Source organism: Delphinus delphis, chromosome 9 (assembly GCF_949987515.2).
Source record: "Delphinus delphis chromosome 9, mDelDel1.2, whole genome shotgun sequence".
NCBI classification, from domain to species: domain Eukaryota; kingdom Metazoa; phylum Chordata; class Mammalia; order Artiodactyla; family Delphinidae; genus Delphinus; species Delphinus delphis.
In genome coordinates this window covers 65,800,684-65,938,987 of record NC_082691.1, presented here as the reverse complement: position 1 = coordinate 65,938,987, position 138,304 = coordinate 65,800,684, and the positions used below count along the sequence as shown (strand labels likewise).

Here is a 138,304-nt window from a genome sequence, read left to right as displayed (position 1 = left end):
ACCTGATGGCCAGAGCATCAGGCAAGGTCACTGATAAATAAGTGAGCCCGGCTGGCACATTGGCCAGGGAGCCAATGACCCTGGGGCTGACCACAGGGGCCCTCAGCAAAGTGACCCAACAAGGGCCACTCTGTGCTGTGGGCCCCGCCTACTGCCCTATTTGCTCAGAAGTTCTGCTGCTTTGAGGCCCTGGCACTGGGTCACCAGGGAGGAATCCAGTCACTCTGGCCAGCACTAAAAACAGAGTTCAGGGCCTGACACACTCAGGACCAAGATCAAAGGTCTTATTCTAGCTGTGAGAGGACTTCGCTGTCTGGCTCCTGCTGATTTTTTGGACTCAGTTTTCCACGGCTCTGTGTCACAGAACTTCACTCCAGAAAGACCATTTTCTCCTAACTTTCCTATGTCCCCATAATGCACTTTCCTCCTCCTGCACGCTTTCCAAACTTTCCTTTCCCACTCTCTGCTCCAAATATACCCTTTCTTTATTTCAAGTCTGTGGATGATGCTGATGAAACATGATAATGTTGATGCAAACTGCTCTAAACTTAGGTGTAATCACAATAATAACAGCTACAATTTATGTAGCAGTTAGTGTGTGTTCTTTAAATACACTGAATCCCACTTAATCTTTACAGCTCTTCTGTGGGCAAGTACCAGTGTTCTTCCTTACAGATAACGTATTGAAGACTCAATGAGGTGAGTTCATTGTTTACTTGGGCATGGCAACTTATAGGCAGTGTCCCAGGGGAGGCATCACATGGCCCAGGAAAGCCCACGACTTTTGTCTGATTTCACCCCAGGACTGGAGTCTCAGCACACTGAGTGGCCCTGGGCTCAGCCAGGCCCCTATGGCCTGCTCAAGGCTTGGCAGAGAGGAAGAGTGATTCAAGAGTATGGACCCAACTTGAGCAGCTGCATTGAAAAGATCGCTAGAAATAGTTTCTTTACATACACACTAATTCCTGAAATCCTTTTCTTAGAGGATGTGGCATTTTTCTTGGGAGATGGTATTTATGAAAGAGTATATGACTACACATTGTTTGTTTACTTTGGTCTTCATACGTAGGAGTTGACCAAATTCAGGCATCATCACCTTCACAGGTACTCTGGATAGAGGATGAGTGAATTTAGTTCACACATGTATGCCACACTCCTTATAACAATTCATGCATTAAATATGTGTGAATTGAGCCATATTTTAAAATGTGCCTATTAAGTCTGATAGTTAAGGGAATTCTGCTGTGAATTAGTTTTAAAGTAAGGACCTTTTTAAAGTAATTAGTCCCTAAGTTTTTTTGGTAACAACTTTATTGAGATATAATTCACTTAACTTGCAATTCGTGCATTTAAAATGTAATTTCATGCAATATATGGTCTTTTGCAACTGACTTCTTTCATTTAGCATAATGCTTTCAAGTTCATCCATTGTTATAGCATGTAGCAGACGTCTTTCCTTTTTATAACAAATAATGTTCCATTGCATGGCTACATAACATTTTGTTGTCCATCACTTGATGGACATTTGGGTTCTTTCCAACTTTGGCTACTATGAATAATACTGCTATGAACATTCGTGGTCAAGTTTTTTGTGTGAACATATGTTTTCAATTCTCTTGGGTATATACCTAGGAGTGAAATTGCTGGGTCAAATGGTAGCTCTATGTTTAACTTTTGGAGGAATTGCCAGACTATTTTCCAAACTGGATGCACCATTTTACATTCCCACCAACAGTGTGTGAGGGTTTTGCTTTTTCCACATCCTCACCAGCACTCGTTATTATCTGGCTTTTTATTAATAGCCATCCTACTGGGTATGAATTGGTATCTGGTTGTGGTTTTGATTGGCATTTCCCTGACAGCTAGTGATGTTGAGCATCTTTTCCTGTGCTTATGTATTTATATATTTTATGTGGACATGTCTATTAAGATCCTTTGCCCATTTTTTAATTGGCTTATTTGCCTTTTTATAATTAAGTTGTAAGACATGGGGAATATAGCCAATATTTTGTAATAACTGTAAATGGAAAGTAACCTTTAAAAATTGTATTAAAAAATTTAAAAATAATTAAGTTGTAAGAGTTCTTTACATAGTTTAGATACAAGTCCCTTATCGGATATATGATTTGCAAATAGTTTCTTCCATTCTGTGAGGTATCTTTTTACTTCTGGATGGTATCCTTTTAAGCACAAAAGTTTTAATCTTGATGAACTCTAACTTATTTTTTCTTTTGTTATTCATACTTTTGGTGTAAGAAACCATTGCCAAATCCAAGGTCATAAAGATCTGTCCCTATGTTTCCTTCTAAGACTTTTCTAGGGACTTCCCTGGTGGCACAATGGTTAAGAATCCACCTGCCATTGCAGGGGACACTGGTTCGAGCCCTGGTCCAGGAAGATCCCACATGCCACAGAGCAACTAAGCCAGTGCACCACAACTACTGAGCCTGCCCTCTAGAGCCTGTGAGACACAACTACTGAAGTCCACACACCTAGAGCCCATAGTCCACAACAATAGAAGCCACTGCAGGGAGAAGCCCGTGCACCGCAAGGAAGAGTAGCCCCCCATTCGCCGCAGCTAGAGAAAGCCCGCATGCGGCAATGAAGACCCAACGCAGCCAAAAATAAATAAATACAAAGAGTTTTAAAATTTTAGTTCTTACATTTAGGTCGTTGATCCATTTGAGTTAATTATAGGTCCAAGTTCATTCTTTTGCATGTGGATATCAATTTGTTGAAAAGTCTATTCTTTCCTCATTGAACTGTTTCCTCACTCTTGTAATTCAATTGACTGTACTGTGAGAGTTTATTTCTGGATTCTCAGTTCTATTTCATTGCTCTATATGGCAATCCTTATGCAAGTACACTCGCTCTCTCTCTTCTCGTTACCAAGTTCCTTTATTATTTCCAAAGGACACTTGATGTTAGCTGGGAACAGAAATCGCCCTGGCTGAGCCGTTCAAGGAGCTTAGAAAGCATCTTTTTCCATTTGGTCAGTAATGTCACCAGCAAGGCCTCTTTCACGTTACCTGTTGCAGTGCCTCCGACCTGGGATTCCTGTCGCAGAGATCAAGCCGGACTGAACCCTTCAATTGTGCGGGAGGAGAGCGGAGAAGCCCGGCGACCTAACAGAACCGCTGGAGGGCGCCCCATCTCGCGCTCCGCGCTTCCTGGTGTCCTTCCTCCCGGGTGGAAATAAGGGTCGCGGGGGCCGCCCGGATTTCTTCGGCTTTTGCAAATGTCCAAGTACTCCAAACCCCTAGTTTTCCCGGTACTCTTTACCATAGGCGAGGGTCCCCGAGACTGTGCTTGGGCAGGACCTTAGAACCTCGGCGTCAGGAGGCAGGAAGGCGCAGCCCCCATGAGCAGCCGGCAGGGGAAAAGCCGCGGTCCCCACTGCGGGACCGCCCCCACGCCTCCCCAGACCCCAGATCACCCGGTGGTTTGCGGGGCCGAAGCTCTCCCGCTGCGCCTGCGACACACTGGGCCCCAGCAATTGCGAAGTTTGTGATCCTGGGGCGATCTCTTCTGGCTCACGAGGTCTGAAAAGCAGGCCAATTAGCTGTGGGATGGAAAACAGTTTTTTCTGCCAAAGAGAGTTATTTCCAGTAGATTCTTACGTGGCCTGTTTGTGCTTCTGCTCTTCTCTCTATTCAGCTGGCCTTCTGCCACAGAGGCATTGGCTAAGCAGTATTTGAACGGATGTGACATTAACATTTCCCCATGTCCATAAGAATGGTTCAAAAGTAGCATTTTTATCCGTGAAAAATATTACATTGTCTGATTGTATGGTAACTGACGTTTAACCATGTCCTCCAGAAAGAGACTGGGACCTCTGTGGGGCACCGGCGCTCGGTTCCTAACAGACCTCCCTGGATGAAGCTGTGTGTCACCGGCATTGGTGTACTGTCACCAGCACTACAGTCACGCCCCATCTCCCCAACTGGGACAATGCACAGGCAACTCCCATCACTTCAGGGTCAGTGGCCAGGTGTGGCCTGGCCCTCAGTTCGGGTTCTTCTGTAAAATCCACGAAGCCTGACAGGCTTTGGGCTACAGAAAAAGACAGTTTTCCCAATGGGGTGTGTTAAGATTCTACACTTTAAGTGGACCAGTTTATTTTTAATGTCAATCCTGAAAGAAATTAAATGGGAAGTTCCTGTTAGACACGGGCTGTTTACAGTGTTTGTGGGAACCTAAGAAATTGCTGGGTGAGCCCACATGAATCGACCCAGGTGCCAGGGTCTGGGTGAGTCAACACTGGACACTCAACATGAACAGAAGGGCAGACACAGGCCTGGAAAGCGCCCTGTGTGCCCAGCAGATTCCCTGAAGCCTCATGGCATTGCCTGTAGGCTTGATGGAGTCTGTGGCAGGACCTCCACGGTTCATGCCCATTGTTTTTGCCTGTCCCCCACCTCACTGGATGGCCCCTGTAGAGCTGCCCTAGTCACCCTCCCAGCCTCAGGACCCGTGCATCACTTGCCAGAGCAGGTAGCCCCCTCTTGACATCTTTTCTTTACCTATAGATTCCCTCTGAGCCCACACTCACCTCCCTTACCAGTGTGAGAGAGCTCTTTGAACGCATGACACATGTGGTGCCACTGTGTGTTCACATGTATTTTAGATAATAGGAATGGTAGTGGGCTTTAGACCCTGTTCTGTTTCTTAACCTTTCTTCCTCAGCCCTGTGTTGTTGCTGTGTATGTATGGTTTGTCGTTCCTCGGGTCTCTATCAGTCTGATGTCAAGAAAACCAAAACCACTAGATGAAAAACACACTTCAGCAGTTTTGTATGGTGCTGACTTGCTGAGATTCCAAGACCCAAACAAATGTTATCCATGTTATCTTTGCATTTCACTCACGAGGAATTATTCTCCTCGAGATGCACATAATGTCAGATTTTCTTCCCTCTGATTTATTATGAACCACCCACTAAAGATTGGGAGGTATTTAAAATCAGTTTCCTCCTTTGGGTCCCACAAAGACTCTGGGTGGGGGTAGGGGTCACACAGCCCCAGAGAGGTCCCCCAGGTGTCCAGACCAGGGTGGCTCCCCACTCTGGGCAGTGCTGGGCCTCACCCCATAGCACACACGCACTGGCCTCCTGCCTCCATCTGGAAGGACCCTGCCAAGGAGGGGGCCTCCAGGGCAACCCCATGCCCTCCCTGCTGGGCCTGCCCAGGGCCCTCCACACGGGCCCACCACGTCCTGCAGCCATCTCTCCCTCACAGGTCTGCGCAAGGCTTCTTCTTCCCGGCCCCTCAGAGAGAGAGGGCAGGCTCAGGCCACTGTCTGCTTTTCACACCTCCAAAACACAACACATGCATTCTGCCCCTTTGTGCCATGACAGGGCATCAGCCTTAAAACCACAAAGGTTTTCTGGATGTAAGGAGGGGTCTTAAGAATCTTGAGATCTTAAGGATACCAAATTCTGGTTCTCTTCCTGGAAGAAGAAACATAGCTTTCGTTTTTTTCCTAATTAGTCATAAGTCGACTCTGCTCCCACCCCACAAGGATGAACAGAATTACTTAAACAAAACATCCACAAAACTAAACAACCAAAAATTCTCAACCTCTCACCCAGCATCCTGCTACGCTGATATTTACCGAGCACTTGCTGTGCTCTAGATGCTCTGCTAGGCACTTGATAGAAGCGAGCTCATTTTATCTTCACAACGATGCTGCAAGGAAGAGATAACACTCTCTGTGCTCCAAATGAGGAATGTGAGACTTAAAGAAAAAGTTGGGGAACTTCCTCAGCATCGAGTAGTAGAGCCAGGACTGGCACCTACCTGATTCTTGTGGTTGAGATTTGTGTAGATATTCTGGGTTGAATGGATTTTATAACCCAATGCCTTTCATCAATATAAAACTGCATACCATCTGCTAAGCCTTCCTTTGTCTAACGGTAAGGACAACTTGCTGGATTACATAGTGGATTCTGCCTGCCCCTCCCAGGGCTCTGCCAAAGCTCCAGAAATTCATTCTGTTATGTCTTTTGCTGCCCTGGTCACTGCCTTCCTGGGATGAGCAGGGCCAGGCTCTTTCAGAAAAGGTTGACAAGAAGTTCAGCCACAAGGAAATTGGTCTCCTACTTCTTCTCCCTCCCCTCACTTTCAGGGGGGATTGTTTATGTTCAGTGACAGAACCAGACAGCAAAGGGAAGGCCCTGGAATTGGACATCCAACAGCAGGTACCACAAATCACCCCTCCACAACATCCCCAAGAGAGACTCCAGTTGCTGTGAGGTCTCCACTGGCCAGGTTTGACTTTGACTTTGTGGGTTTTCACTTCTTTTGAGGCCAAACTAGTCTTTCACTCTGCCAGCCCACCCGTAGCCCCTTGGCTGTGTCAACTTGAGGAAGCAGGAAGCATCACTCATCTGCTGCATGTTTCTAACTATGGAAAATTAATTCCAAAGGATGGACTCATGAATCCAATTGTAAAGGTGCTACACTGGCACATTTCTTCACTGTAGCAATACCCATGACTATGGGCCAACTGCCTTAAACATGGGGAAATCACTTGCCATCAATTGCTCCTTTTAGTATAAGAATTCCTTAAGCTGTAGGTGAGGAAGAGATCATCCCAGTCAGACAGATGGAGAAACTGAGGCAAAGAGAGGATGAAGGGCTTGTTTCTCATCAGAGAGCTGGAGAGCAGAACCTGTCTCATGCTTTTTCCCTCAGACCAAGTTTTTCCACCTGATGCTATAAGGGCCCACACCAAGTTCATGGCCCTCAAAATGCCTTTTATTTCTTAAAATCCAAAAACATGAATATAGCCCCAGGAACTTAGTGCCACTACAGCTGCTGAGGCCAGGAAAGGTTACTCAGTGGAAGGAGCCTGATGCTGGGCCAGTGCTGCCCCCTGGTGCCCACTGGGAGTTGTGTTCCCAGCTCTCCCAAAGGGGGATTCTGGCACACACTTGCTCCCCGCTTCATCTTCTCCAGAGAAGAGGGATGAGGACAGACCGGCTTCCACCCACACATCCATTCCTATAACTAGACCACCTGCCAGGCAAGGTCAGCAGGCTTTTCAAGTGGCCAAAATAACCCTGTGAGGGCCCACAGTGTGCTGTCACAACCCCAGGAGAAGCACATGAGTGTGTATCAAACCCCTTTTCCAGAGAGGTCCCCCATCCACTGAGAACATGGTAAGGTCACTGGGGACTCCTCGGCCAGGCTGATACTCAGGAGAGGTCAGTGTCTCCCCCTTCCCAGCCACCAGAGAGCTGATGCCCTATTGTCCTTGACCACTGCCCAAAATGGGCACCACTGGGGTGATCATCCTCCCCTGACCCTAACTTCTCCCTGACCCAGTCCCATTACTCCTAAGCATTTCCACTGGACACTCAGGCTGCCCTACACCATATTGCAAAGAGAGCAAACTCCCCTGGTATAGGCTGAAGGTTCCTTCCACCTCCTTTCGTTCCAACTCCTGCTCTCCCAGCTCTTCTCAGATCTGGCCTCCTTGTGATGTTCAGGCCCCCATGAGAGTGAGCAAGAAGCAAGGAGGAGAAGAGCCACCGCCAGGCAGGCTGGGCAGGGCCAGGTCAAAATGTACGGAGGCTGTAAACCCTTAAAGACTAGCACCCCGCCGCCCATCCATCCAATTCAAAATGAAAACCAATGTAAAATTGTAAACAGTGCCAAAAAAATCCAGGATTCTGACAAAATCTTGGTTTCCCATGGAAAATAATTTGATGTCTCTTTAAAAAAATATCAACCTGCAAACTTTTCTCCTCCCCAGTTTTTGGAGACATAAGCGGAAGTTTGATGTGCCTGTTGGGCAATGCACACAGGGTTGGGGAGGGAGGGAGGTGAGGTAGAGTGTGGAGTCTCTAGTAAGAACAGGAGTGGGTGGAGACAGTGATGGGATGGGGAGAGGGAACTTGAGATTTCAGAGGGGCAGGGCATGAGGAGGGGGCTGCTGGAGAGGGGAAGGTCTCTGGAGATGAGGTGGCCATGGTAGCCCCAGCCATGGGGCCTCAGGAGTAGAGAGGAGCCTTGGGAGGCCACCAAGGCCTCCTGCCCATTATGCTAATCTGGGCTTTGAACTGGCTGCACTGGGTTCTAGAACAGTCATTGTCACTCTCTGTCTTGGGGAAACTTGGGGCCAGTATGCTAAAGCCCAGACCAGGTCCAGGCCAACGTCAGAACCCACTGGAAAGCAAAGGGAGAAGAATGAAGCAGTGATGACTCACCAACTGCTGCTCCCAGGGAAATGCGATGGTGTGGAAGGCACTTGACCATGGCTGCTGGATGCTTAGAGACAAGCTGTCCATAGTGATCTCGCATGGTTTGCAATCAGCTCAAATCCAATCCCTTCCATTTACATGACTTCAGACTCCAGTTAAGTTACTTGACTGCTCCTGCCTCAGAGAGGTAGAATGGTATGTAGAGAGGCAAACTCAATGTTTTCTTTTCTCTCTTTCTTAACTATTTTTTAAATTATGGAAAATATATATAACATTAAAATTTCATTTTAACCATTTTTAAGTGTACAATTCAGTGACATTAATTACACTGACAGTATGCAGCCATCACCACCATTTTCAAAAATATTCAACACTCCAAAGCAAAACTCTGTACCCATTAAGCAACAACTCCCCATTTCCCCTCCCGAAGGGCCCGGTAATATCTGGTCTACTTTCTGTCCCTATAATTTTCCTATTCTAGATATTTCACATAAGTGGAATCATACATTTGTCCTTTTGTGTTTGGTGTCTTTTTTCACGTAGCATGTTCACCCATGTTGTAGCCTGCGTCAGAATTTCCTTTTTATGGCTGATGAATATAGTCCACTGTATGTATACACCACATTCTGTTTATCCTTTCATCTGTCCATGGACACTTGGGTTGATTCCACCTTTTGGCTATTGTGAATAATGCTGCTATGAACACAGATGTGCAAATACCCGCTCTAGTCCTTGCTTTTACTTCTTTTGGGTATATGCCCAGAAGAGGTATTTCTGGGTCATATGGTTATTCTATGTTTAACATTTTGAGGAAACTTTAAACTGTTAATGTTTTCTTTATGTTTGGTTGTAATGTTGTTTCAAGAGTCTAAGTTACTTTTTTTTTTCTAAGTTACCTTTGTAACATTCTTAAAACTCTTCCCTCAATAAATTAATAAACGGTCTTGAAGTGTTTCTGAAACAAAATAAAAGCCAACAGTTGAGTGGAATTCAGGGTTGGCGGGTGCTCTGGGAGCCCCCTGGAAAGCCACCTCCTGGCGCAGGGTTGCAGGGTGCGTGAAGATGCTGCCACCTTCTGTCCCAACAGCCACCGTCCGCCGCTGACACTCGAATGGCGGCCCGTGGGAGTAAGGCAGGGTCTGTATCCACAGATCCTAGCCCCCACTTGACCCCAAGAGATGGGAGGCCGGAGAGGGAACTGGCTGGACAGGCGCGGGGCAGCCTCGAGAGCTACTTGCATGGGGAGCAAGGCCCTGCGCGGGCTTCTAGCACCGGTGGGGCCAGGCTGAGGCCACTACCTTCCACTGCCTTAATCTTCGAAGCCCCCTTGGGGTGGCAGTGCATTTCTGTCTCACCGAGGAAAGCGGAAGTCTTGGTGTGCGAGAGAGGACACCTGGCTGTCCCGTGCTCAGAGGTCAGATGGAGAGAATGAAAATGAATGAACGAATGGATGGTAGAGAGAGAAGTGACACCTAGGCTCAGGTGTCAACCTGGCCACTGATCCCATCCAATCAACTCACAGGGTTTATTGGTGATGAAGAGGTCCAGGCCCAGGGATGCTGAGTTGATTCCCTTTAAATTTATTTGAAGGAATATGCAAGCACAACAGCCAGAACTGGGAGCTTTGGGCCATAATGCAAAGTGCAGTGTACATAAATATGAACACACAAATATATAGTTGAAGATAAGAACACTCAAGCAGGTCGATGTAGCAAGGGACTGAGGCCTCCTGACATCAACTTGTCAGTGATCTGACAGGATCTATAAATGTTAAGTCTTATTAAAAGCTCATTAAATTTCATCAAGTTTTGATTATTCTATTATATGAGAATTTCCTTTTTTCTAGGAAATACACACCTAAGTATTTAATATAAAGGGCATCGGGCTTCAAAAGACTCAAAAATGGTTCAGAAAAAAGTACTTTTTGCCAAAATTGAAAATCAGAAGGAAAAAAGTTCATTAAAAACCTATAAATGGGGGGACTTCCCTGGTGTTCCAGTGGTTTAAGAATCCACTGTCCAATGCAAGGGATGCGGCTTTGATCCCTGGTCAGGGAATTAAGATCCCACATCCTGTGGGGCAACTAAGCCCACGCGCTGCAACTACCAAGCCCGTGCGCCCCAACCAAGACCTGAGGCAGCCAAAAATAAATATATTTTAAAAAAAATCTATAAATGGGGAGGAGGTATTTGACAATCTGTTGTGGGTACCAACAGGAAGCCAGCCCTGTGAGGGGGGAAGTGCTGAGATGTGGGCTTTGGGTGCACCCATGACCCATGGAATAGGGGCCAGTGTAAACCCTGGCCCAGGGTGGGCAGCAAGGAGGGAGGGAGAGAGGTGCAGTCTCATGGGGGCCAAGGTTCGGGGTCTGCCTGGGTGTGGGGAAGAAGGCTGTAGGCCAGGTGGAGCTCCACAACAGCCAACCCAGGCAAAGCCCGAGCTGGAATGTGGGGTGTGCATGGGGTGAACTGGTTCAAATGCCCAGGTTGGCTGCAGAATTGGTACTTCATTTACCCATAATCCCTAGGGGGAGACAAGTTTGCAGGGGAGAAGTGGTACTGTTTGGCTCACAGTTTTTACTTCTGTGACCACGGCTTTGCCACCCACCCTACTGGGCCTGTTGTAGTTCTTCACTGTGATTTTTCAAACTTTCGGGCAGGGGAAGAACTCTTGCTCTCTTCTCTGGTTGAAACTGTAAAGATGGAAGCCTGGAGTTAATTAAGGCCGTGGGTTGGGCCTGTAGGGACATCTGATCTGAGTGGGGAGGAGGCAGTGGATAAAATATTCTGCGTGATGCCTCCCAAAAACCTTGACAGAGGTTTATGAACCTAAAAGGCACAGACTTGCTGACTTTGTTGATGTTGACACATAAGCCTATAGAAACTCGCATATTTGGGCAAGAAGATGTGTACAGAAATGTTCACTGCAGCGTTATTTGTAAAAATGTTTATTAAACAAAATACTTAAATAATTTTGTTTATTAAACAGAAATTTGAAAAACTATTTATTAAACAAAAAGATAAAATGTTGTAGCAGTGGCCTCCTGGCACTCCAGCTTTTGTACAGCTGCCTCCCACATTGAACAGGGCTGAGCTGCATCAGCAATAAATAGCATATTGAAGAAAGGACACTGTGTGACTTCCAAAGCTAGGTCATAAAAGACATTGTGGCTTAAACCTTGATCTCTCTTGGATCACTTGTTCTGGGAGAAAACCAGTCACCATGTCAGAAGGACAATCAAGAAGCCCTATAGAGAGGTCCATGTAGTAAGGGACTGAGGGCTCCTGACATCAACTCGCCAGTGATCCGACAGAGTCATCTTGTAAGCAGGCCCTCCAGCCAACATCTTTAATGCCATCCCCTAGTCAGAACCACCCGGCTAATTCCTGACCTGCAAAAACTAAGAAAACAAATGTTATTATTGCAGTTTACATGTTATCATTACTAAGGTTAGAGGGCAGCTGTTGCTTTGCATACAGCAATGGATAACTAATACAAATATTATATAATTTTACAGTTAAATTTTAGTCTTTTTTTTTTTGCTTCTTTTTTTATTGGAGTATAGTTGATTTACAATGTTGTTAGTTTCAGGAGTACAGCTAAGTGATTCAGCTTTATATATATATATTTTTTTTCAGATTCTTTTCCATTATAGGTTATTACAAGATATTGAATATGGTTCCCTGGGCTATACAGTAGGTCCATGTCGTTTATCTATTTTATATACAGTAGTGTATCTGTTAATCACAAAGTCCTAATTTATCCATCCCCCTCCTTTCCCCTCTGGTAACCGTAAGTTTGTTTTCTATGTCTGTGAGTCTGTTTGTTTCATAAATAAATTCATTTGTATCATTTTTTTAGATTCCAAATGTGATATCGTATATTTGTCTTTCTGACTTACTTCACTTAGTATGATAATCTCCAGGTCCATCCATGTTGCTGCAAATGGCATTATTTCATTCTTTTTTATGGCTGAGTACTATTGCATTCAATATATATACCACATCTTTATCCATTCTAGTCTGCTTGTTATTAATGAGGGATTAAAATGGCCATGTCATAAAATTCTACAGATCTTTCACTGAGAATCTATGTGAATTCTGTATTCGGCACATAGCAGGTACTCAACAAACACTTGTTGCTTTGCTTTTCGATGATTTTGTTCCCTTGCCTCAATTTCCAAGTGAGCTTTCTCTCCTTTGATAAATAGGAATTCTTCCCAGTTTGAATACTGTCAAAATGTTCACATTTGGTAGGATGAGTTCCTCAGTCCTCATAGTACAAGTTGGAGAGAAAGCCCATGTCCTCTTTGGGACATGGGTTATACTTGGGTCAATCCCAACTGAATGAAGAGTTCACAGAAGTGAGCTTGTCTCAGTGGCCTCTTCTCCATCTTCCAAGCATGACTACGAGGGATGAGGCCTAATTAAGCACTAATGAAGTAGAGGTTTGGGAGAGAAAATGCCAACTTGAGTTCCTTATACCTTTACCCAGCAACCCGAAGGTCTAAGGAAGATTTAATTTTGGTGTCTGAGTGAAAGAACTGTGTTCCTAAAATGTTAATTACAACACTGCTTTTTTTTTGGTTTGAAACGTAAACCACACTAAGCCATAGATTTGTATAATCAAGAGATTTATCCCTAGGGAAAAAATTGACAGCTATCCCAACTCCCAACCAGACAAAACATATATTCCTTTACTTCTGAAAAGCAAGGGGAAAAAGCTCACATTAACTCTGGGGTCTGTGCCACGGCACCTATCACTTCACCCACCATTTGCCAAGTTGCTTAAATTACTAGCTTACCCCAAACACAGGGAACTTTTCTGGGCTTGGAGCATACATTTAAATATGAAAGAGCCCAGTGAAATTCAAAGACAACAGAATTAAATGAGGGGGGAAAAAGTTGTAAGCCCCTGCTAGACCTAGTTCAGTACCGCACACTTGGATGAGAAGCAGACTCCTACTCGTGGGGCTTCTGTGGTCTGCTGTTTCCTTGTAAGTAGCCAGGGTGAAACACTGTTCCTTGCAACACACCTGTAAGCTAGGAAGCTAAGGACTCACTTTGAAGAAGATAACCAAAAATAGACACTTGTTGGCAGCGTCTTACCATCTCCGCCAATTAGCCTCCCACCTTATGCCAAGTCCTCACAGATCTCTATTCTCAGAAGTGTCAACAACTACTTCTTCTCCCTATCCCAAAGGATTTCAGAAAGCCTGAATGGCATTATGTTTCAGCAGGTCCACAAACACTGCATCTGGGTGGCCAGTGGGGTTTCAGGCTACCCTTTGAGAGCCTGGCACAGAACAAGGTCTCCTTTCACTTGACCCTCCTTTGCTAATACAATGCTGTTTGGCTGGGTCCAGCACTCCATGGAGCAAATGTTCAGGCCAAGAATAGTCTTCATTCTTCCTGTGAAGCTTTGAAAGTCTTCTAAAGAGCACAGGAAATTGTCAGTCCCTATTTTCTGCTGAAAACGGCTGACACTAAACTCTGAACATTCTATGGATTAATCCCAAATCATGGGAACCAAGTTTTCTGGAAAAGCAGCAATGTTTTCATAGATGAGATACTGATAAACCATCTCAGCATTACTTCCAAAGAAGTTCAAGTTTTATAATTCCCATTACTAGCATTGCAGAAAACCTGCTCTTAACCAGAATTACCTTATTTCCATAATGTACCCTACTGTTGAAACATACCTCATTTAGTAACTCCAAAAGGCTGTGTACAAAGAAGCAGGTCTGGACACTTACCATGGCACCATGCACACTTACCTAAAAGTGGGAAAAGACAATACTTTTGTCATGGCCCTGGCATCACCACATCCATCAACATTCTGGGAGAGGAGGGAGGTGTTGAACTGTTTTTGTTTTTGTGTTAATTGAATTTTCTTAAAATTCAAGGATAATCTCTCAAGGTCCAGACACCTTCACGTGTGCAGTCACAATGTAATCTTCACTCTGAACCAGCAAGGGAGATATGGGCCCTACTTTATGGCTTAAGAAACAAATATTCAGAAAGGAAAGGTAACATAGTTTATACAGAGATGGGATCTGAACCTAGATGATTAGCGTGTCCAGTGTTTTCTAGCACACACCAGGGGGTCATATGGCATAAGACTGAAGCACACAGGTCCTGGTGTTGCCAAGACCAGTTCAAACTCCAGCTCTGCCAGTTACCACCCGTCTATTGGGTAAGTCACTAACCATCTCCAAAGCTGTTTCCACATCTGTAAAAGGATGACACTGGTATCTATTAAGGATTAAATGAAGATAATGCACATAAACCATTTAGCTCACTGTCTGGGGTAGGGTAAATATCCTAAATGAAGGACATGAACTTTTGTTTTCACTTGCAAGCTATTTATTAGAAAGGATTTCAATTTACTGGAGTGGCAGACAATAATCTTTCCTTCTACATCAAGTAGGATACCACAGCAGTACTCACTAGGACTTCCTTGGGGATTAAACAATAACTGAATATTAATCATCTACATACTACCTACAACCATACTAAATCAAGGGCTTCCAAAGTAGAGTGTACTAAATAATTCACTGGGACTTGGGAAGAGTGCTAAACTTTTTTTCCATTTTTAAAATTTTGTTTCATAATATTCACATTAACATAGTGCTACATGTATATGATTTACTATACAATTATAATCAGATACATGCTCAAAAATATTTTCGTAAGGAAACAGGATCAGGTTTGGAAACAGTGATCTAGATGACGTGCTAAGTCAACACTTTGCTCTTGTTGCGTTATCAGACAACCTTCTTTCCTTCTTATTTTTCCTCACCTACTATACCCTGACTTCCACATTCCTAGGTCTTTCTCCAAGAGAATAAAAGGCACAAAAGGTGCAGGTTGTACTGTGACACTAAGCTAATGAGTCTGAAAAGCAGGAGTTTCTATCTCCTCAGCTTTCAAAATTACAACCTGAGCTACACAGAAATAAGCCGTATGTCCAATTTATTATCAACTTCCCCAGTTACTGGTGAACTTGATAAAATCAATTAGATCTTATTTCCAGTAGGTGGCAGTAAAACTCTGCCATGTGGTGCCCAAGATGTTCACTGGCATTAGTGCATACTTGGTCAGTCTCACTTAATTAAAAAGGTGGCATAGTGGTTAATGAGTGACTTCAATTATATAATGCCACTGACAATGGAGACTAGGTATTGCCCGTTTTGCTGTTTACAAGCTAGCCTTTCCTTATGCCTTCCTGAATGTTATATGTATTGTGAATAATCACCTAACAGTTGTCAAAAATCCACAGGCCATATAACAAAAAAGCCCTCAATATGCTTGAAAAGCTTGGAGTCAACCATCAAAAGACCCAGTCAAGTTGTATGGGTCCTATATCAGATTCAGATAAAACCTTAGGCATGACATGGATAAAGACTATTGAAAGTTTTCACTAGGCAAGTAGAATAAAGGTGACTTTTATAAAGTTATCACAATGTACAGAATTTTTAAATGGCATCTATGAGAACCTTTTTCAGCAGTACTTACCAGTTAGGCAGGTGGTCAATATAAACTTCGTCATTTTGCAGTCTCCAAACTCAGTAGGTTATTCTTAACTTCCTAAAACCAAACTTTTCTGGTTAGGGGTGTTAACCCAATCTCTCTTAACATAAGAACCAAACCAAACAAAAAAACCCCTGCACGTTTACTTACAGTTATTCCTGAATATCTGATTCTGGTCTTGAAATAAAAGCCAATTTTTTTTTTTTTAAGCCATTTGTAGGGCTTCCCTGGTGGCACAGTGGTTAAGAATCCGCCTGCAAATGCAGGGGATACGGGTTCAAGCCCTGGTCCGGGAAGATCCCACAACTACTGAGCCTGCGCTCTAGAGCCTGGGAGCCACAACTACTGAAGCCCGCACGCCTACAGCCAGTACTCCACAACAAGAGAAGTCACCGCAATGAGAAGCCCGCGCACGGCAACGAAGAGGAGCCGCCACTTGCCACAACTAGAGAAAGCCCGCACACAGCAGCAAAGACCCAACACAGCCAAAAAAAAAGGCATTTGCACTATAGTATATTCTCCAGTAGAGGAAAGCATTTTAGGATTAACAAAAGTTTTCCAAGACTATCTTTAACTAGTAATGGTCATCAAATAAGGGTAAGTATTTACTGCAGTATTCTTTTTTTTTTTTTTTTGCGGTACGCGGGCTTCTCACTGTTGTGGCCTTTCCTGTTGCGGAGCACAGGTTCCGGATGCGCAGGCTCAGCGGCCATGGCTCACGGGCCCAGCTGCTCCACGGCATGTGGGATCTTCCCGGACCGGGGCATAAACCTGCGTCTCCTGCATCGGCAGGCGGACTCTCAACCACTGTGCCACCAGGGAAGCCCTACTGCAGTATTCTTAATATCACGTTTTTAATGCCCTATAAGATCTGCTTTAAAAATAGCACTCCAGGGCTTCCCTGGTGGCGCAGTGGTTGAGAATCTGCCTGCTAATGCAGGGGACATGGGTTCGAGCCCTGGTCTGGGCGGATCCCACATGCCGCAGAGTAACTAGGCCCGTGAGCCACAACTACTGAGCCAGCGCTCCGCAACAAGAGAGGCCACGATAGTCGGAGGCCTGCGCACCGGGATGAAGAGTGGCCCCCGCTTGCCACAACTAGAGAAAGCCCTCGCACAGAAACGAAGACACAACACAGCAAAAATAAATTAATTAAAAAAAAAAAAGCACTCCAGGGTGAACTTATATGTAAAGTCAAGATTCTGTAAGGTGAATAATCTTCCTAATATGCTTTACACTTTATATCTATATATCTTTGAAAAGCAACAAGATCTTTCAAGCATACTGATTTGTTTAAACCCACCAGCCTCTGATGTAAACAAAAATATTGGCTAATCAGAAATATCAGTTACTTCCTTCTGCTTGGATCACTAATTTTAAAAAGTAACAGATATGATGAAACTTTTTAAGGTAACAAACTGTGTTGCATTAATTATACTTAAAATATCATAAAGCATTTTGTTAAAATCTATATCATTTGACCTTATAGTGAAAAGAAATTATACCACCCTCCTTCCAGTTAAAAAATTTCAGTCCAAGTACTTGTGAGTTCACCTGGGGAGTTGAAATTCATTCTCAGAGAAATAACGTGTTAATAGGAGACAGAAACGAGTAGAGAGATACTATACCCCATTAGTTAGTTAGTTAGAAAATCAGGGCGTATGCATTCTAAATGAAACAAACATACAAGAGAAAAGATAAGAGTTACAATCATGGAGGAGGCAAATTGAAGCTGAAAAGCTTCTTTCCAAACACACTGTACACTCTTGTATATCAACTGTAGAATATTTAAGACCCCACGCTCAGTTACATCACAACATTGTTTATTATGTGAATTTTTTACAATACAAACAAAAAAATACAGAAATGCAATATATGAATACAGCTAAATGCAGAATGGTGACTTTTTTTTCTTTTCAATAGGCCATGATTCCCATTTCTAGTAAAATAAAGAGACTGCACATAGGTAGAAATAGGTTGGTTGTTAGCTTCACAATTTTGCCTAGAAATGATCTATAAATGCATTTTTTCCCCCTGCTACTTACCATAAAGTGTAAAAGGGAATTAAAGTTTCCTTGTTGGTTCCTACCATATGAAAGATGCTATATTCTATTTTAGCAGGGCCAATATACGGAAAATACCTAAATTAAATGTTATTACAAAAATGAAGCAGTAATGAGATTCTGGCTAAAGAGGGCACTAAATGAGAATAATATATATTTAAAGAATCCAAAACAAACAAAAAAAGAGGTTGTTATAAAAAAGCTCTAGGTGCGTTGTATGCATATAGGTTTTTTTTTCCATGTGTATTTTTAAACAATGGAAGTGTCAAAAAATAGGGTCAACTGTGTTAGACTAAATTACATTATTGTATATGTTGCACTGAATGGAACCTTTGTATTATAATTATCATAAAGAAGCATAGTTTGCATCATATTATGGCAATTTATCCTCAATGAAAACCTTCCAGAGTTCTTTTATTTTGGAATATCCTGTAAACAATCAAACTACCAGAACATGATTGTACAACAGTAAAATGTTTTCTTGCATTAAATTGAAGACATCTGTTTAATAAAAAAAGAAAACATAGGAAAGGTACTTAGAGCTGTTAGTTTCTAAGTACACAACACCCTAGACAATTAAAGGCATCTTAATCTCCGTCAAGAACAAAAAATAATAATAATAATTTTTGTCATGCTGTTAAATCCATCATTAAGGATAAAACCGGTGCAAATTGGTCAAACGGATCCAACAAACACTGATGTCCAAGCTGGCATGTTGGCAACTAATATGTAACTGGTGGTCAAAAGAGGGTTTAAAAGATCTTCCCTTTCTTCTTGTTCTTTTCCAAGGTTCTAAATGATTAAAGGAAAATAATCAAAATGAGTGACCACTTTATAAACATAGATAACATATGGTAGCAATAGCTAAACCAACTACAACTGTGTTGGATTTTCAAACACTACAATTTCATTTAAAAATTAGATTTAAAGTTAACAGTAAGGACAATACTAGTCTACAATATTATTTTCTTGGACAAATATTTGACAAAATTCCAAGACAAACAGTAAAAAACATGACAAAAACCCATTTTTAATATACAAGCACAATTTTTCCTAAATGAAACAGTGCAAATCAAAAAAGATCAACTGACATCAACCAGGGTATCCTTTTCTCCTACTGTCATTTGCATTCTGAAATGCTTCGCTTTTACAAATATATTTTCTTCTTCCTTGGGGAAAAAGTTAATAGAAGGATAGTGTTGAAAATCTTGAAAATGTTTAGCAGTGAGCGTAAAGTGTAGAATCCTTATAGGGATATAACTTTTCAGTTTTAAATGGGACTAATGAGGAAAAGAAGAAAACCAAAGTACAAATACTACTGATTTTTGTGTAAATTAAGAGTAACTAATTAGCTGCATTAGGAATTAGATATCCAAAATTTTATCTTAATGAAATAATTCAACACAATTAAGACATACCTCTAAATGTATAAAAGATCTTTGTAGCAGTGTTCTCTATGTTTGCCAAAAATTAAATACAACTATTATGTCCAACATTTGATGGGAAAAGGTGAGCAACTGATTATGGTGAATCAACTGAAGAGAATGTTATGAAGCCACTAAATTATGAAGATTGTTAAGTCATGGAAAATGTTTACAGTGAAAAAAATACTGTTATGACAGACTGCATCCATCTATATAAAAGATTCATCCATGAAAATTATCTGTGCTTGGGATTTATGATAATGGATGATGTCTTTTTAAATGTTATTTTAATGTTTTTCAAATAAATAGGAAAATAATTCTTTAAAATATTAATACACACATTTCTTGGGAATCTGATATTAGATACCTTGAAGAGTTCTGTTGCTCTAAAATACGTTGTTGGGCTTCCCAATTTGCTTTCTCATCTTCAAACTGACGACGTTTTTCCTCTAATTCTTTGTGCTGTGCTTCCAAATTCTTTTTCATTTGCTCATGGCGCCGTTGGAGCTAATTCAGAGCACAATATATAAAATAAAACTGTTTGAGAAATCACGAGCAGAAGTACATTTCATCCAGGCATCCTAATGAGCATTCAGTTCTTATGCTATAAATTCAAAGTATCACCTGGTTTTAGCACTGTCTAAAATTTTAGCACTAAAATTCCTCTGCCTATAGGACTTACCACCCAAAAGGCCAGTGATCAAAGAGAATAATCTTGGTAAACAGGGAAAAAAAGAGTACAATAAGCTACAGTGTGTAGCACTTTATAATGGGCATACCCTATCTTATCATCTCATTTTTCCTTACTCACAAAACATGTAGGAAGCTGGGCAGGGAAGACACCACTGCTCCCACTTCATGGATGACCAAACAGTTGCAGAGTTTATGTCACTTGCCCAAAGTCATTAGCCAAAAAGTGGCAGAACCAGGATTTGAACCTGTCTTGTAATTCCAAGTTCAGAAAGCTGAGACAAGTGAAATGAAAGCAAATAGATGAGGATCTAAGAGTTACAAGATCACGGGATAAGGTCCCCGATTCTTAAAAAGCAGTGTTTCTCATATATCAGTCTTCGTACAAATCACCTGAATGCTTGCTAAAAATATATAATCCTGGGGGCTTCCCTGGTGGTGCAGTGGTTGAGAGTCCGCCTGCCGATGCAGGGGACACGGGTTCGTGCCCCGGTCCAGGAAGATCCACATGCCGCGGAGCGGCTGAGCCCGTGAGCCATGGCCACTGAGCCTGCACATCCGGAGCCTGCGCTCCGCGATGGGAGAGGCCAGAACACTGAGAGGCCCGCGTACCGCAAAAAAAAAAAAATCCAGAAGCCGAGTCTTTATAAATTGGATTATTTAAAAAAAAAAAAGAATTAATGCTATAAAGAATGCTGGCTGAAAGGTGGAGAACACTCATGCAAAGTAACTGCAGAAACAAAGAGCTTATCTAATAGTTCATTAAATAATTCATTTAGGTGCTAGTTAATCCATTTCTGAGGAAAACAGTCATAGAAAAAAAAACTACAACGAATAACTAAGAACTACTAATATTAAAAACTTTCAGATGTCCAGGAACTATGTTTTATTAAAGACTGTATTACACCAATGAATTATCATCTTGAATTTGGATTGTAATTTCGCATACAACTTGTTTTCTTAATTACTTTGTAAACCCACAAAAAGTGACTTCATATTCATTCCCATTCCAAATTATTTCATGCAGTTCTTACAAAACAAAACCATCTAAAATATATTTAAGCAAACATGAATCAAATTTGAGGTAACATCTTCCTGATGACAGCAAACAAGTTACTAAGAAAATGTCAGAAAATAGGAACACAGGAAAATGCCTTTGGTTATTTAAAAAAAAAAATGCAAGGGAATTATATACACACAATTCAGAATAGTCACCTCTGAGAAGGAGAGAGAGGGATACAATAGGGGAGAGACACAAAGGGGCCTCAAATGAACTGATGATGCCTTATTTTTTTAAGCTGGACCACAGGTTCACCAGTGTTCATCATTCTTTACCTGTATATTTCTGTCACATATACATATCTTTGTGTTAACTGCATGTAGGTTAAAAGTACAGGTCACAATCCCTCACTTCCTAGAAACCCTTGGGGTTAGATGTGTTTCACAGTTCAGAATTTTTCAGATTTCAGAAAGCCAATACTACTTAGAAAGGTCTATATACTCTATTTACAAAACAACTCCTGGGCTGTCTAAGGTAGCACCTATAACCAAACACATTACTATTTTTTGCAGTGAAGTATATAAATATTCACATCAAGTGGGATAAAACTATTAGTTCTATGTCTGGTTTTGCAGTTTTCTGAAATTGTGGATACATGATTGTGGACTTGTCTAGTGATTAAGAACAAAGTTAAGTGTATTCAAATAATGGCTTACAGCTATGCAGCACAGACCAAGTTAATTTATCTTTCCTCTCATGTAAAAAAGGGAAATGGACAATAATATCCATCTTGAAGGGCTGTGGTATGAATTAAATGACATAATCCATGGAAGATGCTTAATACTGTGCCTGATACACTGTGCTGCTGGATATTAGCAACTGTGCCCCGAACAAATATTTCTAGCACTTGAGAAAAACAGTATTAAACAAGGTTAAATAGGTTTCTTCACCTATATATTTACATACTTATATGGCTTACTGAATTAGGAGAAACTTGGTCGAGATCTCTTTACAGGTCCTTTTAATGTTAATAAAGATTCTATCCTTCAAAGAGCAGTTAAGTTTCGCAAAACTCTGTTTTCACCATTCACAGTAATCGTAAAAACTCTCAAAGGGTTCTATAACTACAGTTTTATAATTGTTTGTTTATAACATTTACTCTTAGGAGCAGGCCCTAAAATAGGTCTATACCAAATGTAAATTCAACTCCTTTTAGATTTTCATCATAATCTAAGTGTGAAGATAATGCAGACTCTTGATTACTCCTGTTTTTATTCACCTTCTGATACGGATTTTCCAGATTATTTATTAATTAGTGAAGGGGTAGAGACTTAGATGGATAGGTTTAATAAAAAGCTAATTAATAAAAAAGACTAAACTTAATCTCCTAAATGTCGTCTTAATAACAGATGCCAGGGATGCTAGTTCTGCAGTGCTTGGTAGTCTTAGACCAGGAGGAGCTATTCTGTATCCCCACTGAATTAAGCATATGATAAATACAACAACAGCGAAAGTTTTTTTTCATAAGAGATTACATGAAAAGCCCAGTGATTTAAGAGAAATCTAATGTGGAATAAAAACATTTCCTCAAAATTACTAAATACTTTACTCCATGCATTCCTTCTACTCAATGGATCAGAGTATTTTTGGTTATGTATTTAGTCAGAGAAGGTTTATGTATTTTATGCAGTAATTCATTACAAAAGCAAAGAGACCAACTGTAAGGATCTAACAGACTAGATCGGAGTCTCCTTTTAATATATTTAAACACAAATATTATTATATTAGTGGAGTCACATATAAACACAGGGATCTCACTGAATTTTATCATTAAAAGTAATTTGAGAAGTATTTCATATTAATGTCATCCCATATATTTAAAAGTAATTTTCAGCACAATGATAATAAATCTGTGCTGAGAAATTATACTGAAATTGTTGACTTATTTTGTGTTTACCTAGAGTTTCTTCTACTGCTCTTGGACATCAAGCCAACTACTTACTGTATAGATGCTTGTGTTAGTGTGGTTTTTTTCCTCCATCTTTTCTTATCACTTATTGAAGGATATGTCTTCATGATCTTTTTGATTAATAGAAACTAAATATATGCCTCAACATCTAGAGAGATTCCAAGGTAGTATATCAGCTTGCTGGAATGCTTTGTCACTACCCTACCTGATTTTTGTTAACAGTCGGAATTACGTTGACACTATATTACAAATAAGGCCCACCTCATTTATAAAAATCACATTTCTTCATTTTTTCCTCTGTCTGTAATTTACCCTGGCATGCCTATAGTTTAACTAAGGTTCTTTCTTTTTCATTCGTATGCAAATAAGCCTGGTCTATTATTATTACCCTTACACTAGTTTTTATTCTTACATCCACCTAAAACTCTGATCTTTACTTTTCTTATATTGACTAGATGGAATGGCTTATAATTTCATTTCTTATAACTTGTTAATTATAGCTAATAAAATTTATTGTAAATATTCTACTATGTCTTCCTACCAAGTATACTTGTATTCAAATACATATTAAAATATATATTATTGTAAACATAGTGCTTGCTTTTATTTTTCCATTTTATTGTTAGCATATTTGAAAAAATCTAGAGAAAGGTTATCTATGAATTTTATTAAAGGTATTTTTTAAAGGACTATTGTGCCTATAAAAGGTGAAAATATTAGGTTGATTACCTCAGCTTCAGAGTCCTTCAGTTTTTGAACTTTTTCTTTGACCTTCATCTCAAACACCTGCTCCATCTCCATCTCCATCTTCTTCATCTTAGCTACATGCTCCCTTCTTTCTTCTTCCATTTGTGCAAGAGGGCTCCTGTGAACATTAAAGATAATCATTAAATGTCTAAAACTGAAAAGTGTAATACAAAACTCTGAAACAGTGATGAAAACAAATGAGCCGCTGTGTGCCATTACTAAATTCTCTGCTGTTTTTTGAAAACAAGTTTCAAAATAATTTTTCAATTATTCTGACACCACCTTAAATGACATGGAACACAGATTTGAAGTTTTATATATGAACATGTTAAAAATTCTTTAGAAACTTTTAAAATTTATAAATATTTACAATTTAGAACTTCCTTCCATGAAGTTTCATAGCTAACTTGAAAATCTCTAGTGAATAATTATGAAAATAGATCTACCAAAGGCAACTATAAGCAGAACGTTTCTCTAAACCTAATGCATATCAAATCTAAAGATAACACATAAAATAAACTGTAGAAGGAAAATGGAAAGGACACATTCCTTAAATACATTCTTAGAAAGGAAAACTAGAAGAAAATTACTTAATTTTGTATTTTAAACAAAATTTTAATGTGAAAAAAGGTACTGAGTTAATGAAGTCAATACATGTAGAATATTTTTAGTTCTATAATTTTCCAAGTGTTATAATCTCTCCTTTTAGACGACTACTGACATCACAATAATTCAAACCTATTTTGGTTACTGAATTGATATGCTAGAAAAAACTACCAGGCAATACCTAGAACACTCTTCGTTTAGGCAAGCAGAGTATTTCTAGGCCACTTAATGTAATTTTAATGCTCTTGAAAAATTCATTCCACCTATGTCAAATATTTTAGTGTCTTAAGTTTTAAAGATGGTCAGTGATCACACACACATGAGAGAGAGAGAGAGAGAGAGAGAAGAAGCAAATGAATATCTTGACATTTCTGAAATGCCAAACAATAGACACAAGCACAGTTAAATAAAAGTAGTTCACTCTATTGACATTAAACTCCACAGGCTCAAATCTCTGCACAATTTTGTTCAAAATTTTCATGCTGAAAAATACTACAAATGAGCTTTATGTGAAGGCTAGTATATTTACAGACACAAGAGAATAACCAAGTATCAGTAACCCATTACAGCCCCAGGGAGGAAACAAAAGTGGGCTCTGTGGCTTTCACGATCTCTAAAAACAATTCAATACACTGGGACAACTTAAAAGAGGCAGGCCCTTTTCTGACTTTATTGATAAAACATGTTTATTTTGCCTCCACAAAAACTGGCTTTGACCATTTAATTGTACATATTAAATTGGTGAACTTTATCTCAATAAAGTGGTTAAAAAGTTAAATCATGGCTTAAAAACAAACAAAGTCAGGCTTTGTATTTCATCTACAACTTCAAGGCTAGTCACTTTAATCCTGATTTGACACACTTGATTATGGTGACTTCTCTCCTTACAAGGCTGAGTATTTTGACCATTACAACACTATTCTACCCTCTCAAGGAGGAGGACAAGAGAGCAAGATGGAAAATATTAAACGAGCAACAGGACAGAAAGAACACTGGCTACTGATTTTTCTTAGCAAAAAGGAAGGACAAAGATGTGATGTACTGTTGTGACCAAAAGGATTTGGTTTTCCAGTTAGTGTAAGTTAGAACAAAATGTTACTTAACTAAAGGATATTCCTTCACCAAAAGAAAACTTACAAACCTTCAGTATGTCTTAACAATTAAACAATTAATCAGAAGTTCTGAAAATGAAAATAAACCAAACATTAACTTAGAAGAAGAATCAACATTCAAAAAGTGAGGTAAACTGAAATAAATTTTAAAGCATAAATATCATTATTTCATTAAAAGCCGATAAGGCCCTTCATATTAATATATTTCTCATCTTTATGGCAGGTGTTTTTAATATAGGGGCCTCAGATCTCTTGGGCAGAGTGTCAATGAATGCCCTGAAATGACATACCAAATAAATGTGTGTTTGTGTTGTGTATTCATGCAAGCATTTTTCCAGTGAGACGGTTCAAAGCTTTTGCTTGATTTCTGTAAAACTCACTTCTGCCACTCCCCAAAACATTTTTAGGCTCTAGAAAAAAAAATACTCATAACGATTTTTTAATTGGCAGTCTTAAACAACTGAAACTGTATGTTTAAGCAACTTAGATTATCCAACAATACTGCTGCAATTTGAAAACAAATATATTGTAAAAAATTATAAAAAACTAGAATTTAAAAAAAAAATTAGAATTCACACAGAATTGAGATTTTAAATATATACTCTTACTTATAATAACCTATCTATAAAATGCTCATTTAATTTCATCCTTGGGAGGAATAAGGCAATCCATATAAATGTAAAGAATTTGCAGTATAATTTGCACATGAAAAGGCTACCACCTTACCAAGAGTAAACACTGGCATCTAGATTATTATTTAAATAACTCTTGGGGGAAAATAGAAGACTGCAGAGAAACATGCTATGATGTTTTGAAATTTGCTTTTAAATTCAAAATTTAAATATTAAAAATCTTCACATACTAAAACTGCTTATGTCTTCGGAAAAACAACCACTTACATGCCTTCAACTGTGTCATATCTAAAAGAACAAAAAATACAGAGACTTAGCACACTTAAAGTAAATGACACTAAAAGCAGCAACTAAAGGCAAATCCACAGATTTCACAATAAAAGTATGTGCCCTAAAACAAAAGTTTATGGCCAAATTTGTTGAAGCTAGTTAATTTCTTTTCCAAATTCTGTTAGTAATCCCTATACCAAATCATTATAAAAATAAATAGGCTGTGCGATTATCTTCTGACAGCCTGCTCAAATTTCTAAACTTATTTAAATATGTATACTTTCAAAGAAATTAGCAATATTTCACATTTGAGATACTTTAAGCTTTTCAGCCTTGTAAAACTACTTGACCCCTTAACCAAATGAAGTGATATTACAGTATTATAAGAAAATGGTTACACGTATCTAAAATGAATTTTTGGAAACCTCTCACCAGTCAAAATGATGTTTCAAATCTAATTTTTAAAATAATTAGCACCCCAATTCTAGTCATTTTTATTAAAGTGATATTTAGAAAACTGTAACACAAAATTGTGCTTATAATGTAGAAAATGCAGGAAAAAGGATCACTTTTTAAAAGATTAATTTTATTAATTTTTTATACAGCAGTTTCTTATTAGTTATCTATTTTATACATATTAGTGTATATATGTCAATCCCAACCTCCCAATTTATCCAACCACCACCACCAGCCCGCCACTTTCCCCCTCTGGTGTCCGTATGTTTCTTCTCTGCATCTGTGTCTCTATTTCTGCCCTGCAAACCGGTTCATCTGTACCATTTTTCTAGGTTCCACACATATGCGTTAATATACGGTATTTGTTTTTCTCTTTCTGACTTATTTCACTCTGTATCACAGTCTCTAGATCCATCCACGTCTCAACAAATGACCCAATTTCATTCCTTTTTATGGCTGAGTAATATTCCATTGTATATTTATTTGTACCACATCTTCTTTATCCATTGGTCTGTCAATGGGAATTTAGGTTGTTTCCACGACCTGCCTACTGTAAATTGTGCTGCAATGAACTGGGGTGCATGTGTCTTTTTGAATTATGGTTTTCTCTGGGTATATGCCCAGTAGTGGGATTGCTGGGTCATATGGTAACTTTATTTTTAGTTTTTTAAGGAACCTCCATACTGTTCTCCATAGTGGCTGTATCAATTTACATTCCCAACAACAGTGCAAGAGGGTTCCCTTTTCTCCACACCCTCTCCAGCATTTGTTGTTTGTAGATTTTCTGATGATGCCCATTCTAATTGGTGTGAGGTGATACCTCACTGTAGTTTTGATTTGCATTTCTCTAATAATTAGTGATGTTGAGCAGCTTTTCATGTGCTTCTTGGACATCTGTATGTCTTCTTTGGAGAAATGTCTATTTAGGTCTTCTGCCCATTTTTGGATTGGGTTGTTTTTTTTATATTGAGCTGCATGAGCTGTTTATATATTTTGGAGATTAATCCTTTGTCCGTTGATTCGTTTGCAAATATTTTCTCCCATTCTGAGGGTTGTCTTTTTGTCTTGTTTGTAGTTTCCTTTGCTTTGCAAAAACTTTATTAGGTCTCATTTATTTTTGTTTTTATTTGCATTAATCTAGGAGGTGGATCAAAAAAGATCTTGCTGTGATTTATGTCAAAGAGTGTTCTTCCTATGTTTTCCTCTAAGAGATTTATAGTGTCCCGTCTTACCTTTAGGTCTCAAATCCATTTTATTATTGTGTATGGTGTTAGGGAGTGTTCTCATTTCATTCTTTTACATGTAGCTGTCCAGTTTTCCCAGCACCACTTATTGAAGAGACTGTCTTTTCTCCATTGTATATCCTTGCCTCCTTTGTCATAGATTAGTTGACCATAGGTGTGTGGGTTTATCTCTGGGCTTTCTATCTTGTTCCAATGATCTGTATTTCTGTTTTTGTGCCAGCACCATATTGTCTTGATTACTGTAGCTTTGTAGTATAGTCTGAAGTCAGGGAGTCTCATTCCTCCAGCTCTGTTTTTTTCCCTCAAGATTGCTTTGGCTATTCGGGATCTTTTGTGTCTCCATACAAATTTTAAGATTTTTTGTTCTAGGTCTGTAAAAAATGCCATTGGTAATTTGATAGGGATTGCACTGAATCTGTAGATTTCTTTGGGTAGTATAGTCATCTTCACAATATTGATTCTTCCAATCTAAGAACATGGTATATCTCTCCATCTGTTTGTATCATCTTTGATCTCTTTCATCAGTGTTTTATAGTTTTCTGAGTACAGGTCTTTTACCTCCTTTTGTAGGTTTATTCCTAGGTATTTTATTCTTTTTGTTGCAATGGTGAATGGGATTGTTTCCTTAATTTCTCTTTCTGATCTTTTGTTGTTAGTGTATAGGAATGCCAGAGATTTCTGTGTGTTAATTTTGTATCCTGCAACTTTACCAAATTCATTGATTAGCTCTAGTAGTTTTCTGGTGGCATCTTTACGATTCTCTATGTATAGTATCATGTCATCTGCAAACAGTGACAGTTTTACTTCTTCTTTTCCAATTTGTATTCCTTTTATTTCTTTTTCTTCTCTGATTTCCGTGGCTAGGACTTCCAAAACTACGTTGAATAACAGTGGCGAGAATGGACATCCTTGTCTTATTCCTGATCTTAGAGAAAATGCTTTCAGTTTTTTACTATTGAGAATGATGTTTGCTGTGGGTTTGTCGTATATGGCCTTTATTATGTTGAGGTAGGTTCCCTTTCTGCCCACTTTCTGGAGAGTTTTTATCATAAATGGGTGTTGAATTTTGTCAAAGGCTTTTTCTGCCTCTATTGAGATGATCATATGGCTTTTCTTCTTCAATTTGTTAATATGGTGTATCACACTGATTGATTTGTGTATATTGAAGAATCCTTGCATCCCTGGGATAAATCCCACTTGATCATGGTGTATGATCCTGGAAAAAGGATCACTTTTTGTCATCACATTTCAAATGAAAGTTTTTTTATTAGGTGACTAGAAACACCATTTAAATTATATCATTACCTGCCTGCTTTTTAATGAAAACTCTTCTTCACACACGTAGATAAGCTAAAGTTTATAAACTTAAACTTGTCAGAGAAATTTAAAGCAACTCAGTCAAAAAAAATGAAAAGACCTGGTAAAAAAAAATTTTTAAAAAGGCTACAATATAAACTGAACAGCACATTAAACCCCCAAAGATACAACTTAGCTCCTTTTAGGGATCTATTCAAGGGGTGACAGTTCCTGAAAGCCACCAGATGACTTACCCTTTTCATGTGACCAACAACAGAATCACAGCAAGGACCACACTTAAGGCTGACCCAGTAAGGCCCTACTGTGGCTGTCTTACATGACCCACATTTTGAGTGTAATGGAAAGACAACCACATTTCATTTAAATTATGTGTGGTCTTTTCTGAAGAACTCATTAAGCAAATACATTTACATATTTTTGCTTCAGTGGTGTGGTAGGTCACTATGCATACACACATGTAGCAATTTTCATACAAAATTTTCCAAAGGAATTTCACTTAAAATAAGAATTTCAAAGAGCAACAAAAATTTCCAAACATTCTGGGAAACAACAGTTACCAGCATTTTATTTTGCCAAGTGAGAGTGTTAAAAATAAATGTAAATAAAACAACACTATCATTATATTTTCATGAAAGGACACATGAACAAGAGTAAAAGATATAACTGAATAAATTATTTTTTTCTGGAAAAACTTGGGACAAAATTCAGAAAATTGTCTTTATATCTCTTTAGATCAATGAAAACTTTGTCATGTACCAAAAGAGTTCTGAGGATTAGCCTTTAGAAACCTGTATTTTCAGTCATTTATAGGAATTCAGTTATCCAGAGTTTTCCCAAGACTACAGATGGAGAAGGCTGTAGAAAACAAAAATAAAATTAACATATGGGAAAGAGGTAACGCCAACCTGACCACCTCAATAAAGCAGAACAGATATAGAAATAAAGTGAGTCACACAAGTTTTCTGGCTTCTCAGGGCACATACAAGTTATGTTTACACTACACTGTAGTCTATTAGATGTGCAGCAGCATTATGTCTTAGAAAACAATGTATATACCTTAATTGAAAAATATGTTATTGCTGAAGAATGCTAACCGTTATCTGAGCCTTTAGTGAGTCGTAGGAGGAACATCAAAGATCACTGATTACAGATGAACATAACAAATATAATAATAATAAAGTTTAAAACAGCAGTCCCCAACCTTTTCGGCACCAGGGACCGGTTTTGTGGAAGACAATTTTTCCACAGACTTGGTGGGGGGCGGGGGGGTTGTTCAGGTGGTAATGCAAGCAATGGGGAGCGATGGGGAGCAGCAGATGAAGCTTCGCTTGCTCGCCACTCACCTCCTGCTGTGCGGCCTGGTTCCTAACAGGCCATGGACCGATACCAGTCTGCGGCCCGGGGGTTGGGGAACCCTGGTTTAAAACACTGTGAGAATTATCAACGTTAACACAGAGACATGAAGAAAGCAAATGCCGGTGGGAAAATGGCAAAGACAGATTTGCTTGATGCAGTGTGCCACAAACCTTCAATTTGTAAAAAACACATTATCTGCGAAGTGTAATAAAGCAAAGTGCAATAAAACAAGGTATGCCTGTAAAAGATGTAAGGAAGACCATGAAGGAAGAAGCAAGTAAAACTTTAAAAAAGCATGTTGAACAAAAAAGGATACCTCTCCCCTTATGGGGGATTACTTTAAGAGATCTGCAATCTTGACATGGTTAATTCTCCACTTTCCTTTACAACCTTGTTGAATCTCTTTTAATTTGGAACCTGACCTCCCTTTCTGTTACTTCTAACCATCCTCCAGCCTCCGGACAGGGGTGGGCAAGATATACTCTCCCTGAGGAAAACAGATGACTTGATATTTTCTTTGCCAGACCCAAGTGATACCTGAACAGCTGCTAAGAATAGAGCTCACTTTTCCAGACTCCAGCCTTGAGACAAACCAGTATTTGATGAGACAAGCTCAGCTATGTTTCAGATTTTAACCATATAATCAAAATCTTGGGTTTTGTCCCCAGCTTTACTGAGATATAATTGACATATAATATTGTCTCAGTTTAAGGTATACAATGTGATGTCGAGGACCACTAACATAAACAGAAAGGCACATTTTGAAACATATAAACCAAATACCAAATATTTTTATTTTTAACCCATGGTTCAGTACACTCTACAGTCCATCCAAAACTGGCTCCGAAAATTAAATATAAGAAAATTAATCTACTCTATGCTTAACATTAAAAAAAATAACTTATATTCTAAAACCAAGCGTAATTAGCACTCTGTGGAGCGTACACTGCCAGACAAAGGTTAATGTAACTATAAATTTTAAATAGATGTATATCTGTATGTGTATGTATATGTCTATATATTGTATAAGAACAATTAAAAAACACAGGTCCATCAGCAATCAGATGAATAAATGACCTTATTCGCAAGTTTCTTTCTCAAATTCCCTGCAGATACTGTTTAGAGACCATACGAAGTAATAAAGTGATAAAATGACCACTTTTTTTTTTTTAAAGGACCAAAGTTCAGTGGTCTTCAAACTGAGGTCTCTATTTATATGAAGAGACTTACTTGAGTCTGTGCAGTTTTAAGAGAATCAATTTCCAGATCCTCAACTTCCATACAAAGTTTTGCCTAAAGTGATCTGCCTGAAAATTTCCAAGTTAACAGATAGTCCATTTCTCACATTACAGAAGAAAGACCTACTCCTTCTTACCTATCCCTTACTAAGGTACACTGTACCTGAAGGTATGAAAACCTCCAGGTGACAAGAGAGAAGTCTCTTTCAATGATTAATCAAACACTATAACATAAACCTGTAAGAGTGTATCTCCAAGTATTAAACATGTTTCTATTAAGGGCATGGTGTGGTGTTAGGTGTTAGAAACATGGTATTTGGGTCCCTGTCAGGATGCTCTGAATTAAGATATATAGCAATGGGAGGTGGCTGGAGAACTGGCAATTTCTCTTTAATGACTCTACCTTTTCCACTCTGAGCTCCCTGAAACCTCAATCTCTCCATACCACCATTATCAAAGGATGCATTGCTAGGGAGAAAAAAGTCCCATGGGAGCAATACAAATAGAACATCAATAAGAAGCCCAGACTCACATTTGCTTACTTTACATATTTAAGTATTAGCCATTCTTTTCAGTTATCTGTGGATGGGTTCATAGCTATAAAGAAAGGCACCTTACATTGGCTAAAGCACCATAAATTGCTGGTACTGATTTTTTTTTCCCCAAAAATTCAACTGGAATGAACAGCTAACATTTTCAAGACAATACTAGATACAATCAAAGGATAAAAATTCCAAGTGACTTCTTTCAGATTCAGTATGTATCATTCAATAAAGTAGTAAAAACCTAATTTAACAAATCATATATCAATACCTGTTCTAATTCCAACCATTCCCCAGTTGGTTCAATCTTCAAAAATATTTATTTTTCTATTACTTAAAGGAAAATTAAATAATATACTAACTCCTGGGGCAATCTGCTTTTTAGCAGTACAAACTTTTTTATTATTTTCATAGGCAAAGTTTAGACATGATTCATCTCATTAAGAAATACATTTCCAATAGAATCCTACTTTTCATGTTTTCACCTGGATTATAGTTTAACTCAAGTAATCCACACTAGAATTCTGTATATGCAGAAGAATTTTTAACACTATTTTTCTCTGAATTACCTTACCTGCATCCAACAGTAAAAAATATCCCAATAGCACTATTTTAAAAGTCTTAAATTCAAACTATGGAAAAAAAATCCTTATTTCTAGCACATTAACAAATGTTTAAAAGAAAAAATCGAACATTAAGTGCATACACTTAATGTATGCATATAATGAAAGATATGTACTGACAATACATTTCGCTTTAACATATTACAAAACTACCAGTGGCTTTAATTGTGTATGTTTTTCTTTTAAACAGTTAAAAAGTCCATAAACTAGTGAAATGCATTTAAAATGGATTCAATTTTATGAACAATATTCACTATGATGGATCTTTATATTTCTGTGCTAAATAAGAGTTGTTTGTTTGATACAAATTCTGCTAAAAAGAAATAGATTAAAAACGTTGCCTTTTTTCATGCACTGAACCTTACCTCAAGTAGAATCTTGTATTTTAAATATTAAAAAACATCAATTTTTAAAATAGCAGTAGTAAATTCCTAGAAGTCAGTGTTTTGCAAAGCATGCGTTCGTTACTAATCACCTATATCGAAACCATCAAGGGTTAAAAAAAAAGGACGGGGGTGGTGGATTCCCTGGCGGTCCAGTGGTTAGGACTCCACACTTCCACTGCAGGGGCCATGGGTTCGATCCCTGGCTGGGGAACTAAGATCCCACGTGCTGTGCGGCACAGCCAAAAAAACCCCCTCAAAAACAAAAAATCATCTAGGGTGCTCATTAAAAATACAAACTCTCAGGCCCATCCCACATGTTTTGAATCAGAATCTCTTGATAATGACTGAGTCTAGAAATTTAACTTTTTACCAATTACTCTGGGACTTCCCTGGTGGCACAGTGGTTAAGAATCTGCCTGCCAGTGCAGGGGACTCAGGTTCAAGCCCTAGTTCGGGAAGATCTCACATGCCGCGGAGCAACTAAGCCCGTGCACCACAACTACTCAGCCTGCGCTCTACAGCCCGTGCGCCACAACTACTGAGCCTGCGCTCTAGAGCCCGTGCACCACAACTACTGAGCCTGCGCTCTAGAGCCCGTGCACCACAGCTACTGAGCCTGCACTAGAGAGCCCATGCTCCGCAATGAGAAGCCCACCCACTGCAACGAAGAGCAGCCCCCACTCTCTGCAACTAGAGAAAGTCAGAGTGCAGCAACGAAGACCCAACGCAGCCAAAAATAAATTAATTAAAATTTTAAAGTAAAAGCAATTGCTCTCCGGAGATCTCTAAAGCCAAAAATCTAGAAACTGATCAATAAATTTCCTCAAATAAGCAGGTTAATAATAGTGTAAGAAGAAATTCAAAATTAAGAAAGAGATTAGGGGCTACAACCCAAACATCATGAAGAAAATAAACACAGAGTTAGGTCCAAGATCAGTTTTAAAAGAGAACTGCTTGTGACTCTGCCAATGATTATTAACGCTTTGTGCACTTTCTTACGGAATTTAGGGCCACTGCGGAGACATAACTAAAAAAGCAAAAAGGAACATTTTTCTCTTCCATTATAAGGAATGCTGACCACTATAACACAGTATTGCTACTTTGAGAACTTGCTTCCCTTATTATTTATTATGCAGATGATCCTTCAGGATTATCCTCTAATAATATCAATACATAACACCTGGCTAAAAATGTACATACATTGTTAAAATGGTTTTCATAATACTTACGGTCTTCAACAACCCCAAATAAAGGAAAAACAGACATGGTTACCATGGTTAACAGACATGGTTACCAAGTTTATACCAGCTAACTCACCAGCCTCCTCACACATCTCTTTTCCCTACACCATCATAAAACCACATCTTGAAGATACTAGCTCAGGTGGGTGAAGCTATACACTCAGGAGTCACTCACACCACTCTACCAACCAACAGAAGAAATCCAAACTCCAGCTAATTTACTCCCTGGAAATACACAATAGCAATAGAAAAGGTAACCAAGACTACAATAATTAAATGTTCCTTTTGTTTGGTCCTGTCCCTTATTTCTATATAATCTTCTAGTAAACACTCTGCTTCCAAAATGGTTTATTTTAAAAAGACATAATAAAAGGTAGAAGCTCTATGTTTATTCTCTTTAAAGAGACTATGGGATGTTTATCTTAAAGAGTAAAATGGGTTTAAGGGTTACTTGGTAGAAACTGTTCTCTTCCCTTAAAAAAAAAAAAATGCTGAAGGAGTTATTTGATTTCTAGTTGGGGATCTATTAAATGTGTTACATAGGTTATTAAGATGATGGCAAAGACCAGAAGAGAATGCATGGCTCTTTCACTTAAGGAACAAGGTTATAAAACTACACTTCCTCCAACAAACAAAGCTTGACAATATAAATTTGACTGTTGTACCTAAAGAACTTTATCCCAATTTTCTATTGAGTAGCCAAGAGGAATTTGATGAAACAATATGATTATTTACTACATAAATAATACCTTTTCTGGAGGAAACAATGTATACTTACTTAGTAAGCTGCCCTTTATTCTTGTTATTATCAACTCCATTATAAGTCACAGCTGCCAGTTTTCTGCTCCGGTAGTTCTCATAGTGTACATTATTAGTGACATCTTTCAAGTCCTGCATGTGTGTTCTGTCATAAAAAATGACACATCAAGAGTTTGCTTCTATTAAGAAAGCTTTGGTGTAAATTCAAAATTTTAGTAAAACAAAAATTTCAGACTTAAAATGAGCAAAAGACTATTCTTAAGGGAGATGGCATCCATCTGTCTTCATTCACATGTAAGGCAGAGTAAGACACAATGAGCTAACTTGACACCAATGGAAAATTAGGTTCCAGATGAAAGTTTAGGAGCATAAATCCTCTCAGTTACTAAAGAATGACATTTCTAGAGAAGAGTATTTACCTTTTTAGTATATATTTTATTTTACTAGAGAAGGAAAAGTAGATTAGCTCCTACTAAAGTTCACAAAGCAAAAGAAATTGCTTTCCTTTTAGCAATATTATTAATATTTGAGTTTTTATTCAGGTAATACATAGGGACACTTTAGATCACATATCAAGTTGGATGCAAACTGGGGAATTTTAATTTTGAGTAAATTTCTGTTTATTCAAATTGTCCATTAAATGTGGTATTTTGGTTAAATGAATGTCTGCTCATAGCCTATCTATCATACATAAAATCAATCCATAGGAGACAACTATACAATACATGAGACAATTTCATCATTCCTTAATGTTTCAAGATGCTAAAAGACTCCCTGAGCTGCTCTACGGTATCCTTTACCAATGCAGCAGTGTTTTTGGATATACGTGGTGTGGGAGTATTCTGTATCATTTGATCTTCCCTTTTCTCATCATCCATTCCTGCAGCTGCAATCCCCCATCTTTCATCTCCACCACTTTACCAAAATCCCCTTATGGGAGACAAACATAAAGGTGTTACTCTGTATTTATTCTTCCTGATATCCAGGAAACAGTTACTACTACTTTCCCTTTTGTAAACAGAATGTGATGTTCAATTACTCTGATTCACCTAGTATTGGACATTTCCATGCAGTTTTCTGATAGTTTAACTCCTCCTATTTCTAAGACTGTGTTTTCCACAAGCCTCATCTCCCTTTATACTCTGTCCCTTGATGAATATATCCTCTCTATGGCCACTAGAGTTACACCTAAAGCCTTCTGTACTTCAGTCAAGTCAGACAGTTCCTTACTCCTAGCATATCCAATGACTGGGACTGAATAGTTCATGTTAATTTGTCACTGACTCTCAAACTTCAGAATTCTACTGCTTTGGGAGCTCTCTTTGCAGTCTCGAAGTCAAACCACTCTAACCCAGGACAACTTTCTCCTTGGCGGTCAGTCATTTTTTTGGTACCAATATATGTTATAGGTGACACCACATAACGTTTTCAACTATACTGTAAACTCCCTTTTACAAAAAACATGCCATCACCTTCTGTACTCTTGCCACAGATAGCACATAATGGGCCCTTTAAAAAGAACTGATTTGAAGCTGAGTTATAATAAACACTGTTGACTTTCTAAAATTACTGTTATCAGTTTCTCTAAGCAGAGAATAATGACTGTGCCAATATGAAACAATCTTCTTGTAATTTTTAAATATTATCTCATCAATGAATCACTGAAAAATAACTAAAGGACCTGAGATAAAGTATTTTAGTAGCTGAAATATAAGATGTATAAAATAAAAATAAGGTGGACTTATTAACTAGTTGTTAAACTATTTTTGTTAATGTCATCAACATTTTAGATAGTGAAATATTCTTCCCTTTTACTAAAATAGCTTTCTTTATGATTACCTGGTTCTGGTATTTTTCAGGATATAGAAATCTCTATTTCCACTTACTTAAATATTTTACTTTATCCTTTTAAAAATCAACCCGTTCCTCCACTCTGAAAATAATTAGTAATATAGTTTTCTCCACAGTTTCCGGAATTTATTCATCTTTTCCATTTCTTATTGCTGATAACAAAGCACTCTCTTCCCTCCTTTTGTTTTCCTTCTCTATTTGATTTCTGCACTGTCCACTGCCACACCCTGAAACTTATTTTTATCAAGTTTTCCTCTTTCCATTGTCTTCCTTGGTTTGCCTGCAACAGCTAGTTCTCTTAATTAGTAAAGTGACACAGCTTTGAACTTGAATGTTTCTTAGAAGCAACCACTACTCCTAAATTTAACCTGCAGGATTTCAATTACTTGGAACTTACAGACATATGGAACACTGGCATTGATATTTCCTTCATGTATTTATTAAATATCCACTAGGTGCCTTTATCAAAGACATGAGTTACATAATATATACATCGTTCTCATCTCTCCTCCGAACTTAAAAGGAAAAGCAATAAAGTAAAATATTCCTAAGCTTACCATTTTCAAAGCATACTTATCAAGGATGTTTTACACGTCTCAAAGACTATAAATGAAAAATTGTGTTAAGAAGCCAAATGAACATCTAGCATAAGTGAACATTTATGCCTTAGGAAAGAAAAACAAGTGTCCTAAAACAAATTTAACAAATAAATGAATTTTTTATTAAGCAAATTTGCCTAATCATCTACCTCAAGGAGCTGAAGCCAATATCTTCATCCTACTTGTTTAAAATGTTAAGTAGGACCACTCCCAATCCCACAAATAAACATTTAATGACTGTATTTATCCTAATCCATCTTAAGGCATCTATTTCCATGAATCTCTTCCTATCTGACCCACTCCATGATAACATACCACTTACCACTTACCCTGAGTTTCTTTAATACATCTAAGCAACCTCATCACAGAACACATCTACTTATATATTACATAATTTTAGAATTTTTTATATTTTCATACATATGTATGATTGTCCTGTTGCTTTCCTGTACTAAATCTTCCTGCAGGAATGGTCCTTCCTGCTTATAATGCTTCCATACTAGTGAGTCCCACTCACCAGATGTCACTGTGTACCTTCAAATGTTCAAAGTCTAGCTTCTGACTCAGTAACTAGCCTTCTTGTCTATAGTATTTTAGGTATATAGGCAATTATTGATTGCATATTTAAAAAACACATAAGATGGGCTTCCCTGGTGGTGCAGTGGGTGAGGGTCCGCCTGCCGATGCAGGGGACATGGGTTTGTGCCCCGGTCCGGGAGGATCCCACATGCCACAGAGCGGCTGGGCCCGTGAGCCATGGCCGCTGAGCCTGCACATCCGGAGTCTGTGCTCCGCAGCGGGAGAGACCACAACAGTGAGAGGCCCGCAAAAAAAAAACCAAAAAACAAAACAAAACAAAAAACACATAAGACAAATTTATAGAATATCATTGTGTCAGGCACTAGGCAAGTAGCATAGATTTAAAATTGAGGAAAAGAATAAAATCAGAGGGAATGTACTGGCAATTAATACTTATGAAACATTCCTTACATATATAATATTATAAGAGATTATTAGTTCTTCTGAAGTCACATCTTAAAAATGAAAGTGAAAGGAAAGAGTTCGTAACAGAACCTGAAGTGTTGTATTCTCAAAATCAAGAGATGACCACCCTTTCATATGCATTTGCTCTTCTCCCACTGTGTGAGGCATGGCAACCCCAATGGCTGAATTAACTCCGTCATCCACTTTCTACCAAAACACCCCGTCATGAGGTCTTTTGAGAAAAACCAATTACATGGCAATCTCTTTGATTTCAAAATTCACTTTCATCTCTTGTATATTTCTTGAGGTAGCAGTTTGACTCATATTTTCCCCCACTTTTAAGAACGATCTTATTCTTGTTCCATGATTTCCAATTATCATCAATATGCATGTTACTACTTCAACATAGCTCAAGAGATTCCTGTGTTTTGGGAAAGTGAATAGTATGAAAATGAAGAGACACCAACTTAAGATGACCATCTAAAACTGGAGGTTGAAGAGAATAGTACATAGTGAGGGTCTGGAGAAGCAAGCAAGATGAGAGAGGAGAGAAGTAGCAAAAGGGTATGAAATGGCATGAGAAAGGAATTTACCTCAGCATGAAAACACTGAGGTTCATTGTGATCCCCTTTCTGTTCCTTGCCCACTAATGTCTCTGGTTCTTTTCAACTTTTTCTTCAGGATTTCCCTCTCTGCTACTGATTTTCCAATTCAGGTCCTGGTCCTCTAATCAGAAAAACCTCAACGTCCTGTTCTCACATGCTTTCCTTCTCTTTCATCAGGTGCACAAGGTACAATTTAGGAGTAATGTTTTCCCTCCTGGGAGGAAGATCAGTTTTGTTCACAGTGTTCCAGTAACAAAAACACTCCACTCACCAGCTACCAAGCTATGTATTTTTAAATACTCAAAGTCAAGTTTTTGACCCAAAACTTAGCCCTCCCTTCCACAGTTTCCACATTAAAGAAGAGCAAAAGCCTTTTCCTTTCCACTTTCCATACCTCTTTCAGTATTAAACCTTAACACAAAGTATAATGATCAAGAGACCCATTTTCCTATATATCCCTAGCCACACAGCCTATTTTGTATTTTTGCTCTTGACTTCAAAACCTTGGCAAAATAACCCAAGTTGTCTCTATGCAGTGCTTACTGCAGTGCTTACTGCGGTGCTTACTTCAGGGCTAGAACGAAGATACCACTTTAAATTAGCTAAATTTATACAAGACAAAAAGTTAAATCTGTCTAACTCTAATTTTATTTAGGGGAAGAAAAAATTTATGTTACTTTCATCATTACTCACACTTACCTTATCAACATATTTCTTAGAATTGTAAAATCACAATGTTCACCATTTTCAACTATAAAAAAAAAATAGATCACATACATTATTTCCACTAAACCCAGTCTTTTCAGAGGAAACTGGGTGTTAACAACGAGAGAATATGCAAAATAGCTTAGATCAATTTTTCATTAAGATTTAACGCTGTAACATAGTACTTAATTTAAGGGCACATCAGACGACTGTGCTATATTACTTTATTGTAGTTTAATCCTCAATGATAAAATATAAACCTAACAAATGAGCTCTCCAAAAGCAAACAATTTTGACATTTTGAAAGAGGACATCATATATTTCTCTTTATTGGTTGGAAATACATTTATTCCATAATAAAATGCATTTTAAAAATTCAGTGTTGGGGGTGAGCAGGGGATCACTTTAGAAAAACTTCCCTGAGGTAACTAAAATGAAAACTTGAGCCAAGAACATTAAGGTTCTTTATTTTTTAAAAACGTATCACTAAAAGAACACTCTTTGGTGGGGGAGGTACCTAAAACTAAAGATACAAAGCAATTTCTTCTGTGCGTATTTCTAAGGGCTGTACTAGTTCTAAAGCCTCAGCTCAGCAACTGAAGGTTACATGGCGATGACAGAGCTGGGAATGAGCACAGTATCACTGGTCGGGAAAGTCACTGATAACAACTAACTTGGAAAATATTCTAAAAATTACAGAATTTTTCAAAGTAATACCAACAAAGAGAACAATCATCACTCAAATCTTGATTCCAAGTTACTATAATACAGAAGATTAAATATTAGTAAAACCAGTATAATAAACACAAATTTGGGGAAACATGTCTATTGCCAAGAAGGCCTTGTTGAGAATTGATGCTATAACTAAGATTTTATTGTTGTTTAACACTCCTTAAAAAATTAGTAGAGGATCTCTTAATAATGAAATCTTTTTGCTCTAAAGATGTGATGCCAAAAAAGGTGACTTCTGCCCTGAGGAAAAGAAACTGTGAATGTTTTAATTGAGCTTCTGACAGTTCTCATTCTTGAGGGTCCCAGACCCATCTGAGACTCAGATAAAAGTGACAGGCCTTTTCCAAAACTCTTCTCAATTTCAGAAGGTTTATTAGATCCCTTGGAAGCAATCTTTGGTCCCCACGTAAAGAACTCCTGCATTGTAAGAGTTTTCAAACAAAAAAACAGGAATAGACTTAATGGTGAGGCAGAGGTGGCAGGGTGGGTACTGACAAGTGCCTTCTAAAGTACTACACCGTTAAGATTTAACACGTACTTGCCTGACTTAGTAGGACACAAGGTCTGAGAAACTTGAGGAAATGAGACTCAGTGAAACTGAATTCAGAACTATCTTTGAAAATCTAGACTGTATCAATGCAGTATGCATATCATACTACTTACTATAAATACAAATATTTTTAATCACATTTGTGAGATCTTATAGAAAGCCATTCACTGAAGAAAACCTTACCTTCAGCAACACCCCAAGGATACTGCCTTCCTCTGACCCTTTTGCCATTAACTTCAATGATAGTATTACTACCTACCACAGCAAGAGGTAAACGGTCCTATAAAACAAAGTACTCTTGTTCAAATATATCTCTGTAGTCCTCACAAATTCAATAATAAAGAAGTTACATTACTCAACAGATAAGCAAAAACAATTATTACCCCGACAGTTTCTGCATTCATTTTTATAGGCCATTCAATTACTATTTAGTAAAATGCCATTATATGGTATTGTCACCAATGTAAACAATAAATAAAATATTTTCACTGAAAATTTAAGAATACTAAGGCATATGCTGATCAAATTATTTGTTAAAACATCATTCCAAAAAGAAGCTGCCCCATATTGGAAAAATTAAAAAGGATAAAAAATATATTAGCAGTTAGAGGAAAAAAATGAGGCTTGTGGCTAGCTTGCCTACCTGATCACAAACCAACCCTAACAGCCCTGGAGGCAGAGAATGCCATTAGTCAGTACATCATTTTTAGGTCCAGGGTACTTAGGAAACCACTATAATTTAAAAATACAGAAAATTATGTCGGTATAGATTTTTGGTTGATTCTTATGAAAGGACAAAAGAAAACATATTTTTGGTCTTAAAACAAAGATTAAGCATAACAGTGCTTAAGAACAAATCCTTTCCCTTCTTATTACGCCCCCCTTTTCTTTCCCATTACCTGTTTTTAGGGGGAAAATTATAAAATATCAAATCAGTTAACTGAAAACCACATGAAGACAAGAATTACATTATTCATCTCTCTATTCCATATAATGCTTTATGATACATAATAGCCAAACAACAAAGTTAATCATAAAGTTGAATTCAATACTGAATAACCTCTCTATTTAGTTTGTAAGTCAACTGTTTAAAAACACTGATATTTTTGGTCTTTCCAGCAGCTATTACAGTATATTTAAGTCCCTAAAACATTTTAGTATATGTATGGGAATGAACCTACCTTTATCTTTTTAACAAGCTTATTTTCTTCTTCATCATCTGTCTCTGGGAATTCATATATTTTAATTTTATGTTCTTGGATTTCTTTCATTATCTAAAATGAAAGAGGAAGTCAGCAAAAGAGCATCACACATAATTTTAGTACAGTAGCCTTATTTTTATTATACTCTTCTTAAACTCCTGAGTCCTCAGTTCCAGTTCCTTTACTGTTTTTCAATGATGCAAAATGTCATCTAAAACCAAAGTACTATGCTAGTCTTTTTTTTAACCATAAAGTTGATATATAAAAGTACCATTCTCAAAATCCAATTACTGCAGAAGTGTTAAAAGTCATATGGTTATAACCAAAAGAGTTCTAAAAATGATGTAAGAACCCAGAAAGGGATTTCTCTAGCTGATTTCTACTCTAATGGCTTTAGGTCATTTATTTATAATGACTGAGATACTTCCTCTAGATAAACTCTTACCAACTGTTTTATTCATCTGAATCAACAAAGCTTAAACTCACCTAAAATTTTTAGTAGAATTTAGCAAAGGTAAGGAAAATTAAGTATAGCATTGGCTCCAGGAAAAACAAAGTGCACACTTATCAGAAAATATCCTTGCATGTACATGTGCATGCACACAAATCAAGGAGCAACACATATAAGATCAAGCAAGCACACAGGGAGAAAACATGCCCTGGAAATTAAGAAGCTAATGAGTTTATAATAATAATCAATGAGAGTGCAGAAAAAAGAAAGACAAACTTATTAATAGCATCAGAATGACCTAGTTCAAATTAAATTATCTTGTCCAAAATCACTCCAAATTCTAATAAGAATACAGACATCTAAATAATGTTGAATACCTACCCTATTCAAACTCATAACAAACTGATGGCTAATATACCTATAGCTAGCTCCCTGCCTGTACTGGTAGTTCAGCGCTTCTCTCACTGCCGGGGTCCCCAGCAGCAGTAAAGGGAACGTAAACAAAATGTGCAACACAGTTACTAAACCAGACAGAAGTAAAACTGCCACTGAGAAAAATAGGACCACATACTTTTTACAATTGAGTTATATATGTCTATATACAAAAAAACCCAAGAAGATAAACGATGAGATGTCAAATACATGACTAGAAGAAGAAAGGAACACTAGCAGCTAGCTCTAGGAGCAGTGGTTCTTAGTCAGAGGTTGTATATTAAAATGGCCTGAGTGAGCATCTTCAAAATAATGAATACAGAAGCCCTATCTTAACCTACAGAACCAACTGGTAGAAATATGCTCCAGTAACTCATTTTGAAAAAGTTCTCTAGACGACTCTGATCAACACCCTTAGTTAAAAACGTTTTTTAGGGCTTCCCTGGTGGCGCAGGGGTTAAGAATCTGCCTGCCAATGCAGGGGACACGGGTTCGAGCCCTGGTCTGGGAAGATCCCACATGCCGCGGAGCAACTAAGTCCATGCGCCACAACTACTGAGCCTGCGCTCTAGAGCCCACGAGCCACAACTACTGAGCCCGCATGCCCTAGACCCCATGCTCTGCAACAAGAGAAGCCACCACAATGAGAAGCCCGTGCACTGCAACGAAGAGTAGCCCCCCGGGCTTCCCTGGTGGCGCAGTGGTTAAGAGTCCGCCTGCCGATGCAGGGGACACGGGTTTGTGCCCCGGTCCGGGAGGATCCCACATGCCGCGGAGCGGCTAGGCCCGTGAGCCGTGGCCGCTGGGCCTGCGCGTCCAGAGCCTGTGCTCCACGGCGGGAGAGGCCACAGCAGTGAGAGGCCCGCGTACCACCAAAAAAAAAAAAAAAAAAAAGAGTAGCCCCCGCTTGCCGTAACTAGAGAAAGCCCGTGTGCAGCAACGAAGACCCAACACAGCCAAAAGTAAATAAATAAAATAAATAAATTTATTTAAAAATAAGTTTTTTAAAAGCATAAACAAAGAAAAAGAAAATTGTACAACCCTACAATGTGACCAATCCGGAAGTAGAGATCATTGCTTATTCGTCTTTATCTCTTAGTTCTTAGAACAAATACAAATCAAGATACATACAAATCAAGACAGAAGAGGAGAAATGTTATTATATGATTAGTATTTGAACTTAGAAACAGCACATTACAAAATAAAAATGGAGTGAATAAGCATAAAATAAAAACATATACTCCTGGTAGAAATACCAGATATATGTAGTAAAAATGATACACTAAAACATTATCAAAATTTATACAGATTTAACACAATTTCAAAGCAAATTTCCACGGGCTTTTGTTTTTGTAATAGGTTTCAAGTTATTCTAAAATTCATACTGAAAAAGGTGAAGAACCAAAGTATCTTGTTACAAAAGGGACTATAAGGACAATAAGAGATAATTAACTCTAACATCTGTTTAAAAATATTATACAACATAGCTGCAGTTTAAAAGACAGAAAACTGGCCTAAAACTTAAAAATAGGAAATTGGAATAGGAAAGTGGAATAGGAAAGTGGAATAGGAAAGTACAATAGTTCCAGAAACTGACCCTACATTTCATAAAATATAATATATAGTAAACCAAACACAACAATGAGGGAAAAATAAACCCCTGCTTTAAAGTGTTCAGCTTTTCTGGAAAATTAAATTAAATCAAATTAGGTACCACTTTATTCCAAAAAAGTTTTAAAAATAAAAATGACAAACAATGCTGGCAAGACACTGGAACAAATATACCCATTATAAAACGAATTTGATTGTTTTATTGGGAAAGCACCATGACAAAATGGGTAGGTGGGGGAGGGAGATAAAATAATCATACCCTTTCAAAAAGTAATCCTGTTCCTGGGAATTCAGTCTAGGAAAGTAATTCTAAAGGGTGTGGGAGGGGTGCTGGTGGAAGCTATACGGAAACATCTAAAATAGCCTATTTAAATTGAAAGGATAAGGGCATATGATAATACTTATGGGCTCCTAGGAGAAAACTAAAGCAGAAGACTATTTTCAAGAGTTATTTTTAATACACTGTAAACAACCATATAGTAAAGTAGCAAGAGGAATACACTGTAACACATTATACTGAAAATACAAAAAACTGCAAATTACATGAATGATATTAGAAACCCAAGAGTTCAAACTCATTCTACTTACCTGTTTCTTAAACTGTTGGCACTCCTCTGGTGTGAGTGTGTCTGCTTTGGCAATAAGTGGAATGATATTCACTTTTTCATGCAAACGCTTCATAAACTCAATATCCAATGGTTTAAGTCTGAAATACACAATATTTAATATGACTGGATTGATCAGTTTGGGAGAAGAGATTCTTCACATCCCAACGTTAAATTACATACATTGGAACTACTTTACTTACTCATCAGAAACACTCCCTGAAGGTGTATTGGCCCAGCAACAGTTAGGAAGAACAGGATTTCAAGAAGCATTGGAGTGGCTAAGAAGGCTTTGACTCCTGTCTTTTAACACCCTGGTCATAGGGTTTGGGCCCTAAAGAAGAATTAGAAAAACCAGGAAGGCTCCTAATAGGCTTTCCTACAGCGGTCTCTACATTTACTACCCAAAACTTGGGAAATCTTTGTTTTGTTTTTAAATGAAAAATTTAGTCCTCCTTCACTTCTTGCTACCAACTATATTTCTCAGAGAAGAAGCTCAAAAGAGAATCTTCTTCATCCCTTTTACCTATTACACTCTAACTGCTGCCTCCACTTTGCCATTATACTTTCAAGAAGGTCACCAAATACTACCATGCTGCAAATTAATTAGCAGCAGCCAACTCATAAATACTGTGGTGTGTACCAGTATTCTTTAATTTGTCCATTATGCAGCATTGACATTACTCCCTCACAAGCTGTTCACTTAGGGTAATTTTCAGGATCCTCTTTGTAAGCTAGTCTCCTTAATAGGTACATTCCTCAGAATTCTCTAGAAGGTCTTCTCTTCTCACTCTGCATCCTGTAAGCTTACCATTAACTACAATGACTTCTATTATCCTCTATGGGTCAATGACTCCCGAGTCTTTATACCCAGCTCAGATCTCACTCCTGTGTTCCAGGCTTGTGTCCACCCAGTGGAAATACTACTCGGATATCCCATTTTGGCACCTCAAAATCAAAAGCTCATCTGAGCCCCCACGTTTTCCCTCCCCTTCTGTGCTTTCTATCTCAGTGAACAGCACTACAATCCACCCAATTACTCAAGTCTGAAACCCAGAATTCCTCCTTCCTCTAATCCTCAATTCCAAAGATTCCCCAGGACCTGCTGAACAAATAAAGATATTTATATATTTATCTCCATTTCCATTACTTTGATTCAGGCCACCAAAGTATACTTTTAGTATGGATAATGACAAGAATCTATCTCTCCAAACCATGCACACTGCAGTCAGAATGGTTTTTCTAAAATCCAAATCTGATCATCAGGTCATTCCTTGACTAAAAACCTTACTAAAGCCAGATTCCTTAACTAGTGTGGCCTACAAGCCCTGTGAAAACATAGCCTCTCCAGCTGTCCTCATCTCTTAGCATCCCTTAGCATTTTTGCTACCTCCTACTTCCAACGTGCCAGCCTTTTTGAACTTCTCACAATTCCTTAAAAGCACCATACTTTGATCTCTGGCCATAAGCTACTACTGCCTTTGCCTGGAACACACTCCATTCCCATCCCCCTTCTACTTGGCTTGCCTAATTCCTAGTCATCCTTTAGGACCTAGCTTACTATCCTCATTTCCTCTGGGAATTCTTCTCTAACCTAAGACTAGGCATCTTTCTAAGGGATCACAACACTCAATTTGCCACATAGTAACTGCTTACTTATGTATTTGGTTTTCCCATCTTCTCACTAGAAGATCCTCAAAAGCAAGGCCTTTGTCTCATTCATCTGTATCTCTTATATCTAATACAGTGTCAGTACTTGAGAAGGTATCCAATATCTGTTGACTAAAAAAGTAAGTTGCTGTGGTTTTCCTTACATCTTTGAATAACTTTAAATAAAAACCTGCTATTCCTCACATCTAGAATACACTGTAGACTAAAAATTAATATTCTACAAAAATAAATGAAGGTAACAGCAATATTTTGTGCAGAAGTGTGGTATTCCTTAACTTTTATAAAACATGAGGAAAATGGAATAAAGATCTAATTTCATTATAAATTTTATTGACTAATATTTTAAAATAAAGAGAAAGCCCTTCTTAGCGTTCTCTTAGAGTACTGTAGTTTAATATATATACAATGTTGGGCGTATTGGGGGTCCAGAGACTAATGAGGTATTCCTTTTCACTAACAAATAATACTATATACTTCTTTGTGGTAGTGACACTGACTGGCAGAAAGATGGGGTAAGGAGGCAGGAAGGCAGATACAGAGAAATAAGATAGCTACCTCCAATTCTAATTCTCGTCTTAAATCCTCTGAATTTTGATCTTGGCATTCAGAGAACACTACAGAAAAAACTTCAGAAAAGAGTGTGTGGCTGGAATAACACTATATTTATCTGTAAATAGCACCCTTACCTCACTAGTGCTAACTGAAAAACCTTTCAATTTTTGAGAAAAAATTTAAGTTTTGATTGTTTCATCAATCATTACATCATGACACTAAAGATAAAAGCCATGGCCCAGTCAATCAATCTCAGATTTGTAAATTTTTAGGGTTCACCTTCCAGATTACACTCATGACAAATTTAAATTACCACCACTACCACCTCATTAAGCCGGTGACAGAATCAGTTAATCTAAAATTTTAATAAATCATAAGAGCATTTAATATAAAATATTAAAATCAAAATCCAAGTTAACAAGATTTTACACTTAAAACAACATTTGCAGAACATTATATTATTTCAACTTTTAAAGAGAAAGATGCTTGAAAATAGCCGTAACAAGGAAATTGGGGAAGTCAGCTTCTCAAATATAAAACAACAGGGCTGAAGTACATTTAAATCAGTTAAAAAAAAATCAAACTTTAAATGTAACCTTTATTAAAGCCCCGATAAAATCTTTCCGCCCTTTTAAATTAGAATACAAATTTCAGAAGCATACAAAATGTCAACAGCAGAAAACACTTATTTCACAGTAGATTACATTCCAGTTGAAATTTTTCCTCTGTCCATTTAGTTTTATTTCAGGTCATCTTTTCCAACAAATTTAGTTTTTAAATGTTTTTTTTACACAATGGAAAGTCCTTTATAGAATTTCTAGAAGATAAACCCAAATTAGAGGGAAAAGACTATTTAACCTCAAAGCCTACAGCAAAATAAGTAAAATGACTAGAGGGCAAATGACAAGTATTTATTAAATATACATACATATATATATTTCTAAGGGAAAAAAACTATATAAAACTCACTAAGTGACACTGTTTTTTTCAAAGTGGCAATCAACATTCAAAAATTTTGTAAAAACACCATTTAAAAATTCAAGTTCGGGGGCTTCCCTGGTGGCGCAGTGGTTGAGAGTCCGCCTGCTGATGCAGGGGACCCGGGTTCATGCCCCGGTCCGGGAAGATCCCACATGTCGCGGAGCGGCTGGGCCCGTGAGCCGCAGCCGCTGAGCCTGCACGTCCGGAGCCTGTGCTCCGCAACGGGAGAGGCCACAACAGTGAGAGGCCCGCGTACCGCAAATAAATAAATAAATAAATAAATAAAATTCAAGTTCAGGGGCTCCCCTGGTGGCACAGGGGATAAAACTCTGTGCTCCCAATGCAGGGGGCCCAGGTTCGATCCCTGGTCAGGGAACTAGATCCCACATGCACGCCACAACTAAGAGTTCACATGCTGCAACTAAGGAGCTGGCAAGCCACAACTGAGAAGCCGGCAAGCTGCAACTAAGGAGCTGGTGAGCCGCAGCTAAGTAGCCCACCTGCCACAACTAAGACCTGGCACAACCAAATAAATTAAAAACAAAACAAAACAAAACAAAATTCAAGTTCCAAGTCAGTTACCAATCACTGAACAAAGAAAATGAAGCAACAACAGCTGAAATCATAAATTAACCCTTTGTTCAGTGACTACAATTGGTGGGGTGAGATGGGGGACACTGAAAATACGCTGTTGCACCAATTTATATTTACTCCAAAAACAGTACGTTTAAAAAGGGAATCCAGGGATTACCCAGATAAGACAGAAAGGTCCTAATTCATCTATTATGTTGCCTGGAATTTCACTATGTAGTGAGCAGGGAATTTGGAACTCTCTACGGAAAATTCAGTGTCATATTCTTTCACTTAATCCATAGTAGCACATACCAATGGGCAAAACTTTGCTCCATTTCTAAAAATAGTTAAGCTGAGAAACTACTCAAAATCATATTTTTATACATAAGAAATTAAAATTTGGAACTCTCATCCCTTGTGACAAACAAGAAATGGCCCAAAGCCACTACACATAATTTCAAATTTTTTTCTTTAAATAAAAAAATCGTATTTCCCATGCAATTTTAAGAAATATATTTTCCCACAGGGAATAAGAGAAATGTGATTTCATGAGAATTACCAAATCTTGGTGAGAGTCCAAAAGATCTAAAATAATAAAACTGGATATAAACTGACAAATTTCTATTGATTTAACTGCAGGTTAAGATTTTACCCTGTTGGCTTCCAGGAAAAAGCCCTAACAAGTTAAACTAGAATGATAAAATATGTATATATATAAATTCAGGAAGACGCTAACAAGGACAAAGAAAAAGCCATACAGTGTGGTATTTCTGAGAATTTTTTTTTTGAGTCTTTTAAGTAGATGAGTCAATTTTGTGCTTTAAATATGTAAATTTCTGAGAATACTGTAGAATAATATTAGAAATAAAAGAAGAAACATTTGCACCACTACAGTCAGACAGTGCAAAAATGGTAATCTAAATAATTAAGGCTTTCTGCTCAGCCAAGATGGTGATAATGGGCACTAGCCTATCTAGCAAAAGGTGAAGAAAAAAGCAAAAAACAGAAGAGAAAGGTACTCTTTTGAAGGAACTGGTTTACACTACTGTAATTCGGGTGTTAGATGACTTAATACTATTTAGTCTGATGCTATAAAACAGTCCAGTTCCTTCTGGTGGAGAGATGGTAGAGTTACAATCATCAGGTGGCTGAGTTATGCTGAGTCATTTATCCAAAGATGAAAGAAGAGTAATTACGAACATCTGCAGTTGACAATGACCCACATATCTACTCAAAATGACAAAGAAATACAAACAACAAAACAAGGATTATAGGCCGGCCATACTAACAGATCAGATCAGATAAATGTCTAGATACTCACATCTTAATTTTAACTCCTAATAAGTAGAAGGTTAGTACTGATGATATGATACTTAACCAATTTGACTGTGACAGCTAAGGTGAAACAAGAAGACAAGTAGATTTAGTGAAGAAAAAAATGGCACATGAGAACCTTGGTATTTAAGTTTTTTTTGCAGCCTTCTCTACCAGATCTATAGTAAATAACATCTTTGGAGTTTCTTAGAATATGTCTAGCTAATTTTGATGGCTGTTTCTCCTTATTTGATCGTTCAATTAGTGGCAGATTGGTCAAAAAGAAAGCTAAATTAGCCACATTGAGACACCAAACATGATGGAAACAATATTCCTTTCCATGAAGCAGGTAAAGTCTTATGCATGACAAACTAAGTAAAATCATTGTTAGTTTGTCTAGGACTTAAAAAAAGGCTTCCTATAAGCCATTTTTATATGGAATTTGGAACTTTACAACTGGTAAAGTTAAATGTACTCCACAGAGATGAGGGTTACTAAAATATGCACCCAAAGATGAGTAATAATAAAACAACAACAAAAAAGGTTATCAGAAGCATCAAGGTACTGACCCATGTCCTGAAGGAGCAATGAAGTATAAACAACACTGCACTCTGTTATCAGGCATCTGACGTCTGTTCACTCTAGATTCTGCATTTAGGTAGTCCTCAAACTTACTATCAATGTAGTCGATAACAGGCTGCCAGCTGTAGAATGCAGATAAATAAAATAATTAAGTTGTAATTCTACATATGAACATACAACTGATGACTCTGTTAAAGGGCAATAATCAATATTTTTAAATACACAAAACCTATGTAACCAATGGAAAAAAACACCTCAAATTATTCTACATATACTGATTTAAAAACATATAAATTATGTTGAATAAATCTTGATTCATTATTTCTAAACTTTCCAAACAGAAGAAACTGTTTAGAGTCAGACACAACTAAATTATCATATTACTTGCATTAATAAGTATATCAATGCCAAGACACTTTACAATATGAAAAATTATATTCAAAGAGTTTTATATTTCAAATGAAAAGATTAAACAATACAGAATGAACTGTTACTTAGGTGTTTCAAAAGTTGACAGAAATTTATTTCAAAAAACAATGTGGAACTTGGGACTTCCCTGGTGGTCCAGTGGTTAAGAATCCACCTTCCAATGCAGGGGAAGTAGGTTCGATTCCTGGTTGGGGAACTAAGATCCCACATGCTGTGGGGCAACTAAGCCTGCGCACTCTAGAGCCTACTTGCCGCAACTAGAGAGAAGCCTACGTGCCCCAACGAAGATCCCGCATGCCACAACAAAGACCCAACGCAGCCAAATAAATAAAAACAAAACAAAAAAACAGTGTGGAACTCAAAGAAAAATTAAAATATTTTTTATAAGCTACTAAGATATTGTTTCCAATTAGAAAGCCATGGGTGTTTTATTCACTTACAACTTATGGAAAAACTGAAGGTTTAAATTAGGATGTGATAGAAAATGGATAAAATTATAGTAAAGAATGAAAAGTTGCAAGTTTCTTATAATAATGAGAATTCTTTTATCTATGTTTTAGAATCTGTCTTCAAAATACTTCTATGAAAGGTGTTATCTTCATTTTATAGAAGAGGAAATCAGTTCAAAGAAGTTAAGCAACATGACAAGTGGCAAAGTTGATATATGAACCCCAGTCATGTTACATAAAGTTCAGTGACCTTCGCTAAGATGAGAAGCTTTAAAATGTTAAGGTAAAAAAGTCTAACCACCCCCATCCCCAAATGCAGTGGAAAGCAGCAGTGACAAACCCTTCTTACCAATTACTATTATCCACTGCATCTCCAAATCCTGGGGTATCAACTATTGTGAGCAGCAACTGAACACCACCTTCTTTGATTAAAACTTTGGATTGTTCCACCTGTAAAAGTCATTGGTACAGATATTAATACCATACATTATATCCTTGGTTTCCTACAACATAAGAGGTAGGGAGATGAGTGTTAATCAAAACCAAATGGGAAGCTTTTTGCAAACTAAATCTACTCACTCACACACTTTCTTTAGAATCAATTACTGTTAGAAGTCTTGGTTATTTAAAAGAAAAGCACATATGTAAATAGTGTGTTTACGGCTCACTGTTGGTACAGAGAAGGAAAACAGGAACTGATAAAATAATATTAATTACTAAAGCCATACAATACTTATGTAACCTAAATGCACATCTAATAATACAAATAAACAATGTGCTTGAATGATTAAGTAATTCATAGAGATCAAATGTAATTAATCAGACAAATACATTTAATTTACCATTTGCAGTAAACGTTTTCCTGGACTATCTCCATCTAGTTCAGTCCAAACCAATTACTCAAGTGAACTTATTACCATTTGCAAATCTTTCTCAGCATGGCTGTAATTATTTACACTGTGTTTACATTATGGCTAAGATACAATTCTCTTCTCAAACGTGTTACTGTACATTCAGGCCAAAGCAATCAGCAAAGGTCAAGGCATTGAAAAACAATGTATTCTGGTAGGGTAAAACCCTACTAACTCTGATTAAAATCTTCAGTTCTCTTTAGAATTTGTAAAAACCTTCTATTTGAGAAAAGGTACTGGACTTAAAAACAGTAACAACATTTCCTCCTACAGTCTAAGATATTTTTGTAACCCCAAACTCTGTTTTAGAATGTAAAAATCATTCATCTTGGGCATACCCCGCTGCTACATAAAGCAAACACTGATTCAAACAGAAAAGGGGAATCATTCTCCTAGATAAAGATAGGCTTTCATTCAATTTATATCAAGTGTTTATTAAAACTAGAGGTTTCAATTATGCTGATAGGCTAACTTAAAAGGCAAGAATTATACTCAAACTTTGAGTGCTACAAGCCATAAGATGGTACAAATTATTGTACCAATAAGTACTATTAGACCTAAGAGGGAAAGGTAATCACATGAAAAGCAACTTCAACTATTTATGTTGGTTAACAGTGTTTGGAAAGGAAGAGCAGCTAATTTCTGGGTAGAAAAAGTTTGGTTCACCTTTAGAGATTACAGAAATGATGATGTCTTTCCATTTCCCTTTGACATTTTCTTACAGATGTTAGCTGATGGATGAGGAGTTGAGACTAAGACTGCTGAGCAAGAAAGTATATAGCAGCATTGTCCAATAGAACTTTCTGAAATGATGGAAACGTTCTTTGTCTACACTATCCAATATGGTAGCTGCTTGTCCATGTGGCTACTTACCCCTTGAAATGTGACTAGAGTAACTGGGGAGCTGAATGTTTAATTTTATTTAACTTGAATTAACTTAAATTCAAATAACTTCATGTGGTTTAGTGACTACTGAATTGGACAGTGAAGGCTGATAGAAATCAAAAATTATTTTGTTAAAAGAGTATTATCAAAAAAGAAACTTGCTGAAACTGAAAATACTGCCTGAGATTTGGCGAGGCTTCCAATCTTTTAGACAAATAAGGGACAAAGCTCTTATCTTTTAGACCAATGGTCTTCAGACTGCTTTGATCCTAGTGTAAACTATCAGTGAAAATTTTAAACATCCCAAATATGTTTATTTACCTACCAAACATACACAACTGGCAATCTGAACATTGAATATTAGTGTCAATTTCTCATAAATTAAAAAAGTAAACATCAATAAATAAGGGTTCTGGGCTTCCCTGGTAGTGCAGTGGTTGAGAGTCCACCTGCTGATGCAGGGGACACGGGTTCGTGCCCCAGTCTGGGAAGATCCCAAATGCCACGGAGCGGCTGGGCCCGTGAGCCATGGCCGCTGAGCCTGCGCGTCCGGAGCCTGTGCTCCGCAATGGGAGAAGCCACAACAGTGAGAGGCCCACGTACAGCAAAAAAAATAATAATAATAAAATAAATAAATAAGGGTTCTAATATTTTCTGGTCATATTCAATATCAACAATGGTTGCAACACTGCTTGGGAGACCACTGTTTCACACCACATAGCTGAGATAATACCGTTTGTCTAATATCAGCTTACTGTAATAACATGAGGGAAACCAAATAACTGCAGAAATAATCAGACTCATTAGGGCAGATTATCAAAACTAAAAAAAATTAAGTGATATTACTTCATGTGGCTTAGGAAGTTCACATTCTATATATCTGGTGGTCCTCTATAGTTAAAAATGACAATCTGGTTATATGTCAATTATATCTCCATTTAAAAAAAAAAAAAGGGGCTTCCCTGGTGGCTCAGTGGTTCAGAGTCCACCTGCCAATGCAGGGGACACGGGTTCGTGCCCTGGTCCAGGAAGATCCCACATGCCGCAGAGCGGCTAGGTCTGTGAGCCATGGCCGCTAAGCCTGCGCGTCCAGAGCCTGTGCTCCGCAACAGGAGAGGCCACAACAGTGAGAGACCCACGTACCGCAAAAAAAAAAAAAAAAAACAAACAAAAAAAACCAGGTTATTCATTTATGGTAACTGTCATTGAAGCAGAAATATCCAAAGTAATCATACCAGTTCTTCACCTAACAATTCTTCTACATGACACAGTACTGTATATTAGAACTGATGCAAAATGTAACTGTTCTACATGAATCATCTCCTGATTTTACTCCAAACCATTTCTGGTTCCCTTATTACCAAACAAAGCCCATTTCTACCTTCAGTACTAGATTGTATACTAATCACACACCATAACAGCTTAAATTTTAAGATTTTTGTTTCCTTGTTTAAAAAAAATTAGTTGAACAACTTAACTGTTTATTGAAATGACAAGAAAAATGAATATCTGTATTTTATATGCTTTAACGAGTTTGTTTATAAAGCTTCTTTTCTTCTTTGGTCTATGAAATTCTGTGTATCCATACATGGTCAAATACAAAGACGCCGGCAACATATGGAAGAAATCCAGAAAACATAACTGTAAACTAGTGCCATTCATAGGATCCAACTGTATCCTATCATCTGGTTTTGCAAGTATCCTCATGGGATCCATGGAAAACAAATTAGTTCAAGTCCAGGAATTTCAAACTTTTCTTAAGAAATCTATTCCAAATGGCCACTTTCCCATGCACTTTACTTAAGCAGGTCACATCAGCATATTTTATGGCATCAGAGTTCCAAAAGAATGAATCAAGGGCACTTTCAACTGAGTTTCTCTCTGAAAAATAAAACTAAAGCCTATTTTATTGTCTATGTATAATTAATAAATTAAGGGCTCTTTTGGATTCCTAGATTCCAGAAACCCACACTTTCTTCTAATATTTTCAGTTTTTCAAGCTGAGAGAAAGAAAAAGTCAAACTTTCACTGTTTATACGGCTTCAGTTCTTCCATTGTTGAAAGACTATTAAATACACTACACTTTTCTAACTTAATGTTTGAGTCATTTTTTAAAGATAAATAAAAAGTGTTACTTAATTAACTATATTAAAATTTGAGGAGAGGGTTAAAATTTTCTGTCAGGAGTTTACCTCCAACTATACTTGCTCAGGAGGTGGCATTATAGCCAAAACTCTGCAGAGACTTGAATAGTAGATACTTGAACAGCCTGTGATATTCCACTTAGCTCAAACACAGAATCTATTTTGATTATTTAATAACTCAAAAGACAAACATCATCTTAAACACTTATGTTCAACAAGAAACTTAAAGATGCAATGACCAACAGAATAGTTATGCTTAAAGACTACTTCCCTCTCATCAAGACCCAGAACTAGCTGAAAAGAAACTTGATCTGAAGATTCTAATTCTGCCTTCCACTCTGAACCACTACACCTCATTCCCTTGTCTCCTTACACTGAGATCTTAATTCCCTTGTCCCTTTCATTTTCTATTAGCAACCTCCCCTCCCAAATCCTTTCTTTTCCTTTCCAGCTCAGATACCTTTCCATAAAATTCATAAACTTCGACAGGAATTTCCATGCCATATGATGATCCTTTTACTTGTTCCTTCATCTCATGCCTCTCACAGTATGGCTTTTATTTGCTCCTTCAACTCATGTCCCTCCCAGTATGGCTCTTCCCAAGCTCTACCTTACAATCTCTGCCACCATGCTCAGCAAAGCACTTGATCTCCGCTGGAAGAGGAGAGCACCCCCAATTCGTTGTTGCTATTTATTATTTAATCTTTAAAAATTGAAGTATAGTTGATTTACATTGTTTCAGGTGTATAGTAAAGTATGTATGTATGTATATGTGTGTGTGTGTGTATATATATATTCAGATTCTTTTCCATTATAGGTTAGTACAAGATATTGAATATAGTTCCCTGTGCTATACAGTAGGTCTCTGTTGTTTATCTATGTATAGTGGTGTGTATATGTTAATCCCAAATTCCTAATTAATCCCCCCCCTTCCCCCTTGGTAACTATAAGTTTGTTTTCTAAGTCTGTGAGTCTGCTTCTGTTTTGTAAACAAATTCATTTGTATCATTTTTTTAGATTCCACATAAGTGATGTCATATGGTATTTGTCTTTCTCTTTCTGACTTACTTCACTTCGTATAATAATCTCTAGGTCCGTCCATGTTGCTGCAATGGCATTATTTCATTCTTTTTTATGGCTGAGCAATATTCCACTGTGTGTGTGTGTGTGTGTGTGTGTGTGTGTGTGTGTGTGTGTGTGTGTGTGTGTGTGTGTGTGTGTGTGTGTGTGTGTGTGTGTGTGTATACACCACATCTTCTTTATCCATTCATCTGTCAGTAGACATTTAGGTTACTTCCATGTCTTAGTGCTGCTGTGAACACTGGGGTGCATGCATCTTTTTGAATTAGAGTTCCTCCAGATATATGCCCAGGAGTGGGATTGCTGGGTCATATGGTACCTCTATTTTTAGCTTTTTAAGGAACCTCTATACTGTTCTCCATAGTGGCTTCACCAATTCACATTCCCACCAACAGTGTAGGAGGGTCCCCGACAGCATCCCCAACTTGTTTGAAGCAACACTGAATCTTCCCTCCTGTTCAGTGGAATAGATCCCTTTTTTTCCTAAGGCTAATTTCTCAATCTATGCTGGGGATTTGACCAATTTCCATTTTAGAGTCATTTTGACAACTATTTAGACTATTTCCCCTGTAACTTCAATCTCTTATCTCTTACGGAATGATTCCCCATAGGATACAAACATTTTCCAAACCACTGTCTCTGTCCCCTACACTCAACCTCTAGGTATTCCCTCTCATCCCTTCCTTCATAGCTCTACCCCCATCTTCACTGCCTCACAAATCACTTCTCAATCCACTGTCATCTTCCCCTCTACTCCTACTATTTCACTAAAATATACTTTGCCAAGGTCACCTATACCACCCTATAGCAGCACCTTTCTCACTAAATCATAATTGTTTGCTATATCCTTCATATGACTGTGACATCCTTGAGAACTCTGTGTCCATCATCCTTATAGCCCTCAAACCTGGTAAAAGACAAGCATTCAGTCATCTGTTCTGTGTATGACTGGTTCAAAAAACTATCAAAACTGGACCAACATCAACAGGAGAGTTTCCTAATTGGACTCTGTAAAAATGTTTCAAGGAGTCATAAGATGTTATCTTAGGGATAGGATTCACTGTTTTCACTTCTTCTCACCTCCAAAATTTTTGTACCCATTTAATCTAAAATAGTGATTTATTGGACTTCACAGACCAACAAAAAAAGTTTTAAAGGGGACCAACATAAGGCTACCAACAAAGAACTTGAAAAAAAAAAAAACTAGCACTGTCATTTCACAAAAGAAACTGAAATGGATTTAGTCTCAGAATAAAGGACAGTCTTTCCCTAGGAGACAGTTGGCAACCTTTTGCTGACATGAAATAAGATATATTTTCAAATATAACAAAATTATAAAATTTGCTACCAAATATACAACATTGTATGTAATATTTTTCTTAAAATTTTTGTTAATCTGAGCACCTATATTTGAGATTGGAATATGAAGTAGAGCTCAAGTGTTCAATTTTTTCTATCACTTTATTTTAATCAGTCTATTGGGAAAAAATATATATATGAATGAAAGTGAAAGTAACATAGTGCCATTTCATTCAATTTGAAATATTCTGAAAGAACTAAGGAAAAACAATTCTCTCTCTTACTTTCTTCCCACAGAGATAGGATGAAACCAGTCTGCAGCAGTCCAGAAACACTACAGAGGAGTGGTCCACAAAGTATAGTACCCAGACTGGCAGCTGCATAGTTTGGGAACTTATTGGAAATGCAAATTCTTTGGGCCCTGTCTCAAACCGACTAAACAGAAAACTCTGGGGAGGGGGACTCAACAATCTGTTTGAGCAAGGCTTCCAAGTGATTGTGATACACACTGAACTTTGAGAACCACTGGTATAAAGAACAACAGGACTAGAATGTCAGCTCACATTTGGAACTGCACAGCTCAGGTACCTAAGGCCAAAGATAGGAGGTTGGGAATTAATCTCAGAAGACTTCTATCTATTACTGAAAGTTCACTCAAATCAGAACCACTAATATACTGGAAACTCAGAATCATTTCTCTGCTCAGAGTAGACGGTTTTTCCTTCCTTCCAAGACTGTGAATGTGAAGGAATTTCTTCTTTAAGATATAAGCCTCTTGTAAATAAATAATGCTTAGGGAAGAGATTATGAAATTGTGGTCTTTATTAAAATTTCACTCCCTATTTGCCACATCACAGGATGTTTCTTCTCTTCTTCTTTTTGACAGTTGAAAGTATTCCAGAAAGGCTTCAGGTCAGGGAAAGTGCAGATATTTCCCTTCTGAAACTCAGGATTGTATGTTTTTCCTGGTCTAATATGCCTGGGCTGAGATGTAATACTTCTGGATCACTCTTCACTAAAAGAATTTAAGAGCTTCTAAGAGCAGATCATCTGCTAGATTATCAAGCTTGGTGAAAAGTCAGTCAACTAAAAAAAAACTACATTCTATTCTCTAACTACACTGAATGACTAGGAACATGTCATGTTCTCTCCTGGGTAAGTGAAGAAAAGAGTTCAGATGATCTTCATCTTGTTTCCAGTATATCAAGGAATACCTCCATGGTACAGTCAGGAAAGAGGACTTCTCTGGGATTCTAATCAGAATCAACCCAGTTCTCAACTGTTAATGTCTCACTTTTGGTAAAGGGGGGAGATTTAACAGTAGTACACAAGCCTTTGTCTTAAAAATCTTACTAGAGATACCCTTAGTCCTAATTACTCCTTTGTTTTCAAAACAGGGAGAGCTAGGAAGATATTCACAATAGAAGAGGACACTTAATGTTATCTTAAAAAGGAAGGCAAAGTGAGTTTAGACAGGATTATTTTGGAGACAGACCAATGTAAATAGAATTCTGACAAACTGAGAGCCTCTCCCACCACCTTTAACAGATGGCGGCCTGGGAGAAATTATCTGCAATGACTGAAATGTAAGGGACTATTACCTAGATAAGACACTTCTCCAAATTAAGAAGGAAAAGATAGGAAATATTAAGATTGTCAAAGCACTCAATGAAATCTGAACAATTAATGAGTATAAAAGACACGTTCAATCTCATAAGAAATCAAAGAAAATAAAATGAAATGACAAAATGTCTTTAATGCACACACACATGCACAACAGAAATGAGTACTTATGTCCACCAAAAGATATATACAAGAATATTTATGTTAGTCAAAAAGTGAAAGCCCAAATGCTTATCTACAACAGAGGGGATACACTGTGATATATTCATGCAGTGGAATATTATGCAACAATGAAAAGAACTACAGGTACACAACATGAATAAATACCACAGACATAATCTTCAGTGAAAGAAATCAGACAGGAATATACCTAAACAAAGTTCAAGAACAGACAAGATTAATCTATGGAGATAGAAGTCAGAAAGGTGTTTAATTTGGGGGTGGGTATAATACTGAGTGAGAGGAGGCATAAGGAAGCCTTCCAGGGTCCTAGAAACATACTATATCTTAATCTGGCTGTGGTTAACTGGATATATGAATACATATATAAAAACTCATCAAGTTCTATGCTTAAATTTGTGCCCTTTTAGTACACAAATTAAACATCAACTTAAAAATTAAGGGCTTCCCTGGTAGCACAGTGGTTGAGAGTCCGCCTGCCGATGCAGGGGACATGGGTTCATGCCCCGGTCCAGGAGGATCCCACATGCCACGGAACGGCCGGGCCCGTGAGCCATGGCTGCTGAGCCTGCGTGTCCGGAGCCTGTGCTCCGCAACGGGAGAGGCCACAACAGTGAGAGGCCCGCGTACAGCCAAAAAAAAAAAAAAAAAATTAGATTAAAAAAATTCTGCTCAAGACAAAATAAAACTAATCAAAACTTCAAAAAAGATAATCAAATTTAAAATTTCAAAAGACTCTCAAATTTAAAATTATTCCACTTAATCTATGATAGCGTTTTATAAACACTATCACTATAGTGTTTAGTCCAACTAAACACTAAGTCTTATAAATTTTTAAAACTTGTTTGTTCAGTCATTCAACAAACATGGGATGCTAACGTGTAACAGATGCAGTTCTAGGAACTTAGCTTGCAGCAGTGAATAAAGTGAAGTTCCTACCCTTGTAGAGCTTACACATTTGGAGCCTGGGGTGGGAATTAGAAGGAGTTTATAGGGTGGTCAGGAAAGGGCTCCTTAAGAAAGCAACTTTTAAGCAGAGAACTGATGAAAATTATGAAGCAAGCGAGAAACAGAAGTGGAAGGCCCCTGCGGTGGAAGTAGGAATAGCCTGTTCAAAGAACAGCAAGGAGGTTGGTTTGGTCAGAGCAGAATAAGCCAAAAGTGGACAAGTGTAAGAACTAGGTTGGGGGGAGGGGGAGTAAAACAATCTCTCATTGTTTGAGCAAATACTTTTGTTGCAGAGCATGTTAAACTAGATTTCTATGTGATGAATTCCTTAGACTGCATGTGCCAATACTTTCACCTGTTCAGACACTAGCAAAAATCACTGCATTGGGTGAATCAAGAGAACTAGAAATATTGTCCTTTATTAAACAAAGCAAAATAAAACATGGTAAGGTACAAAACTTTTATGAGTTAATTGGCTTCCATCATCCACCAAGCAGTTTACTGGAATTTCAAGCCTAGTCCTACAGTCAGTCAGTCAATACCCTCCAGAGTCCAGTTTAAAAATTCAAATCTAATAAGCAACAGCAAACATTACGTACGCACCATTTGATATTTTAAAAATAAAACAAACAAACAAAAAACCACTTCTCTTAAGTATTCCTTACTAGCCAGCATCAGACAGATCAGCCTTATGACCTAATTTTCTGGGTTTTTTTTTTTTAAACTAAACTTTCACATATTACATAACTATGAAGTGATGACTTCACTGATCAAATCATTTTGTCTTCATTTTGTCTAAATTGCCTAACTGGGAAAACTATCTCCATATGTAAGGTTTTTAAAGGAAAAGGCAATATAAATCAAAGAAAACTGACAACTTGTTGGACCAAACATTATTAAAAAGAAAAGCTAATCCACTTATTAAGAAATGGTTAATCTGTTAAACTAACACTTATTAAATATCTACAGTATAGAGATAGTACAGTTGATACACTACAGACTAAACCAGAGTGCTTAGATTTGTATCCTAGTTCTGGTACTCTAACTACATGATCTTGGCATATCACCATCTCTGTGCCTCAATTTCCACATCTGTAAAATGGGGAAAAGAATACCACTTACCTCATAAAGTTACTGAAAGAATTAAATAAGTAAATGCATCTAAAGTGTTTGGAATAGTACCTGGAAGATGTTAATGACTGTTGTTTTATTATTAATCTAGACCTGGCATTATGCTATGTGCTAAAACTACAAAGAGGACTCAGAAAATTTCCTCACCAGCACTAATCACCAAGAACACCACTGGCAGATACATGACCATCAATATTTAACAGATATTTTACAGTAAATATACCTGAATTTAGGAATCTACACTGTGGGGTTCCCTTAACATTTCTACATACCTAGTTACTAATCCTGGATTTAAATACTTAAATTAAGAAAGCTAAAAGTATATCTTCCTGCTTAGGGTTAAAATGTTCACTACATCACAAAATAAGCAATGCAGTACAGTATCAAGTTTTTATCAACAGAACACATATTTGCAGGTAATTTGAAATCTCAAGCTCCATGAAGGATATTTTAAAAATTCCTGGGCATCCCTGGTGGCACAGTGGTTAAGAATCCACCTGCCAATGCAGGGGACATGGGTTCGAGCCCTGGTCCGGGAAGATCCCACATGCCACGGAGCAACTAAGCCTGCGCACCACAACTACTGAGCGTGTGCTCTAGGGCCCGTGAGCCGCAACTAGAGAAAGACCATGCGCAGCAACGAAGACCCAATGCAGCCAAAAGTAAATAAATAAAATAAATTAAAAAAAATTTTTTTAATTCCTAAAACAGAGAAAACTTTAAAAAGGAGAAATAAAATATCCAGCTCCAGAGTCACTGCCTCAATAAAACATGCTCCTGCCAGAACTGTTTACTCCACTTCTCTTCTGCTTCTGTGCTGCATCAATCCATCAACATTTTTTCAATCAATAGTTTAGAGCGGTGCTGCCCAACAAAAATGTAACGTGAGCCACATAATTTTAAAATTTTCAGTAGCCACTTCAGAAAGTAGTAACAGGTGAAATTAATGTATTTTTATTCAGCCCAATATAACCAATTATCATTACTGCAAAATGTAATCAATATAAAAATTTTTAATGAAATATTCTTTTTTACAAACTAAGTCTTCAAAATCTGGAGTGTATTTTATACTTGTATAACATCTCAATTTGGACTACCCACATTTTAAGAGCTCAACAGCCACATGTGGCTACCAGCTACTGTACTGGACAATGCAGAGCTAGAGAGTCTAGCACTTCACTATATGGGCCAGCAACATGAGCATCACCTTGGATTTTGTTAGAAATACTGAATCTCAGCCCACCTCAGACCTACTAGAACAGGAACTGAATTTAACAAGCTCCCCAGGTGATCTGAATATACATTAAAGATCGAGAAGTACTAAATTAGACCACACATAGCTTGTAAGCCTTAACAAATTGCTATTGCCATTCAACTATCATGTGGTATCATGTCACTCACTAATACAGAACACTGTATTTAAATAATAATGGCTTCCACACGAATCATGTTTTCTCTATGCTGTCCAAAAGAATTTTCTGCAATGGTGGAAACATATCTGTGCTGCCCCAAATGGCAGCCACTTGCCACATATGACTACTGAGCATTTGAAATGTGACTGGTACAACTGAGAAAGTGAAGTTTTAGTTTTATTGACTTTTAACTCATGCAAACTTAAATAGCTACTACATATAGCAAGTAGCTACCATAATGCAGCATAACTCCAGCTGTTACTACATCCCAGTATACTCTCTAGGAGGGTCCTCAAGACAAACTTATAAGGTTCTAATCAAGAAAATTCCTCTAATTACCTGCACTTCTCTCAATAAATCAATCTCTCTTTTTTATCAGCAACCATGTTTACCACTTTACATTGGCTAAGGTCAAACTTGAAATCTACCTCTATGGAAATACAATATAAGTTACAGAATGTGTTTTGTATCTGTTAACATTACCCCACCTTATCATCAGTTAACAATATACATACCTGTACAGTCTTTTTTATTCTATGGGAAGGACCTGGATACTCTGGGGAATACAAATCTGTGAGGAATAATGAGTTGATTAATGTTGACTTTCCCAGTCCAGATTCACCTAAAAGAAATAGAGGTGGAAACTGTTAAACTCAGCTACCTTATCAAGCTTAAATATTCAACCAATGCTATAATCAAACTTGCTTTTATGCAAGTACTTCTTAGTGGGACAAGGAAGTGACATTAGAAATTATACTATAAAGACTCTCTATTAGAATAAATTCTTTGCCTTCATTTTCTTATCTATCAAATTAGACTCATGTTTCCAAGGATTTTTACCTTTATAATTCTACCATCTGTGTTCGCTAAAAGTAATGTATCTGTAGTCACCATTTTTAACAGTAATGTATTCCTAGAGATGAAAGTTAGTCATGAAGGAAAACATCCCAGTTGGATTATATATTGCTGCTTCAGTGAAATAAAAAATAAAAGTATAAACGTTTATTACAATGAATGACCAAGGAAACAAATTATGCAGCTATAAAAAGTAGAAATCTGCTGATAAAAAGAAGAAAAATTAATCACAATGCATCTTAGTACAAAAGTGAACCACAAAAAAATACTTCCAATTTACCCATATACCAATCAGCTTAAGTATAAAGGGTACTTCTCTATAAACCAGACTCCAAAAAATCATGGGTAATTACTTTTTATAAAAATGCTCCTGCCTGAAGTAGGAAAGGAGAGAGGTAAGACACGATTTCCACTAAGATTCACATACTCTTCTCTGACCCTTCATGTCAAGTCTAGTACACCATACCAAATGTACAGATATTTTTTACTAAAATATAAACAGCTTCAGGATATACAAAGTTAAAATAGATTAAAAGTCATATAATAATTATCAATTAATATGGCACCAGGTTAAAGAATCTAGTTATTGTTAATAGTTCAGTGAGTTTAATAGGCATCTTTAGCCTAAATAACTGATAGCACAATATTAACCTTACTATTTCTATTTATAGGTTGAGTTCTTTTGATATTGGCTCTCAAGAAAGGTAAGAACCGGGTGACTTCCTTGGTGGCACAGTGGTTAAGAATCCGCCTGCCAATGCAGGGGGCACAGGTTCGATTCCCTAGCCCGGGAAGATCCCACATGCTGCGGAGCAACTAAGCCCGTGTGCCACAACTACTGAGCCTGTGCTCTAAAGCCTGTGAGCCACAACTACTGAGCCCATGCGCCACAACTACTGAAGCCCGTGTGCCTAGAGCCCGTGCTCTGCAATGAAGAGTAGCCCCTGCCCGCTGCAACTAGAGAAAGCCCGTGTGCAGCAACGAAGACCCAAAGCAGCCAAAAATAAATAAATAAATTTAAAAAAAAAAAAGAAAGAAAGAAAGGTAAGAACCATTGTAGTGGTCTGGGCTTACTCCCTTTGAATGAGGGAGAATATCCTTTTTTCTAGACGTAGAAATTTCTAAGTCATGGGAAAATAAGTTATAGGTTCCCCATACCTGCTTCTTTCTAAACTCTTAAACCCTGAATAAAGGAGGAAAGACTAGAATAAAACCCAAGTACTTGGGGATAATCAGAAGTATCTACAATATTTTCATTTAGAAGCAACCCTGCCCTTGAACCATTGCTATAAAACTCCTCACCAAATCCTCCTGGGTTGGGACACACAGTTCTCGAGGCACAAGCCCGCCGTGTCCCCCTTTGCTTGGCAAAGCAATAAAGCTATTACTTTCTACTTCACCCGAAACTCTGTCTCCAAGATTCGATTTGGCACCAGTGCACAGAGGCTGAGTTTTCAGCGTCATTCCCTCAAACAAGAAGGAACAGAGCAGACTTTACTCAGATAAAACATTCTAACCTCTTTGGGGCTATCAGAAGGACTAGTGTTGCCTAACTGGGATTTCAGGTTGGAGAAGCACTGGGCATCACTGGTTAAAGTGCAGGAGAACTACAGATGCCTGGAGCAAAAAATTATGGGTGGAGAGACACAACAGACCACCTAAGGCCTTGAGGAGACGCTGAGGTAAAACTCCTTGGAGAATTAAGACATTCAAAAGAAACCATGTATGCAGGGGAAACTGAGAAAGCCACATACAGGCTCAAGCAATAAACATGCTCAGAAAAGTTGTGAAAAGGCATTAAACTTTCACTTTAGGCTGGATCTCTAGGCTCAGAGCATGCCCAGCTAATCATCAGACATCTGCCCTGACATATGACCAAGTCTGCAAAGACAGGGCAGGGTGAGTTTTTTCAAATGCATATTTTTCAACAACAACAAATCACAAAGCATTCAAAGAAACAGAAAACACAGCCCATAAAAAGGAACAAAACAAAATCCCAGAAACCATCCCTGAAGCAGCACAGATAGTGGACTTGCTAGATGAGGACTTTAAAATAGCTGTTTTAGAGAAAGATAAACATCATATCTCTTATATGTGGAATCTAAAAAACAGGGGGGTACAAATGAATTTATTTACAAAACAGAGATAAGAGTTTTGTAGAAACAAAGTAGAAAACAAACTTATGGTTATGGGGGTCAGGGGGATAAATCAGAAGACTGGGATTTACATATATACACTACTATATATAAAATACATAACTAATAAGGACCTACTATATAGCTCAGAGAACTTTACTTAATACTCTGTAATGGCCTATATGGGAAAAGGATCTAAAAAAGAGTGGATATATGTATAACTGATTCACTTTGCTGTACATCTGAAACTAACACAACATTGTAAATTAACTATACTCCAATAAAAATTTTTTTAAAATAAATAAATTTAGGGACTTCCCTGGTGGTCCAGCGGTTAAGACTCTGCGCTCCCAATGCAGGCGGCCCGGATTCAATCCCTGGTCAGGGAACTAGATCCTGCATGCCGCAACTAAGAGCCCACATACCACAACTAAAGACCTGGTGCAGCCAAATAAATAAGTAAATAAATTTAAATAGCAAAAAAAAATAATAATAAACAAAATAGCTGTCTTAAATATGTCCAAAGAGCTAAAGAAAACAATGAACAATTAATGGAAATCAGGAAAACGACGTAAGAACAAAACCAGAATTTAACAAAGAAATAGAAATTGTGTAAAAAAACCAAACCAAACCAAACCAAAACAAAAATTCTGGAGCTGAAACACACAATTGAAAAAATTCACTAGAGAGGTTCAAAAGCAATTGAGCATGTCTAAAAAAGAATCAGCAAACTTGGAAGACAGGACAATTAAAATTATTGAGTCTAAGGAGAAAAAAGAATGAAGAAAAACACAGCCTAAGGGATCTATGTGGGACACCATTTATTGAACTATTATATACAGTATGAGAGCTTTAGAAGGAAAAAGGGAAAGGGTCAAATAGATTATTTGAAGGAAAAAAAAATGACCAAATTTTTTCCCAATTTGATGACAGACATGAATCTACAAATCCAAGAATCTCACTGAACTAGTAGGATAAACCCAGGAACCCGCACTGAGACACATCGTGATCAAACTGATAAAAAACAAAGACAAAAAGAGAAACTTGAAAGCGGCAAGAGAGAAGCAACATATCACATAGAAGGTATCTTCAATAAGATTTGCAGCTGATTTCTCAGCAGCAACTCTGGAGACCAGAAGACAATGTGATGATAAAACTGTCAAATGAGAATTCTATATCTGGCAAAATTGTGCTGAAAAGTTGAGGTAGAAATTAAGATATTTCCAGATAAACAAAAACTGAGGGAATTCATTATCACTACACATCCTCCACATTTCAGTTGAAATGAACGAACCCTGGACAATAACTCAAAGCCACATAAAGATCCCCAGTAAAGGTAAATACATGGACAAATATAAAAACTGGTATTATTGTAATTTTGGTTTCTAACTCCACTTTACATTTTCTGTAAGACTTGAAAGACGAATGAATAAGAAATAATTAGAAGTCTGTGTTATTGAGTACACAATGTTCAAAGATACAATTTGAGACATCAATAATAAAAAAAAAGTATGTGGGGGCTGTATATGAGTAGTTTGTATATATAATTAAAATTAAATTGGTATAAATTCAAGTTAGGTTATTATAATTTAAGATTTTATATATAATCTCTATGATAACTACAAAGAAAGCATCTACAGAATATACAAATAAGGAAATGAGAAAGGGAATCAAAACGTGATGCTACAAAACATCAACTAAACACAAAAGAAGGCAGTAAAGGAGAAAATGATATATTCAAAAGCTGTAAGACATACAGAAAACAACAAAATGACAAAACTAAGTTCTCTGTTACCAGTAATTACTTTACATGTACATGGATTAAATGTCTTAATCAAAGGCACAGATGGCCAGAATGGCTAAAAAAAACCCCGATCCAACTGTATACTATCTGTAAGATCTAAAGACTTTAGATCTAAGGACACACACAAGTTGAAAGTAAAAGGATAAAAAAGATATTCCATGTAAGCAGTAATCAGAAGAGGTGAGATGGCTATACTTGTATCAGACAAAAGAGACTTAAGTAAAAAATTGATACAAGATGCAAATTAGGATTTATTATTAAAAAAGGTCAATTCATGAAGTGGATATTATTACAGAATTATAAACATATATACACCAAACATCAGAGCCCCAAAATATATAAAGGAAACACTGACAAAATTGTGAAGGGGAAAATAGACAGTTTTACAATAATAATTGGAGAATTCAATACTCCACTTTAAATAATGGATAGAAGAAACAGACGGAAGATAAATTAGAAAACAGAGGACTTGAACAACACTATAAACCAACTGGACCTAATAAACATAGACAAAATACTCCATTCAACAACACCAAAATACACATTTTTCTCATGTGCACAGGGAGTATTTTTCAAGACTGACCATAAAACCAAGTACGACTTGATAAACTTTTTCTTTTTTTTTTTTTTTGCAGTACGCGGGCCTCTCACTGTTGTGGCCTCTCCTGTTGCGGAGCACAGGCTCCGGATGCGCAGGCTCAGCGGCCATGGCTCACAGGCCTAGCCGCTCTGCAGCATGTGGGATCTTCCCGGACTGGGGCACGAACCCGTGTCCCCTGCATCGGCAGGCGAACTCTCAACCACTGCGCCACCAGGGAAACCCATAAACTTTAAAAGATTTCAATCATCTTTTCCTATCACAACGAAATGAGACTGGAGATCAATAACAGAAAGAAAATGAAAAAATTAACACATATAAGGAAATTAAACAATACACTCAAACAGCTAACAGGTCAAATAAGAAATCCCAAGGTAAATTAGAAAATACCATGAAAAAAAAAAGAAAATGAAAACACAACATACCAAAACTTATGAGATACGGAAAAGTCGTTTCTAATAGAAAAATTTGTAACTGTAAACACATACATAAAAATGAGGATCTGAAATCAACAATCTAACTTTACAACATAAGGAACTAAAAAATAAAGAACTAAACCCAAAACCAGCAAAAGAAAGGAAATATTAAAGTTAGGAGATAAATAAAATGGAAAACAGAAAACAACAGAGAAAAATCAACCAAACCAAAAGTTAGCTTTTGGAATAGATCAACAAAATTAACAACTCTTTTAGCTAGACTGATTGAGAATAAAAGAAAGAGAAGATTCAAATTACTAAAATCAGAAAGTGTGGATATTACTCCCAATTTTACAGAAATAAAAAAAATTATAAGAGAGTACTATTAATAACTGTATGTCAATAAACTGGATAACATAAATGAAAAGGACAAATTCCATAAGACAAAAACTTAGAAACAATGAGGAATTAAGAGAACATATACAGTGAAAGGCAAACAGGCCTCTCAGATACTGATAAAGTGATTAAAAAATGGAAATGATCTAAATAATTAATATGGCTGATTTTCAAAAAAATACAACAATTCCTACCCAGAGAAAAAACATATTTTTCAAATACCTATGGAGCACTTACATAATCAGATCATGTTTTGGCTATAAAGAAAATCAATCAGTACTGAAAAACACAGAAATCTACAGATCATATTCTCTGACTACAAGCAGTGAAATTATAAATTAACAACAAAATAACACAACCCATTTGCCCACTTAGACATAAACCAGTATCTCCCCTCAACTCTTATCTGAAAAACTACTCAAATACAAACAAAATGAGTAATATAAACAAAAATCTAAGATATATGACTAAACTGGTGTTCAGAGAAAAACCTGTGCCTAATTAAGCCTAAAGAAAATAGATCAACCTTCAGAGTGGCTCTTGGAACTGTAAACCAGTATCGCTTTTCTTTTTTTTTTTTGAGGCAAGGAGTAATGACTTTATTCGAAAAGCCGGCAGACCAAGAAGATGGTGGGCAAGGGTCCCCAAAAATCCACATTAGTTTGGTCTGAATGCCAGCTCCTTTTATAGAACAGAGAGGGGAAGGAGGTGAGGAAGTAAAGTAAAAAGGCCATAAGCCTTGCATATATCTCCTAGAATGGCCAGCCTCCAGGAGCAGATGTGTTAATTTCTTCTTTTCTGCAGCAATTCATAGGTAGAAGGGTCAGGATGTTTCCCTGAACAAAGGCACTTTGGTTTAACAAGCGGGTCAGGGTCCCGAGGCAGGTCATTATGTATGATTATAATAACAAAAGCAACAAAAAGCAAAGGTTAAACTCAAAGAAACAGATCCAACAAGGAATCCGATTTAGCTCTTCCCTGGTATGGAAACTCAAGGAAAGGGTCATTGGAAGCTCCAATTTTACAGCTGGTGGGTCAGAAAGACCTGGACTTGTGACTGGTGTCTGAAGTGGCAACTGGGGAAAGGGGGCAGTCTTATAGGATTGAGCCTTTAACTTGTAGAATCTGATGCTATCTCCAGGTAGATAGTTTCAGAATTGAATTGATTGTAGGAAACTCAGATGGTGTCTGAGAATTGCTTGGTGGTGTGTGGACTCCTGCCCCCATGTTACTGAACTCAGGTTTGGCTGCTCGCTGCTCAAAAGCTAATACTTTTGAGAGACAAGTGCTGGTAGGAATGGAAAGGTTGCTTTATGCAAGAGACTGGCAACTTGTGTCCAAAAACCAACTCCAAAGATTCTGCTCAACCATGAAAGTTTTTAAAGGGAGACTCATTAGCGGAGGGGGTCAGGGTCATTATTATCTTCCACTGTGTGCAGACTTTCTTCTGATTCGTTGGTGGTGAGGTAACAGGGTGGCATTCCAGGAATCTTGTGCTCAGCCTGAAGTTACCATCTTCCACTTGGGTGGGAGCCTTAGTTCCACAGAAGAACTCAAAGGTATTGCTGTGTATATTCCTTGAGGAGGCACCAGGACCTCGCCCCATCGTTGCACTATTGTTTCTTTCTTTTTTTTTTTATTCAAACAGAAAGTCACAAAAATTATAATCATCCTCATCAGTTCACTCAGTCCCATGTAATTAATTTTTTTTTCATCTTGATCTTTTGTTAGCACTTTTCCATTAGAGTTGTGAAAATGCTTATTCATTCAGTTCAGCAGTTAGTCAGTTACCAGAAACATGTACTTGTCAGAGTCTGTTCCATGAATTCCTTGAAGATGAAACCCTTTTACAGGAACATTTTTGCAAAAGCATCAGAGTACACCCAGAACAGTCTGTAAATGACAGAAGACTTAAAAATGACCATGGTTAAAGACTTGATGAAGTTCATAATAAGGCAATTGACAAGGAAATTTAGTTATTTCTGAGATATACATTTTAGAGCAATAACTAGAATTATGACTTGTAACATTATACCAGAACATATAAGATTTTTAGAAATTTCATGTAATGTCTGAAACATTTATGTTAACATATTTCCATACAAATAACCCAAAAAAAGTTTAGTAATTAGTTGTGGGTTTTTTTGTCTGTTTTTCTATACTGCAGGTTCTTATTAGTCATCAATTTTATACACATCAGTGTATACATGTCAATCCCAATCGCCCAATTCAGCACACCACTATCCCCACCCCACTGCAGTTTTCCCCCCTTGGTGTCCATACGTTTGTTCTCTACATCTGTGTCTCTCTTTCTGCCCTGCAAACCGATTCATCTGTACCATTTTTCTAGGTTCCACATATATGTGTTAATATACAATATTTGTTTTTCTCTTTCTGACTTACTTCACTCTGTATGACAGTCTCTAGATCCACGTCTCAACAAATGACTCAATTTTTATGGCTTTTTATGGCTGAGTAATATTCCATTGTATATATGTACCACAACTTCTTTATCCATTCATTTGTCGATGGGCATTTAGGTTGCTTCCATGACCTGGCTATTGTAAACAGTGCTGCAATGAACATTGGGGTGCATGTGTCTTTTTGAATTACGGTTTTCTCTGGGTATATGCCCAATAGTGGGATTGCTGGATCATATAGTAATTCTATTTTTAGTTTTTTAAGGAACCTCCATACTGTTGTCCATAGTGGCTGTATCAATTTACATTCCCACCAACAGTGCAAGAGAGTTCCCTTTTCTCCACACCCTCTCCAGCATTTGTTGTTTGTAGATTTTCTGATGATGTCCATTCTAACTGGTGTGAGGTAATACCTCATTGTAGTTTTGATTTGCATTTCTCTGATAATTAGTGATGTTGAGCAGCTTTTCATGTGCTTCTTGGCCATCTGTATGTCTTCTTTGGAGAAATGTCTATTTAGGTCTTCTGCCCATTTTTGGATTGGGTTGTTTCTTTAATATTGAGCTGCATGAATTGTTTATATATTTTGGAGATTAATCCTTTGTCCGTTGATTTGTTTGCAAATATTTTCTCCCATTCTGAGGGTTGTCTTTTCATCTTGTTTATGGTTTCCTTTGCTGTGCAAAAGCTTTGAAGTTTCATTAGGCCCCATTTATTTATTTTTGTTTTTATTTCCATTACTCTAGGAGGTGGATCAAAAAAGATCTTGCTGTGATTTATGTCAAAGAGTGTTCTTCCTATGTTTTCCTGTAAGAGTTTTATAGTGCCCAGTCTTACATTTAGGTCTCGAATCCATTTTGAGTTTATTTTTGTGTATGGTGTTAGGGAGTGTTCTAATTTCATTCTTTTACATGTAGCTGTCCAGTTTTTCCAGCTCCACTTATTGAAGAGACTGTCTTTGCCCCATTGTATATCTTTGCCTCCTCTGTCATAGATCAGTTGACCATAGGTACGTGGGTTTATCTCTGGGGTTTCTATCTTGTTCTATTGATCTATGTTTCTGTTTTTGTGCTATGCTATCGCTTTTCTGAGGAACAATTAGGCAGTCTATCACAACTTAAATGCACATGCCTTTTGACCCAGCAATTTTACTTTTAGAAATGTACATTATACAAGCTTTTATACGTGTGCCTAAAAATTCAAGGAAATTAAGCATTGTTTAATTGTCCATCAACAGTAGACTGTATAAATCATGATAATCACAGTATTGAATACCCCATACTCTGAAGAATGAGTTACTTTATGTACAGACATGAATAAAAGTATAATATATTAAATGATAGGGAAAAAAACATTCACAGAGTAGTATTTACAGCACAGTACCATTTATATAAAAAAGAAATCTACATGGGAATGACTAGTGTATATAAAATTATAGAAAAATGCCAGAAAACTTTTAACAACTTAATAATGCTTGTCACTAGAGAAGGGACTGGAACTGAAGGAGGGAGAAAAAGGGACTTCACCTTACTAAATGTCTTTAGAATTTACATCTTTTAGAAAATAAAAATGTTTATATTTATAAACTTTTCTTTTTGGGGGGGGAATAAACATGTGAGACATTTGAGAACAGAGCAGAAGGGTAAGGTTGACAACATAATGATTCTAACAGGTACTAGCCTCAAAATAAATAAAAAGAAATGTTGAGGCTTCCCTGGTGGCGCAGTAGTTGAGAATCTGCCTGCCAATGCAGGGGACACGTGTTCGAGCCCTGGTCTGGTAAGATCCCACATACCACAGAGCAACTAGGCCCGTGAGCCACAACTACTGAGCCTGCGCATCTGGAGCCTGTGCTTCACAACAAGAGAGGCCGTGATAGTAAGAGGCCCGCGCACCGCGATGAAGAGTGGCCCCCGCTTGCCGCAACTAGAGAAAGCCCTCACACAGAAATGAAGACCCAGCACAGCCAAAAATAAATGAATAAATTAATTAATTAAAAAAAAAAAAGAAATGTTGACTGCAGGGAAGTTATGCCTGAGTTTGGACATTAAATTATTAATTCCTACCTATCTTTAGTAGAGTGATATTTACTTCCAAACCAAAATGTCAGATACCCTATAATCATAATACAAAATATAGTAGCTTTGTCCTAATACTCTCAAGGTGACATAACTACAATAGATTCTTGCTCATTGGCTTTAGTAAAGGGAAAGCAATAGCGTTGCTAATGCAAAATAACTGAGTTAAATTAATCCCATCAACTCCAACTCTACTTAAAGAATTTGTGGAAACAACCTCAATCAAGTTATTTATCATTATTATTTAAGAATAAAAAAATTCAGAATCACACATCCTAGCTTAAGAAAACAAAATTATTCAATAAATATAAACAGAATACCTATCTGTAACATTTTCTATTTCTTTATAATTAACATAGTATTTTAAGATCTGTTAAATGATCCAAATTAATGACACATTTATTTTACTTTGAAATGCACTATAAATGTTCTGCAACAAAGTCATTATCATTCCCTTATTTTACAGACTTTAAAAAGGAAATAACTGGAATTAAATTTTTTTCTGTCCTCATTAAAACAAAATATTGTTAACACAATTTAAGATGTTAAATACTTTATGAAAATTATAAAATAAGAGTAATTAACTAGAGTCTAATATTATACCTGTAGTTTAACATTATCAGCAGGTTAAAATAACCCATTTCCTCTTTATCTTTGAAGTCTAGCCCATGAAACCCATGCCATCATCATTCAAGAGTATTACACTTCAAGCCTAAGAATGAAACAGTCATGAAATGTTTGTTCATAAGGTTTTGAAAAAAGTTAGATCACTATTTATAATAAAGTCACGTTCCTTTAGGTCTTTGGGATTATAAGGGCTCTGAGAAGTCCTACAATTAAAGAAACTGCTTATCTTTTTTTTTTTTTGCTTATCTTTGTTTTACCCAGCACCTCCTCAATTCTACAGCCTTCGATCATTTCCACCAACCCCTTGAAATATTTATTAATATCTGACACATGAAACACACTGAGACATTATACCATATAATTCTTTGGTAAATTATTTTTCCTTGACCATATATAGTTATAGCAACTGATATAAATAATACTGTATTACTGTATTAGTTAAGTAGAAAATTCATAGGCAGCTTAAATCTTGAGGATTTTTCCTTTGTATATTGCACATAAACACTTAACCACAGACGCTCCTCTGCAGTTCTATCATTAGCAGCTTGGGAAAACCCATTTCATTACACAAACTGTGTAATGAACACATACAATGTGTTCTACATCATCCTGCTAAATTATGTAGAGTTTCAGAACATTAGAACTGGAATAGTCCTTAGAGATACCAGAACAGCAGTGTTCTAACTCCTAGTCCTCAATTCTGCTCTTCATGTAAATCTGCTTCTAAACGAATTCTCTTGATAGTCTCTACTGGACTCTCCCACTGGGTAGTGGCTTTCCAACTTACTTTACCACAGTTTACAGTTAAAAGCAAACAAACAAAAAAACCCCAAACACACATTTTTCATCAAAACTCAGTATACACAAATATATAGGTATACTTATCTGTATTGTATAAATGTATGTGTACAAATTTACAACTTTCATGAAACAACAGTCTTGCTAAGCAAAATGCAGTCTATTTTCTAATCATTTCTATTTTTCATTCTTTTAAATGATTCACCAAATTGATTTAATGATCCAGCTTGGAAAAAAAAAACCTGCCAAGGAGCAAAAAGGTTTAATTCAGATGAATAATCTCATCCCAACATCCTATAGCTTTTCCATTCCAACAGCTATCCTCTGATGGACTATTACAATTGATAAAAAGCAAAGACATAAATTCATTTTATTATTTATTGAACAGCTGCTAAATGCTAGAACTGGGGACATTTTGCCATCAAAAGGTATAATTTTGTTGAGAAACAAGCTATAGTTACAATTAAACAAAAAATACAGTAGGAATACATAAAGAACACCTAAGTACAGTTTGAAGGAAATCAAGGATGGCTTCACAGAGCAAGCAAGCAAGCAGCATTTTACTGAGACATCCGTAGAAACTAATCAAGCAAACCAATGAGCACTTAAGTAATGCTAAAATGTGGAACAGTTCTTTTAAAAAGATAAAATCTTCAACCTCTCGTTTAGAATTTGAATGAAGAGGAAAGAAAATACAGAAGGATAAATAAGCTTAGAAGAAATAAAATAATTAGTATTAGAGAAGTAAAAGGCATCTAGTAAGAGCTAATAGGTAACTGAATATAGATTTAACTGGATAAAAAACTATTAAAATAAATAAAGGCGTCTACACAGACTGTTTCACAGGAATCAAGGTTTTTCACTTCTCTTAGAAAAATGAAACTAGGGCCTCCCTGGTGGCTCAGTGGTTAGGAATCCGCCTGCCAATGCAGGGGACATGGGTTCGAGCCCTGGTCCGGGAAGATCCCACATGCCGCCGAGCAACTGAGCCTGGGCGCCACAACTACTGAGCCTGCGCTCTATAGCCTGCAAGCCACAACTACTGAGCCCGCGTGCTGCAACTACTGAAGCCCGGGCACCTAGAGCCCGTGCTCCACAACAAGAGAAGCCCCCGCAATGAGAAGCCCACACACTGCAACGAAGAGTAGCCCCTGCTCGCCACAACTAGAGAAAGCCCACGCGCAGCAAGAAAGAACCAACACAGCCAAAAATAAATAAATAATTTTAAAAAAATTTTTAATTAAAAATTAAAAAAATAGTAATCAGAGATGTCACATAAATAACTTCAGCAAAATACTTAAACATCACGTCTTTATTGAAATGTACATAATAGCAAGTACAAAAATCAATTTTGTTAACAAGAATGCAAGCTACCCAGCTAAACCTTATTTATAATGAGAAAAGAACAAGCTTTTTCCCCCTAAATTCTCTCTGCTTTGGCTAAATTACTTCTTTGAAATAAAATTCATATAACATAAATTTCACCATTTTAAATTGTACAATTCAGTGGTTTTTCTATATTTACAATGTTGTGCAATCATCACTGGTTAAATTACTTTTATTACTAAAAGTAAAATAAAAATACAGAGCTCAGGGAAGAAAATTTTAAAATATTACTCAAAGTATTTCAAGTATCCAACATATCTTAACTGCAGGCTTAAACATAATTCCATTAAATGCCCAACAGCTTAGATACAAAATGGCCAATATTACTTTCAATTTCTTCAACTAACTCTGGATGTTATTATCAATACATCACTTCAAACACCAACAAAAAGGTGGGAGAAAATTATCTATGACTGTCATTGTATATCCTATCACTGACTAAATACCTCCTAAACTTTTACTAATAAGTCATACACAAAAACACATTATGATAGGGCTTCCCTGGTGGCGCAGTGGTTGAGAGTCCGCCTGCCGATGCAGGGGACACGGGTTCGTGTCTCGGTCTGGGAAGATCCCACATGCCGCGTAGCGGCTGGGCCCATGAGCCATGGCCACTGAGCCTGCGTGTCCGGAGCCTGTGCTCCGCAATGGGAGAGGCCACAAGAGTGAGAGGCCAGCGTACCGTAAAAAAAAAAAAAAAAAACACACATTATGATAAACTTTGAATCCCAAAAATGGCTAAACCACCATATTCTAAGCTCCCTTCCACCTAAAAAAAACAGAAATGCCAGTGCCACTAAAAACATTTGATATATGTCGAATACATTATGACAATAAAGAAAACCTCTGCTACAAAAATTTAGCAAAGTTTAATATTATAAAAATGATTGAACTGTGAATTTTATCTTCAAAGAACCCAAAATAATAGACTTAATGCCACTTGATTTTCAAAATATTTTCTGGTCAGATAAAGCAATCTACAATCTTTCTGAGTTCTACCTCTTTGAAAGATTCTAGTAAAATCAAGATTTTAGAATTAACATTTTATTCTCAGAGCAAAAATTAAGACGCACACAAACGATTTTCAAATTCCAAGCCCAAATAGGTTTGACACTTGCTGAATTAGAGACCTAACTGTCTTCATTATTTGATATGTCTGACACTGCGTTTTAAAGTAAATTTTCAAATAAAGAGTCAAAATCAAGAATTCCAATCTTTTTATCCTGGAGGCAATGAAGGTCTTCAAAATTTAGGCTAGCCTACCCTTCCAGCCTTATTTCCAACTATTATAAAGTTACCATTTCGGGGTCAGATCCTAAAATCAACATGCAGTGCAAATTAACATTGAACTGCCCCCAAATATATCATCCATAATGCACAATTACATATAAACTGACAACTTGTTTTTCTTCCTGCACTAAAGCAGATACCTGTTTCTTTGAGCACATAAGAAGTAACTAGTTTATATTAAGGCACCTAGACTAACTCAGCAAGGTGAGATGCTCATGCTATAAAAGTATGTGGAAGCTGAAAATGACTGGGGGAACAGTGAATTCACCTCTTCCACCATGCCTACCCTAGCACAGGCACTCATTCCGGTAGAATGGCAGAAAAAATTGCTTGTACTATTTTACTCTAAAATTCTCATTCATTTCCTCTTTCTCTCTGTCTCTCTGTCTCTTTTAATTTTTTTAGGGAAAACAATATCTAGTTGGAATCATACAAGTTCAAGGCATACTGGACGCACTCAACTGAACTCTGCACTATATCCAGTATTCCCAAATGAGCCTCTGCATAGTGCCTAAGAACACACCAGACTGAGAAACAGACCGGGTTTGGTTCTGGCATCTGCTAGCAGTGTGACCATGGGCAAGTAACCTAACATCTCCATGCTTCAGTTTCTTCATCTCTAAAAAGGAGATAACAATAATATAATACTTACATCATAGGGTTATTGTTAAGGACTGTATGAGTTACATAATAAAGTATCAGTATTTTATGTACTTGAAATATTCCCTGGCACATAATAAGTTATGCAGGGTTTGGTTATCGTTTTCCCAACTGGACTGCCCGCTCAATGTCTATCCCAATTCTATTCTTCAAAAATCTGCCCTAATACCTCCTTCTCAAGTAAGGCAATAATAATTCCAACCAGGGAACCAGGGAAAAGCTCTCCTATACCTTTACACATCTGTGGCTCTTAATTTTTGTATGACTCTACTAACTTATATTTACTTACTAAAAATGTTACTTATCTTTTTATGTATACTTTACATTGTCATAAAAATTATTAGCTCCTTTAGGGAAGAAAATATGGGAAAACAAATTATGCCTCTTTTATACAAAAAAGTCACTCAAGTAAATATTGCTTATGGAGCAAGATTACTGGATAAAGGTTTCCCAACAAAGGACAAAGAGATAAAATCAACTGTTAAATACAGATTCTCAGTTTGTATCAATGTATAAGTCTCAAACCAAGAATTGTTATAAGAACCAAAGCTGCTCTGAGCATAAATCTCAAAAATGAGGACTTAGCTCATAAGGAATAGCTTGCAGTCTCTAAGTCAAGAATATTAAAGTATGGAAAGTCTTAGCTTTCTGTGATTTACAAACAACATTGTTAGATTTGGCCTAAAGTCTGAAAAACAATGTATTAAAAATATTTACTTAAAAGATGACTTTTTAAAGAATATTTATCTATTTACTTATATTTATTTTGGCTGCGCCGGGTCCTAGTTGCGGCATGCAGGATCTTTTTAGTTGCAGCATGCGGACTTCTTAGTTGCGGCATGCGAAGTCTTAGTTGCGACATGCATGGGGGATCTAGTTCCCCGACGAGGGATTGAACCTGGACCCCCTGCATTGGGAGCGTGGAGTCTTACCCACTGGACCACCAGGGAAGTTCCAAAAGGTGACTTTTATGTGTTATACACTGCAACTATGTAGATGAAAAGATTTAGACCCTGCACTCAACAAGTCTATACAAAGATAGCTAATTAAACAGTAATGTTCAAGGTATATTGGGGATAACACTAACAATATTAACATCCATTCTCCTTTATCCACAGTTGAAGTCTTATCAAAGAAGAGAAAAACAAAAGCTGTAGTTGACAAAAGGACTGACCGGAAAAACAAGTTATATTCAGAGATTGTGTATTTACTCTAAAAATCAAGATCAGCTGGTTATTAACTATTTCATCTGGACAAATGTCACAGAAATTTCAAACCAAATATCTGGCCTGGACCGCCAGATATTACTCTACTAAGTATATATTCAAGAAGTTATTCTTTTGTTGTTGTTTTCTTTTTCTTTTTTTTTTTTTCCGGTACGCGGGCCTCTCACTGTTGTGGCCTCTCCCGTTGTGGAGCAACAGGCTCCGGACGCGCAGGCTCAGCGGCCATGGCTTACGGGCACAGCCGCTCCGCGGCATGTGGGATCTTCCCGGACCGGGGCACGAACCTGTGTCCCCTGCATCGGCAGGCGGACTCTCAACCACTGCGCCACCAGGGAAGCCCCAAGAAGTTATTCTTTAAATTTTAATATTAAAATTTTTTTGGAAATTGCTATGGTTCTCCTAATGCACCTAGGAAGTTTTCTACAAATTAAAAAAATGATCTTATATTTGTCTACGGTGTGTCATTTAAGATCACTAACATTACATAGTAAAGGTAAGATGTAGTATTTCTTCACATACAATGATTATGTTACCAATCTATGGAAGAAAAGGTATATCCTGCATATTTTATCCACCTATTTAGACCCACACCTCTGGTCTACACCAGCAGTTTGCAAGCTAGGTATACTATGCTTCTTACTCAACCAGAGACAGACAAGTTAACCAACTCTACCAAGTATCAAGTTTGCAGACTTTGTACCACCATGTTTTAACTATGAACTATTACAATGCAGATATTTCCAAACAGCCACAAACCTACCCTCAAGTAAAATACTCTGGTCAGTTGATAAAATATTCTTCCCTTCAATGAAGGGGTATTTCATACCTAATTCAATTAATCTAATTCAACACCAAAATAAAAATACCAGGAGTTGAATGTAATTAGCAAATTTAATGCACAGTACATAAAGGTCCAGCATCAACTCAATTTTCTCTGTCATGGATATAGTCAATCCACTATTCTGCCTTTTACTTTCATAAAACAAATAGAGAAATACAACAAAATTGCATCAAACTGAGGAGCTAGGTTATAAAGTCAGCCTATATGAGGTGAAAATATTATAGTCATTTAAGACTGTCATTTAAGATAACTAATCTTATACATGGTAAAGTGTTTTTATATATATAATGATTATGTTACCAACCTACAGTCAAAATAACCCTTGACAATCTCTTAAAATGGACTACAGGCAGGGAAAGGTGCTCACAGGACAAAACACACTCATAAGAAAAATGAGAGTGAACTAAAGAACAAGGAGAGTCATCATATTTCACTAATTCCAGGGCTTACACTTAATGAATGAATTCCCAGGGTAATCATTTGCATGATTATGATCCTCTACCCCATCCTTCTTTTTCAAATTCAGAGAACATATGTTTAAGTTAAACACTCATGTGATATGGCTTCACTACACTATATGAGCCAGAGAATAAAATTATCCTGGGGCTTCCCTGGTGGCGCAGTGGTTGGGAGTCCGCCTGCCGATGCAGGGGACACGGGTTCTTGCCCCAGTCCGGGAAGATCCCACATGCCACGGAGCGGCTAGGCCCATGAGCCACGGCCGCTGAGCCTGCGCATCCGGAGCCTGTGCTCCACAACGGGAGAGGCCACAACAGTGAGAGGCCTGCGTACCGTCAAAAAAAAAAAAAAAAATCCTGGAGTAATAAGTAACCACCAGATGCTATTTCCTTTTGTAGCATCATCGATTGAAGAGACCTTCTCCAGCGTTCTATTCAACCACTACAACCCCCACCCCTCTTCTCAACTTTTACTGAGTTTCCAAAACTGTGCCATCTGCAAGAAAGAGGCAAGAAAATACTGAAATCCCATTACGCCATCAAGCTAAATTTTAAAATGTATTTGCATAACAAAAGAAAATATAACACATGATCCCTGCAGTTATTTGGGCTATTGTTTTCTCAAATCATTCAGAGTTCATTAATAGTTGGAAACATATCAAAACTCAATTTTAGTGAGAAATCATATCTTACCCACAACCATAAGTGTGAATTCAAACCCTCTCTTCACTGATTTTCTGTATACTTGATTTGGGAGATTTGCAAATCCCACATAGCCTTCAAGGTTCTTCTGTTGCTGAGAAAAGCAAAAGCAGTCCGGTTATTCATATATCAATAAATCACTTCTGTCACACATTTCAAATTCCCTTCATTAACCTATTTTTAGAAAACTATATAAACTAATATTATTCATGGTGAATCAAACTGATTTTATAGTGTTACCAATAAAAGTATTAGTTAATTGCAGAAATGGCCAAAATGAATTGAGCACAAGTTGACTGACAATAGACAATTACAAAAACCCAAAGGAATAAAATAAAAATTAAAGAAACCTGCCTCAGAGCAAAGATTTCAATTTATAGTAACTTACTAATAATAAGATTCTGACCAATCAACTAAAAAAAACGGAAGGATTTTTCACAAAAAATTCAAATCCCCTTAAAATTATATTAAGGACTCTTTTAATCATTCCCTTTGCTCATACTAATTACCAGAGGCAGGAGTTTCTTGAAATTTATCTTCTTATTCATGAAATAAAATCAAAACGTGGAGTTTAAAATTTTTCATGAACTCTTAAAAGCTCTCATGATCAATGTCAGTCAGTAACATTATCTTTCAAGCTGTTATACTAGGTCCAATTATGTCACTTCAAGATTTTTACATGAGTCTGCTGCCTCTATCATCAGGGACATCAGATTTATCCAGGTTTTAAAGTAAATTTCAATTCAGTTTTCTGTGTGGTTTTTGATTCTTTGATGATCTCAGTAAGTTTCATGAGTAATTCAAAGAAATCTACTTCTAAATTGTCATAGTAAATCAGTCTGATTTTCAACTTACCCATTGGTGAGAAACACTGTCCACAGTTCAGACCATCTGAGTGAGTAAAGTCTTACTGATTAATTTACTTAGGGGTAGGTCTTATTCATTCATTAAAATATAATGGCAAGGGGCTTCCCTGGTGGCGCAGTGGTTGAGAGTCCACCTGCCGATGCAGGGGACACGGATTCGTGCCCTGGTCCGGGAAGATCCCACATGCCACAGAGCGGCTGGGCCCATGAGCCACGGCCGCTAAGCCTGCGCGTCCGGAGCCTGTGCTCCGCAACAGGAGAGGCCACAACAGTGAGAGGCCCGCGTAGGGCAAAAAAATATATATATATGTACATATATATAAAATGGCAAAATATTCCTAAGAGGTACACATTTTTCTTAAAGATTTTTGCCACATTTAAATTCTCATCCGAAAAAACTCATATGGGATCAAAGTACTAATTCAATACATTTGGATTTAACAAAGAACAGCAATCTGCATTTCTTACTAGCATCACATATGTAACTAAATATTCCATCCATAATATTTTTATCTTTTTTAAAATTCATATAAACTGATTTTTAAGACAAATATTGAGAAGATAAGTAAGCCAATTAAACTGAAAGACTAATTTTAAATATACTAGTTAGGATACTGATCAGAATATTTTAAAGTCAAATATTTGAAAGCCTACTACATGCAGAGCTAAGAATATGCATTAAATTTAAGGCTTCCTTGGTTCATATTTCATCCAACTATAACTGAAATTTAACTTAGACGAGAAAAAAGCCTCTCTATAAATTATGTAGCATACTCACAGCTACTTTGTAAAGAACACATTTCCATCATTCCAGTGTTCCAGATTCCAACAGACAGATCCACAGAGGAACAGTAAACGAGGAATTCCAAGAATCATACACGGCACATTCAGTCGAACAGGAGAGAGAAATCCATTGGAACATAGTAAAAGATAGAGGGAAAAAAATGAAAGTTACTTACATGTAACTCAACAAATTAGAGGTAAATTACAAATAAATTGAAGGCAGACTTTTTTCTACTCACGTCAAGGTAATATTTTTTGTCGGATATAAGGCCCAATGAATTTTAATCCATTTCAGCAGCTCTCCTGATCAAACACAGAATCAGAGGCCTCCTATCTATCTTTTTATAAAGAACAATTACTATGCCCTGTACCTGAAGTCTTACAAGAAATGGTGAAAAAAGTGTAAAGTATGGGGCTTCCCTGGTGGCGCAGTGGTTGGGAGTCCGCCTGCCGATGCAGGGGGCGCGGGTTCGTGCCCCGGTCCGGGAGGGTCCCATGTGCCGCGGAGCGGCTGGGCCCGTAGGCCATGGCCGCTGGGCCTGCGCGTCCAGAGCCCGTGCTCCGCGGCGGGAGGGGCCACAACGGTGAGAGGCCCACGTATCGCAAAAAAAAAAAAAAAAAGTGTAAAGTATGATGTTTCAAGAAGATATACAGGGACCAAATTTAAATCCCAAGAAGAAAAAAATGTAAATTTCATACAGTTTTGCTCTGTCAGTCACTGGATTAAGACAGCCCACTTCAGATAAATGCCAATGTTTTAGTTAAAATCTTTATACAGTGCTATATTTCAAGTAATTAAAGTTAAGAACTGGAAGAAATGCAAACTTGTAGATACAGGAAAGGGAAGGAAGCTAAAGATGGCAAGCAGTAACAAATGGGAAGACGAAGTAAATGTGACCTGTAATAACTTAAAGGCAAATAATATAGCAAAGAGAAGAAAACAGACTATCCTTGGACAAAATGTCTTTAAAAAGGGTATGTCTTTATTCTATATTGAAGAAATCTATGAGTTATATCACAACCTAGAACAGATGATGATTCAAATGTCACCTTCAAAGAGAGGACTGCCCTGATCACCCTTATCTAAAATTACAACTCATCTCAGCACTTTGCTGCTTTATGTTTTTCTCTCTAGCACTTACCACCATTTAACATACATTTTACAAATCTTGTTTATTGTGATCTCCACCCACCCTACCTCCAACTAAAATGTAAACTCCATCAAGGTACAGATTAAATGAACTACATAAGTTGTGGCATCAAAAAGAGGAAGCCATCTGGGAGAGCTGAAGAAGTTTCAGAGAAAATATTTTAGGTTACATATTCAAGGAACCCACCATACAAAAAGGTGTAAGAAAAACATCTCCATCTACCTGTGTGTCTTATTTATTGCTTTATCCTCAACTCCTAGAATAGTCTTAGGCACAACTAGGAGACTGAATTAAGAAAAGGGAGAAAAGCATTCTAGGGCTAAGGAATGGGCCCTAAAGTGGGCATGAACTTGGTACTTTCAGGAACAAAAAGAAGGTACATGAACTACAATGAGGTGAAGTAGTGGACCAGGGGATAAGTGATAAAAAATGAGGTCAGGGAGGCAGGCAGGGGCCAGATCATGTTGTACCCAGCGAAAGTAAGAAATCTGGATGTTATTTTAGGCATGATGGGAAGCCACTGGAGGGTTTTACACAGGCAAGTGACCTGACCTGATTTGTGTTTTAAAGATAGCTCTTACTGCTAAGAGAAGAAACGGAAATAAGAAAACTAGTAAGGAGCCTACTGCAATAGTCCAAGAAAGAAAGGGTATACTGAATTTAGATGGTATGCATGCAAAGAGAGATGAAGATTCAGAATATGTTTTGAAAGAAGAATTGTCAGGACATTGCTGGTGGGTTAGATGTGACTGGCAAAAGAAAAACAGACAAAAGATGAAGAGACAAAAGATAACTCCTAAGTACTTGGCTTGAACAACTCAATGGCTAGTGATATCTCCAGGGAAACAGGATACAAAGGGGAGGAAAAGAGTGGGCTGTGAGGGCCAAAATCACCAAAATCAAAAATAGCTTTTAACATGTTAAGTGGAGGTGTCTGTTACATATTCAAGAAGAGATGGCCAGTAGGCAGTTAAACATATGAATTCAGAAATTCCAGGGTTGGTTGGTGCTGAAAATATAGATTTAGGAAACATAAGCATATAGATAGTATGGGGAGAGGATCAGATTCCCAAAGAGAGATTATAGATAAAAGGGGGTCTAGACAGTGTCCTGGAGCACTCCAACAATGAGATGTTAGGCAGAGAAAGAATGAGAAAGATTGATCAGTCAGTGAGGAGAAAGGAAAACTAGGACTGGCTCAAGGTCACTCACTTGTGTTAAATGCTACTGAACAGTCAAATGAAATACCAGAGATGTGAACATAAAATTTGGAAATAAGAAGATTACTGGTAGTTTTGCACCAAAGCAGTCTCAGTAACAGTGAGGAAGAAGAGTGACTAGGTTGAGAGTAGATAATTCTCTGTACATAACTACTATAACATTTTAAATAATTTCATGTTTTAAATTAAATTATTTTAAAATTAAACATGTTACTTGCCAGTTTCCCAACACAACTTATTTCCAGGAGAGAATCATGTCATATTCATCTCTACATTCCTAACAGAGTGCTGATACACAGGAGTTATTAAAAAAGATAAAGGACAAAAATATACTTTCAGGAAAGTTTCTTCTGAGGAAGAAACTGTGTCTCAACACAAAAGATAGACTTAGGAAATACACCAATAATATAACACTGGTTGACTAAAACATACAGACTTTTCACATATCATAAAAATCTTTCCTTACCCCAAATTCTAAAATCAACCACAGTCTATAATTCAGAAGACCTAAACTGATTCTTTTTCTGCACAAATATAATGTTCACAGTGCCAGTGTGAAATACAACCTCTGGATAAAGAAATATTACTTATAGACCTGAGTGATATAACTGTGACATTTATAAGCATGTGAATGTAGATAAAAGTATATTCACCCAAAATATCTTGAGGTCTTAAGAGTATTACTTGATTTCAAACATCAGTTACATAAGAAGAAACAGTTATCAAATCATCTTTTCTAAAAGCATATGCTTACAAAATCTTTTGGTTACTATCTAAAAGATATGCCAAATCTCTATGACAAAATTCACATTTAAGAAAATCAAGCTACAGGGTCTTCCCTGGTGGCGCAGTGGTTGAGAGTCTGCCTGCCGGTGCAGGGGATCCGGGTGCATGCCCTGGTCCGGGAGGATCCCACATGCCGCGGAGCGGCTGGGCCTGTGAGCCACAGCCGCTGAGCCTGCGCGTCCGGAGCCTGTGCTCCGCAACGGGAGAGGCCACAACAGTGAGAGGCCCGTGTACCGCAAAAAAAAAAAAAAAGAAAATCAAGCTACAATTCCACTGCTTGCTATTTCACTACCTGTGGAAAAATCAACTTAAATACAATATCCAGTAATTTCAGTGTTTAACTTATTTAAACTTTCTTCTAGAAATCAATTATATTCAAAGAACAAGATGCCTCAAAAAGGTTTCAATTGACAGATTATTGGAACCCTTGAGATTTGTTTATATTCTCTTGCCATTTGTTCTTATTCCAAAGAATAAAGTTATCAAAATCTTGGCATGTGAAAATCCATTGTCATTTTAAAGGTCTGAATATTAGTATCTATAAATATTAATATTTATAAATTAATATATATTTTCCAAAGGAGAAAAGTAGCAACTTGTTTTGAAAACTGCTAAATATGCTTTTCAGTAACAATAACGAAATTGAGTTGTGACAGGTTGGAAGTGACAAAAGTCGGAATCTGAGGAAAATTAAAACATATTTTTGGTAGGATCTACTATAAACCTTCAGCTCTCCCCATCTTTACAAAAAGAGATATTCAGCCCCAAATTACATAAATATGACCAGGATTCTATTTCTCCCCTTAGTAACTACAATTCAAACAAACAAACAAACAAAAAAACAGACTGCAAAGATCCAAGGAAGGGTTACATCAGTAACTTAAAATTTCAAAGGTAACATTTGATCTTTCCTAAATAATTTCAAGTTCAAGCTGTACCACTTTGGATTTTAAAACACAAACAAACTGTATGCTGTTTCACATACTGACAAATACAATTAAATTTTTTTCTCCTAAAGTTTACGTAATTTTAAATACAAAAAACTACTCACTACAAAAGAAAAAAGATACATAAATTTACTTGTCTACTCATTATTACTAACAAAAGCCTTACATCATACACATAGATGAAACTGTCTAGCACTAAGTCAAATTCCTCCCATTTCTTACATAATTCAAGGGGAAAATTAAAGAACTTCACTATTTAAATGCCTTAAGTATTTTAAATATAACTGGTGTAAAAATACCTAGATTCTAGATTTAATATAACAAGAACACTAAGATGTTACAAGATAACATAAGCTTGTCCTAAATGTTAACTTTGATGTTCCCTCCCCAATTTTCTCTAAAGATCATATCTTAGTTTGCATGCCCCCAGCTCCACCCTTTTTACTGAGATGAACAATTGTGTACAAATGAAACCAACTTTTATTTTCTTAATCTTATTCTGGATTCTTGGTTAATCTACTTAAAAGATTTTAATATTTAATTGTATGAACACATGTAAGAATGAGATAACTTAAAAGTTTAAATACATTTTTTTCTTTGCTCTGAACTTGGAATTTAAATCTCTACTCACAGAATTACTGGCCACACTCATTCAATCAACACAGTCACTGGACCCTTACAATGTGTGTATTAGTAATTAGGGATGTAAAAGCTAATCAGAACAAGGTCCCTGCTTATAAAACTAAGAATCTGAGGTCAGGTAAGTTAGAAGACAATTATATTAACACAGTGATAAATACTATAATGGAGGCAAGCACAGAAAGATGGCTATGAGAACGAAAAAAGGGTGTTTTCTCCTATCCTGGGGCCAAATCCTTCAGATCCTGAAGGACTAGTAGGCCTTAGTCTGATGAGAGATGTAGGTAGGTACTAGAGAATATGAGCAGGCTAACTGGTAACTGTAAAGGTACAAAAGCAAGAGGAGAGAGCACAGTTATTTATGGTAACTACAAATAGCTCAATACAACTCATTATCAGGGTCCAGAAGATACAGGGTAGGAAAGTTAAGCAAAAGCCAGATTATAAAGGACTTTGTTGGCCACACTAAAGAACTTAGAATAGGCTTCATCTTGAAAACTTATGAACAGCATTAAAGGATTTGAAGCAGAAAATTGCACAATCACATTAATTCACATGCCGAGTCACATTCATATTTTAGAAAATTACCACTAACAATAATATTGAGGATGAACTGCAGGAGATAATGGTAGCAATCCCAAGATCTGTTGCAGTAGCCCAGGGAAGACAGAAGCAGTGGGGATGAAGAGAAATTAAGTTAGAATGCTACTGTCCGTTACAGTAGCCACTAGCTACATGTGGCTATCGAGCACTTGAAATTTAGCTAGTCTGAATTGATATATATTCTAAGTATAAAATAGAAACCAGGTTTTGAAGACCGATTATGAAAAAAAGAATAAAGCATGTCAATTTTTATACTGATTACAGGTTGAAATAAAATTTTAGCTATACTGGGCTACATAAAATCTGATACTAAAGTTAAACTCACGTGTTCCTTTTTACTTTTTAAATGTAGCTACTAGAAAAGTTTAAATTACATATGTGGCTTGCATTAACTTCTAATGGACAGTGCTGGGTAAGATATTACATGAACTGACAAGCCTCTGTAACTTGTGGGGGGAGTGGTAAGACTCAAATTTATGAATTTAGGTTGAGCAACTGGATTAATGGTTGTTCCAATCATTAAAAGCAAAATTCATTTGCGTTTAAGGTGCAAAATTGGCTTTAGGGAGACAAATATCTAGTAGGCAGCTACATATATAAAAGTTAGAAGTTCTAGAAATGTCTAGGTTAGGCAGATATTAACATTTTAAGTCAACAACATTTAAACGGTATGAAGGCCATGGGTATGGATCCAATTACAGTATACAAAGTAGGAAGCAGGTCAGAACCAACAGCAACATCCCACTACCACCACCACTATCACCTACACAAACCTAGGAAAAGGGGAGAGAGAAGAATGAGGAAAGTAGTTCTTAGAAGCAGTTCAAGGAGGTCAACTGTAGTGGCCTCCTTCAAGAAGTGGTCAACTGTACCAAATGCTCTGGAGTGGTCAATACAGAGACATAGAAGAATCTATATATCATTATCAGGGACCACTGTCAGAGCAGTGGAAAGATAGGGGAAGATAGATGAAGGCAGACTGGAATTAAATAAGCAGTGAATAACTAACTGCAGACAGTGAGGGTAAACAATTCTTTCTGAAAGCTTATGTGTGAATAGAAGGGCAATAAGGTAGAAGCTAGAGGACAATAAAGGGTTATGCAAGTTTTAGGAATAAAAAAAATGATAGCTGCATGTTTAAATGTTAATAAATGCTGCGAGTTTGGTGTTAGTAGGTGCAAATTATTACATATAGAATGGATAAACAACAAGGTCCTACTGTATAGCACAGGGAACTATATTCAACATCCTGGGATAAACCACAATGGAAAAGAATATAAAAAAGAATATATATATGTGTATAACTGAGTCACTCTGCTGTACAGCAGAAATTAACACAACACTGTAAATCAACTATACTCCAATAAATAAGTTTTTAAAAAATGCTTTAAAAAGTAAAAAATAAGTTTAAAAAAAAAAAAGAAAAGATTACCTAGACAGGGACTTCCCTGGTGGCACAGTGGTTAAGAATCTGCCTGCCAATGCAGGGGACACGGGTTCAATCTCTGGTCCGAGAGGATCCCACATGCCACGGAGCAACTAAGCCCGCACACTGCAACTACTGAGCCCGCGTGATGCAACTACTGAAGCCCATGCACCTAGAGCCCGTGCTCCACAACAAGAGAAGCCACTGCAATGAGAAGCCTGTGCACCTCAATGAAGAGTAGCCCCCGCTCGCTGCAACTATAGATAGCTCACACACAGCAACAAAGCCCCAATGCAGCCAAATTAATTAATTAATTAATTAAATTAAAAAAAAAAAAAATGATTACCTACCCAAGCAGCTGAAGAAAGGAAGGTAAACCAGGATACAGATAACATTCTGGAATGATGGACAGGATTTTCTGTGAACTCCAGAAAAAAAAAATCACCTGCTAATCCTAAAAGAGGAGGGATGGACCAGGGAATTTTAAGAGAGAAAGATTTGAATCAGCAACCACCAAAACAAAAAGAAGGGCTAGGAATACACAACAGGCAGCCAAGGAATTCTGTCCACTAGTTTAGGCTGAAGATCTGTGTGAATGTATCCCTAAAGCCACGAGATCTTTTACTCCAATAGCAATCTGTAACTTGAATGTAAGCCAATAAGCTGTTATTTGAAGCTGTTATTTTGCAGAAAGGGTACACAAAACTACAAGGGATCAAGGGAGCTGACAAGTATGGTTGAAGTGATTTAGTGAACAAAATGGAGAGAGTCAAGGATCCAAGGTATGAAGTAAGGAAATGAGATAGCTAAGAATATGAAATTGTGAATAGAATGAGCCATACAATTAAGATTTCAGAGGTGGAACAGAAGTTCCAGATGATGACCACATGGAGCCATTAAAATGATGGCTCAACAATAATCCAGATACTGTGAAGCTAAATTATTGAACAAGTTTTACACATGGGCACTAAAAACGCCCCAGAATGGTAAGATAGCTTGGGGTAGAAAGAAAAACTGAGTGTTTGGTGACATCTTTGACAAATAAAGAGAAAACAGGGATGTGGTAACCAACAAATTTAAGAAGGGTGAGAAAATACTGTTGTTAAATAGCATAAGCTTTAAAGAAGCAGGGCTTTTTTTAAAGGAAGAATGGTCTAGAGTCTAGACAAGCACTATCTGATAGAAATGTAAGGTGAATAACATATGTAATTATAAATATTCTAGTAGACACATTATGGAAGTAAGAGTAAAAAGGTGAAATTAATATCATTTTATTTCACCCAATGTATATACAATATTATCATTTCAATATGCAATCAATATAAAAAGTTATTATGACTCATTTTACATTATTCATTACTCTACTTTCTTTTCCTTTGTAATAATCTTTGAAATATAGCATGACTTATTTAGGACTAGCCACATTTCAAGTGCTCAACAGCCACATGTGGTTAGCGGCTACCCTACTAGATATAGAAATAGAAATTTCATAGATAGAGGACATAATACATTACCAAAAGATCTACTAGAGAGCACAAAACTAAATGAATAGTAGTACCCAGTAGTAAGTAAGGATGTGGGAAAATAGGCACTTTCGTACATGACTGGTAGAATATAAACTGAAACCACTTCCCTGAAGATCAATTTGGCCATGTGCATCAAAAACTTAAGTTTTCATGCTCTCACACTCAACAAATTCCACTTTCATGAATTTATAATCTTACAAATATATAAGATTTAGATAAAAGAACATTCAACAAAACACTATTAACGATAATGAAAAATCATAAAAACCAAAGTTTCAAAAACAAGTGAAACAAATAATACATTATGGTACTCTCATGTGTTAAAACACCATGCAGCCATTAAAATTAAAGTTTTAGAACAGAAATGACAGATAACAACATACTGAATGGAAAAACTATTATTAGACAGTTGGCGCAGTAATATTTACCTTTAAACATTCTCTTATGTATACACTGGAAAACAAAAGGATATAGACTAGTGACGTTAACGAAATTAGCAGTGGACTTCAGAAAATTCTCTCCTTTGTTAAAATCAAGAGAAAATTTCTTCCAACTGGAAATTAACAAAAGGCTTGCAGCAATCCAAAGAGCGCTTATTCAAGAAAAAGGGCTGAATCTCAGTAAAAACTGCAGCATTTGTTGCATTTTAACTCGCCTATTCTTATTTCCCTCATCAGCTCTACAGTAGCCTTGAAAACCCACAGCAGGCAATCATGGCAAAAATTAGCACCCTGTCAGCAACTGGAATAGGCAGAACAGGCTCCTTCAGAGCCCCATTCCCAAAGAACATTATGTGACCTGTTTGATGATTCCTTGCAAGACCCCACAAATAACCACTAGGATAACCAGAGACTTCAGTGACAACACATGACAAAGAAAATAGACTTTACAGAATTAGTTCCCCAAAAGTCACTAAACAAGCAAACAACAAACAGCAATAATAAATAAACCCTGAGGGGTGGAGGAGAAAGGGGAGAGGGAGAATCTGACCACTGGTGTCACGCTGTATCGTTTAAAATGTCCAGTTTTCAACAAAAAATTATCAGACACGCAAAAAACCCCAAGAAAGCATAACCCATATTCAGGCGGGAAAGAAGCAATCAATAGAAACTAACCCTGAGAAAACTCAGATATTAGACAGAGTTTAAATCTGCTATTTAAAATAAGTTCAAATAACTAAAGGAAATCATGTCTAAAAAACTAAAAGTATAAGAACTACATTCACCAAATAGAGAAAATTAATAAAGAGATGGAAATTATTAAAAAGAACCAAATAAAAATTCTCAAGTTGAAAAGTAGAATAACTGAAATGAAACTTCACTAGAGAGAGAGGATCAAAAACAGATGTGAGCTAGCAGAAGAATTAGCAAACTTGAAGATAGGTCAAATAACATTTACCAGTCTAAGGAACAGAAACAAAAAAAGAGTGAAAAAAACCTGAACAGCGCCAGAGACTGTGGAACAAAATCAAGCATACCAACCTACACATAACGGGAGTCCCTGAAGTAGTGGAAAGGAGGAGGGAGGGAGAGAGGGAAAGAGACAGGGGGAGAAAGGGAGTAAGAGGCAAAAAGTATGTTTGAAGAAACAACGGCAGACAATATCCCAAATCTGAAGAAAAATATGTTTACACATTAAAAGCTCAGCAACTCCAAACAGGAAAAAAGCAGAGATCCACACCTAGACACATCAAAATCAAACTGCCAAAAAACAGAGACAAAAAATCAGGAAAGCAGCAAGAGAGACTTTAAATGACCATATACAGGGGACTCTTAAAATGAATAATGACTAACATGTCATCAGAAACCACAGAGGCCAGAAAGTAGATGGATGACATATTCAAGATGTTAAAACAAAAAGACTGTCAACCAAGAATTCAGTATCTACCAAAGGCATCTTTCAAAAACGAAGGTGAACTTAAGACATTCTCTGATAAGCAAAAACTGAGAGAATTCCTCACAATCAGATATGTCCTACAAGAAACACTACTATAAAAGACAGTACAAACATAATTTTTATTTGCAACTCTCTTCTACCTGATTTAAAGGAACACTTCATGAAGCAATAATTGTTAAATTGTGTTCTTGGGTTTATAAAGTAGAAAGAAGAGCACAAAGAAGGGAAGAGAAAATGAAAGTACACAGGAGCAAAATTACTGTATTCTATTAAACTAAGTTGGTAATAATCCAAATTACAATGTTATCAGTTGTTAATTGTAATCACCATGGCAATAAATAGATAAATAACCTAATTAACTATTGGGCACAGCACTTTAATTGACATTCCCTCAAAGAAGATATATAAATTGACAATAGGCACATGAAAAGATGTTTAACATCATTAGCCATTAGGGAAATGCAAATTAGAACCACAATGATACCACCTCACTCCTACTACTATAGATTAAAGGGACAGACAATAACAAATGTGGACATGGATGTGGAGAAATTGAAACCTTCACACATTGCTGGTGGGAATGTAAAATGCTACAGCTGCTTTGGCAAACAGTTTGGTAGCTCCTCAGAAAGTTAAACATAGTTACCCTATGATCCAGCAATTCCATCCCAAGGTATAGATCCAAGAGAATTGAAAACATAAGTCCACATAAAAACTGGTACTTAAATGTTCTTGGCAGCATTACTCACAACAGTCAAAAACTAGAAATAACCCACATGTCCATCAACTGCTGAATGGATAAACAAAATTATGTGGTATTTTCTATGCAACAGAATATCATTCAATAATAAAAAGGTACAAAGTACTGATGCATGCTATCAATACAACATAGATGAACCTTGAAAACATCATGCTAAGTGAAAGAAGCTAGCTGCAAAAAAATACTGAATGATTTCATTTATATGAAATGCCCAGAATAGGAAACTCTATAGAGATGGAAAGTAGATTAGTGGCTGCCTAGACCTGGGAATAGGAGAGAATTGGAGTAATTGTTAATAAGTACAGGGTTTCTTTTTGGCCTGATGAAAATGGCCTCAAATTAGATAGTGATGATGATGGTTGCACAACTCTGTGAATATACTAAAAATGACAGAACTGAATTTTATGGCATGTGAATTGTATCTCAATAAAGCTGTTATAGAATCAAGTATGTAGTGTCTATAATACACTACCTTTCATATATAATTTTTGTATCTCCTTTCCTACATGTATCTTCTCATTTGTGTAAAAAGACAGGAATAAACTAAAAACTAAGCAAGAAATTATTAAGATTGGTTACCCATATGGATGGGTGGTTAAATGGCAGAAAAAGAAAATGAGAATAGGGTAAAAGAGATGAGAGGTGGAAGGGATACTTCCTGACATACTGTTTTACAGAATTGACTATTAACACCACAATAATGTTTCACATATTCCAATGAAAAAAATAACCAAAATCAGCCAGGATGTGACAAGAGCTCAAAATGGACTAAAAACAGTAACAAATAAAACTAACTGTATTTCAAATGAGTAACATAACACCAATGAACAAGGTGGGTAAGAAAAGAACATAACTCTGGAAAACAGTATGCTGACTGAATAGTATAAGACTAAAGACAAAAAGAAGTGTATGGAATACTACACTCTAGTAAGTAAATATATTTACAACAGCAATTCTGAAACTACACTTATGTGTATACCAGAACTGAACAAATAAGTAAATAAATTGTAGATGAGAGTCAGGTTTTCCACCGTTGGAGAAAGGAGTTACAAATAAGAAAAGAGAAAGGCTAGACTGAATCTTGTGTTAGTAGATTAGAATTGGTGTATTAGTATGAACTCATGGTTTTTAATATACATAAACATATATATTTATGTTAACATATATACTATATTATCTATACATATGCATAGATATGTATAGAAATACAGATGTGTGAATGTACACAAAAATATAACTTCCTAGATCTATGTTCAAAACACCTAGAAGCAAAAACACCCCAGGAGTAATGAGCACTTTTAGTGCAGAGACCCTGGCTTCTAAATACTATTCTGAAATAAAAGGAACCTGAACTCCTTGGAAAATGGTCAATTCCAGGGCTTAAGGAAGAAAAATAAAAGACGAATCAGAAAATAAGTGCTCCAAAAAAAAATTATGAGGCATGTTGAAAGATGAATAGGAGCTAATGGGAAAGAGCTCCCAATGGTCAAATTCAGGACAACTGGAGCAAAAAGCAATGATAAAATTAATATTCATGTGTCCTAATATTAATAAATAATTGAATGAATGAATGCATGAGATAGAACAATTCTTCCTTACAAAAGAATTCCCATTAAAAAATGTAGCATTGGGAATCCCTGGCAGTCCAGTGGTTAGGACTTGGCACTTTCACTACCATGTCCTGGGTTCAATCCCTCATCTGGGAACTAAGATCCTGCAAGCCACAAGGAGTGGCCAAAAAAAAAAAAAAAATTGGAAACAAAAAATCACTACTGAGGCAAACAGCACAGTAATAATTGTGACAGACAAGGATTATTAACAGTAGATAAAGGTATGATGAGAAATAAGTTATTTGCATAGTTCAACAAAGGACTAGTATCTAAAATAAACAACTCAATTAGACAACAAGCACAACTTAAAAATGGACCAAAGATTTCAACAGACCACCAAAGACATACAGATGGTAATAAGCACATGATAAGATCAACATCAGTCATTAGGAAAATGCAAATTATGATCACAATGAGGTATCTCTACAATTCCACTAGAATGGCTAAAATTAGTAAGAGTGGCCATCCCAGGTGTTGGTGAATATGTGAACCAACCAGAATTTTTATACACTGTTGATGGGAACATAAATGTTAACATCTATGTGGGAAAATGTTTTGGCAATTTCTTAAAAAGTTAAATGTACATCTACCTATAACTTAGCCTAAGTATTTACCCAAGAGAAATGTAATCATACGCCACCAACATTAAAGTTTTTAAAAGTTTACAAAGAAAAAAGTCAAAGAGAAAATACATCCAAATGTTAACACTGGTTGTATTTTGCTTACTGGATTTGGAGGTAAGTCACTTTTATACTATTTTCTATTTTCCAAGTTATTATTAAGGAACCTGAAGCATTTCCATCCAAAAAAAAAAAGTCACATAAAAAGAAAATGAAGTCATATTCACAAGTCACTATAGGTTTTCTTTTTGATAAATCAGATGTTTATTTTCCATTTCTGACATGTTCATTAGAATGCATAGGAAGAAACTGTACAGATAATTCTGACAAGATTTCAATCATGATGTGAATATGGACAAGGCAGATTAACAAAGGCTGGAGTACAAATAAAATAAGATGGATTAATAGCTGCTTAGCTGTATATCAACTTCAACAGAATTACACACCACAAGGATCCAACCCTAATTAAGCCCAGATAACATTATATAATATTTTGAGATTTTGAGGGCTTCCCTGGTGGCGCAGTGGTTAAGAATCCACCTGCCAATGCAGGGCACACGGGTTTGAGCCCTGGTCCGGGAAGATCCCACCTGCCGCGGAGCAACTAAGCCCGTGCGCCACCACTACTGAGCTTGCGCCCTAGAGCCCGCGAACCACAACTACTGAAGCCGGTGCCCCTATAGCCCATGCTCCACAACAAGAGAAGCCACCGCCATGAGAAGCCCATGCACCGCAACAAAGAGTAGCCCCTGCTCGCTGCAACTAGAGAAAGCAAAAGACCCAACACAGCCAAAAAGAAATTTAAAAAATAAATAAAACAAAATTTATTTTAAAAAAATAATAAAAATATTTTGATAAAAGCATAAAAGATATACTTTAAGTGTACACATGATAAAAGTTAAAAAAGTAACAAATACTTTATAAGACACAGTCAGAACACAAATGAAATTCCATATGGAAATATGTGGATCCAAACCTTGTCCTTTTATCCACGCTCAAACCAGAATCTGATAGATAAAGTTTCAGTTAAGGGCAGAACTACAAAATGTGACGCAAATAGTAAGGAGGAGGTGGTAGAACACATTTCACCCACTCAATCAAGAAGTTCCTCTAATTTAAAAAAAAAAAAAAGTGTTGAAGAAGCAAGATGAAACATTAGCAGCACAAGTGGGAAAGGTAGAGACACCTTAGTTGACACTATGCTCCACATGTCAGTAAGGAAATAGTTACCCTAAAAGATAACTTAACTTTAGGCCTCGTTAACAGATTTATATAGCACATAGATGGACACAAAAGATAGATTTATTCAAAACTGCAATTTAAAATCACAAGATATTCATTTCAGTTCAAGGTGTCAGCAGGGATATGTACCAAATGAAGAAAGTTCAGAGGGGAGTAACAATGGCTGGACGGATATAACCACCTGCCACATAACATTTTCCTTGTTAAAAGAAATGGAAAGACTAAAAGTTGGCACAAAAGATTCAAAGAGAGAATTGTCTTCAAACTATTAAATAATAATATTAAAGACAGAAATCAGATATCTTTTTGGTCTTAAGGAGTAAATGAGTATATCTGAATACAAATATCAAAGACAGATACATATAAAAATAGGAAGAGGGTTCAATATGACAGAGTAGAAGGACGTGCGCTCACTCCCTCTTGCAAGAGCACCGGAATCACAACTAAGTGCTGAATAGTCATTGAGAGGAAGACACTGGAACTCACCAAAAAAGATACCCCACATCCAAAGAGAAAGGAGAAGCCACAACGAGACGGTAGCAGGGGTGCAATCACAATAAAATCAAATCCTATAACTGCTGGTAGGGTGACTCACAAATTGGAGAACACTTATACCACAGAAGTTCACCCACTGGAGTGAAGGTTCTGAGCCCCACGACAGGCTTCCCAAGCTGGGGGTCTGGCAAAAGGAGGAGGAATTCCTAGAGAATCAAGACTTTGAAGGCTAGTGGGATTTGATTGCAGGACTTCGACAGGACTAGGGGAAACAGAGACTCCACTCTTGGAAGGCACACACAAAGTAGTGTGCACATCGGGACCCAGGGGAAGGGGCAGTGATCCCATAGCAGACTGAACCAAACCTACCTGCTGTGTTGGAAGGCCTCCGGCTGTGGCTCACTGTGAGGACAAGGACACGGGTAGCAGAAGTTCTGGGAAGTACTCCTTGGCAAGAGCCCTCCCAGAGTCCTCCAATAGCCCCACCAAAGAGCCAGGTGGCCTCCAGTGTTGGGTCGCCTCAGGCCAATCAACCAACAGGGAGGGAACCCAGCCCCACCCATCAGCAGACAAGCGAACTAAAGTTTTACTGAGCTCTGCCCACAAGAGCAACACTCAGCTCTACCCACCATCTGTCCCTCCCATCAGGAAACTTGCACAAGCCTATTAGATAGTGTCATCCACCAGAGGGAAGACAGCAAAAGCAAGAAGAACTACAATCCTGCAGCCTGTGGAACAAAACCCACAGTCACAGAAAAACAGACAAGATGAAAAGGCAGAGGGCTAGGTACCAGATGAAGGAACAAGATAAAACCCCCAAAAAACAAGTAAATGAAGTGGAGATAGGCAACCTTCCAGAAAAAGGATTCAGAATATTGATAGTGAAGATGATCCAGGACCTCGGTTAAAGAATGGAGGCAAAGATCGAGAAGATGTAAGAAATGTTTAACGAAGACTTAGAAGAATTAAAGAAAAAACACCTAGAAGAATCAAAGAACAAACAAACAGAGATGAACAATACAATAAATGAAATGAAAAATACACTAGAAGGATTCAGTAGCAGAATAACTGAGGCAAAAGAACGGATAAGTGACCTAGAAGACAGAATGGTCGAATTCACTGCTGTGGAACAGAAAAAAGAATGAAAAGAAATGAAGACAGCCTAAGAGACCTCTGGGACAACATTAAACACAACAACATTCGCACTATAGGGGTCCCAGAAGGAGAAGAGAGAGAGAAAGGACCCAAGAAAATATTTGAAGAGATTATAGTCGAAAATTTCCCTAATGTGGGAAAGGAAAAAGCCACCCAGTCCAGGAAGTGCAGAGAGTTCCAGGCAGGATAAACCCAAGGAGAAACATGCCAAGACGCATAGTAATCAAATTGACAAAAATTAAAAACAAGGAAAAATTATTGAAAGCAGCAAGGGAAAAATGACAACATACAAGGGAACTCCCATAAGGTTAACAGCTGATTTCTCAGCAGAAACTCTACAAGATAGAAAGGAATGGCATGATATATTTAAAGTGATGAAAGGGAAGAACCTACAACCAAGATTACTCTACCTGGCAAGGATCTCATTCAGGTTCGATGGAGAGATCAAAAGCTTTACAGACAAGCAAAAGCTATGAGAATTCAGCACCACCAAACCAGCTCTACAACAAATGCTAAAGGAACTTCTCTAAATGGGAAACACAAGAGAAGAAAAGGACCTACAAAAACAAACCCATAACAACTGAGAAAATGGAAACAGGAACATACATATCGATAATTACCTTAAACGTGACCGGATTAAACGCTCCAACCAAAAGACACAGGTTCACTGAATGGATTCAAAAACAAGACCCATATATATGCTATCTACCAGAGATCCACTTCAGACCTAGGGACACATACAGACTGAAAGTGAGGGGATGGAAAAAGATATTCCCTGCAAATGGAAATCAAAAGAAAGCTGGAGAAGCAATACTCATATCAGATAAAATAGACTTTAAAATAAAGAATGTTACAAGAGACAAGCAAGGACACTACATAATGATCAAAGGATCAATCCAAGAAGAAAACAAAACAATTATAAATTGATCTATCTGGACAGATCAACAGACAGAAAATTACTAAGGAAACAGAAGCTTTAAATGACACAATAGACCAGATAGAATTAATTGATATTTATAGGACATTCCATCCAAAAACAGCAGATTACACTTTTTTCTCAAGTGTGCATGGAACATTCTCCAGGATAGATCACATCTTGAGTCACAAATCAATCCTCAGTAAATTTAAGAAAACTGAAATCATTATCAAGCATCTTTTCCGATCACAACACTAGGAGATTAGAAATCAATTACAGGGGAAAAAACATAAAAAACACAAACACATGGAGGCTAGACAATACACTACTAAATAACCAAGAGATCACTGAAGAAATCAAAGAGGAAATTTAAAAATGCCTAGAAACAAATGACAATGAAAACACGACGATCCAAAACCTATGGGATGCAGCAAAAGCAGTTCTAAGAGGGAATTTTATACCAATACAAGCCTACCTCAAGAAACAAGAAAAACCTCAAATTAACAATCTAACCTTACACCTAAAGGAACTAGAGAAAGAACAAACAAAACCCACAGTTAGTAGAAGGAAAGAAATCATAAAGATCAGAGCAGAAATACATGAAATATAAACAAAAAAAAAAACAATAGCAGAGATCAATAAAACTCAAAGCTCGTTCTTTGAGTAGATAAACAAAATGGATAAACCTTTAGACAGTCACATCAAGATAGAGAGGGAGAGAACTCAAATCAATAAAATTAGAAATGAAAAAGGAAGAGTTACAACGGACACTGCAGAAATACAAAGCATGACAAGAGACTACTACAAGCAACTCTATGCCAGTAAAATGGACAACCTGAAAGAAGTGGACAAATTCTTAGAAAGGTATAACCTTCCAAGAGTGAACCAGGAAGAAATAGAAAACATGAACAGACCAATCACAAGTAACGAAATTAAAACTGTGATTAGGGCTTCCCTCGTGGCGCAGTGGTTGAGAGTCCGCCTGCCGATGCAGGGGACGCGGGTTCATGCTCCGGTCCGGGAAGGTCCCACATGCCGCAGAGTGGCTGGGCCCGTGAGCCATGGCTGCTGAGCCTGCTTGTCCGGAGCCTGTGCTCTGCAACGGGAGAGGCCACAGCAGTGGGAGGCCCACGTACCCCAAAACAAAACTGTGATTAAAAATCTTCCAACAAACAAAAGTCCAGGAACAGATGGCTTCACCGGTGAATTCTATCAAACATTTAGAGAAGAGCTAACACCTATCCTTCTCAAACTCTTCGAAAAAATTGCAGAGGAAGGAACACTCCTGAACTCATTCTATGAGGCCACAATCACCCTGATACCAACCAGACAAAAATACTACAAAAAAAGAAAATTACAGACCAACATCACTGATGAATAAAGATGCAAAAATCCTCAACACAATGCTAGCAAACAGAATCCAACAACACATTAAAAGAATCATACACCAGATCAAGTGGGATTTATCCGAGGGATGCAAGGATTCTTCAAAATACGCAAATCAATGTGATACACCATTAACAAATTGAAGAAAAACCATACGATTACCTCAATAGATGCAGAAAAAGCTTTTGACAAAATTCAAAACCCATTTATGGTAAACACTCTGCAGAAAGTGGGCATAGAGGAACCTACCTCAACATAATAAAGGCCATATACGACAAACCCACAACCAACATCATTCTCAATGGTGAAAAACTGAAAGCATTTCCTCTAAGATCAGGAACGAGACAAGGATGTCCACTCTCGCCACTATTATTCAACATAGTTTTGGAAGTCCTAGCCACGGCAACCAGAGAAGAAAAGGAAATAAAAGGAATACAAATTGGAAAAGAAGAAGTTAAACTATCCCTGTTTGCAGATGACATGGTGCTATACATAGAGATACCTAAAGATGCCACCAGAAAACTACTAGAGCTGATCAATGAATTTAGTAAAGTTGCAGGACACAAAATTAATGCACAGAAATCTCTTGCATTCCTATACACTAATGATGGAAAATCTGAAAGAGAAATTAAGAAACACTCCCATTTACCACTGCAACAAAAAGAATAAAATACCTAGGAATAAACCTACGTAGGGAGACAAAAGACCTGTATGCAGAAAACTATAAGACACTAATGAAAGAAATTAAAGATGATACAAACAGATGGAGAGATATAACATGTTCTTGGATTGGAAGAATCAATATTGTGAAAATGACTACACTATCCAAAGCAATCTACAGATTCAGTGCAATCCCTATCAAATTACCAATGGCACTTTTTACAGAACTAGAACAAAAAAATCTTAAAATCTGTATGGAGACACAAAAGACTCTGAATAGCCAAAGCAGTCTCAAGGGGAAAAAACTGAGCTGGAGGAATCAGACTCCCTGACTTCAGACTATACTACAAGGCTACAGTAATCAACACAATATGGTACTGGCACAAAAACAGAAATACAGATCAATGGAACAGGATAGAAAGATCAGAGATAAACCACACACCTATGGTCAACTAATCTATGGCAAAGAGGGAAGGATATACAATGGAGAAAAGACAGCCTCTTCAATAAGTGGTGCTGGGAAAACTGGACAGCTACATGTAAAAGAATGAAATTAGAACACTCCCTAACACCATACACAAATATAAACTCAAAATGGGCTAGAGACCTAAATGTAAGACCAGATACTGTAAAACTCTTAAAGGAATATATAGGAAGAACACTCTGACATAAATCACAGCAAGATCTTTTCTGATCCACCTCCTAGAGTAATGGAAATAAAAACAAAAATAAATAAATGGGATCTAATGAAAACTTAAAAGCTTTTACAAAGCCAAGGAAACTACAAAGAAGATGAAAAGACAACCCTCAAAATGGGAGAAAATATTTGCAAATGAATCAACGGACAAAGGATTAATCTCCAAAATATATAAACAGCTCATGCAGCTCAATATTAAAAAACAAACAACCCAATCAAAAATTGGGCACAAGACCTAAATAGACATTTGTCCAAAGAAGACATACAGATGGCCAAGAAGCACATGAAAACCTGCTCAACATCACTAATTATTAGAGAAATGCAAACCAAAACTACAATGAGGTGTCACCTCATACCAGTTAGAATGGGCATCAACAGAAAATCTACAAACAACATATGCTGGAGAGGGTGTGGAGAAAAGGGAACTCTCTTGCACTGTTGGTGGCAATGTAAATTGATACAGCCACTATGGAGAACAGTATGGAGGTTCCTTAAAAAACTAAAACTAGAATTACCATATGACCTAGCAATCCCACTACTGGGCATATACCCAGAGAAAACCATAATTCAAAAAGACACATGCACCCCAATGTTCATTGCAGCACTATTTACAATAGCCAGGTCATGGAAGCAACCTAAATGCCCATCGACAGATGAACGGATAAAGAAGATGTGGTACATATATACAATGGAGTATTAGTCAGTCATAAAAAGAACGAAATTGGATCATTTGTAGAGACATGGATGGATCAAGAGACTGTCATACCGAGTGAATTAAGTCTGAAAGAGAAAAACAAATATTGTATATTAACACATATATGTGGAACCTAGAAAAATGGTAGAGATGAACTGGTTTGCAGGGCAGAAACAGAGGCACAGATGTAGAGAACAAACGTATGGACAGCAAGGGGGGAAAGTGGCAGGTGGGGGTGGGGGGTGATGAATTGGGAGATTGGGATTGACATATATACACTAATATGTATAAAATGGATAACTAATAAGAACCTGCTGTATAAAAAAATAAATAAAATTCAAAAATTTTAAAATAGGAAGAAAAAAATTAAGTGACAGCTATTGAAAGATGAATGTACTATCTCAGAAGGCAGTAAGTTTCTAACAGACTAAATCAGCACTGTTTGTTAGAAATATAGCACAAGTCATACACGTAATTTTAAATTTTCTAGAGGCCACATTTAAAAAAGCAGAAATAAAAAAGTAGGGCTTCCCTGGTGGCACAGTGGTTAGGAATCCACCTGCTCATAATGCAGGGGACACGGGTTTGAGCCCTCGGCCAGGAAGATCCCACATGCTGCAGAGCAACTAAGCACGCATGCCACAACTACTGAGCCTGTGCTCTAGAGGCTGCGAGCCACAACTACTGAAGCCTGCAGGCCTAGAGCCCGTGCTCCAAAACAAGAGAAGCCACCGCAATGAGAAGCCTGCACACCTCAATGAAGAGTAGCCCCCCGCTCACCGCAACTAGAGAAAGCCTGCATGCAGCAGCAAAGACCCAACACAGCCAAATAAACACATAAATTAATAAATTAATTTTTTTAAAAAAGAAAAGAAATATCAAGAACATACTCAAAATTTTTAAAGGATTAACTTTAGTCAGTTTTAATCAGTCACTACTGTATCTTGTGCACTGATGACATATATGCATTCTGTATACAACACAGCAGTTTTGTCAATGAATTCAAATTATTTCCTGTATATACCTCTCAAAGCAGCTTCTTAAAGACATAAAAGCCATTTCTTGTCAGAATATTGAATCCCATGACTCACAAAATGTTTGACTGATACTCATCTTAGCATTACTTGCCTAATAAAAAGAAATGTAAGTAGGCAGAAAAAGTATTCATTATTACCTGTTTTTTAAAAATTTTTCTACAGCTTACCTACATTACAACACCATACAGAAAAACAGAAATTCAATTCCTGTTATGGACTGAATTGTGTACCCCAAAAATTCTTACGATGAAGCCCTAACCCCAATGTAACTATATTTGGGAGATAAGGCCTTTAAGAAGTAATTTAGGTTAAAGGAGGTCATAAGAGTGGGGTCCATCATATGGGACTGGTATCTTACAAGAGGAAGAGACACTAGAGATATCTCTTTCTCCCTTCATGAGTGCACAAAGGCCATGTAAGGACACAGTGAGAAGGTGGCCATATGCAATCCAGAAAGACCCTTCACCAGAAACCAAACCTGCTGGCACCTTGATCCTGGACTTTCCTGTGAGAAAACAAATGTCTGTTGTTTAAGCCAGGGGTCCCCAACCCCCAGGCCGTGGACCGATAGCGGTCAGCAGCCTGTTAGGAACCAGGCTGCACAGCAGGAGGTGAGTAGCGAGTGAGCAAAGCTTCATCTGCCCTCCCCATCGCTCGCATTACCACCTGAACCATCCCCAACCCCTCCCCCACCGCCACTGGTCCAGAGAAAAATTGTACTCCACGAAACCGGTCCCTGGTGCCAAAAAGGTTGGGGACCACTGGTTTAAGCCACCTCATCTGTGGTATTCTATTATGGCAGCCCTAGCAGACTAATAAATTTCCTAAGAAAATACTTGTAAAACATTGCATTGCAAAGTAAATTATTACTGTTGAAATTATTAATAGACTGTGATAAATGTTTCTGTATGTTTATAAATTTACTCTACAACAAAAGATTTGAAACGCCTGCCTTGTTGAGCTACTGAAGCAACCAAAGTAATCTGATACCTCAAAACAGCAAATTCTACTTTTTTCCATAACCAAGGTCTTTAACATATTTCATTATAAAAACAACATTCTACTCAAGATCAGTACTATATATAGTAAAGATCAGTGGAAGGCTCAAAAAAGCATGCCACCCATCACAATACTGCAACACTACCCCAACAATATTTGTAATATTAAGCATAAATAACTGATAATACATTTTTAAACACTGACAATGCTGTTACCTACTAAGAGAGCAGTCTTAAAGGAGTTTAAGGCAAGGAAAGGATCAAAGACTCAGTTGGGTAAAGTCTCCCGAATGAGTACTTTTGAGCTGGGCCTTCATTAATGGATGAATGCAACTTCAAGGTAGGTAAGAACAGCATACGCAAAGCAAGAATACAAAACATAATTTGATCTGAATGGAAGAAAAAGCCAAGCAGAGACCCTAAAATGACTTCCTAAGTTTTTAATGAAAAAACATATCAGAGAATCATAGGGCAGTACAGTAGTCCCCCTTTATCTCAAGTTTTGCTTTCCGAGGTTTCAGTTACCAGCTGTCAACTGCGGTCCAAAAATATTAAATGGAAAATTCCAAAAATAAGTAATTCATCAGTTTTAAATTGTGTGCAGTTCTGAGTACTATGATGAAATCTCACACCTTCCATTGCTTTCCTGCTCCGTCCAGCCCATGACATGATTCATCCTTTTGTCCAGTGTATCCTGCCTGTTAGTCACTTAGTAGCCTTCTCTGTTAATCAGATCGCCTGTTGTGGTATTGCCGTGCTTGTGTTCAAGGAACCCTTACTTCATAATTTTACTTAATAATGGCCCCAAAGCACGAGAGTTGCGATGCTGGCAATTCAGATATGCCAAAGAGAAGATTTTGTAAAGTACTTCCTTTAAGTGAAAAGGTGAACATCTTGATTTAATAAGGAAAAAAAAATTGTATGCTGAGGTTGCTAAGATCTATAGTAAGAAGGAATCTTCTATCCGTGAAATACAGAAGGAAAAAGAAATTTCTGCTAGTTTTGCCGATGCACCTCAAACTGCAAAGTTACAGCCACAGTGTATAATAAATGCTTACTTAGGATGGAAAAGGCATTAAATTTGTGGGTGGAAGGCATCAACATAAAGTGTGTTCCAACTGAGGGCAACATGTCGCGCCAGAAAGCATAGAGTCTATATGAAAACTTAGCAAGCAAGGGATCCCCTAAAAGGAGTGACACCAAGCCATTTACTACATATACGAGATGGTTACACAGATTCAAGAATAGATTTGGACTGAAAAATATAAAAATTACTGGAGAGGCTGAGTCTGCCAATGAAGAAGCCACTGTCACATTTCTGGCAGAGTTGAAGAAGTTGATTAAGAGAAACACCACATTTTTATAACTTTTATTACAGTATATTGTTACAAGTGTTCTCCTTTATTATTAGCTATTGTTGACCATCTCTTACTATGCCTAACTTATAAATTAAACTTTATCATAGGTATGTATGTATAGGAAAAAACAGTATATATATATAGGTTTTGGTACTATCTGTGGTTTCAAGCATCCACTGGGGATCTTAGAACGTATCCTCCACAGATAAGGGGGGACCACTGTATAAATATAGTTAGAAATCTGAATTCTAGCACCTGCTGTAACTTAAAGCTATGCTCTGTGAGGATAAGTTACATAACCTTTCTGAGCTTTAGACTGGGATAACATATTTATGAGGTTATTAGAAAATATATAAGAAATACTTGAAATATTTGGTACTTCAGATACAATAAGCACAATAAACGACAGTTGTGGGACTTCCCTGGTGGCACAGTGGTTAGGAATCCACCGGCCAATGCAGGGGGCATGGGTTCAATCCCTGGTCCAGGAAGATCCCACATGCCGCAGAGCAACTAAGCTCATGCACGACAACTACTGAGCCTGCCCTCTAAAGCCCATGAGCCACAACTACTGAGCCCACATGCCACAACTACTGAAGCCCACGCGCCTAGAGCCTGTGCTCCACAACAAGAGAAGCCACTGCAATGAGAAGCCCGTGCATTGCAACAAAGAGCAGCCCCCACTCGCTGCAACTAGAAAAAGCCCACGCGCAGCAACGAAGACTCAACAGCCAAAAATAAATAAACATTTAAAATGTTATTTCCCCCCTTAAAAAAAAAAGACAGTTGTTACAGTGGTTGTGCAATACACAACAGCTATTATTAAGGCCTCTGGGCTTTTACCTTGCAGTGAAATGATTTCCAAACTTGGCTATAATCAGAAGCATCTGGGAAGCTTGATAAAAACAAATACCTGGGCCCTAGCCTAGAAGCAGGGAATTAGAATGTTGCTGGTAGGGCCCAGGAAATAAGGTTTTGGTTTTGTTTGTTTGTTTTGTTTTTTTTTTAACAAAAACCTTAGAAGCTTGTACTATAACTGAAAGATATTTAAAGTTCTGCAATTGGCCAATTATTTTATGAAAGTAGTGTTTTAGTACAATAATCTTACAAAGATTCATTAAATGAAGTGAGAAGAGTCTGAAAGCAGTTAAGACCAATGAGGAAACTACTCATTAGGAAAAAAAGTATTGTTCACCTTAGTTAGATTCTAATTTGTTAAATGGAATCCACTAGTGAATAAGAACACTATCCTGGGACTTCCCCGGTGGCACAGTGGTTAAGAATCCACCTGTCAATGCAGGGGACACGGGTTCAAGCCCTGGTTTAGGAAGATCCCACATGCCGCAGAGCAACTAAGCCTGTGTGCCATAACTACTGAGCCTGCGTTCCAGAGCCTACGAGCCCAAGCACCTTAGGGCCTGTGTGCCACAACTACTGAGCCCCCGGGCTGCAACTACTTAAGTCCACGCGCCTACAGCCCATGCTCCGCAACAAGCCACCGCGATGAGAAGCCCATGCACCACAACGAAGAGTAGCTCCCGCTTGCCACAATTAGAGAAAGCCGGTGTGCAGCAACCAAGACCCAACACAGCCATAAATAAATAAATAAACAAAAAACAAACAACACCCATCCTTCAATTAAAAAGCAATGGCATCTCCCAGCCCTATCCAGAAACCTTCAACACAGTTTTAAATAAAAGATGTCGCCATCAAGCATAAAACTTCTCCCTTTTCCCTTGCTCCTGGCTAGTACTAATGTTGATGGTGCATTTATCTCATAATAACACACTGTATATGCATGTTTTTGGTATTACTTCTGCACTTCGTCCATGTTCACCAAATATTTAACTTTCAAAAAGATAGGGGCTACAACTTTTCATCAAGTCTACAATTATTCGAAAATTTCAAAAAAGTAAAAAAAAAAAAGTAACTACATCTATATAATTACTTTTTAACAGCACAGCACCATGGTCAAACACAAACAAGTATTTTTGGTTTGCCAGATAAGTTATTCTAGTTATCTTTTAGGCTCACAGTTGAATTAATCACCTGGTTAAGTAACTCCTACTTTTCTGTATTAGATCAATTTTGATATTCTAATACAAAACACAAGACAGGACTGACTATAGTTCTATCTAAGATCACTAATTTAATCCTTTCATGCCAAGTTCTCATGTCTACTCAATTTGCCCTTCTCAGTAATCAGAAAACAGACTACAAGTTGTACTCAGAGCAACTGTGGTTTTGCAAATTATACAATGAATACATATTTTGGTTTTCATGGTTGTTTTCTATTTGCACATTATTTTATATATCCATAAAACAGGAATCATTTCTACTTAATTTCCCTTTCACTCAGCATGTCAGAATATACTGTACAGAATATAGCTGGGAATTAGAAATGGAAATCTAACACAATACTTAACAGATAGCAGAACTTCAGTAAAGAAATGAACCAGGGACTTCCCTGGTGGCGCAGTGGTTAGGAATCCTCCTGCCAATGCAGGGGACATGGGTTTGAGCCCTGGTCCAGGAAGATCCCACATGCTGTGGAGCAACTAAGCCCGTGTGCCACAACTACTGAGCCTGTGCTCCAGAGCCCGTGAGCCACGACTACTGAGCCTGTGTGCTGCAACTACTGAAGCCTGTGTGCCTACAGCCCATGCTCCGCAACAAAGAGAAGCCACCGCAGTGAGAAGCCCGCGCACCGCAACGAAGAGTAGCCCCCACTTACCGCAACTATAGAAAGCCCATGCGCAGCAAAGAAGACCCAACGCAGCCAAAAATTAATTAATTAATTAATTAGTTTTTAAAAAAGAAATGAACCAGGAAATAAAGACTGAGCAGCTAAAACACAAAGATTTGTAACAGCAAACTGGATAGCTACAAACTTCAAGGACAGAAGACATCCATGAGAGCAGAAAAATGTGAAAAACTATGTATAATTTAAAAACAAAAACGACTCTCATGCTGCATTATTTAATAGACCCATATTATAAGTCACAGCACAAAACCAAATATTCCTGATAGTGCCTTTAACAAGTTCAGTATATTCTAATGAAAGTAGGGAAGCTAACTGGATTATACATAACAAAAATCTCTCTCCAGTAATATAAGAAATATAAATTAAAAACAAATTTAAGATACTAAACTAACAAATGACCTGGGAAAATAACCAGGGAAAGCAGAAGAGGTTTAAAGATACTTCTTTTTTTTTTAATAAATTTATTTATTTTATTTATTTATTTTTGGCTGCATTAGGTCTTTGTTGCTGCACACGGGCTTTCTCTAGTTGCAGCGAGTGGGGGCTACTCTTCATTGCAATGCGCGGGCTTCTCATGGTGGTGGCTTCTCTTGTTGCAGAGCACAGGCTCTAGGCACGTGGGCTTCAGCAGTTGTGGCACGCAGGCTCAGTAGTTGTGGCTACTGAGTAGTAAGCCCCAAAGATACTTCTTAAAATACTATTTATAGGGGCTTCCCTGGTGGCACAGTGGTTAAGAATCTGTCTGCCAATGCAGGGAACATGGGTTCAATCACTGGTCCGGGAAGATCCCACATGCCGCAGAGCCACTAAGCCCGTGTGCCACAACTACTGCGCCTGCATGCTAGAGCCCTTGGGACGCAACTACTGAAGCCCACATACCTAGAGACCATGTGCCACAACAAGAGAAGCCACCGCAATGAGAAGCCTGTGCACCACAACAAAGAGTAGCCCCCACTCACCGCAACTAGAGAAAGCCCGTGCACACAACAGAGACCCAACACAGCCAAAAATAAATTAAATAAATTTTAAAATAAATAAAATAAAATACTCTTTATAACAAATTCTAAAATACTGAAACCACTAAATGTCTCAAAATAATAAATGGCTAGATAATTAGGATATCAACATTGGAACACCATATAAATACTTAAAATAACCTATAGGTGAATACACCAAAAAATATTATTAAATATTAAGTGAATAATACCTTGCTTTTGTATAAAATTTAAGAGTTTACAGAGTACTTTTACATATATTACCTCATAATATATAATTTACATCAGAGGTTATCAACCCTGGCTATTCATCAGAATTACCTAAAATACTTAAAATGCATATTTCTGAGCCCCACCGCACACCTAGTGAATTAATGAGCCTCCAAGTGTATTAAGCATTGGAAGTGTTTCCAATGCCTAACCAGTGTTAAGAACCACTAACCACAAATATACGACTAATTACAATCATAAAAAAAATGTAATTAAGAAAACACAAATCAAACTTCAGTGATTGAAATAATTTAATGGCTTTTTTTCCCACCTGGTTTATCTGTTTAAATTAATCGTAAAAGGAAATAAGTATATCTATTAAACTTTTTAAAATTAAAAATGGTTTAAAATGTTGATGCTTGAAGGTATACTAGTTACTGAAAAAATTTTCCTTGTACAGGCCCCAGAATGCTACATGTAACAAATGAGGGAGTACCCTAGTTATTTTAATAGTATAAACAGAAAGCACCAAGATAAAATTGCTATGAAGATTTGCCTCCTCTTATACAAATAATTATCTGCCTCAAAATATTTCTAGTATTCTCTAAAACTGATTGACAATATATACCAAAATCTTCCTCAAGAAAGAAAGAACCCTGATTAGTCTGAATGGACAATTTGTCTAAGGATACGTCACTCATATAAAGAAACATTAGCAAGAAAGTCTGAAACAGCTACTGCTTTGTTATGTACCAATAAACAATTTTTAATAACTAAACATTTTAGTACTACTCAAGAAATCAGCGGGACTTCCCTGTTGGCACAGTGGTTAAGAATCCGCCTGCCAATGCAGGGGACACAGGTTCAATGCCTGGTCCGGGAAGATCCCACATGATGCAGAACAACTAAGCCCGTGTGCCACAACTACTGAGCCTGCATTCTGGAGCCTGAGAGCCACAACTACTGAAGCCTACGCGCTTGGAGCCTGTGCTCCACAACGAGAGAAGCCACCGCAATGAGAAGCCCACGCAACGCAACAAAGAGTAGCCCCTGCTCGCCACAACTAGTGACAGCCCGCATGCAGCAACGAAGACCCTACACAGCCAAAATAAATAAATAAATAAATAAATTTATTTTTTAAAAAAAGAAAGAAATTGGTCACCTCAGTCTAACTGTGAAGAACACATAAATTTCACACAAATCACTTTATTTCAATTTCCTTCAACTCTACTCACCAAACCAAAAATACCAAGTCTTAAAAAAACAGTACCAAAAAATTTACTGACCAAACTAGAGTACAGCTTTTGTTCAATATAGCAGATTCAATTACTAAACATAAAAATTCAAAGCACAAATGAATAAATTTACAAAAACCTTAAAATGCTTATTTTCTATCCTAGATGTCTCTCCTAGTATTGAGACTCTACCAGACATGTTCACTTACCTGTCCTGCAGTCCTCTTGATTTCATGTTTTAAATCACCTCTTTCAAGAAATGGTTATCTACTCACCACCCATTCACTCAAGCCAGAAAGCTCAGATACTATGGATTCACTACTCCCTACCTACATCTCCTCACGTACTACTTAACCTCACAACCATCCCCTACACTTCATACCTTTTGCCACTGCCCTAATTCTGTCCTTTAGCCTTCAGTCCCAGGGCTGCTAAGTTAACCACCCTCCATTGGATAGCCCCACCTTGGTACTTTATCTATCCCTACTGGAATTATCACAGTGGTAATATATCATAGTTACCACTCTTCTTTTACTGTATGCGGGCCTCTCACTGTTGTGGCCTCTCCCGTTGCGGAGCACAGGCTCCGGACGTGCAGGTTCAGCGGCCATGGCTCACGGGCCCAGCCGCTCCGCGGCATGTGGGATCTTCCTGGACCGAGGCACGAACCCGTGTCCCCTGCATTGGCAGGCGGACTCTCAACCACTGCGCCACCAGGGAAGCCCCACCACTCTTCTTTTAAAATCCTTCAATAAAGATTTTTTTTAAATCCTCAGCACAGCACACCAGATCTATACTTATCTCTCTAGCCTCATACCCTACACTACCATGATATCTCAGCCTAGAATAAGTATCCTTCCTCTTCTTCTGCCTAATCATTCTTACCCATCTTTGAAGATTCACTTTTTTCTAGTTTGGAAAAGGTATCCCACTCTGTACTTCCACTGTACATTCTACATACCTTTAAATCATACCACAAATGATTTACTATGTAAAATGTCAGGTTGGGAATACAAAAGTGAACAAAATACAGTCCTTGACCTTAAGAAACTTACAATGGAGGCTGAAAAGTAATTGCCATTTAGTTTGATAACTTTTTTTAAGCTAACATCTGAGTGTTTGTTATATGCTGGGCTAAGAACTTGACATGTATTTTCTCATTTAATTCTCCAATAACTTTATGATCCCCACTTTACAGAGAAGGAAAGAGAAAAAGCTGTTACTTGTCCAAGGTTCAGTTAAGCTTTAAAGATGTGAATCCAGGTCTGAGTCCAGAACCTAAGCTCTCAATTACAATGACTTCTGTTTCTAAAGTCACAGCATTTTACTCAGTTTCCCCAGTGACCAGCATACAGCAGGCACAAGATATATATTTGTTAAATAAATGAACTTGAGTCTTGAAATTCCAGCTGGTAATGACTTAACATCAATACTACCACTTTAACTGATAATGCCTTGTGTCAAAGAGCTCAAAAGCTCTGAGATGCTAACACATGTGAAATGATCAATGTCCCAGGTTACTCATCACGTCAAGGTTTATAATAGCAAAGTATTGGAAATAAATGTCTATCAGAAGGGGACATGTTAAATAAATTATAGCCTATCCATATTATGGACCTATGCAGCTATATAATAAGAATGCTCTTCATGTACTGATATAAAATAATCTAAGATACACTAAGTAGAAAAAATTAAAAGATGAGAAAGAAATGTGTACCTGATGCTATCATGGGTGGGGGCAGGAGGGATATATGGTTGTTGTTTGTATGTACAAAAATCACTCTTCACATTTCAAATCTTTCACAATGAAGAAGTTAGGGGGAGAAAACTTTAAAAAGCTACCCAGAAAAACCAATCTAATTGAGTCAACTGTAGATGGATTATATCTCAATAAAGCTGTTTAAAAAAAAAAACTAACCTATAGATACTAGAAATCAGATCAGTAGATACCTGGAGCATTAGGAGGATAACTGTACAGGGACACAAGGAACTCTGGAGTGACGTAAATGTTCCGTGTCTTGTTTGAAATAAAAGCTACAAGGTGTATATATTTGTCAAAATTCATTGAACACTTAAAATCTGTGCATTTTACCATGTTTGCTGACCTTATGTAATTATCTGTCATCATTCTGCCACAACATAATCACAGTATGTGAAGATTAAAGAAAACATGATTTTAAAAAAACCTGTGCATTTTACTGTATGAAAGCTATACCTCAATAAAGTTACTTAATAATTTGGAAAGCATTTAGAAATGCAGACTCCTGGGCCCCTCTCAATGGCTATGAATCACTGGGTCTGTGGTGAGAACCAGTTAATCTGCATTTCTAACAAGAGGTTCTGGATGACCCCCATGCATGAGGTTCATCAGTTATATTTTGGAAAATACTGACCTACCATAATGTTGTATATCGAGTAATTACCGATCATGTTTTGCAAAAATTCATTAATTAAATGATAAATTTACACAAACACACAAGCTACCTAGGCGATTCTGACTCCCAAGTTTGAGAAATACTAAGTTTTAAGTGGTAGGCGTTCTAGGAGGAAGAATTATAGACTAGATAGTTAAGAAAGACTTCTTTTCTTCTCCATCTGCTACAATCCTTCAATGGTTCTCCATCACCTAGTGTGATGGTTCTAAATCTGGCCACCTCAGGTGACATTTGGCAATGTCTGCAGACATTTTTTTTCAGTGTCACCACTGGGGAGGGGGAGTGCTATTGGCATCCAGTGCTACTGGCATCCAGGGATGCCAATAAACATTGTACAATGCACAAGACAGCCCCTCAAAGAATTCTAAAACTCCAAACTGCACTAGTGCCCAGTTTGAGAAACCGTGACCTGAGCCTCACCTCAAATGAAGCTACCAAAAGTACTTGGTTGTGGCCCCAGAGGTAAACAAAACAACAGAATTAACATATTACATCTTCAGGCAAGTCAATTTTTACTTCCAGTTTGGTGGGGAAGAAGGAGTGGGGATCATCTTTATATTGTACATAAGTCAAACAAATATAGATAAAATGCAAATGTCACATGATTACCTAAAATAAATGTCACATGAATACCTAAGATAAACTTCAAAATAATGTAAGCAGGATCAGGCTTTACTCCCCAACCTTAGGGTATCTTTATGTACCCTTCTCAGTCTTCAAGTACTTTTGAAGTTAAAAAACATTGGCTTAAAATAAAGTACATAAACTTTAGCATGACAGGCAAGATCTCATCTTTAAGCTACTCCCACTAAGACTTTTAGGGCTATTTGTTACTGCAGCATGGTCTAACCCAGTGCTATTCAAAGTGTGGTCTGTGCACCAGGGAGCCAGTCTGATTGTTTACTGGTTTACACCAGAGAAGTACAAAAATAGAGAGCATAGAAATGGAAATTTTTATACCAGAATAATTTTATGTCTATTGGATCTTTAAAAATTGCGGCTTTTAGTTTTGCCTTTTTAATTCCATCTTCATTACTAAAAAATTTGCAGTAATTTCTATTTTACAATTTTGTCAGTCAACAGTGAACTGGAAATTTAAAAAAAGAAGAAAAAAGGTCCTTCATCAGTTTGAGAAGCATTAACCTAACCTATCCTGACTGATACACCTAGTAAGTGGCAAAACCAGGATTTGACCTCATGTCTGTCTGACACCAAAGTACTTTTTCTTAGTCATTACACTATATTTCTGTTATTATTAATACTTTGAATTCAAACCCCTATGTGTAATCCCTACCTCTGCAGAGCTAGACTGCACAAGGTATGAATCACAATGACCTTTTGTGTGTCTCACCTAAGGCCTTCAACACTGAATGCAAACCAAGCTGCCTTCTTGGCCCCTTTTCCCCAGGCTCTTGCTCAAAATTTGGCTCTCTTGATCTTCAATGATGCAAAAGGACAAGCCAAAAAAATTTTTTTTCTCCTCAAGGTCAAGAGCAGAGACATAATATTTAATGACATATTTAATGTCATAATACTATCAACCCTGCTTTCTATATGACTTTGGGAAATGACCTCTGCTCAAGGAGAAGTAGGCCCCAGATTCTCTAACCACACTAGCTACATAAAGTATAGAATAAATTAATCAAATATAAGAAAAAGCCACATAGACTTAACAGCATTTAGTCTTCCCTCCTCACACTAAGACCTCCAACCTCTACCATAAAGTTTAAAGACATTCGACCTGACCCATCCATACTGCACATCCCCCAAGTGTTTTTATAAACTTTTTTGATCACAATCTTAATTTCAAAAAAATGTTATATCCCAGCTCAATACACAATACTTATAAAACAAAATTTATCCCCCCCAAATTTTTACCAAGTGCAATGTACTGCTATTTTTTAATTTCTTTCCTACTTTTTAGAAACTATTGGAAAAAATCCACAAAATTGATTTCAAGACCCACTAATTGGTCTCATCCTGCAGTTTGCAAGACACTGCTGTAGAGACCAACAGTCTACATTTAACAGTATGCTCTCATCTGGCAAGCCTAACCCATAATCACGCTACCTTAAAATTCTACTCCTCAAAAACATTTTTTTCTACATCAGTTTCATTGTACAATAAACCTTATGTCATTTACAGTCCAAACTTTGTACAGAAAAATACAAAAGGTAGTTTTGTCTCAAAATTTAGTAAAATGCATAAATGTTAAAGTTAAAATAAAAATGTTCAACCTCTAATCAAAAACTGAAGACAGTTTATTAGCTCAAAATGTGAAAAATGTTCTCAGCTGGTAATTTAATTAGATAACAATGCTCTGTTGGCAAATCCCAGAATAGAGTCTATAGTGAATATGCATACCATCAATTTACAAGTCTGAAACCAACTTGCTCTATCTTCACTTCTTGCACTATCTTCTTGCACTATCTTCACTCCAACTGGTCTACTCATCTGACCACTCCCCATTATTGAGAACTGGAAATCTAACTCCTTCTTCTCCGTGTGTGTGTGTGTGTGTGTGTGTGTGTGTGTGTGTGTGTTGTCATTTTTAATTCTTGACAATTGCTCTAAAGTCTGCCAGCGGTCCCACCTTGTCTCACACCAGCTCAGAAGTCCTGTCATGTACTTATTTAAGATTATTTCTATGGGAAAATACACAAATCCAAAGAATCAATTTCATAACAAACTTCTGAAACATAATCTATAGGTAACTGTATTTGATACATAATTTACCTTTCATGTAGTTACGTATTGAATACCTTATCTCCAAATCAAAATCAGAAACCAAACATTTCTTGATTTCCACAACTATAATATTCTTTCTGTAAATTAAAATCTACTTCACATAAACACAAAATAAATTTCTCAGTTATGAACTTCAATTCTGTGAGCCTCAGAGTGCATGTGATATTTTTAATAACTGTATTGAGAAGACCTGGCTCCATCATGTTGTCCCAACACAGAAGTACACAATGCTACCATACAAACCATCTATGTAGCTTCCACATTTATTTCATAGCTCCAGTCAACCCAATCTCCTCTAGCCCCACCCACTGAACAGCTGGGTGGGATGAAAGATTGTTTCCTGACCGCCCTCCAATGCCATGCTCCTTCCCCTGCTATTTGGAGGAATAAGGGATCCAAGCAGCATTTAACTAGCTTCTTAATTGTTTGTATCCTGCTAAGGCACTATCCTTTAGTCTATCAGGATTTCATAAAGTTCATCCATACCTGTACACTTAATGCCTAAAAAGTTTCCTCAACTTGCTTATAAACTTGGGGGGTGGGGGGGCTGACCATACTCATCACCTGCATGTACATAAATACGTAAAACGAGTAAAATGCTTTTGAATCTAGATTATCTGTTCATTTAGATTATCAAGGGCACCAAGGAAAATATCCTTCCATTTCATCAAAATAACAACGCGAAAAGAAATCGTTAAGTTGAACTATAACAATATAAGTCGCAAGAATAAATTATCTCGGTATCTAAGCAAACACCTGATCTTACAAGTTCTTTCCCTGCACTATAAAAACCCAGATTTGAAAAGTGTACTCTCAAAATGTAACTTAGCAAATGGAAATGTGTTAGAAAAATCTCAATTGCTTACTTCCTACTATACACAGTATGAAATGGAACTTGGGAGTGGAAAATGTGAATGAAATGGCCTTGTTCTTTTTCCAATACGTGGAGGAGGAAAGGAAATAAAACGCCTTCTTAAGAGAATAAATGAGAATACTAAACTATTTTCAAAAATTAATTTCCTTAAACATCACCAATCCGAATCTCCAACTCCCTCCCTTTTCCAGAGACCCTTCCCACCCCTTCCGCTCCTCGGGAGGGCGCCCTTCCTAAATATTCTCTTTTCCCTTTTTCTTAAAAATTAAGCCCAAACCAGGCTCCTTATCCTCCTTGCTCAAGCCTTGCCTGCCATCCACCGGCCTTCGGGGCCGCGCCTGGGGAAAGGAAGCCCCAGAGGCGGGAAGGGGAGCCAGGAGGCGACACAGTCACTGGAGCCGCTGCAGCCGCCGCCTCCACCGCAGCTTTAGCCTGGTGCATCCTTCTTCCTCCCTCCCCGCCGCCGCCCTCCCGGGGCCGGCCCACACCCTCACCCGGGCGCCCACACACATCCCCACCCTCCTCGCCAGGCCCACTCCCCACGAGAGGAGCTCCGCCGCGGGTCCTGCGACCGCCGACGAAAAGAAGCAGGGCCGTGAAGCCGGCTGGCCCGGCGAAGGCGACCCCGCTCGGGTTGCTCGGGCCGCGGCGGCGGAGGCCGCGGCTCAGGTCTCGCAGCTCACGTCTCCCGGCTCCCCAGGCCCGCCCGCCGCGGCACAGGAAATGCCGCCGCCTCGGCTCTCCTCACATTCAATTCAAACTGTCACTGCCGCCGCCTCCCCTCCCCCCGGGCCCGCCGCCGCCGCCGCACCCCGGGCCCGCCGTCGCCCCCACCCCACCTCCCTTCGCCGCAGCCCCCCGCCTCGCCTCAGGGCGTTCCCCCCACCAGGTCAGGGGGCCGCAGAGCCCCTCCGCGTCCCGAGCCGCCGACCCGAGTCGGGACGGCCCAGAGCTGAGACTCACCCATGGTGCTGCTGTTGACGCTCCTCTCCTCAGCAGCAGCGGATCTCGCACTGACCGACATCCCCTCCCCCCTCCGCGACCAGCCCGGGCGCAGCGTAGCCCGCGGATTCTCCAAAGCCGCCTACGCCGATTCCGCGGCGTAGCCGCCCGGCGTCGCTGCTTCGCTTACGCAGGCGACAGCAGGCGGACTCCTCCACTGGCTCTCGCCCGACTCCTGCTCCCTCCTCCGCCCCTCCACCCCTCCGCCCCTCAGCCCCTCTGCCCCCTCAGTCGAGGCTTCCGGGCCGAGCGGAGGCTGGCTTCGATCTCGCGAGATTACTTCATCGCTGCCCCACCGACTTGCTCGTTTTTCGAGCATGACTTCATTGGCGTCAGCCCTCCTTTGCTGGTCGGGTTTGGCTGCCATGTTAAAATTGGGGGCATTTGGCACCTCCGGGGTCATGGATAGTCAGGCCTCTATGCGTGTTTCTTGAGCACTCCCTCTAAGGTTAACGCCTTACGTTTGTGGGTGAAAACCCTGGGGACGCTGAGAGGGAGTGGCCGGTGGGATGCGAGGGTGTGGTTTTGCCCGAATCAAAGATGGCCGCCGTCGGTGCAGCCCCGCGCAAATTCACGTCAGGTTTTGGAGCTGGGGGAGCCTCGGGGTTGCCCTCTGCGCCTCCTTACGAAATTGGCGTAAGGCGAAGAGGCCAGACTGGGGGGCTACGCTCAGGGCAGGGGCCGCGTACACGCTTCCGCTCCTAGCTACTGACCTGGCAGCATTGTGAGTTAAGTAGAGAGACAATTTGAGGCAGGTGTCTGTGCCCCCACCGTCCCTGTTTCCTCAGCTTCTTTGACTTTAGGAGTGAAAAGTGAGATTAGGCCCTGGTTGCCCCGACATTGCCCTCGCGCTGTCACTTTCCGGTGGCCTGGCACAGCCAGCAGGTCGGCTGCTGCAGCTTCCACTGCGGATTCTCCACGGTCACACTCGTATTGGCTCAGCCTGTTGGTGCCCGGTTCGGTCCTCCTGGCGCTCACACTCTAGTTGAGAAACTGAATGGACACACGTGAAACTATTGGGTATCAGTTAAAGAGTAATTAAGGGTTAAAATGTGTGGTCTCGTACTATTAATTAGCAGTGAATGTCGCTTGGTCGTTGGAGCCGTCCCTAAATATTTTCTAGTGAAAGTAGCCTCGTATTGCTCAGAACAACCCGTGATCTTTTGTACCTTTCATAAAAACTAATCGCTGTCTTCGTTTGTATAGTTCATGCACACGTATTATCTTTCCTGTTAAACTGCATGTTATAGAATATATACATATGTAGTTATGAGCCCGCACAAGAATGTTCATAGCAGCATTGCTTATATTAGTGAAACAATTTAAATGTCCACTTACGGGAGAATGGATGAACAAGTTACATTATTGGACAAATTGACGTACACAGAATGCTAAACGATGGAAATTAATGAACTAAAACTACTAGTAATATTAATTTAGAGTTCATTAACATAAATTGAGAAAAAAAGCAACTTACAGAAAGATGTATATGGTATACCATAAATAAATAAAAGTTTAAAAACAAGAAACTGTGAGCTCAAACTGTGTATCATGTAAGGAAATGATAGATACCAAATTCAGAGTAGCGGTTAGTGCCAGAGAGGAGGAGAAGGGAATGTAACCGGGTTCACCTCATAGAATGTTTCATTTTCTACCAAAAATAATTTGCAGAAAATGTGACAAAACATTAAAGGTAGGTGGAGGATACATGAGTGTTAAATTGTAACTATTGTCTGCACTCCTCTGTATACTTGAAAAGTTTCCAAGTAAATTTTTAATGGAAATTTTATCTAAGGAAACAGCTTATTCTTGATACTGTTTCTGAAGTCTCCATTGTTACTAAATTGCTCATAAAGTGTGTTACAATTTGTCTGCTCAACCAATCATTGTGTTAAATTTCTGAAACCTCACAGGAGCCCTTTACTTGGAAAATTTTGTTAAATTTCTTCTTTGAAGAAGGCAGTGCAGCAGAGAATTTAAATGTGTGGCTTCTGGAGTCAAACTGCGTGGATTCACATCCCACCTCTACCATTTTCTAGCCAAATGCCCAAGGACAACTTTCTTAACCTTTCTGTGATCCAGTTTCCTCATCTATAAATGGGAGTAATACTTATCTAATGGAGTTTTTGTGAGAGTTAGATGTGCCCAGTCCATAGTATATGCTTAATAAATGTTACCTATGCACAGATTATTTTAAAATATAAAATTATTCTGAATACCATTATTGTTTAATAAAATCTAATAGTTTATAAAAAAGAAAATCTCTGCCTCCCATCTCTGTGGATATGTTTCTTTGAGGGGAATCTCTTAATGGATGTGAGAGAGGTGAATTTTGTTATTTTGCTCTCTGAAAAATGGATAAGTTCTTAATATAAATAATAAGTTCTTTGCCTGAGGTTTGTTCATATTGTCCTACAAATTCCATCCCACACAATAATAGCTTCACCACTTTCCACTGAAAATTAAATGGAGGGTTACAAGCAGTGAGATTATGACATCTTATGGAACTTCCTCCCTGAGGAGTTCTAATAGTCAATGATATTATATGTAATGTGTGTGAGTTTGTGTGCATGCACCTGTGTATTATAAATTATATTGGGAGGGGATGGAGAGAGAGATAATTATTGTATTAGTTTCATGATCTCTACTGCACTGTCTACAGTATTATATTTGTAAATAAAATATAGTCTAGACCTTAACCTTCTGATTCAGAAATAGCTTTTTAGAAACCAAAAACTGACCTGAAATTCTGGATAGACTATGTGGATTGTTTTCACTACATATTTATAATGTCCAATCTTAAATGGGCCTTCAACTTTGCCAAGCAATGCTCGTTTCCCTAGTTAGCTCTCTTCCACAACAGCCGCTTCAGATTTTCTCCACTGTTTTCAAACCAACTCCCTCATTTATTCTCAGCAAAAATTAGAATGCATCAGCGAAGAACTCCAACAACTTCCTGCCTCCACATTCATAAGCCTACCTACATCTACACCCACCTTTCAGACATCACAATGGATCAGGTGTCCCCCCGTCTGAGGCACATATTTCTACATGTTCTCTGTATTCCATCTCTTTGGCCTACTCTTTGGATTCTGCCTCTTCCTACCTTCCCAGGAACTTCACTCAATGAATTATTTATTTACTCAATAAATTTCTGGGTTCTGTCTCTATCACTCCACTGAAATTCTCAACAAGGATCACTAACAACCTTTTTGTTCAACCTAGTGGACACTTTAAAAAAAAATTTTACTTGAACATTTGATACCAGTGACCTGCTGTATTTACATCCCTTGATTTGTGAAACCACACTTTCCTAGCTTTCCTCCTAGATCTCGGGCTTCATTTTACCTTCTAGAACCTTTATCTTCTGCCTGTCACTTAAGTGTCCATGTACCTCAGAGATGTATCCTAGTCAGTTTATTCCTATCTCACTTTTTATACTCTCCTTTAGTGATCTCATTCAGTTCCATGGCTCAGTGACCATATATAGGCTGATAACTCCTAAGTATAAATTTCTAGTCCAGTTCTTTCTCCTTTCTATAAACCTACATACCTGACTGCCCTCAATATATATGTCTTGATGTTCTCAAAACAGTATATCCCAAATTAAACTCATTTTCATTATATGTGCTTTTATGTTCCCAGTCTCTAAGTGGTATCATCATCAACCCAACTGCCTAAGCCAGAAATGTGGGTGTTAATACTCGGCCCCTCCCTCTCTCTCACCTCCTACAGCCATCAGAAAGTCCTGGCAGTTTTTCTTTCTCATATATCTCTAATTTCTGTATTTCTCTCCATCTCCATTACTACTATTCCAGCTAGGCCAATATTATCTCCTGCCTCAACTCTGCAATAGTCTTTCTGCCCTGTCACCCTGTTTTACTCCAATTCATTCTTCACATTGTACCTAGAGTGAACTTTCTAAACTTATGTCAGTCCCCTATATAAAGTCTTCAAATTATCCCTCAGGAAACTTACATGATACATTTTCTTATTAATGGTCAATCTGCCATGGCTTGCTCTCTCTCTAAACTCTAGCAAGTCTTGCTTCTCCCTATGTCTGGGACACTTCACTCTCCTTTTATACTTGCATTCCTTACCTGGCTTTCTCCTTTAAGTCTCATCATGTTCTCTAAAATCCTTCTTTGATGTCCCAAGATTGGGCAGGGTACCTTCTTACACCCCACAGGATCTTGTATTTACTCCAGTGGTGGTACTGATAGCACAGTTTTGTAAATATTTGTCTCTTCCATTGGAATCTAAGCTCCTTAAGGCCAGGGACTTCTGTCTTGTTCATTTGTGTGTCCCCAACACCTAGCACAAGGTATGGTATTCATTACTTCATTCAGCAACTATTTCTTGAGTCACAACTGGATCCTAGACACTAGCTCAGTGGTTAATGTGTGGAATGGTGAACCCTTGAGGGAGGTAGGTCTCTGAGATGTGAGGGAATCCATGAGGTCAAAATTATTTTAATTATAATACTAAGACTTTGTCTTTTTTTTTTTTTTTTTTCCTGCGGCACGCAGGCCTCTCACTGTTGTGGCCTCTCCTGTTGCGGAGCACAGGCTCCGGACGCGCAGGCTCAGCGGCCATGGCTCACGGGCCCAGCCGCTCTGCGGCATGTGGGATCTTCCCGGACCGGGGCACGAACCCGTGTCCCTTGCATCGGCAGGCAGACTCTCAACCACTGCGCCACCAGGGAAGCCCTGTCTTTTTTTTTTTTTTAACCTTTTTCATTTTCAGTCTCTCATGAGCGTAATAGTGGAGTTTTCCAGACACTACATGAAGTGTGTTAACTGCAGCAGAATGAATGTGAGAACACAAATAATCCAGTTGTCTAATATTAAGCCAGATATTAAAGGGATTTGCAAAAATGTAAAACAATGGCATTCAAACTATTTTGTTGTTGTTGTTTTGGAAGATATGGCTATTTTTCATACAAGTGTGTTATTTATGTTAACATTTAGTGGATTTATTGTTTTTTAATGAATAAATCATATTTTTTAACTTATCAGTTTTAATTTCGAATACAGTAATATCAATAAATACATTCCACATAAACAAAAAGTCTTTGGGATCCTCAATAATTTGTAAGAATGTAAAGAGATCCTGAGCCCAAAAGTTTGAGAATTGCTACACTAGCACATATTATGTGTGTTCAATGTAGATGTGTTAAATAATTAATGAATGTCAGTTTGCCAAAACTCTGGCACACAGCTGCTGAATGTTTCTTAAAGCTTCTCCCCAAATGCCCAGAATTAATATCTGAATAGGCAAAAAAACACCCAGGCTTATTATCTGAATATGCATAAGTGAAAGTATTTTTTAGGTGAATGTACTTTGTAAACTATGAAGTGTTATACGAATGCAATTGTTTTGGTAATTGTCTATGATAAATATGCTACGTTCTAGCTTTGGTAATAGAGCAGGACTACCTATCATAATCTGATAGTTGACTTGACGATAAGAATTTTTATAGCCAGCCATTTCTCATCAATCAAATTTAACTGATATAACAATGTTGTGGAATAGATATTACCCTTATTTTTCAAACGAGGAAACCAATGTTCAGAGAAGTGAAGTGATTTACTCAAGGTCTCAGAATTTGTAAGAGCCTGCGACAAAGTTCAAATATCTCACACTTTTCAAATACACAAGATATCAGATGGAGAGATTTGTTCCTCTGTTTTCCTGAATCCTATTCTCATTTGCTAGACATTTGGTCTGGTGAAAGGGTAAGATGGGTTTTCGTTTGTTTGTTTGTTTTTTACAATTTTCAGGTACTTCTTCCTTTAATGCAAGAAGAAAGACATGTGAATGCTATTAGGTCTATACCTATGGTTTTCCTTAAGCACCAAAGACATGTGAATGCTATTAGGTCTATACCTAAGGTTTTCCTTAAGCACCAATTCAGAAAATGACATCATAAGTGAGATGGCGCTTCTTATAGAACAAGTTTGTCCTGTTTACTACATTGCCAAAACTTAGCAGACATAGTCCGGCTGGGTGGTAGGAGTGGAGCTTGAAATTTCAGATGTGTATTTTATGAAGTGGGTTAGGCAATCTGTAATATTTCTTTGTTTACAGTAATGTCCAAATATCCAAAAAGCCCTGAGTACTTTTCTCCTTTGAAGAACAGTAGAAGAGCATTAAGAAATGATATGTAAAATAGTCATTAACTAACTAAAACTTTTTTTCTTGTGAAAAAGACATAACTTATTCACAAAAGCTGAAGCTAATTTAGTTTCATATTATTAATGAATATGAGAGTATATTTTGTTCAAGTCACATTTTGAATATGAAACCTCATAATTCAAGATATTCCCCAACAGAAATATTCTACCACCCACAAAATCTGTTTTAAGTGTAATGAAATACAAACACAGGGAATCAAGGTAAGTATGGTTTAAATACTTTTGTATTTAAAATTTAAATATTTGAAAACTAATAGTGCATTCTAGTGTTAAATTCACGATCAAATAGCATAGTTATCAGAGAAAAGTTCTATTGAGATCAAAGAATTTAACTAAAATAATTGGCAGTGTTATGTTTTACAAATGAAAGGGAATAGATATTGACATGCCCTTTTATAGATTAAGAATCTATATGGTACAGGAAGTCAAGTGACACCTGCAAGGTTATACAACGAGTGAACAGAAATTAGAAAAATTAAAGCCTCATACTTCCTCTTCCTTTGTAAAGATCAAACTTTACCCCACAGAGGAAGAGAGGCCAAAAGACACAGCAGTAATAACAAAACAAAAAAATAAAATGAGAGAACCATGCAATTTGAAGACCAGAGATTTAAACAAACAGCAAATAGCTCTCATTCTTAAATTCTTTACCTTAGAAGGAGGAGTTTTTCTTTTTCCCACCAGCCAAGGAGGGAGTCGGGGAGAAAGCAGCACAGAAGTAGGATGTCTGAATCCAGACTGCCCCGGGAGGCCTCATTTATCTCAATTAAACACTGGAGCCTCAAGGAATTTTCAAATTCCATGGCTCTCCTGGAAACTTACTTCTAATGCAGATGAGAGTCCCACTTTCCTCTGAGGACTCCATGTCCCTGGTAATAAGATTGGCAGCACAGTTGCCTCTGGGATTGAGGGAATAGAGGAAGTCATTTACCTTGAGGTTTCCTTGCCAGTCATCATCACGTTGTGAGCCATCCAATCTGATTACATGGTAGAAATACCACTGAGCACAATATTGGAGAAAAATCCAAAGTACATTAAAGAAAAATCTATTATAAGTGGAAAATGCCATTGTTGCCAACTCCCTTTGGCATTTCCTACCACTGAATAATAAACTGACTGAAATAGGAAATAGGGACACATGGTTTTATGGGAAACCAGCTGCCTTCAACAACCAGACTTAATATATTGACTTTGGCAATGACTGAATGCCTCCTGCTATATAAGAGGTTTGTGAAAGTGAATTGAATTGTACTTAAGTTTGTGTAGATGGAACGTGTTACATTAGAACAAGGCTGTCACTTTAAGCAATAGGAACTTACCCTCTCAAAACCACTTTTCCTAGCAGACCTCTGAGTGAGTGACTAGTTCCTGAAGGTGGACCTCAGAGATCTCATATCCAGGAAAACAGGAAATTCAGAGAGGAAGCAAATGCCTGTGCCAGACTAATGTGCTTGCTTTATGTGAAGCAATTGCATTGGATTACCATGAAGGTTTACTGGCGGAGGACAAATGCTTAGTAATAGTTAAAATACTGTGTCATTACTCCCTTTATGAGGCTCCCAACAACTTAAAGACTCTTTCTTGTACTATACCTTTAAGCATTTGACATTGATTGGTACCTATTTTAGAGAGATGCTTATGCGTCTGATAAAAAAATAAAAGATCAAATGATAATGTTTGTGATTGTTACCCATGATGTGATCCATTTCATGGAAGGAATTGTGATTGAGATTCATTTATTTATTTACTTTTTAGCTGATACTCTTTTTCCTTGATTTGCTTCTAGAAATTTGGCAGTAAATGATAACATCTTGCCAGTCAACCACTATAAACAGATAAACACATTTTATGAAACAAAAATAATGGCCATCTTTAGTATCCAAAATGGTAGCAGCACAGCATTAAACAATAATGTTGAACTATAGGTATTTCCTCCTGGAATTCTTATTTCAAAAGGCTACATTTGTGTCTTAATAGAATCTAATATCTTAAGAATTGGAAGAGGGCTTCCCTGGTGGCTCAGTGGTTGAGAATCTGCCTGCTAATGCAGGGAACACGGGTTCGAGCCCTGGTCTGGGAAGATCCCACATGCCGCGGAGCGGCTAGGCCCGTGAGCCACAACTACTGAGCCTGCGCGTCTGGAGCCTGTGCTCCACAACGAGAGGCCGCAATAGTGAGAGGCCCGCGCACCATGATGAAGAGTGGCCCCCACTTGCCACAACTAGAGAGAGCCTTCGCACGGAAACGAAGACCCAACACAGCAAAAATAAATAAATTAATAAACTCCTACCCCCAACATCTTCTTAAAAAAAAAAAAGAATTGGAAGAAATCTTATAACTACATCAGCCACCTACAAATTCAAAAACTTCCCCAAATATTATTTTTTTCATGTTATGTATAAGGCCACGAGACCAACTACTGAAACTATAAATGTTAGAATTTGCATTTAAATGAAGCAGATGTATTGCAGATGATATTAATATCACTTTATAGTCCTATAGTTCACATATGGTGTGGGTGTAACCCTTTTCCTTTTACAATTTACAACATACAAGTGAGCAAACTATTCTGAAATCCTTGTTTCTGATAAAAGTGTTCATTTAATTGCTTATTATTTCAAAATGTTTTTGGTTTGAGCTAAACGTCAGTGACATTTAGATGCTGTCAATGAGCATTAGACAATTAAAATGTTTTCTCTTCTAAAATTTAGCTGCTTTTACAAATCTATGAGCTAACATGACCATGAATTACTTTTGCTATTGAAACAGGAAGGAAGTGGGCAGGGCACACCCTTGAAAAAAATGACATAGGCATAGGACATGACAAAAACTGGTTAAAAGCAACCTGGTCCAAGATGGCAGAATATTCGACTTCTAATGGACCTTGAGCCTTATCATACTCTCATTGTAATACATTAGCATGCTAAATGACAGTCCCACCAATGCCATGACAGTTCTAAGGCTAACCATAAAAGGCCAAAAAGTGGGTGGTGGCCCAATTCCTGGAAATCTCCACCCCTTCCCTGAAATAATTGGAATAATCCTTCCACTAATTAGCCTATGAAATTACCCAGCCCATAAAAACTAACCACGCCATATTTCGGGGCCTCTCACCTTCTGAGATGGCCCATACTCTGTCTGTGGAGTGTGTTTCTCTCTAAATAAATCCACTTCTTACCTATCACTTTGTCTCTCACTGAATTCTGCCTGCGACGAGACATCAAGAACCTCAGATTCACCAGGAACACTGAGACTGCAGACCCTAAGGATAGACAAAAGCTTAGCTATCTTTTTATTTTGTGCAAACCCAGCATAATGCCTTGCACCTAGTAGACACCCCAAATTTTTTGGAAAATACCAAAATGTTTTGGAAATAATTGCATATGTTTATAGGGTTCATATGTGTCATAGGAAACTGAATAGAGTAGAAAAAGCTACACCAAAAAAGGACCAAAAAATGGAACTTGAGTATTGCAAATAGGAAGGATTATTATCTTCATATTTGCTCTTTAATTTATCCTCAGCTTCCATGACACACATACAAACACATTAAGAAAAAAGTCATGCAAAAAACAAAACCAAAAAACACTTTCCTATACAATCTCCCCTTCACCCCCAGATAGATTTATCTGTTTTTTTTTTAACATCCCCATGAGATTTCTGTGTTTGTTTGCTTTTGGCATCATCCTGACACTCAAGTGAAAGGCTTAGCTGACACTTCTGTTAGCAAGGTTGCGCAGAGAGAAGGTCCACCTTTACTCCTCTTGTTTCATCCTTGCTGCCTCTCACCCTTCTCTCTCCCTCCTGATCAGTTCGAAGTAGAGGCAGGCCTGACTCTTAGCCTCCTAAGATATATTACTACCCTGTTGGGGAAAAGTAAGCACAAGCTCCCCAAACCTACGGTGTGGTGTGGTACATAAGCAACCAACGTGTACTCTGAAAAGAAAATGCACAGAATGAAGAGATCATACAAGTATAACCCTTTTTTCAGTCAATGGCAGGTACTTTCCCTCTTCCTTTCCTTTTGTCTCTAGAACACAGCAGTCTCCAGTAAAGCAATCTCTCACTTTACAAGTAAAAGGAATTGCTGAAGGAAGAAAGAAATATTAGGAGACCTTGAGACCAATTATTCCATCTACTGTGGCTGTGTAATTTTGGGTGAGTCACTCTTCTTCAGGAAATTGAAAGAATGTCAAATATGCGAAAGTTACTGAGGATGGCTGCAGAGCAGAATGTGGATCCTGGGGTAATTTCAAGTTTCCTCCCTACTTTCTCCCAGAAACACACACATCAGATATAATGAAGGCTGAGGGGGAAGGGATGGTCAGGGAGAGGGAATGTGTTAAAATGAGGTCTCAAGGGGTGTGTGAACTCGACCTAGCCAATCAGTGGAAGAAATGTAAGCAAAATTATGTGGAAAAGATTTTCTTTGTTTCATAGTTCACATAATGAAAATGGAGGATAAATCAATGGGAAAATACCTTAGTATCTTCTTCCTGTTATTTTAATGCCATACCAACCAGAATGAGGCACATCAAAAAACAAATTGTTCACAAACATCCAAACATCTTTCAAATCCCCCAAGGGTCATAATAAACACCCCTTCTTAAATAAACTGCAATGAGCAAGGAGAGTGAGGACAATAAAGGAAAGGACAGAGAGGACATGGGATGAAGAAAGTAGGGAACAAGTGGCTTGAACAGCTTGCTTATACCACACGGACCTCAGCTCAAAGCAGAAGGGCCACAAGGACCTTGAGAAAAACCCCTCTGTATTAGTTTGCTCAGGCTGCTGTAATAAATACCACAGTCTGGGTAGTTTAAACAACAGAAATTTATTTTCTTATAGTTCTGAGGCTTGAAGCCTAAGATCAAGGTGACTGCCTTCTCCAAAGGCCTCTCCCCTTGGCTTGTAGATGAGTGCCTTCTCTCTGTGTCCTCACATGGTCTTTCCTCTATGCATGCCCATCCCTAGTGTCTCTTTGTCCAAATTTCCTCTTCTGATAAGGATACCAGTCAGACTGGATTAGGGCCCACCCTAATGGCCTCATTTTAACTTAATCACCCCCTTTAAAGGCCCAAATACAGTCACACTCGGAGGTACTGGGAATTAGGGCTTCAACGTGAATTTTGAGGGGACATGATTCAGCCCATAACACTCTTCGTGCAAGCTGGCAGAGTCTAGTTAATATGTGTGTCCTGGGGCTTCCCTGGTGGCGCAGTGGTTAAGAATCTGTCTGCCAATGCAGGGGACACGGGTTCGAGCCCTGGTCTGGGAAGATCCCACATGCCACGGAGCAACTAAGCCCGTGTACCACAACTACTGAGCCTGCGCTCTAGAGCCTGCAAGCCACAACTTCTGAAGTCCGTGTGCCTAGAGCCCGTGCTCCACAACAAGAGAAGCCACAGCAATGAGAAGCCCGCGCACCGCAACGAAGTGTAGCCCCTGCTCTCTGCAACTAGAGAAAGCCCACGCACAGCAACGAAGCCCCAACACAGCCAAAAATAAATAAAAATAAAATAAATTAAAAGAGCCTGTACCTATAGTTTAACCCTTAAAAAAAAAATATATGTGTGTGTGTGTGTGTGTGTGTGTGTGTGTGTGTGTCCTTTGACTAGGCTATTCCTCTTCTAGAAATTTATCCTAGAAAAATAACTAGCATATATGCCAAAAAAATTTTTCATAAGGATGTTTATTGCAACACTGGTGAAACAGCAAAAAATAGTAAATAACATAATTGTCTATTTATAGGAGATTTGTATAATAAATTACAGTCTAACCCATACAAATAGAATACTGCATCTGGAAAGATGTCCAAGATCTTATATAAAAAACTCAAGTAACAGAACACTGTGTATAGTATAAACTCATGTTTAGAAATTATATCATATATTTGTATAGGCCTAGAAAAAGGTCTGAAAAAATATATATCAAACTCTTAACAGTAGTTACCTCTAAGGTATGGAAGTAGGGCCTTTCACTTTTTATTTGTACACTTATATAATCTGAATTTTTGCAACAGATGTGTTTGCTTTTGTAGTTAAAATATGAAAGCATTAATGAGGAACATGGTATAGACAGGTTTAAAGCCTATGAAGTTTGACAAATACTGTAAAAATATAACAAAAATGGCCTGTATTGAGCATCTACTATTTATTCATTCAACAAAAAAGTTTGAGTCCCTACGTCCCAGGCATTGTTAGGGACTTAACATATCATATATTACACGCAGTCCTCACAAAAAACTTCTTCAGGCAAGTTTTACCATTTTGATTTTATCATGGCAGAAATCAAGGCTCAGAGAAGTCAAGTAATTTACAAAAGTTGCACAGTTAATAAGCAATGAAAGGACTTCCCCGGCGGTCGGTCCAGTGGTTAAGAGTCTGTACTTCCAATGCAGGAGGAACGGGTCTGATCCCTGGTTGGGGAACTAAGATCCCACATGCCATGGGGTGCAGTCAAAAACCTAAAAAAAAAACCTTTGGTCTACTTTACTATGTTGCCTTATAAAATTACTGTTCTGTTTTATATACAGGATACAGAAAATTGTCATCCAGGTTAATGTTATCACATTTACAGGTCATTACTATATTATTTCAGCACACTACCACCTTTATAAAGTTTATTTATTTTTATTTATTTATTTTTGGCTGCATTGGGTCTTTGTTGCCGTGCCCGAGCTTTCTCTAGTTGCGGTGAGCGGGGGCTTCTCTTGTTGCGGAGCACGGGCTCTTAGCACGCGGGCTTCAGTAGTTGTGGCGCATGGGCTTAGTTGCTCCACAGCATGTGCGATCTTCCCGGACCAGGGCTTAAGCCCGTATCCCCTGTATTGGCAGGAGTTCTTAACCACTGCGCCACCAGGGAAGCCCCAAGCTACCACCTTTAAATCTAAATCAATCTATGTATCTATCCATCCATCCATCCACCCATCCATCCATCTATCCATATTTCATAGCCACTAATCAAAAATATTTGCCAGAACATTTTTGGACTTACAAGTGATTTTGATAAGTCGAGGAAAATTCCAGAATTTTGGGTTCTCATTAACAATGATTGAAGGGTGGTGGGTGAGTACCAGGAGAGCCACTCTTGTTTACTCTGTTGATTGTAGGGGAGAGCAGTACTGGTATTTGGAATATTGATAAAGCAGTGTCTGGGTCTATAACTTCAGTTATCAAAAGAAAGAGGCTTTGATGGATTATGCCCACTGATTACCATCTCTGTGAGAAGCACACACATATGTATTGTTTCCTGTGAAAATGAGGACTTTGTACAGATAGGCTGGTACTGTGGGATGAAAAGTACTTCAAGAGAATCTCTAGAGCAGCAGGACTCTTGATCATCCCATCCCCTGAAATGTTATCATTCCTCTTCAGGCAGCAATAGGATCCATTTGAATGTGCTACCACCTATCTACAAGTGTGATTTCAGGGAATTCAGCATATCTCCCCAATCCTTCCTAGCTCCTGCCTCTGATATCAACGTCATTCCTCTAACTGCCTGCTCTTTGTTCGAAAGCAGTAGGTCCCAAAAGCAAAATGCTTTCATCTGTCATCAGACATGTACTACTTGATGTGAATGGAGGTGAAGATCATGAGGACAGTAGGCCCCTTCTCAGGGATTGGGGAAGAAACAGGTAAAATTGGGGATGCTGGGGACACAAAGACAAATTTGCCAATTTTACTACGCTGCCTAGGACATAATCTGGGAATAATGAGAACCCTGTCAGTCACGAGTCACTGGGAATTTATTTTAACCACTAGTGAGTGGAGTGAGGATGGAAATAGTCAGCTGCCTGATGCCTCATGTGAGCAGAGTCCTTTACTGTCAAATGATCTTCCTAGCTATCACCCCTGTGTAAGCCTGGCAAGCCTTTGCCCCAGTCCCTGTAGATACCACAGAGAGACAGAAAGAGTATAGGTTTTGCATTCAGAATAGACTTAGGTTCAAATACAACTCATCCACTTACTGGCCATCTGACCTTGGGCAAGTCAACCTGTCTCACAGGGCTGTCATGAGGATAAAATGAGATTTTGTAAGTAAAGAGCTTTGCACAGTGCCTGTTACACAAAAGGGACCGAATGAATATACAATCAATCCTTTCTGGGTCCCTGCTGAGAATTCCACCAGGACCAAAGCCCAGCCTTGAACCTAAGCCCAGTCAGCTCCGAGTCCTGACCACTTGTCCAAATCCTGCTGAGTTTTTCTCTAGGCTTGCACCCTGTTTTCTTATCCTTTTCAGCATCAGGATGAAGCTGCAAACACGTATCCTGCCTGCTTTACACCCACCGACTACACTCCATAGATGGCAGTGCCAGCTTCAGTAAGACTAGAGTCTGCTCTGGTTCCCGTCAGACTTGGTGAGTTAGACCAGGGGTTCCCAACCCTTTTGGAACCACCCAGACCTAAACTTCTCTGTGTGCAGAGCCTGGAGATATGCGTTCTTTAAAAAGCTCCTCTTCCCTCATTGCAAGGGCCATCTCACTAACCATCACCCATTCTTGCTTCAATGCAGAAGTTCCTAGCATGATGTGTAGCCAAGACTGGAGTATCTACCTTGCAGATAGTGGGTGCTTAATAAATGTTTATGGAGCAAATAAAAGTTTTCTGTTGGGTGTTATTTTTTTCCTTACAAAGATATTTAGCCATGGAATTTAAAAATAATGTTAAAATAATGGCACATACTAGATGTTCGATGAAGATTGGTTACTGAATGATTAAAGCCTGTTTTCTTTTGGGATAGCAACTATTTGGAAGAATGCCTGTGAGTACAGAAGTTCCATGGAAGTAAATGAAATGACAGCATATGGAAGAGTTTTATGAAGCGTGAAGGAATATTTGAAATAATAATGATGTTATACCATTCAAATCTTAACGTTAGTACATTCTAATTTGTTCTGGAAAAAATGGAACTGGGATAAGCAATTTCTGATAGGTTACAGTGTATGTCAGCAGGAAGGGGAAAAGCAAGAAAGGGGTCTCATTGCTATACAAGCACAATAAAAGGACTTATCTCCTTTTTTGCCTTTAAAACAAAACTTGTTAGTATGGAAAGTTTCAAACATATTTAAAGTAGGGAGAAGAGTATAGTAAATCTTCATATCCATCACACAGCTTCAATAATTATCAACACTGTCTATATTGGACTAACCTATGTGATGCAAAATGGGGCTTCTGAGTTTAAAGATGGTTTGAAAAGAATGTGTAAATAAATGCTTTAGGACTAGGTCAACATTCTTTGAGAAGATTTAGAGATAACGTGTACTCCCAGAGCCAATTTGCATATATTTTTCAACATCTGGCTAACAATTCCTCTTTGAGTTGGATGATTACAACATCCCAAACTCTGCACAATCTCCTGATGAGTGTATATAATAGAGTACTTGTCTCTAAAAAAACAACCTATTTTTAGAACTTTAGAAAATTGTGGCTGTGTCCCCATCTGGGCTACAAAGGACCAGTGAGCCCAGTTTACTGTGGTTCCTGCATTCATGACTACAGATATCCCACCACCAAGCTAGTATTATGACAACCGAGTGAGAGAGGCTGCAGGTCTGGGTTCATCGACTGTAGAAAGAGTCTCTGAGTGTGAGTTTATACTCTAAGCCAAAACATTAGGGAGTGGTTAGTAGTTTCATGCTGAATATGAGTAATTTCCTGGGAATCACTATTATTTACTTGGTTCAACCATTCATTTAAGTATATGATGATGTGACAAGGTTTAGCTTTTCTACCGTTTTCTTTCTTCCAAGTTTGTATTTTCCCTTTTTTTTTTTTTTTTTTGCGGTACACGGGCCTCTCACTGTTGTGGCCTCTCCCGTTGCGGAGCACAGTCTCCGGACGCGCAGCGGCCATGGCTCACGGGCCCAGCCACTCCGCGGCGTGTGGGATCTTCCCGGACCGCGGCACGAACCCATGTCCCCTGCATCAGCAGGCAGACTCTCAACCACTGCGCCACCAGGGAAGCCCTGTATTTTCCATTTTTAGTATGAGGTCATCAGGTTCTAAGTTATACTCTTTGACAGTGGGAAGCAAAATCTTAATCTTAATGAAACCATTGCTTGGGAGGAATCCACCACATCATGTTTATTGCATATAGTTTCACATTAAACCCACAGCTCAATATGTATTTATTGAATGAACAAGGTTGAATGTCTTCCTTCCAAGTATTTTTCTAGCTGCTCATGTGTTTTAATATCACATTAATGTGTTTTTAGTCGTATAAAAAAAATCTCACCTATAGCCAGTGTATTTTTCCCTTGGGATTCAAATTCCATGTTGATAATCTTTCTAACTCTCTGACCTATCAGTTCCTTTGCCTTGAGCTCTGTGGCTCCATCTCATTCTGCCTCAGATCTCCCTTAGTGTCGCCACACCTTAGTTTTCACCATCATCCATAACGTCTCCACATTTGAGACTCTCAAACTTGAAAAGTTTCCTCTGACCACTATCTGTCTATCTCTCCTATTACCTCACTTTTTTCTGACCCATCCTTCACACTTTCAGGCCCATACCCTTTGCTCTTTCTCCATTTGCCAGCCTTCCTGGCCTCTCAGGATGTCCCAAGCCACCTACCTGAGGAATCTCAGGGACAGTTCTTCCCACTGTGCTCGCCGGACCTGCAACCTAATGACTTATTTCACTCATCTTGGTTCACAACTGTCGTGTCAATCTCCAGACCTGGTTAGGCCAACCATCTGTTTCTTCTTGTTCCTTTTCTAGGCAGCTGAACAATTCTGGAGAAAATAGACATAACCAGGTTGATTGGATGCTCTAAAATATATTTTTCCAATATGTCTGGGAATTCAATAACCCTGGGAATTCCTTTTCTTACCTATCATCAATTCACCCTTATAATACACATAGCTGTTGTTCCAATCTTCTGTACTCCCTTTCAATTTCTACGCCTACCTCCACCCTCTTTTGCTACCTACATTATGGGAAGCTGGAGAACACCTGATATGAATACTACATAAATTTCATTCTGTTCAAATTACCACCCATTCCTTTTGTCTTCCCTCCAGTCTCTGAAGACTTTTCCTGATTTCCTTCTAAGGCCAGTGTTTCCATCTCTCCTTTTCTCTCCTCCCTCCCTGGGTCCTTCTTGACTTTGATGCCCTTCCATTTTCTCCCCTTCATCTACTCCCCTTCCATTTTCTGTGCATCCCCCAACCCCCCTTGATATCTACAAACCTTTCTTTCCTGGCCTAATACTCTCCCTTGATTCTAATTTCTGTTCATGCTATTTCTGTCGATCATCTTCCTCTTCATCTACCTTGGTTTCTTCTCCCTCTTGATCCTCAGCGCCATCAGCCTATGGAAAGTCTTAAAGCCAAAACATCTTCGTAGACCTTCTGCTCAAATTCTGTTTTCAGCAGAATTTGACAACATTGACCACCCTCTTCTTACTAGAACTCTCATCTCCACTGCAGCCCACATTACATTCTTTTGGTCCTCCTGCCTCATGGACTGCTTCTGTTTAGTTTTCTCCCAAGATTCCTAACCTGCCTCACACCTTCCCTGCCTTAAAACAAGCCCTTTAATCTGAAGATTCAGTGTTCAGTCCTCTCTACTTTAAGTCTTGACAGTCCCTTGGTAATCTCATCCTATTCTACAGCTTGATCTATCTAGCTATCCTCTTTTTAAGACTGACTCCCAGCTCTGTACCTTTAGCCCTTATCTGTCTTCCCTTATTTACACCCTGTTCCTAACTATATGCTGAGCATCCCACACTGATGTATTAAGTCTGATCTAAATTAAACTCATCACTTTTCACTCCTGG

The 138,304-nt window shown here is 38.0% G+C and overlaps 1 protein-coding gene and 2 long non-coding RNA genes across 6 annotated transcripts in view; all 3 read right to left on the bottom strand.

Moving 5' to 3' along the window:
- The window catches only part of LOC132430694 (uncharacterized), a 12,984-nt gene extending 9,502 nt beyond the window's left edge, over positions 1 to 3,482 (bottom strand). Inside the window, exon 1 of the long non-coding RNA XR_009520549.1 lies at positions 2,664 to 3,482. This is a non-coding gene — a long non-coding RNA (uncharacterized lncRNA). The remainder of the gene's footprint in view (positions 1 to 2,663) is intronic.
- Positions 3,483 to 17,541: 14,059 nt separating this feature from the next.
- Positions 17,542 to 84,254, bottom strand: SEPTIN7 (septin 7). 2 transcript variants are annotated; one of them, XM_069541017.1, is made up of 13 exons: positions 84,236 to 84,254; positions 82,583 to 82,685; positions 64,417 to 64,523; positions 52,638 to 52,738; positions 51,398 to 51,532; positions 45,721 to 45,838; positions 42,618 to 42,710; positions 41,620 to 41,716; positions 40,149 to 40,200; positions 35,430 to 35,555; positions 23,611 to 23,746; positions 19,590 to 19,729; positions 17,542 to 18,590 (listed from the first exon to the last, which is right to left on the bottom strand). In XM_069541017.1, the coding sequence occupies exons 2-13, from the start codon at positions 82,590 to 82,592 to the stop codon at positions 18,551 to 18,553; spliced, it is 1,155 nt and encodes a 384-aa protein (XP_069397118.1). In that variant the 5' UTR covers positions 82,593 to 82,685; positions 84,236 to 84,254; the 3' UTR covers positions 17,542 to 18,550. The 2 variants fall into 2 exon arrangements, with proteins under 2 accessions (XP_069397118.1, XP_059876701.1); XM_060020718.1 differs by lacking the exon at positions 84,236 to 84,254 and adding an exon at positions 83,447 to 83,706.
- A 44,967-nt stretch (positions 84,255 to 129,221) lies between these two features.
- The window catches only part of LOC132431129 (uncharacterized), a 46,440-nt gene continuing 37,357 nt past the window's right edge, over positions 129,222 to 138,304 (bottom strand). For 2 of the 3 annotated variants that reach the window (XR_009520652.1, XR_009520651.1), the window contains exon 4: positions 136,692 to 137,258. This is a non-coding gene — a long non-coding RNA (uncharacterized lncRNA). Of the gene's footprint in view, positions 129,785 to 136,691; positions 137,259 to 138,304 lie in introns of those variants that run through there. The other variant, XR_009520653.1, reaches the window with a different exon arrangement.

Coding starts and splice junctions, on each gene's coding strand:
- SEPTIN7 (XM_069541017.1), bottom strand. Junction 40,201..41,619: donor TCCTTGGGGTGTTGCTGAAG/GTAAGGTTTTCT, acceptor TTTTTTTTATAG/TTGAAAATGGTGAACATTGT. Junction 19,730..23,610: donor TGAAGGACTCTGAAGCTGAG/GTAATCAACCTA, acceptor GCTCTGAATTAG/CTCCAACGGCGCCATGAGCA.